This window comes from Danio aesculapii, chromosome 7 (assembly GCF_903798145.1).
Source record: "Danio aesculapii chromosome 7, fDanAes4.1, whole genome shotgun sequence".
Lineage (NCBI taxonomy): Eukaryota > Metazoa > Chordata > Actinopteri > Cypriniformes > Danionidae > Danio > Danio aesculapii.
The window spans coordinates 40,568,163-40,712,341 of NC_079441.1; the positions used below are offsets into that span (position 1 = coordinate 40,568,163).

The following is a 144,179-nucleotide window of genomic DNA, read 5'->3' on the forward strand; positions in this document are numbered from 1 at the left end:
TACCCCTGAAATCATAATTTAACTAAAGAATTCATAGTTTAATAGCCATAGGCAAGGGTAAACTGTTTACTGGGGGTTTTGGTGCGTAGTGTCTCGGTGCCGCATCTGAACACATTGGAAGTAAAATGAGTATTTGACTGAACTAAGGCATAGACAGGGTGCAGGCATCCTCTGCACCACAGTCAAGAGAGAATCCAATTCAACACCCACAACTGAAACAGCCTCATGAATAAGACAACACCGACAGCAAAAAAAGATGGCACTTTCAACCACTGACGCATTGTATTACAGATTACAGAAGAATTTCAGCCTCAACAAATAGAGGTGGCTCAGGCCATACAGCTTCAGAGTTCAATTAACTTTTTGTGTAGACTCCAAGATATTTCTCTTCTTCTACAACATCCACTGAGACCCCATTAATGTATATAGGGGCTATGTCCTTAGATGTCCTTAGTCCTCTGCAGGTCTACCAGCTCCTTAGTTTTTGTCACATTGAGTTATACAGAAGATAGTTCTGCTCCTACCATATGACAAAATTACCCACTGTAGTTTCCTCACCACCGCTGATACAGCCAACTATAGCAGAGTCATCAGAAAATTCCTAGGGATGACAAGACTCTGTACAATATCTAAAATTCACAGTATACAGAGTATACAGAGGTGCAGAGAAAAGGAGACAGGAAAGTACCCTGTGGAGCTCCAGTATTACAAACCACTCTGTCAGACACACAATACTGCAGTCGAACACACTGTGGTCTGCAAGTTAGGTAGTTTATTATCCATGGCACGAGGGAGGTATCCACCTGCCGCTCTTAGCTTCTCAACTATGCAGCAAGGATGGAGCAATGCTGTTGAAAGCACTGGAGAAGTAAAAAAATATGACCAATAAGTTAAGACTTATCTGTTTGAAACAGGGGTGTAAAACTTCCTGGAGGACCGCAGTTCTGCACAGTTTAGTTTCAAATCAACTCCAACATACTCATCTATAGCTTTCAAACAAGCCTGAAGAACTCATTTAATTTGATCAGGTGTGTTTAATTAGAGTTGGAACTAAACTGTGCAGAGCTGTGGCCCTCCAGGAACTGCCCTGTAAAAAAAAAAATTAAGCAGTACAACAACAACATCAGCAAAAAAAAAAATAAATAAAAAATCCTTACTTCCTTTCGCTTTTTCTTGTTAACCTTTGAAAACATCAGCTGCACTGGTCTAAAATTATTTGTCAGTAATATAAAAAACATTTAAGTTGGGTTAACATACGATTGTTTATTCGTTTTCTGGAGAGGTGAACTACTCTGTAACAAAACTTTTTTAAGGAATTGAATGCCTGAAGTTGAGTGAAAAAAAACCCCGATAATGCTTATTTCCTTTTGTGTACTGAACTTTTGAAAACATCAGTTGCACTGACCTAAAATGTTTGAAGTCGAGTGAACAAAACAACTCTTGGAAATTGGTACTAAGAAATAATACATTATCAGAACAAACAAACATAGTTCAATTAAAAAAAAAAAAACTAAAACAGAGACAAATGTTAACAAAACATTTATTAGACAGAATCAGAAACAGGACAGGAGGTAAAACAACAATAACGCTGAACAAGACAAGGATCAAATTATGGCAGGACAAACGGGAAAATGCTGTGTAATGCTTCACAGGCAAACAACAAGACTCAGCAAAGAGTCTGTGTGAATGAGGTGTCTTTATAGTCCTAGTAATCAGTCCATCATGAACTTCCAGCTGTGTGTGTATAATCAGGAAGAGCCAGAAACTGATTCCTCTATTTGAATTATTGTTTAAGCATTTGATTTTTTTTCTTTATTATTACAGGATTTTATTGAGTTGTTCATAAAAGTTAAATATCAAATACATTTGATTTCTCATTTGAGAATGCATTTTGATTTATTATTTGATTGTTTGAGCATTTGATTTATCATTTAGATAGTTGTTTTGAAAGTTCAATTTATGATTTGCTCTTTTTAGAAATGTGAATTTTCATTTTCATTTTGTTAGGAAAAAACCTCCATAAATATACACATAACAATTAAATACAAATTAACAGTCCACATCTCTTTGTAGAGCAAAGGTAAATCTGAGATGAAAATTTCTGCAAGTGTGCCCCCCCCAAATTACGTTACCATTATGGCAGTAGTATTTAGTTGTTGTTACTATTATTTTTGTCGTTGTAGGGTTAGAAATACTGCAACCTTTATTTTTCAAGTGAGGAGGTCTCAGATTAACTCAACTTAAAATAACAAGTTGGCAGAAGCTTTTTTTGGGTGAACTTGCAAAGTTTTGCTTTCAAAACTAATATTTTTAACTGAAGGAAGAAAATTTTGATTTAGCTTCAGTAAATGTGTTAAATGTGATTGTACAGACATTTTTACTGATTTTTGCTAAACCAACAACAACAAAAAAAGTAATTTTAGCTTTTTTAAGTTGGATTTTTTTACAGTTTGAGTTTGACAGCTGTGGTTTGGAATGACATGATGATGAGTTAATGCCATCTGAATGTTAATTTTAGGATGCTCTGCCTTTTCACAATCATCCAGAAACTTCATGAACACAGATTATGCTTAGCAATGATGTTCTTGGTCTAGGTAATAATACCAATATTTTAACTCTTTTCACGTTATTAGCTGTTCTATTGTTCTAATTCAGCTTGTTAGAGTATCCATTCAGGCATTAATTTATCCATTAAAGGTTTCTATGTTACTACTTCTGACAACTAATCCAACAAGACGTTTACATTTAATGCAACCATGTCATTGGTCACACAAAGCTGGTATTTCTCTCCTATTGTGTTTTTCACAGGAAGCCACAGAAGTTCATTTTGTTCACTCCATATGTGCCCATTATGATGTTCGCCTGTTCAGGTAATAGCCAGAATTTAATGACTTGGAGTGTGCTCTTTTTGTGTAAATAACTAGGTGCAAGCACAAAACCTCACATGAAACCCTCAGAAACAACTGCTTCATTTGAGCAGAAAGAATTTCTGAGCGGAGAGAAGAAAAACTAGGGGCAAAGGCAGCTCTCAGTGGTGTGAACGGTCAGAGTCCCTGCAGAGGCGGAGAGTGAACACATGTCAGCTCGATCAGACACCTCATGATCCATCATCACTACGCTGAAAAGTCACCACCAGTCAAACTCTGACCACAGACTGACGCTTTACACTCAGGAAAAGGTGCAGAAAAATTGCATTTAATGCAGCAGCAATATGTAATAAATGAATAAGATTAAGACTGGTGGACAAACTCACATAATAACTAGCTTTTTCTCTCCTTGCAGACTGTAGCCCATTATATTACGGCGCACTCAAATTGCAGACCAAGAAGGTGCTCACTCTTAACATAGCGAAAGAGCAGAGAGTGGATGCGTTCTCTTTGAGAAGCCAGTCTGGAAGATTTTAAAAGCACTGACTGTAAAAGGAACACGCACATCAGAGTGAGTGGGGATGAAATGTTAAAAGAGATTCTGTAATGCTTTATCATTAGCATGTCCATCTGTATTAATTACTTCTCACATACACTAATGCTAATATCTTTTCCTACACTATAATAAAACAGTAATTATGTGTAATTATAAGCCTCTTCTCGGAATAAATATTAAAATAACACTGAACAAGCTACCTTGATACTGAAGCTTAAGCTAAAAGTGGATTTTAATATTTAAGTGTTTATTTAACACTTTTTAATGATGTGTTTTGATTTTTGGAAGTTTTTAATTACACATAATTATTGCAGTTGTTATTATCCAGTGTGAAACAAGTTTTGACCGTTTGGAAAGGAAAACTATTTCACTTAAAATTAATTTTTGACTGCCGGGCCGGGTTTGTCTTTTCTTATTAAGTGTTTATTAAGTGGTTCTGTTCCTGGCCATCTTTTAAAGTGCCTGTTGTCACTCCCTTATGCTTAAAAAGCTTCCACTGGATCCAAAAGTTTGAAACAAATTTTGTTCAGGCTCATTCTGATTCTGTACCCCTACATACATTTCTGGAGAGAGCAAAATACTTTCCAGGAGGTCATTTTTTTGCAGTTTTTGTTTTCGCAAATTCACCAGAGGCTGCTGTGTATGCGTTTTCAGATCTCAAATTTCTTTCGCGGGTTCCAATCACGCCTGCTTTTTTTCATGTAAATGCACCAGAGGCTGCTGTCGACTGACTGACTGACTCACTGACTGATCTACTGACCCACCCTCCCCCTTCCCTAAACCCAACAAGTAGTGTTTTAAAAAGCAATCCAGAAAAAGAAAAGCTCCCTGATTTTACCATGTTTTCAGATTTTACCAAATGTTCACCCTGTAATTTACTTGTTCATTTTAATTTTTAGCTTTTGGTTTTGTCTTACCTGCTTTCTGGAATCAGATTCGAACCTCGTTGTCGCGGTCAACTCTGCATCTCAAGTCCGCCGAAATACCGGACAAACTGGTAACAGCGGGAAAGCCGTCCATATGGAGATAAGCCGTCAGCTGGTGAGAGAGAAAAGGAACGGCATCATATCATCCTCTAGAGTTTGTTTTAAAGATGAAATGCAGCCATACGTAGCTCTGGCTACATAATTTGCGATCTCCAGAAATGTATATAGGGCTACGTTTTCAGAATGAGCCTCTGTTGCCTATTACTGTGGAATTGTTGGAAAAAATTGCATATTTCTCAAGTGGCAACTGGTTTACTGATTTTTTTTTTTTAATCTGGTTTTACGTTTCTTCCTAGTAATGAGTCTGCCCTTTTGAGAGTGTTTATTGTCATGTTTTAGCCATGATACTGAATAATAAAGCAAACAATCCTCAAATCATAGTCATTTTTATTTGACAAAAATTTCTCCTTTTCTGCTACTCATCATGCTGTGTTCCTCAAGACTTGATACAGGCACCTTCCCTTTTCTTTATTTAGGTTACTGAGGGCTCTGTTCTTAGAACATATTAGACGTTGTACGCAGATGAAACCCAGATCTATTTACAAATCAAGAGAAATAATTCTTCTGCATTAATATTGCTATTAATTTGCTTTTATTAGGTTAAATTAATGTTTTTATATTTGATTGAAGATGTTGTTGTTGTTGTTGTTTTTTGTTCCCACCGATCATTTTCAGTTTATATATTTTCTGCTTATCAGTTTTTAGATCTTCTGTTTTTTGAAGTCTTTAAAATGTGAAAAACTTATCTCCACTGTAATTGGATCAAACTTTTTGTTCAATTTCATCTCTTTTCCAAAGATCCACCATTTTCTTACTGACAAAACACTTGAGATGGCTGTTCATGCTTTTGTTACATTGTGTTTAGATTATCATGACTCACTATACTGTGGTATTTCTGAGGCTCAAATTGCTTGAAATTCTCCTAAACTGAAGGCTCTTCATTGGTTTCCTGTTTAGTTCTGAAGCTTTTATAAAAATTTACCTTGTTTATTTACAAATCTTTATATAATCAGGCTTCTATTTATGTATCTAAATCACTATTTACTTTGTTCAGAAGTCTACAGTCAAGCAACCAAAACCTTCTGCTAATCCCACACTGTGGATTCAAATATAAACACGATCAAGGTTTTTCTGAGGTCGGGCCAGTTTTGGAATAACCTTCCTTTAGAGATTAGGTGAGCACCTACCCTGTCGATTTTTAAGTCTCTTTTGAAAACATCTATTTTCCTTGACCTGCTTAAATCTCCTTTTATTATTTATGGTTTCATTGTGTGTTTCTGACTAAATTCTGCTTCACAGTGTTTATATTTTTTTTATTTGACCCTTTGCACAGCATTTTGGTCAGCTCGATTGCTTTTAAATGTGCTTTATAAAGTACCTGAACCTTCAAATTGATTTTCATACACTCCTCACCTTACTAGCTGAACTACTGCCAACATAATATAAAAAGATAGTCAAATTTCTGCATTTATTTATAACAGCAAAATTATAATATTAGTCAGTGTTTAAGCATACAATTACTCACTAATTGAAAATGTAACCTAATAATCTTGCAAAATGTGTCTGTGTAATTTTAGGTGAGAATGGCTTGATGGCTTTAACCATCTTGAGAGTTTTGTCCTGGACTCATCATCCATTATTCAATAATGGATGACTCAAGGGTCACTCGTCTTGTCCACTAATTAGGCCACAAGGACACCTGTTGCATGAGCTGCATGATCATTCAAAGCATTTGAAGGGCACTGGAACACAAGCACACTTGCTTTCATGTTTACCTTATGCCTATTCATAAGCACACAGCAGAAACCACTATATAGTGTACTGTGACTGTAGATGCAGACTTCAATCAAACCTTTATTGTTAATATGAGGGTAAACCATGACAAAAAGCCAACGCTGGTGGGCCTAGAAATGACTGACAAGCCTTCTTGTGAATAACCAGGCCATTTTTTACAGCTACTTGCCAGTTGCCACCCTTGTATGTGCAATTATTCCACACCTCCACTTCCCAAGAACCATTGCTGCCCAAAGCGACAGCTCTTAAAAGAAAATCATTGTAGCCCCTGTAGCTGCCAATCTCTAACACCTCCGTCATAAGCAGCGGCAGCACTGAGATCTCCATAGCAGACTGAACACATTGACCTCAAGCAGAAGATGATACCGCCACTGTATCTGCAGGTCACAGAAAAGAGGACCTTTTGGAGTGAAAAGTGAACTGATCACTAATCAAAATGAGGAGCTGAACGGGTGGTGGATGAGGAAGAACGTCCATGATCCCTCAATAAATTATATGAAAATCACGTATATTTTCATTTAGTCATTTGGCAGAGGCTTTTATCCAAAGTGACAAAAAAGAAAGAATATTACAAGAAATCTATTCTACACATTAAATAATAATATGGGTTCAATTAAAGCAGGGGTGTCAAACTCAATTCCTGGAGGGCCGCAGCCTTGCAGACTGTAGGTCTCAAACAAGCCTAAAGAACTCAATTAGTTTGATCAGATGTGTGGAACTAAACTGTGGAACTAAACTGTGCAGAGCTGCGATCCTCCAGGAGCTGAGTTTGACACCTGCGAATTAAAGTAAGTGAAATTATATAGATTCATTTCGAGAATAAAGACTATTTACAATTAATTCAGCCATTATCATACTCTAAACAAGCATTTTGATTTTGTGCACACACATCTGGTTTATTATAAAGACATTTTCTGTGTAGATGAAAAATAAATACATAATAGTAGCTGTTTAATTGCTGTTAGATAGGTGAAACCTTGTTCAAAACTTTAAGTATTTGTGCATCCATCACATAATCTGTGTCACTTTCATCTCAGTTGAGTAACACTCCCTCACACAATTTCATTCGACTTAGTGCCTGATTTAGTCTCAGCAAAATGAACCACTAATTACTCTGGCATATGTTTTATGTCCCTCCAGCCGCAACCCAACACTGGGAAACACCCATACACTCTCGGAAACACTCCATACTTACTTACTCCAAGGGCTTTTTATATCAAAGTTGATATTTAGCTGCACCATGTTGTTATTTCTTTCCCAGAGATGGGCTGCGGATGGAAGGGCATCTGCTGCGTTAAAAAACGTGCTGGATAAATTGGCGGTTCATTCCGCTGTGGGATTAAGTCGAAAAGAAAATGAATGAATGAATGAATGAATGTTGTTTTGTAACATCTAATTTTTACGAGGTGAATCATTAGCTCAACCCCCAACCTGGAGGAACACATACACTACAGACAATTTAGCTTACCCAATTCACCTATAGCGCATGTCTTTGGACTGTGAGGGAAACTGGAGCACCCAGAAGAAACCTACGCAAAAATGGGGAGAACATGCAAATCCACACAGAAACGCCAACTGACCTAGCCGGGGCTCGAACCAGCGACCTTCTTGCTGTGAGGCAACAACACTACCCACTGCACAACTCAACACTCCATACACTATGGCCAGTTTACATTTACCCAATTTACTTATACTGTGTGAAACCAAAAGCTTTTGAAACCTGTTTGCAAGATACATCCAGAGTAATTTGATTGATTTATTTATTTCATGTGGGTCGTGCTGTAATCTTTAATCCCTTCAACCCCCTTGATTTGTCGTAAACTCTCAAGTTCTTTTCAAGCTTTTTTGCTCTGATAGCAGGTGATTTCTAAGATTTTAACAATGACTGACGTTAAGACCTCTGTCGAATTAAATGCTGCTTTCTAGATGTGTTTACTTGGATTTTTTTTCTGATTAAAAGGTAAGAAATTAAAATACTCAACATTAAATTACAGACATTGATTGAAACTGTAAAAGGTTTTTGTTTGAGTTCATGCACAATAACAATAAACTGCTTTTGCAAAGTGAAGAAACAGTGTGCTTTTTTCTGCTGTTTCAGTCTCTTAGAATGTCTTGTGGAAAGCCAGCCATTAAAACCAAGGCAGTGTATGTTTACCAGTGTATACTACCACACAGACACGAGACACAAGTTCTACACAAGACGTTTGGCCACAGGAGAAATGGTCGTGTCCATCTGAGCCTGGTTTCTCTTGGGTTTTTTTCTTTCATATTCGCCACTTAGGGTTAAGGTTAAGTTAGGGTCATGATTATGGTTGGGCTTAGATTAGGGGTTAGGTTAGGGTTAGGGTTAGGTTTAGAGTTAGGGTCAGAGGTTAGGGGTTAGGGTTAGGTTAGGGTTAGTTTGTTCCTCGAAACTGTTGCCTGCAGGCTTTTTTGGCTGGGACTGGTGATGCTGCACATCGGTGGATTTGTTCTTTCAGCAATGACATTTGCATTAAACTGAATTAACTCGTTTAATTCATCAGACCTTCATCTATGTTAAGCTGCTTTGACACAACCTACATTATAAAAAATAAAAATAAATATAGAAATAAACATGATTTCTGGACTTTGATCATTTCTGGACCATTGCAGTCTATGGAGGATGAAGAAGCTCTTGGATTTCATCTAAAATATCTTATTTTGTGCTCTGAAGATGAACAAATATCTCAGGGCTCTGGAAAGACACGAGGGTGAGTAATTGATTTTTTGGAGGGGAGGGGGGTGTGAACTAATCCTTTTATGTTTGTTATGTCCTTGTGGAGTAACATGAACTACTTCAGCGATGCTTTTACAATGTAGGCTGTCATTGGAGAAACAAAAACGTCAGTTTTTTTTTTTATAAATGTCTTCAGTTGTGTTCTGAAGATGAACAAAGGTCTTGGGTTTGGAACAGTATGAGAGTAATTCATGATGATATTTAACTTTTTGGATGAAATAACCATTCTAAAAAATACTCTTACAAAACTTACAAAGTAAAAAAGGAGCAACACGGTGGCTCAGTAGTTAGACTGTAGCCTGACTAACCTCAGAGCAAGAAGGTCGCTGGTTCAAGTCCCAGCTGGGTCAGTTGGCATTTCTGTGTGGAGTTTGCATGCTCTCCCTGTGTTGGCATGGGTTTCCTCCGGGTGCTCCGTTTTCCCCCACAGTCCAAAGACATGCGCTATAGGGGAATTGATTAAACTAAAATGGCCGTAGTGTATGTGAAACTGGGACTGGGATGTTTCCCAGTACTAGGTTACAATTAAAGGGGCATCTGCTGTGTAAAACATATGCAGGATAAGTTAATGGTTCATTTTGCTGTGGCGACTCCTGATTATTAAAGGAACTAAGCCGAAGGAAAATGAATGAATGAACAAAGTGAAAAAATAAAAAAGTCCTTAGCACAGTTATCATGTATTAGTAAGGATTTCTCTGTCAGACATGTCTTTAAGAACTGTGATTAGTCTTTTATATTCATTCTATATTTTACATCTCATTTGCAGTGTTTTTACAATCGACTATTATAAGCACATTTGTAGCTAACAACTTAAATCCCACAACAAAGCGTCAGATCAGAGCAGGAGATTGCATATAGGCAAGCTTCTGCTTTCTAAATAAAACATCTTTCCATCTTTTGTGAAAAAGACGTCTCCTTCCTGTGAGGAAACATATGAAAGCCAAGAGAAAACCGATGAACAGGAAGACCAAAAACTTCAGCCTATAATTATGTGCAGCTTCCAAACCGTCATTCACATGATATGCCTATGGTCCCCACTTCTTGCAATTAACATGAATTAGTGAGTGTTTGTGAATGAGGTGAGCAGAAAGAGAGACTATGATGTAAGTGTGCGGAGAGAGAACACATCTGTTACTGTTTGGTACAACACAAGCACCATGATTATGACTATCTATTTTGGTAAATTCAAGTAGGTTTTGTAGCATCTCGTCATTGTCTAATTTCCCTTCATAGCCAGATGTTTCTCAATGCCGGTCAAATTGATGATTGTTAGAAGGCCTTAATGCTTTTTTGGAAAGATTTTGCACCCCATACACTGGCTCTCATGTTGTTTATTTCAGTTCATTTCGGGTTCTTTGTGTGCCATCTCTCAGCACATCTGTATACAGACACGTCTCTTTCACTCGCTCATAAAGTCTCTCATTACTGACTCTCAGAAAGAGCGCAAGGTGTTCTACAAATATGCTTTTGTGCCTTCCAAGACGACAATGGGACTACAGATCCAGAAGGGAATATGACAACTCACAATGTCCCAGCTCCAAAAACAAGATGCTCTCTCACAAAAGCTTAAATGCTCTCAATTTCTGCAGTGGTCAGTCAATCATTCACAACAGGCCGTGTTTACTTTGTCTTTGCGGTCTATTCACTCCGTGACCTGAATATGATTTCACAAGAGGATGTCAGACAGGCTTAAGATGGAATGATTATGGTCTATTCAGAGAGAAAGAGAGTCTGACAAAAAAAAGAAGTGCATTATTTCAATATAAAAGCGAATCATTATTTCATTACTTATGCAATGGATATACAGTATTAAACAGCGCATAAATAGTTAAGCGCAACACTACATAAAGTCTTTCTGTTTACTGCTAAAAAAGCAGATGTGTGTTTTCTATGCAGTTGCTCATTAGTCCCGGAGCACCTTTCACGTCTCTTCAGTTGATTCTCAAGAGATGTGGCATTTAATTCTCCATGCATTTACTTGACCTTCCTGGCCATTTACTTTAATTTCTTGCTGTTTGTTTCAGGCGCAGTGTTTTTAATTATGACAAAACTCTGTTATATCACATTTTAGGTTTAGTGGTCCAGTGAGATGGTACAAAGTAAATGTCATCTGATTTCAGAACCGTTTAGGCCAGGCAATCTCCTAAAATAAACAACACTATTCACAGGTAAAGCTGCTATTCGTTCTGTTGGTGTATGATTGCAGGATTTTACCTTTCTGTGGGTGTGAGCCTGTGAGGATAATCTCTGAGATGTTGAGCTATACTGATGAGGACATCAAGATCCTTATCCATCTGGTGCTGTTCAGTTGATACTAAAATCCAGAGGAGTTTTGGAAGAACACACTAGAGAACATCATTGGAGAGGTATGAACAATAATAGACTTGATCTCAAAACTAAATGTTCATTAAATACAAAACAACAGGAATAAAAAAAACAGCCACACTTATCATTGTTAATCATTGTAGAAAAAAATGTCTGTTAATGGATGCGGTACAATTTACAGATCAAGCACACAGCAGTGAAACTCTAAAACACCAAGAGTGCACATTAAAATTAATCAAGAGCACTATTTATCACTAAATATTGCTATTGGAATCAGGTTGTTTACCACAAAATATTCTGTATTTTGATTAGACAAATCATGTTGCAAAAACCTTGGCAAGTAATTGATTAACTCTTTCTATTATATAAATATGGTTCATTTTTTATGTGTGTAACTCCCGAATAAACAGTAATACCAGAGGGTTAGACAACACTAAAGCAATTACAAATATGACAGTAATAAAATTCAACATCATAACCTGGTTTACTAGTCCTACCATATGTGGTTGTAGAGAGAGGTCATTCTACAGAAATGTCTGCTTTTCTGTCCTATAGCCTAAATAGAAATATTGAGCTTTGAAAAATCTTTAGGTTTACAATTTCTTTATAGGTCATACTTTATTTTGAGGGTCCGTTTGTTGAATTTAAGTTACATTGCATCTACATGCCAACTGATTATATTTAGATTATAAGTAGACTGTTATGTTGTGGTTAGTGTAAGTTGACATGCACTTGCAAAGTTTCTTATAGTCAGTTAAATGTCTGTTGAAGGAGCTGATCAACAGATATGAAGCAGACAGTCTACTAATTCTCAAATGGACCATCAAAATAAAGTGTTACCAATTTATATTATAAAATAAAACAATATGTTTTTTTTCTTCAATAAACAATATATTTTTCATGTATATCTCCACTGTCTCTTTTCAGTTATCAATTTATTTCATGATTTCATATAAAGCTTAGTTGGTGTCATTGGTGTGAGGTCTTTTATTGTTTGGGAATGTAAAAAACCCGCATTAGACTAACATCATTAAATCACACTTTTAACAAACATGATAAAACAAGTAAAACAATCTTCCTGTCTGTTACCTCATTATTATTTTCCTGTAACTTCATGTCATAATCAGACATGTCATGTCGGCGCCAGTGGTGTAGTGGTTAGTGCGTCGACACATGCACTCCGGTGCTCATGGTGACCCAAGTTCAATTCCGCCTCGTGGTCCTATGCCGATCCTTCCCCTCTCTCTGCTCCCCACACTTTCCTGTCAATACTCTCTACTGTCCTATCTAATAAAGGTGAAAACCCCAAAAAAATAATTATTCAAAAAATAATAATCAGACATGTCATTCTAAGGAATATTTCATTAAAGGGTCATTCATCTGGAGAGATTTGTGTGCCCAAGGCATTATAATGTACAGAATATTTAAAAATGCAATTTAAAAAATTCCTTAAAGCGTGTCTGATAGGATTAGCCCATTTCCAAAACAGGACACAATGATAAGTGCTCAAAATTCAATTACATTTCAAATATTTACTCTGATTTCAGTGCAAGTAGCTGAATTGCCATGTCCCAGGTCATGTATGCTCATGTTCTTAGAAAATAAATACTAGACTTTTCATTGATCTTGCATTGTAATATATATACAGTTGAAGTCAGACTTATTAGCCCCCTGAATTATTAGCCCCCAATTTTCAGCACATTTCTAAACATAATTAACATAACATTTTAATGACTCATTTCTAATAACTGATTTATTTGATCTTAGCCATGATGACAGTAAATAATATTTGACTAGATATTTTAAGACACTTCTATACAGCTTAAAGTGACATTTAAAGCCTTAACTAGGTTAATTAGGTTAACTAGGCAGGTTAGGGTACTTAGGCAAGTTATTGTAAAATGATGGTTTGTTCTGTAGACTATAGAAAAAAAAAGCTTAAAGGGGCTAATAATTTTGACCTTAAATGTTTTTTGTTTAAATAAAAACTGCTTTTATTCTAGCTGAAATAAAACAAATAAGACTTTCTCCAGAAGAAAAAATATTATCAGACATACTGTGAAAATTTCCTTGATCTGTTAAACATCATTTGGGAAATATTTAAAAAAAGAAAAAAATTCAAAGGGGGCGAATAATTCTGACTTCAACTGTACATCTCACCAAATGCATAAAAAAAATTATTTTAAAAAAATTATGTGTATATATATATATATATATATATATATATATATATATATATAACGAAAATATAATAATAAAATCTTTAAATAAATGTGTGTCCCTGAAATTAATGTATTCCCTTTACTTTAACTGTAATTCCCATATAAATGCCCACTGATTGCTCCTCTAGTCACAAGATTCTCAGGAATTCTCAAAAATATAGAGAGAAATGATATGTAGAGTAAGTCTCACTCTTTTATCTTCTTTCATTTCCAACATTTCAGAGTAGTTTTCTGTTGTGGCAAAGCATGACACGTCCACCCTGTTACCCATTTATATAGAGGAAACAATATTTATTTTTTTGTAATTTTGAGATTACGTAGTTTTTTCATATTAATAAAATAAAATCAACATATATTACACGTTTTTCTGGTTACTTGCATCAGGGGGGACATTTGGCCTGTGTTACATGTAAAAATTCTGTTAAAAATACCAAACCGTAATATCCTGAGCTGGACCACTGCATTTTTCTTATAGTTTAATAAGTACTCCTTCAACTGTAATGATAAAGTCCTGGAAAATGTAACCTTTTTTCAGGGACAGTTACTACACTGAAATGGCATAGAATGACCCCTATACACCTTTATTGGCAAAAAAGTAGGAAAACAGGTGACAAAAGGATATATCTTTAAATGTGCAAAACTATTTTTTAAAAATCGTCTCATTGATGTGTTGTCATGAAGTCAAACATTAATGATGTGGTTTAAGTTCAAATGTTTAAAAAATAATTTGATTTTTAGACATTTTGCCATATCAGAAGAGGACATTTCTGTGGACCGACCCAGAGGTTTTTAGGCATGGTGAGTCAGATTATTCGGCTAAAGCAAGTTGAAACAAGCTTGGTCAGGCGAGTAACGATTAAATGCTCTGACCACCAGTCTGACCAAGTGGGTGACCAGCCACGACTAATCATATTTGCTTTAGTCATTTCCTTTTCAGGAGATTTTACACTTCTGATTTTAATCGACTCTTGGATTGGATTTCTGAGCAAGTTAAATCGGGCATGCTGTGGGAGGCGGTGATACAGAAAACTGGACTGTTATCACAGAGATGCAGAGCATCGATGACAACAAGAGCTGGGCGTTTGACACTCTTAAGCGATCCTGGACGAACACTTATAACTAACGCAGTCATCGGCATCAGACCAAGCGGCGTTCAATCAACAGCCAATCAACGTGCGCTTCCACGCTGATATAAAAGCCGCGTCCGCCGCGCCGCGCTCCGAAATGTGAATGAGCAACTCGCAGTCTCCGTCGGGCGCGCGGATGGCGCGGACGATTTTACGCGCTCATTGTCAAGCATAATTGCTTGTTGACAGAGGAAAAGCACAATGCAGTCCTCTTTATTGTCCGTGGCACACTCTCCCGGGATACCTACAGCTGTTTCATTGATGTGGAAATCAGGAAACCCGCAGTCGTCCAACTGGACTGGGATGGAGAGAGAAAACGCGACGAGTCTCGGAGAATTGGACACCTTTGAGAACCGGCGCGCGCAGTACGGCCAGTTTTCTCCATCCACCTCCATATTCCTGACGGTGCTCATGACACTGCTGGTGTTCGCCACCGTCCTTGGGAACGCGCTGGTCATTTTAGCCTTTGTGGTGGAGAAAAGTTTACGCACACAAGGCAACTTTTTCTTTTTGAATTTGGCTATAGCAGACTTTCTTGTCGGTGAGTGATATTGATGACGTTTCTGTCTGTGCATAGGGATTTCTTGAGCCTCAAGTGTTTATGTCTGTTTTTAATGGATTTTCAGGCGGGTTTTGCATCCCCGTGTATATCCCGTACGTCCTGACGGGTGAGTGGAGACTGGGCAGAGGGCTGTGCAAACTGTGGCTGGTGGTGGATTATATGTTGTGCACCGCGTCAGTCTTCAACATCGTGCTCATCAGTTTCGACAGGTTCCAGTCCGTCACGAAAGCGGTGAGTCCTGTGCAAATCCCCCCAACACCTACTGTCCTCCTGAGATATTTTATTAGACTCTAACAAACGGGTGTATTCGCAATGATGCCATATAAAATAACTATTTTGGTTCCCCCACCAAAACAAAATGTACTTGTGAAGAATTAATTTTCTTGGTGTGAAGAACATTATTAATATTCAATCATTTTTTACACCACAAAGGGCCTTTTGAAGAATGAATAGGTTTAAAGGTTATTCTGGAAACCATCATTGCCAATACAGCTCTCCATTTATAGAATGTTCACCCAATAATTAACATTTATTTATCATTTACTAACCTTCAAGTGGTTCTAAATAACTTTATTTTGAACACAAAGAAAGGATTTTGAAGAATGTTGGAAACAGGTAGCAGTTGACATCCATAGATAAAACACAATCTTAGTCAAAGGCTACAGCTTTCCAACATTCTTCCAAATATCTTTTGTGCTCAACAGAAGAAAAAAAAACTGGTTTGATGGTGAGTAAATGATTTTCATTTGTTTTTAAAAAATTAGTTTAAAATGCTGCAAACTGTGAAACATTTATGTTCAACAATGTTTTAAAACACTGCTGATTTGTCTGACCTGATTAGTGTTCGAGAATGGAAATTCAATCTAACGCAAGTAAACCACCATTAACGATAACTGCATTTATAGTTCATCCAAAAATGACAATTGTGTGATCATTTACTCATCCTACATGTGTCCAAACCTGTTTAATGTTCTTACTTCAGTTGAACACAACGGAAGATATACTGAAGAATGTCTGAAAAAACAGCTTTTGACTTGCATAGTATATTTTACTCCTACTATGGATGTCAATGTATGCCTTTTATCCAGCATTCTTTACAATATCCTATTTTGTGTTTAACAGAAGAAAGAAACTGTTTGGGGGGAACTATCCCTTTAATAACACAGAGACGAGCACAGAATAACAACATCACAAGGATGAGGCCATGTTTACCAAAATATGAAAATTCTGTCATCATTTACCCATCCTCATGTCATTCCAAAGCTGCACCACATTTTTCTGCACCAAAATTTGTCAAAAGGATTCTGAAGAATTTGTTTTTTTGTCTACACATTACGAGTCAATAGGGTCCAGTTGTTGTTTTAGAGCTTTTTCTGTCAGTCATGTGTTGCCTATAGACAAAAATAGAGCACAACACAGTAAATATCAGATTTCTAAGTGGATTCCACATAACAGCTTAATTCCACAGCGAATATATTCAGTGTTTAGATTTAAACTCAGAAGTAACCACGTCTTCTGAATAGCACAGAGATGTTTTCATACATCATCAAATGTACATATCTTGAACAGAAACACACACACATTTACATTTAACAATCATCTGTCAACATTTATTTACATCCCAGTGGGCAGAAGCTCACAAAAGCGTGAATCTCCTCATGTCTGCCTGAGACAAATGCTCTGTGACGTCCATTTAATCACAAAGTTTAATTGATTCAGCTAGCAACCAGTGTAATTTTCAAGTCATTTAATCTGTCTATCCATCCACCATCCATCCATCCGTCCGTCCGTCCGTCTACCTATCTGTCCATCCATCCATCCATCCATCGTCAAGTGTAATGCACATGAATTCAGCTACAAATGTGTGCATTGCAGGTGAGCTACCGCTGTCAGAAGGGGATCACCAGGGATGCTGTTCTGAAGATGCTGTGCGTGTGGCTGGCTGCTTTCCTCCTTTATGGCCCCGCTATTATCAGCTGGGAACACATCGCAGGAGGAAGCGTAGTGCCAGATGGAGAGTGCTATGCCGAATTTTACTTCAACTGGTATTTTCTGATGACTGCCTCCACTGTGGAGTTCTTCACGCCATTCATAAGCGTCACTTACTTCAACCTCAGCATTTACATCAACATCCGCAACAGGTGCGCCATGAGGGAGGAACAGCCCACTTACGTTCGGCTCAGGAGCTTCAAGATGAAGCCACTCGGCGCTGGCGATGTTCAGCGTGTGTTTTTTGTGAGGCCTGTTGAGGAAAGCAGGGTCGCAGACTTGGCCTCGAGGTCACGGTGCTGCCGATTGGCTTCAACTGCAAAAGTGTCCGCCGCAGAGTTCGGCAATGGCAGACAGTCCAAACGAAGAGACAGCACTCTCGCAGACTTGCCTCCTCTGCAGGTGGAAGAGCGGATTCTGGCGGCCAGCGAGGCTCAGTTTCATTACGTGGATCACTCGGCTGGACCACACAGAAACCGTCCGGACGTGGTGGCCAGTCTAGCCAGCCGTTTCCGCCTTTCCAGAGATAAAAAGGTGGCCAAGTCTCTTGCGGTGATAGTTTGTGTTTTTGGACTCTGTTGGGCGCCCTACACACTGCTGATGATCATTCGGGCTGCGTGTCATGGTCAGTGCGTCCAGCATTACCTTTATGAGATCTCATTCTGGCTGCTGTGGATCAACTCGTCCATCAATCCAATCCTGTATCCCCTGTGTCACAGCAGCTTCAAAAGAGCCTTCAGCAAATTACTGTGTCCAGGCAAGACAAAAATACAACCTCAGAACATTGACCAGAAGTATTAGATTGAGGAGGATGAGCACATCCACTTTTTTCTTCTTCCCTTTTTAATGTCATTGTAATTAGATCTACTGAAGAGTAGCACATGTTCATTGTGTTCATTGTCAGACCTTGTATTTGTTAAATTTTTCCTATGTGTAATCATGGCTATACACTACCTGACAAAAGTCTTGTCATCGATCCCAGGTGTAAGAGCAACAAATAATAACTTGACTTCTAGTTGTGTCAGAAGGTAGATGTTTCAGATGAATCATCTGTTGAACTGCCTCCTAATCATCACAAATACTGCAGAAGAACTATTGGAACCTGCATGGACTCAAGATTCTTACAGAAATCAGTCAAGTTTGGTCAAGGTAAAATCATGGTTTGGGGTTACATTCAGTGTGGGGGCGTGGGAGAGATCTGCAGAGTGGATGGCAACATCAACAGCCTGAAGTGTCAAGACATTTGTGCTGCCCTTTACATTACAAACCACAGGAGAGGGCAAACTCTTCAGCAGGATAGCGCTACTTTTCATACTTCAGCCTCCACATCAAAGTTCCTGAAAGCAAAGAAGGTCAAGGTGCTCCAGGATTGACCAGCCCAGTCACCAGATATGAACATTATTGAGCTTGTCTGGGATAAGATGGAGGAGGCATTGAAGATGAATCTAAATAATCTTGATGTAGTCTGGGAGTCCTGCAAGAACGCTTTCTTGGCCATTCCAGATGACTTTATTAATAAGTTATTTGATTCATTTCAGAGATGTATGGATGCAGTCCACCAAGCTCATGAAAGTCATACACAATATTAATTATTTTTCCACTCCACCATGACTTTATATTCTATACTGTTCATTATTTCTGTTAAGTGACAAGACTTTTGTCTAAGCATAGTCAGACCTTACTGTCCTAATTAAATAATTAAAAATCAAGGCATGATCATATTTTATTTTTACAATCTAGAGGCCTTTGCCTTTCATATAAGCCACTTCTGATACCAAATGATCAAGTTAAGTCAAGTTATAATTTGTTCCTTCTAAAACTTGAATAGGCGACGAGACTTTTGTCAGGTAGTGTATTTCTTCCAGATTCAGTAATGGATTATTGGTTTGTTCATATTTTGATACATGTACAGAGTGTCTCAGTGCCATGTTTAACTTGCCATGTTTAATTTTTTTTTATTCATACATGTCAAAATAAACCGTTTTGGTGATTTTATGAACCATTATACCTCATGAGAACATGGTTTGCAGCGAGAACAGTTGAGACGACAAATAGACCACACTGTCCATGATAACTGTACGGCGATTCCACATGACAGACGTCCAGGGATTGCTGGCAAAGTCTGTAGTTCCCCTAGCAACTGCGGGACAGGCTAAATACAGACACATGACTCATTTCTTATGATCATATCAAGGTAACCAATTTATGCTTATGATTATTTTAGGGCTTATAGCAAAGTCTGAACACTTGTCTCTAATCCGCGGTAATCAGATGTACAAGGTTTTGTGATACTCAAACCCAGAGAGATGCAGAAAATTGAGTCAGAAAAGCAAAAGACAAACTCCTTATATCTGCATGTATTGAATCACAACCAGTGCCATCAATACCAACATTCATTGCAGAACTTGACTCTAAGTTATGATTAGAGTTTTAAAAGTTAAAGTTGACATGAACTGGAAACCTAAAGCGGTTGTGAATAATTCAACCATGTCTGTTTAGTTTATTTAGATTTTATGTTTGATCAACTTATCATAAATGGATTTACTGGTGACATATGCAGGATTTCAACATTAAGTGAGTCAGGTTTACATTACATTAAATTCAACATCTGCATAAATCCAACTTTGGATGGACATAACCAAGTCTACAAGTCTACCAAGTCTACATTTCATCCCTGTTAAATTAAATTAAAATTCTCTTTTGATATTCTATTGAACTTATAAAATGTGAAATAATGTGAAATAATGTTCTAAACTGCAAAACTGTTGTTGAGTGTCATGATTTGGGCTTTGATTTTACACTTGGGCTTTGATTTAAACATAAAATAACATATTTAAAAATATATTTTCCTTGTCACATTCAAATAAGCATAACAAGTCCAACTGTTTTTAAAACAACTAGAGTACTTCTGTCCAGAATGTAATTTTTTAGACGTCATTCCATGTGTAACAGGATCAAAAGTCATTCTGAAATATAATATTACACTGAAGACACAGTGCTGTTGTGCATGTCATTTTTTAAAATGTCAAAAGTACTATCTATCTATCCATCCATCCATCCGTCCGTCCGTCCGTCCGTCCGTCCGTCCGTCCGTCCGTCCGTCCGTCCGTCCGTCCGTCCGTCCATCCATCCGTCCATCTGTCTATCTATCTATCTATCTATCTATCTATCTATCTATCTATCTATCTATCTATCTATCTATCTATCTATCTATCTATCTATCTATCTATCTATCTATCAAAAATTTGCGTTGTTGACTTATTTTAAATGCAGAGAACAAAGAGAGTTGCTAGGCACCACCAAAAAGTAAAATGCAGACCCAGTGGCACTCATTCAGCAAGGAGATGAGAAAGGTGTCGAAGGCTGCAATTGTCACAATAATAGCTTACTGCCGTTTCTTTACACAGAGTTCTCACTCACCATTTCACACGTTTTTGGAGAGAACATTAATAGAATGATCTACCCAATATACACATCTTGAAAATGTTACTTGTTGACAAAAAGTGTTTACAAACATTGCTGAAAGCAATCATTTTGGGCTGAAGCACGCCAGAAGGAATGTGACAAGCTAAGCAAGTATAGCAGGACTATTAGGACACTGGAATGATATGCTCATTTGTCAACATGTGCATTTTCAGTCATTTACACAGCAATACTAATTTAAATACTAATTAAAATTATATAAATTGCATTCTGGCAAAATTTTAAATCTGTGTAACAAACCATCACCATTTTCCATAACAAATACATTTACAAGTTAAAGATTGAACTTAAAGCGATAGTCCACCCAAAATTAAAATGGTCACAAACCTGTTTATTTTTTTTTTAGCTAAACACAAATAAGATTCTTTGAAAAATGTTGAAAACCTGTTACCATTGACTTCTATAGTATTTGTATTTCCTATTATGCAAGTCGATGGTTACAGGTTTCTATCATTTTTCAAATAATCTTATTTTGTGTTCAGCTGAAAAGCAAGCTCATAAAGGTTTGGAACCACTTGAGGTTAAATAAAGAATGAGAAAGTGTTCAACTTTGAGTGCACTTACTTGCTTACTCCCAGGACCATTTATATCGAAGGTGATATTTAGCCACACCATGTTGGTGTTTCGTAACATCTAATTTTACGAGATAAGTCATTGGCCCAATGCTCAAGCCCCAACCTGGACGACCAAGACATCCACTATGTACAATTTAGCTTACCCAATTCCCCTATAGCACATGTCTTTGGACAGTGGGAGAAACCAGATCACCCGGGTAGAACATGAAAACTCCACACAATAATGCCAACTGACCCAGCCAGGGCTCGAACCAGCGACCTTCTTGCTGTGAGGCGACAAGGCTACCCACTGTGCCGCATCCACTTTGAGTGAACTACCCGCTTAAAATGTGATCACACTACCTGATTAAATCTTTTTTTTTTTTGTCTTTTTACAGTTAAAACCTAGTAGCTTGAAGGTTAAAGTAAACATTTGGCTTGCATGGTTCGGGATCTGTAGAGCTGTGCATCGATGGATTTGCTCTTCAGTGTTTGGACTCTCAGTAGTGGTTATTAAACCACACTGAACTGAACTGAACTGAACTAAACTGAACTTAAACACTGAAAACTGGACTGACACCGTTTCAATGTGCTATGATCTTCTATGTGAAGCTGCTTTGACACAATCTACATTGTAAAAGCACCATACAAATAAAGGTGAATTGAATTAAAAATGTATAAATTACAGTATTAGTCTCTTAGGGCTGCACAGTCATTCTTAAATGGTCTTTTAAACTGTCATCAAATAATTTGCATAATAGGAGAAGATTTTTAGTACAGAAATCATCATGACACTGAATGATATTTTAGCAGGTGCCTTCTTTAAATAAAGATAAATAATGTCCATTATTCTTTTTTAACTCAGATAAAAAATTTAATTAATTCTATAATAAAAACCACACGCATACCCACACTCTAGAACTAAGAATAAAAAATACCTAAAACTACATTCAAGTTTTATTTCCGTAATACTTGAAAACTGCTTTTTATCTTCGACTCGTGTATGTCACAATATTAAATAGCACGTCTACAGGCATGTGGGGTTAACATTTTTTTATTTGTGCAAATGCCATGAAATCAATGATATTTTGTTGTAACTGATTTACAATTAGATTATACATACAATACATGAAGGGAGGGGGAGTCATAATTTCAAAAAAAAGGGAAACAAGATGCAAGAGAAGGCTTCGGACATTGGTTTGGATTCACAGCCACAGCTACTCATTCATTAATAGAGTCTATACACGTTCAACCATTCCACATATTAGTCAACACACTGTCCCACTCCACCTAAGTGTCTGCCGTAAAGTAAAAGGTTGAGAAACCGGACTATTCATTAGTTACACGAATGTGTTAAACTTAGCACAGCGTTTAAAATATTAATGCTGAAACAAAGGAAAAGACAAACAGAATAAAGTGTAGGTCCTCTAAACGAAGACTCCAACAATGCATGGCTCAATAAAAGTTCTGCATTTTTGCTCCAGTTTGGCCAGCGAGACAAAGAAGTTGTGTAGCAACACTGGAACTGTTTTAATTCTCTCTTAAATATATATTTTTAATCTTGCTCATTTGTATGGCAACAATATTATTAATAGGGAATGGCAGTTTGAAGGAAGCAGGGAGTAGGAGTGCAGTGCATAAATTGTTCTCTAAGGAATTCACAAGAAAACGCCTCACAAAAATCAGCAAGACAGACAGAAGGGCTGAGGACGAAAGCAACAGACTGAAAAGTATGAGAAATGGGCAGAGAGGCAGGTGGGTTTGGCTTAGTTTTTTCCCCTGGCTGGAATACCCTGGTGTGCACATGTGGGCATATACATAAATCTCTCTATATACGTGTGTGTGTGTGTGTGTACACAAATATAAATGTGGATGTGTGAGGCACCTACAGCACCAGCCCTTCATAAGCAGGTCCCTCAGACTCGGGCGACTCTCTCTGCAGACGCAGGTGCTCCAGTGTGTTGTGGAAGTGTTTGTTGATCTGCTCCGTCTCCTCGCTGGCCTCCAGGTTCGGGAGATCTTCACGGATCTTCTGGATCAGCTGATTCAGGACCTGGACCGTCACCTGTTGAGCAAACACAGACAGATAGATTGTGTGAATACAGGCTGATGAGTAATGAAGAAAGAAAGTGTTTGTAAAGCAACGCTGCACTAAAGGTAGAGCGACAGTTTCTTGGTAACAAAGTGATGTGCGAGATCATAAATTGCTGTGATTTGATTAACTACTTTAATTTATGCAAATAAATTTACATGGAATTAGCAAGAGAAAATATGCAAGCACAAGTTAATATGGCAGGAAATGATTTCTGTACAGTTTTTCTAATGGGTTGCAAGAAAAACCAATACACACAACCAGTGTACTTGTGACACAATAGATTTATGAGCCGATCCAAATCAAATATTGTGCATGACCAGTGTCGATGCATTATCATTTCCACTTGTGTTTGGATTTCATCAAAATAATTCCCTTTATTTCATCACACTCTACATCAATTTTTGCAGGAGCTCTCAGTGCACAACCAAAGTGCTTCTGAGTGAACAAGGCCTTATTTCAAAAAGCAAGAGAATGAGACTGATGTGGAATACAAATATGATTTTGATCCTAATCTTTATTATTAATACCTTGTTTGGTGCGCCTTCTTACAACACACTCCATAATGATCAAGTGTTTGTTCTGGATATGGAGAGTGTGAACGCATTTTGTACAAGAAGGTTTACATTTTGAAAATAATGTAATGCATTACACCCCTGGAAGTGGTCCATTGTGCACAAGCGCAAACCGTTTTAGAGTGTTGTATTTTGTGCTGTTCACTTGTAATCAGATTGATGAAAACACATTTTAATGAACAAACCCTAATTAACATCTGACTCCGTAAACTGTACGTTTTCATTATTTTGGTCATGTCAATAAATAAAGACTGTGGCTATCTTTCTATATAAAGGCAATTAAACTTATGCACAAAACCGGATTATCGTATACAAGATGTGCGAATAAAGCAGCGTTTCCATCCAACGAGTCAAAGAGAACAAAATCGTCACTTGCTTATTAACTGTCGCCAAATATCAACAGTAAAAATGGAATTTATTGAGAAAGGAGAAGCCGCGTAAATCTTTTCCTTATTTAATAAATGACTTGCGCCTCAGAACACAAATGCCGACACGCATTGAACGCATGGTGGTGTTTGAAGGTGGTAAACGTGGAGCACAGACACTCTTGGCAGTACTGGTTACAGCGTTTTAGAATGACCAAAACAACATTTCAGATGTTTTACAATGTGTTTAGCCTGCTGGTCTGTCCATTCACACAAGTTATCATCACATGATGTCTTATAACAAAAATCACATGACTTTTTTTTGAGGGGCATGCTGTAATTTATTCAGTAAAAGTGTTTCCATCATAGTTATGCGCATTTCTCTTATCGAATAAAAAGTTTATCCTACTCAGTTATACACATAGATTATGCACATTTTCAAAATGTGCATCTTGCTGTTTCAATCAACCGCCTTTTTAGGCACATATCCAAAATGTGCATGAAAATAGGTGGATGCAAACATAGCTTGTGTGTCATTAACAATACAATACTATAGTAGGTTCAAGTCTCTCTAAATTTTCTAATACAGCACATCCCAAAAGTATTCACAGCTTTACAATTTTTCACATTTTGTTTTGTTAAAACCATATTCCAAAATGAATTCAATTCATTATTTTACTCAAACTTAACATAATAAAAACAAAAGAAGTTTCTTTGAAATTTCTGCATATTTATAACAATATCATGCAAGAACTTACAGCCTTTGCTTAATACTCAGTTGAAGCAGTTTTGGCAGCAATTAGAACATTTTTTAGTATGATGATTATAACCTGGTCTGTTATTTTTGGGCAGTTTCTTCTATTTATCTTTGCAGTTCCACTTAAGCTATACAGTGAGTGTAATTTCAGATTTTTCTAGAGATGCTCAATTGGATCGGTGGCTCAGGCTGATTTTTATTTATTATGTGTTTTTATTTATTTTATAATTTGCAAAGATTTCAAACAATCTTCTTGCATCTAGTCAATCTTGGGTCTTTTTTATACAATTTCAAGCAAAATAATGAAACTAATCCTTTTTGGAATAAAGCTGTAACATAACAAAATGTGGAAAAGGTGAGGTACTTTGAATACTTTCCGGATGCACCATGCATCCTGTTTCTTTATTAAATGATACCATTCAATTATATTGGATTGTGTATTTGTGAATGATCACTAAAAACTAAAGTAATGGCTGCTGAAAAAAAAACAGCTTTACAATCATTAATAATTAACATTTTAAATAAACAAATATTTTGACTATTCCATGTCAATGTTTTTAATTGTATCCTTAAATCAAATAAATTCAGCTTGGTGAGAATAAATTACTTAAAAAAACTGAATCTTACTATCCCCAAACTTCAAAACATTAGTGTACATGGCTATATTTTTAGAAGAGAGGATGACATACTATTCTGTAGGAAGACAGTTCTGCTGATTATAATGGCTGTGCTTTCAATCATGTTTCTATAATTGTGGGCCATCTCTCTCTCTGTTCAGATACTGTGAAAAACTGTGCCAGGCACCGAAGCACTCAAAGTAAGCTCTGAGAGCAATTAACCCAGACACGTGGAAATGAGAATCTCAGGTAAATTCACACACCCACACATCCAGAGATGTCATGGTCTCATAAACACACAAGAATAACTTTGGTGTGAACGACTATGGATTTATGGGGAACATTCATTTCTGTGGCTGTGTTGTACAAAGTTACATCACAGAAACAATACACAGACAGTGATGTGCCAAATTTTGAACACCAGATGCTGACCATATGCTGTTGGTCCTTTGTGTGCTGCCAAAATTGTGCTGACCCACTGATGCCCCATGGGTGCCTGTGGTCTCTGGCACCCAGACATAAGCAGCAGATTCAAGCCATGTCGCAAACTAGAGCCGCCTTGGATCAAACTTGTTGGTCCAGCACATCCCACAGATGCTCAGCTGAATTGAGATCTGGGGTATTTGGAGGCTTGAGCAACACATTGAGCTCTTCATCATGTTCTTCATTCCTGATCAATGCGTGCAGTGCAGGTTTCATCAAGTCAAATGAAAGACTTTTAAAAGAACCTTTCAAGATCATTATGAAAGAAATTTCAGACTCACACAGGGCTAAATGCTAAGAATTTTTTCTAATGGCCAGGTTGAAAAGATTTTTACTTGCCCTATCAAAACAATTCTAATTCAGTTATTTCTCAGCCAGATATTTTCAATAATGTCACAAAACAAGCTAACTCTATTTGTATAGATACAAAAACTATAAAAGACTACGGGCTCTATTTTAACGATTAAGGTGCAGAAGTCTAAAGCACATGACTCAAAAGCATTAAGGGCATGTCTAAATCCACTTTTGCTTTTTTAAAGACAGAAAAATATGCTCTGCACCCTGGTGTATGGTCTGACAAGGTTGTGCTTATTCTCTTAATGAGTTATGGTTGTGTTTTGAGTATAACGTGCATTAAACCAATCAGTCTCATCTCCCATTCTCATTAAGAGTCAGTTGCATCGCACCGTGGTGCATTTGCTATTTATATGGCAGACTTTGTTACTGAAAAAAACTGAACACTTTACTAGCGAGAAAACAGTTAAACAGACCATCTGCAGTGTGAGGATAAAGAACGAGCCTCCTCCGTTCGGCCTCTTTACTTTCTCTTTACTTTTACTCTTTACTTTCTAGGATAAGGAAACATTGTTGTACGCACTCCACTGAAGACATCCATTAGCCTACACACTTAATTTTTTTGTTAAGCGCAAAGATTTGTTTTAAAACTATTTCTAAATGCCGAGTTAATATCCAGCAAACAAATAAATGAACAATAATAACGAAGTGTGGTCAAAAAACTGAGCTAGATCCAAACACATGTCCTATTCTTATGCCCCATATGATGATGCATACTTCTCCAAAATCAGACAGGTGGACAAATCTAAACTTGTTTATATTAAAACAAATATAAATATGCATCTAATAAATAATACTGCTAAAAATAATAACATTATACAAATGCAAATTGTCATGAATAAACTGAAAAAAGCCCCCCAACATTAAGAAGGCATGGAGGCAGTGGTTTTTATATTTATGTAGAAAATAATCATTTTTGTAACATTTTTATCCTTTGTTTTCATATGTAAAGATATTTGTATATTGCTGTACATCCGGTGTGTATTAAGCAATGTGTTTGAACCCACATAGGCACATTACTAACTCGCTCTGCGCTAGACCTGCTTTTAGATGGTCAATGGTGCGGTCTATTTCAGTTCCTCAAAATAGCAACACGCCAACAATGCGCCATAACACACCTGTATTTATGAGCGGCCACAAAGTGGCACAAATAAATTTGCTTTTTAAACAATGTGGCACAAAACTTGAAAATTACGGTTGAGCTGGTCTGAAAAAAGCAACAAATCGTGCCAAACATCTCTTACGCCTTATTGTGCCAGGTGTATGATAGGGCCCTAAATGCACAATCATCTGTCCTGGTCCTCACCGTATAGTAATACAATTAAAACATATTGGTAAATAGAGTTAATAAATAAGACTTTTGTTAGAAGTTTTATTGAGATGGATTGTTGGAGACTGAACGTGGGTTGGCCTAATTGGGTAGCTTTACATGGACATAGGAATATTAAGAGCTGTTTAAAATTATTTAAGACCTAAAACACAATATTTCAGTAAAATTTAAAAAGGTAAGGCATAAAATATTGTCTTTTAAATAAAATTTTTATTATATTTCACCTTGATTTTAATAGTGAAAGACAACACTTCCACCAGAGAACACCATGGCCAAAAATAGGTAAAAGAAAACAGGACTCATCTGGTTGACCTTTTCCCACTGCTCAACCGACACTTACATGGCCATTGATTGTGCTTTCCACTTTGAACAGGAACACACTTGTGACACATTCCATCGTACTACAGTAGACATTCGCTTGGCTCAAGCGAGATGAAACAGACGTTGTTGCATTTGCATTGATGAGATAAAATGCAAGATGCTGCAGTAACATTAACCCTAGTTAACATACAAACTCAGACTATCCAGCATAGATAAATTATGATGACCTATTTATGATATTAAATATTATTATTATTAAAGGGGTATATGCACACAAACTTTTAATTTCAGTCGGCCAGCCTCAGGGCTTCCATTTAGCTGTCATCCTATACAAAACCACAGCGTTTAAGTGTTTAAAAAAAAAAACAGTGATCATCACTGCCTGGCTGAGATACGATATAAAGTGGGTATCAGACCAAACAAGCACTGCATTCAATCATATTTTCCCATCCATGTCTTTAAAATATGGAAATTAATTTTACCCCAGTTTTTCCAATGGAGTTTCTGTGCTAGCCCGCAGCTAATGACGGCGCCAGTGTTTAAACGGTCTTTCATCTCTTTTTATACTTTAACAACCAAATGAATGCTTAAGTCTATTTAACTGAATGTATTGTAATTACATTAAAACATCGATGCTGTAAAAGGAACCTTATGAAACTGAAAAGTCACATAAAGCTTTCACAGGCAGTTCATCAACGACTGAAAACCACTAGCTATGCATATAGCCCATTGTCATGGTGTCATTGTCATAACAGAGCTCGTTGTAATATAATACAAAATGGTTAGCTGTTGCCTTTGTAACAAAAGTGTAATGTAAAGTGATATGGATGGATATGTATTTTAACCATTTATGGATAACCAGGCAACTCATCATGCACGTACTCTACCAGCACAGCTAAGAATGGTTGTTTAATGCCTGATTTCACACTAGCAGCGACTTTGTAGCTGCCTGTTGCTCTGGCTGGCGACCTGGTGGTCTATACAGCACGAATACAACCACCCTCTGAGCGAGCAGAGAGAGGATCTCGTGAGCTCTTCGGATGCTCCTATTGACTGTCACTCAAGAAAGTTGCTCTACATTTGCATAAAGTTGCGTCGCTCGACACCCACATAGTTGCCAACAGTTGCTGTTGCTCGCGTAGTTGGAGGTCGCCTGAAGTCACTCACTCTCTGTTCAAATCAACTGTAACTTGTTGCTTTGCCGCTGCAAGTTGCTTATAGTGTGAATGAAGCTTAACAGGGCCCAGAATTCCTGGTTGAGTTAAATTTGTAATAATTCTGCTCTATAGCATGCTTACATGGAGATACAAATGGAGCTCCACCACTTAACGAAACGATTGTCATTTGGCAAGGTATACTCTCATTTAGTCCAAATATTTTTGTTTGGCAATTTTTTTGTTGAATTTCAGAGTACATCACAGCTCCTGCATTCACGCCTGACAGTAGACATCTATTTGCTGTGTGTGAGGCCGTAAGCTAATCAGTGAAATTGCTTTGCTTGTGTCAGAATTGGCATCCATGACCAGAGTGCTTTCTGTTACAAATCGTTTGAGACCAATTGCAATCTGCTCTTCGACGAACCTTTAAAAATAAAAATTTTCCAGAACAACAGGCTGATTTTAGAAGGTGATTTATATTTTCTCTAATTTTCCATGATTTCCAGGTTTTCCAGGAGGCGTGGGAACCCTGATTGCTACAGAACAAACACTGAGAAGTAATGCATCGATGAAATACAGCTTGGGAATTTGTTTTGATTCTCGCAATTTCTTCCACATATAAAGAGACCCTTGTCCTTGGATGGAGCTCACATATCAATATTGACCTTAGTAACAAGTCAGATGACTATCAGCTCCACTTTAACAAACTGCGTGTGTGTTTGTTTGTGCTTCCTCTTAGTCCTCTTCGCCCCGTGCCCTTGCTGTGCTCCAGCAAGTCCTGACTCAATCTGCCCCCAAATTGAACATGGATACAAACGGCTCCTTTCAGATGAGTGTGAGTTAGGTATAATCTAGCGCTGCTTGTGCCAGACAAAAATGTGGAGCAGCGACAGGGTAAGTGAGAATAAGCGAGAGGAGAGAGACAGAGCAAGAAAACAACAGGTTTAAAGAGAGTGAAGAAGAAAAACGAGAGGTGAATAATCAAGGCAATAAAATAGCATCTCTGGGCATACCGCATCATTCTCTCGCTCATAGAAGCAGATGTATCTGTTGAGGATCTCGATGAACAGCTGGACTTGCAAGGACGGGTCCATGCACTGGTTGGCAATCTTCAGAGCCTTCTTCAAGCATTCCATCACCCTCCGTCCATCACGGATCTGAAAAAAAGAAAAAAGATTTTATTACCGACTGCTGAACAATCTCAAATTATTTCATTTAATCTTGGAAAGCTGCACTCTTCAGCTTATGGGGTTATGTATTGGACTGGGAAGCTCTGTTGTTATGGGCAACACACACCTCCCAAGAACATGCTGTAGAGCCGAGAGCAGGAAAACAGCATGATCCTATCTCTCCGCATGCATTTATGAGTCACAATCACATTCTCTATTGATTCTCAGTAAAGAAAATAAGCACAACAGCCACATCAGGTTCCCTGTATTTAGGTGCATTCAAGGGGAGCGGCCCATTATTATTGATCCCCACAAAGGTTATAATGCACAATGCTCTGTAGTGAATGAGTCATGATGAATTTGTACAATAATAAATACCAGTGAAGGTCGAGGGAAGATATCATACAAATATGTTTTTATTGCTGATAATTTGCATTAATTTGCAAAGAAAATACGAAAAAATGTCTGATATTTTAAATATTTGAAAACTCTCAGATTGCTTTTGACTTTGTAACCTTGTACATGTATTAAGAGTGCATTTTCTTCATTTTCGTTTATGTATCAATTAATGTATTTAAATACAGCTTTTAATGTGCATTGCCATACACGCACATATACAAGCACTTTACAATCATATGAGATGATCTCTCCTTCCCACCACCAACATGCAGCATGAAAGTGTGCACCCTCTGTGGGCTCGCCAACACCATTTCCAACAGCAAACTGGTTTTCGCAGGTTCACGCAGGCCTCAAATTTTCTTCAATATCAGTTTAAGTTCTTTAAATTACAATCACACACACACACACACACACACACACACACACACGCACACACACACGCACACGCACACACACACACACACACACACACACACACACACACACACACACACACACACACACACAAACAAACAAACAAAAGCAGGGGCCGTGCTAGACCCCATTTACTGTGGCCCCAGTAAAAATTTGGTCTGGCCAAGTAAAGGCTTTTGAGCTACAATTTACAACACTCATCAGCCACTTTATTAAGTACACTTTACTAATACTGGGTTGGACCCACTTTTGCCTTCAGAACTGACTTAATCCTTCCTGGCATAGATTCAACAAGGTACTGGAAATATCCCTGATTTATTTTGGTCCATATTGACATGATAGCAACACACAGTTGCTGCTGATTTGTCAACTGCACATCCATGATGGGAATCTCCCGTTCCACCATATCCCAGAGATGCTCTATTGGATTGAGCTCTGGTGATTGTGGAGGACATTTGACTACAGTGAACTTATTGTCACGTTCAAAAAACCAAGCTTTCAAGCTTTATGACAAGGCGCTTATCCTGCTGGAAATAGCCTTAAAGGAAGGTGGGTTTAAAGGGATGGACATGGTCAGCAACAGTACTGTGCTGGGCAGTGGCATTGACGCTCAATTGGTACTAATGGGTCCAAAGTGTGCCAAGAAAATATCCCCCTTACCATTACATCTCCACCACCAGCCTGAACCATTAATAAAGGCAGATAGGATGCTAAATTGATGCTAAATTCTGACTTTACCATCTGAATGTTGCAGCAAAAATCAGACCAGGCAACATTTCTCCAGTCTTCTATTGTCCAATTTTGGTGAGCTTGTGCGAATTGTAGCCTCAGTTTCCTGTTCTTAGCTGACAGGAGTGGCACCTGGTGTGGTCTTCTGCTGCTGTAGCCCATCTGCCTCAAGGTTCAACATGTTGTGCATTCAGAGATGCTCCTCTGCATTCCTCGGTTGTAATGAGTGGTTATTTGAGTTACTGTTGCCTTTCTATCAGTTGGAACCAGTCTGGCCATTCTCCTCTGACCTCTGGCATCAACAAGGCATTTGTGCCTACAGAACTCACTTGCGCTTACTGGATATTTTCTCTTTTATGGACCATTCTCTGTAAACTCTAGAGATAGTTGTGCATGAAAATCCCAGCAGATCAGCAGTTTCTGAAATACTCAGACCAGCCCGTATGGCACCAACAACCATGCCACATTCAAAGTCACTTAAATCACCTTTCTTCCCCTTTCTGATGCTCGGTTTAAACTGCAGCAGATCGTCTTGACTATGTCTACATGTCTTAATGTACTGAGTTGCTGCAATGTGATTGGCTGATTAGAAATTTGCGATATCGAACAGTTGGACAGGTGTACCTAATAAAGAGGCCAGTAAGTGTATGTCAGTGTATTAAGAGTGGTCATTTCCTTGGACATTGGCTGCATAAAGGCAGTTTCCACTTCAACCACTGGACAAAACTAAAGTTCCTTGAAGTTCCTTATTCTTACTGAACATTGATGGCTCCTCTAGATGGAAATTGTTTGTATAAATGGAGTGATGATGAGTCAGGGAGGAAAGTCTTGATAAACGTAATTCAGAGTCAAGTGTCAGACAAAACATAATCCTATGAAATATATTTTGTGTGTGTTCTGTAGAATTGTCTTATAAAATTGAAATTTATTTGCAAATGATTTCACAAAAAAAAATCTTATTTCATATCATACCAGCCAGATTATTTAAAATGGTTTCCAGCTACATTAAGGATTGAGTTCTGTTATTCATTTAGAAATCATTCTTTTGCTTGCATTGCAGATGCGCTCAATGAACAAAAGTAGATCATTCGGAAAACGTCATTTAGAAAAACCAAGAGCTCACTCAAAACAAAGAAAAAATAAAGAAAAGTGATAAGAGTAATGAGGGGCCTGTGCCCCAATAGAGCTTTGTGTCCAGCAACAGCCCAGTATACAACCGATAATAGATATGGACCAAAATACATGGCAAGAATATTGGTAAGAATGAGTCCAGATATCCACAATGGTGCATTTCCCCATTTGAAAGATGTTGTGTTGTAACAATTGTACCACTCTCGTTTGAAAGCCCCCTTCCTTTGTACTCCTAATGTTTAATCTTTATTTAATTTTAGCTAATTTATGTATTTTTATTACTTTTCATTTAATATTTTACTACTCTTTTAATCATCTTACTAAATCACTTTCAATTACCACTGTGTACGAGTGTGTTCTAGAACTGTTAACCCAGGGCAAATTTATTCACGTTTCCATATATTCTCAGCATTCAGCAAATGCAGATTTTAATTCTTTGAATATGTAAATTAACAATAATGCCAGAAACCTCACAAAAAGTATTGTATGCATCAGCATAGATGAGTAAGAGTGGAAAAAAAATGTCAAAACAAGCAAGTGATGAAACACAGAGCAAGAACTTGCCCCCAGTTAAAAGGCGATAAATACTGCAGAGGATAAAGATGAACATGTGGCGATCACAGAAACTGCACCACACTGCCAAACTGTACAATGGTGCAATGCAGGAGCTGCTCACGTATCAGAATGAATCACCAGCATCCCCCCCCCCATCAAAAAAAACCCATTCACTAACAACATTAAATTCGAAGCAAAAGGAGCATCTAAATGCATTCAAGGAGCACTATGTAATGTATGAACAGTAGAAAACATAACATGTCTTCAGAGATTTAGAAAACATGCTCGTTTTGAAACGCTGGCTTTTCTGAAAACAATGCTCGAGCCAGCCAGTTCACTGTACTTTAAACTGTCCATTCTAGCCCAGAATTTCTGGTTTTATTTTGGCCTGTGTGATCATGTCCACAGCCAATTATCCCACCAGCTTGACACCCAGAGTTGCCCAGTTGGCCAGAAAAACACTCTGCTGACAGCTTACAGCAAACCAACTGAATCAGATATAGCGCTTTCTTGCCGGCCTAACAATCCTGGACAACTGTCTAAAAACCTCAGTGACTCTGTTGGCTTGCTGTTGTCACTGTCAAAAGTGCTTGTTCTTGTTGTATGTCCTCAAACTGACAAGCCATATGAGAGTAAAGCCTGGAGAGCAGGGCTTGGAGGAGGACACTACTTTTGAATTGTCAGTTTTACATATTGCTCTTTTAAAGAGATAGTTCACGCTCAAGTAGTGGACATTAAACATTTATGAATTTCTTCTGTTGAACACAAAAAGGAGAATATTCTGAAGAATGGTGGATAAAAGCTGCCACTGACATCCATAAAAACAAAAATACTATGCAAGAAAATGGCTGTTTTTTTCAACATTGTTCAGTATTTCTTCCGATGTGTTGTACAAGAGAAAAAGAAGTGGACGGTGAGTAAATGATGACAGACCTTCCATCTTTTGGCTGAACTGTTCATTTAAGTGAGCATGACTGGCCTTGAATGTATCCTGGATATTAGAAAACTGACTGATTCAATTAAGAATGAACTGAAAAACATATGGCATATAGAAAATCTAAACTTTACAGTAGCAATGCCTCAACAGAAAGGCCCAAAAACATGGTACACACCCCTGAGGAAAAGTGAAAGTTTGTGGTTTTCATTCAGATCAGTAAAACAAAGTTTAGATTTTCTTTCTCTGAAAGCATTTGAGAGTTTCCTTGGCTGCTTTTGGATTATTTTCCAGCTGAAGTGTCCACTCTGGTTTCATCTTCATCATCCTGCTAATGTAGATGTTGGACTGCAGCAGGTATTACAAATTTACACTGATGAAGGGCAGATGGTTGCTAAAGAACTACTGAGAGATTTCAGCTGCTGTCTGGGCTTTCACCACCTTTCGACACCTTCCTTTCTTTATGTGTTCAATACTTTTTTTTTGCATAATTTCATCTGATTACGCATAACTTAGTTTGTACATTAATTGACTTATAATCTGTATGATATTGTTAGAGCGCTAAATTTGAAAAACATAATTGACAACTGCATTGACATACACAATGTAAAAGTTACAAGTCTCATTTTTCTCCAAAACTGTTCATAACTTTATAAAGTCAATTAGATTAAAAGGTAAGAGTGTTTTAAACTTGAATACAAAATGAATGACTGATCATTTCTAGCTTTCAAATTGTCTGGTGCATATTCGTTTGTCTAATTCCTAATTCTTAGCTAGTTCTTAAAATGGAGTCTTAACATGGAGATTAAATTTAAACAACTGGTAGTTTGTTTCCATTTATTTTTGCAAGTCGTTTTTTATTTATTTGAAGATTTACTTGGCATACAGCAGGGAAATAAGTATTGAACGCGTCAGTTTTTTCCTTGGAATAATATTTCCAAAGGACCTGTTGACATGGAATGGAACCAGATTTTGGGAAAACCAACCAATACAAACATAAAAATAAAACAAAAAAATCAGTTATGTGTAATAACAATGAAATGACACGAGGAGAAAGTACTGAACTACTGAAACATTCTTAATACTTTATATCAAAGGCTTTTTTGATCATCTAGCTTAAAGATGCCTCTCATGTGAAGAATAAAATCACATGCATTGCTCAGGTCTGATTTTCTTTAACAGATTGTAAAAATCTTGATGGTTCTCAGGGCTGGACTGGGAGAAAAAATAAATAAATTAATTAAAAAAAAATAAAAAGCCCTGGCATTTTGGGCGGCTAGTGTGGCCCACTACATACAATCAAAATGCTACCCATATGTGCATGTCCAATATGTTGATCAACTCCCATTTTATAAAAACGCAAAAGCCATATATATTAAATAAATAAATACAGACATTAATCTCAATTTAATTTCTATATACTGTCCATAAAGATTTTTGTTGGTTCTGAAAAATATACTATTCATTCATTCATTTATTTTCCTTTGGCTAAGTCTTTTCTTCATGTGTTAAATATTTCTTCGCTGCATCATTTCATTTTATCACACATTACTTAACTTGTAAACTAATTACATTTGTTTTCTTTGCATATGTGGATTTCTTTAGTTGTTACCAACATCCGGGGATAATTTCAAGTCAACATCAACTGTCAACCTTTATAAATATATGTTTTCTGAGAAAAATGGTGACATGTTCAATACTTATTTTCCCTGCTCTATTTTCCTTTACTAGAATAGGACAGTTTTTAGAAAGCAAATCCACTTAAAGTATCCACTTGAAATACTTTGTCAATTTTGCATATTGCTCTTTTAAAGGGATAGTTCACACTCATTGTGGTTCTAAACATTTATGAATTTCTTCCGTTCTTCCACACAAAAAAGTTAAATGTTTAGCTATATATCTATTTATTTAATATTATGTGTATTTTAATCTATTTGATATACTTTTAGCCTTTTATCTCATTGTAGAGCACAGTGGTCAACTATTGTTGCACTCATTTGTGCTTTATGAAAATCAATGTCTGCACACTGACCACGAGACTATCGAATGCCAAATGCAATCCATTTAGATATCCAGCTACTTAAAAGCAGAACTAAAATCACTGATCACAATCTACTGATCACCTACTAAGTAGTTCTAGTGTGGAAAGAAATTAATGTAGCTACCACATATTCATATCTAAAGTGAACATTAACAGGTGTAAGAAAAAATGATAAGCAGCATTATACAATATAGTGTAATCTTTAAGCTTTTTCAAATATAAAATTATCATATAACATCACATCATAATCAAATTAATATACTTAAATGAACTCTTCTAACAAGGCCAGGGTGGATAAATATGGTTCAGAATTTGTGTTTTAATATTAAGACCATTACTGATGACCTTCGTCTTGTCTCTGCATCAAGCGTGTTTGTACTCGGCCTTGTCTTGACTTAAGGTTTTATTTCAAAATCAGCTGCAACTACAGATATCTCACTAAACTGCTAGTACACCGTGGAATTTATTTGCTAACATCATCACTGAGGCTGAATGGAAAATTCCTACTTCAAAGGCAATCAATAACCTATTTCTCAACATAAATAATAACATATTTGATTTCTTTGAGAGCTGTTTTCATGAACATGAGCATTGCAAACTTCATAGATTTTAAACTAAAGTTCAATAAAAAACAAGATGTCCTGACTTGGTCTGGACTGCAGAACACCTAAATTTTTACAGTGAGCTTAGAAAACTCTTCATTCTGTGAACAGTGCCAGAGGAAAACACAGAATTCACACTAACATATGAGAGGTCAAGATACACCGGCTTAGAGAACGGCACATTCTGAACCGACTGTGAACAGCCTACACAAATTGAGGTTTCGAAAATGAATCACAGAGTTTTAGTGAATTTTCTGGCAGATTCATTTACAGTTGTGAGCAATTTACCCTTAATTTTCACCTCAATACAAATGACTCAGAACATCTTCCACCTACAGCATCTTGACAAAGAAAAAAGCCTCAAGAAAAGCAGAAATGACGGCTAATACCCGAATATCCTTCTCATGTTCATCCCTAAAATAGCATGCTCAATTGCTAAACACCCACAAAGACTTCACAGAGAGACACTTCAAACCTAAAAATGAAACAAACCGTTCACAAACATAATGACATGATCATCCTGACTGACCCAAATCTAACAGGTTATGTAAAATACACTCATTTTATAATTAGACACTGACTACCGTCACAAACACAGCCCCATTGGGGGAAAAACAAGTGCGTAAAGCAATTATTCTCCCCAAAAAATGAAATGTACTCACCATTTACTGACCTTCATGCGGTTGCATATCTTTATGATGTTCTTTCATCAAAAAGAAAAAACATTGGAAATCTGTAACCGCTGACTTTCATAGTACACTCAAAACAATAAGGTTCACTGTTTGTTCAAACTACTTCTTTAAAATTAGCTGAAACAACACAAATCTTAAGGCTATTTTTGGGTGACAACTTAATTGTATTAATGTTCAATACACTTAAATGTGAAAAAACTAATACGTTAACATAATTCCTTCATGTTGCCTCAATACATATCGACTGTGTGGAACCCAGCATTTATTACAGTGGTTATTTCTCAATATGCGTTCTTGTCTGTACTTCTTGAATGTGAATGTGAGAATGTGGTTGTTTTAAACTTGAATAGGCAGTTTATTCACAAAGATATCGAGTCTTTGGCGATGTGCCCCAGGAGAGCCCCTGCCTGTCAGTGGGAGCTTCGTCATCACCTGTCATGCCGAGAGCAGCTTTAATCGGCCAGTCCTTCTTAAATCTACCTCTGCATTGCATCTGTCCATTGAAGTGAAAACATGATATTTAATATGTCTTGTGCACATCTAACATAGATAGCTTTTGGTCTTTTAAATCTATTATTTGTTCTCAGATGCATTATTTTGGCAGTATTTTGTCACGTTTTATAATTGTCCTTAATTATGTTACGTGTTGTTCGATGTTTGTCTTTGTTTACCAAATTGCTTAACATTATCTTTATTTTATTGTTTACGTCTTGTACTTTATACCTTTATAATGTTCATTGTAGTTTATTAAATCTGATAATCAAAGACACGAGTCTGTGTATAATTACACATTTTACTTCACATTTATAGTGATTTATGTTTAAATTTTCTTACATCAAAAATATTGATTTATAATTAAAATAATATATCTGCATCAGCAATTAAGGGGCCGAGCACTTCAGAGCCAGAATGAGCAAAGCAGTCCAGAGGCCAAAAGCAACAAGGTTAGTAAGCAGCATCAGACCAAGTGAAACAATGAGCTTTTGAATAAATTTGAAGTATGACAAAATGGCTGACCTAGAAAAATCAGACATTGTCCGATTCAGCATCCTCTGCTCAATGTAAAGAGTTTTTATGAATTTTGGACAAACGGTTGAGAAGTTATAAGCAAAAAAATCCATTTTTTTTTGTACCTCCGGACCACTAGGGAGCAGTGTGCCAAAACGCAGCAGATAACCTCAGACCATAGTTGTTATTGACCTTATTCTTCAATGCAGAAGTGCGCTCATTTTTGTGATTGTTTTAGAACTTCCGATTCAGCTGTCTATGGGAGAAATGACTAGGAATAATAAACGGCAGAAAACGGTCAAACTACTTACTCTACAAACAAGTGTTTGCATGAAAACACAGACAAAGTAGAATAATATAATAACAAAATATCAGTTTGCAACATCAAGCAGCAAAATGAGCTGTTTTTAACGTCTAAAAATGAATGGAAGTGAATGAGACCGGAAGTCTCGAGCCAAAATGATTCAAATAGCTGCGCCCGCTCGTACGCGGAGAATAAGGTGAATAACACACACCAAGTTTGGTGTGATTACCATTTTCACAATCTCTACGTTAGATTTCTTCACAAGTTAAACAAAAACGGTTCGTCTAATCAACTGAAATTCCGTAACTTTTGGTCAGCATGGTCTGTAGATCATGTGATTCAATTTTGGTAAAAATCGAACACACCGCCTAGGATGAGCTCGTTCAAATAGGTTTTGCGAAAAATTCGAAAGAGCAAAAAAATTTTCATGACGGAAAATAGTTTTGAATCAGCTTGATTCAGAGGAAAGAAGAATTTTGATTGTAGCCCATTCAGTTCAAAAGTAAAAAAAAAAAAAACTTGGCCCCTAATTAATTATAAGGCTGTGTTTTATATAATTAATTAATTTTATTGTTAATGTACAGTGAAACCGATAAATTCATGGTGAGGTAAGAGACATTATAAAGTACACTGCCGTTCCATTTGAAGAAGGACCAATCTTGTGTCCTCGCGTCCTTGGTATTGAGAAACAGGCAGTATCAGAAAAACAAATATTAAGAAAGTCATGGTTGCAGGTTTCCAGCATTTTTCAAAATACCTGCTTTTGTGTTCAACATAAACTAGTGGAAGATTAGTAAATGATAACAGAATTTTCATTTTTGGGTGAACTATGCCTTTAAGCAAATCTCATGACGAGGTCATAACTTCTCTTAAGACTATTCAATGAGACTTACATAACCTGCAGTCCAATTACATCTTAAGGCCAGTTTACCTCCCAGTCACAAAAGAACAACTCTTTTTAGACACAAAATGTTCTGAAAAACAGATTTCACTAAAAAACAGAACCCACCTCGTCTCCCCCTTTGTCAGTGTTGCGTCCTGACCAGAAAAGGTGGGCACAGATGCTGACGGCGCGGCATTGATCAGGCTTCTTCAGCAATTTGGAGGCCGCCAGAGCACACTGGGTACGCAGTGGCTCGTGGTTCTCTTCGCTGAAGCACCGCGTGCGCTCAAACGTGCCAATGATCAGCGTAATGGCGGCCAGCTGTGCCTTGGAATCGCTGATCTCATCTTCATACAGAGAGAATGCCTTGGGACACACAGATGCAAGATTGAGAAGAACTTTCTTAAAAATTCTGCTGGGGTGTGAGAATAAGTGCAATATTTCGATGAGCTAGTCTTCCTCTGAGGACATTACCATTTCATTGTGAATAATAATGAGTATGAGATAAAGGAATCGGTGGAGAGTACTCATCTTGATAATGAACTATCAGGCATTAAACCAGAATGATTTTCTACCTGAGACATGAACTCGTAGGCCACAGTTTCATGGTTTTCGAAGCCGATCTCGCCTGCCGCCAGAGCGCCCTGGAGGAAGAGCCTTAAGGGTAACTCAGCCAGCTCGGCTTTGATCAGAGCACTGATGGTCTGATGGGCGAATGAAAAAATCTTCTGGCATTTCTTTTCCCATTTATCATCCTGTGGAGGAGAAAGATCGACACACGTATATAAAAAACCTTTCTATTATAAACTGTGATTTGAATGAAAGTGCATTTCATTAAGTGTGAAAGTATAACAGATGAGGCTTGCGTAACTGTTCTTCCACAAGAAAGGCAAAGTGAACTTTCTTCTCCTCTCTCTATGGATGCCAAATGAGCCTTTAAACGCATCCAATATGCCAGCTTCTTGGATAGAAAACCATTTTTCACTTTTTAAAATGACCATCATTTCTCTCATGTCAGAACTCTGACTCTGAGAAGGGACATAACTTGAAGTAAAGTAATTTATAGTTAATTTTAGGGTTGCATGGTTTACCAGTATTATGGTAGTATCGGGACACTATGGCTCCAAAATACTGCCGGTGCCACTGTAGTTTGTAAACGGTAGTATCGTCATTAACAGTCCATCTATTAAATGCATAATGTTGCAAATAGAAAACTCACTAAAATGCTCAAACGCTTGTGCAACAATAGACCATTTTATTAGAATTATTTTAAACTTTGACCACTTCATATTGCCTAATTTGATCTTTTGGTAAAGAATTTGGTATAATTTGTATCTTGATTTTAATGTATTTTTTGTTGGTCGGTTATCTCCAAAATAAACAAAAAGAACTAATGCATTTTAGGTGTAGCAATGTGCAAATACTTGTTTCAATATGGCCTATTAGAACATATAAAACATAGTATTTCTGACAATTTTCTTTATTTCTAGGATTTAAATTACGAATTACAGTATCTCAATCCTACCTGGTATCACGTTACTTCAGCTGGTATAGTATTGTAATGTGAATTAATGGTATCGCGACAACGCTTGCTCATTTAAAGCTAATTATTAGTTAATTATTCTCTGTACACAACAGATGGGCTGCTGACCCCTTTCTGCTGACCTGCTTTCTCAGTTGTACAACAATAGTTTCAACAGTTGACTAGTTAAAAAAAATCTATTTCTATTCAATGTTTTACATAGATGAGTAATTACACAGAGGTTTTATTATAAAATCAACACAGCCGCCAACCTAAATGTAAAAATAAACTGAAAAACTAAATGTTCAACTTTTAATCATAATGATTACAAAAACTGAAAAAAAATCACTTAGAATTAAACTGCATTTTTTCTCTCTAAGTATTCCACCACATAGTAAAATAAAAACATATGTTTGGGCACATAGGGCTGCTGAAATGTTTGGCAGAAACAGGTATTAGCTGCATTTCTATAACGGTGCACATTAACTTTTCAGCATCTGTAGTGTGGACCATGTGGACAGTTAAGCATGTCAATGGTGTAAACTCTATAAAAGGGAAGTTTTTTTTTTTTTTTTTTGAAACATGAACTTACGTTTAGCATGGATGAACTTTAAAATTTTGTTGTTTAACATGAGTCATTTTTCTTTATCCTTCTCTTTAGTTTGTCCTCTTCTCTACAGTAATAATTATAGCAATATACATGAAAAAAGTGTTTGATTACTAACTATATATATTTTAATGCTCAGATTTATTTGCAGATTGATTAAATAATTTTGATTAGTTGTTTGAATATTAACTTTATTTTCCTTTTCGGAAGACTAATTTTACCTAAATTTTTGTCAAATTTACAAAAAAAAAAAATTTCACTATCAGTTTTAGGCCAACTGAATTTTCATTTATAGTTTTACAATTAATCTATTAATTCCACTGAAACATAGTACACTCACCGGCCACTTTATTAGGTACACCTGGTTAACTGCTCGTTAATGTAAATTTATAATCAGCCAATTACATGACAGTAACTCAATGCATTTAGGCATGTGGACAGAATTTGGTGTCAACAACATGGATGCATCCTGCCTTGTATCAATGGTTCAGGCTGATGGTGGTGTATTGGTGTGTGGGATATTTTCTTTGCTCAATTGGGAATAATGGGCACTAAAGTGTGCCTTGGGTCAATACCACAGACTCCCAGAGTATTGTTGCTGACTATGTCCATTCCTTTATGACTACAGTGTACCCATCTTGTGATGGCTACTTCCAGCAGGATAACTCACCATGTCATAAAGTGTGAATCATCTCAGATGGGTTTCTTGAACATGACAATGAGTTCACTGTTCTCAAATGGCCTCCACAGTCACCAGCTCTCAATCCAATAGAGCACCGTTGGGATGTGGAGGAACGGGAGATTCGCATCATGGATGTGCAGCCGACAAATCAGGACCAAAATCTCTGAGGAATAATTCCAGCACCTTGTTTAATCTATGCCATGAAGGATTAAAGCAGTTCTGAAGATAAAAGGGGGTCCAACCCAGTAATAGTAAGGTGTACCTAATAAAATGACCGGTTAGTGTATATTCACCCAATTTTACACAAACTAAACGCATAAAAAACAAGCAATTTAATAATTTGCTATAATGTATAATGACGATATAAAAGCAGAATAAAATAATATCATAGTTGACACTGTCAAGTGTTAGAAAAGGGATGTTGATTTGGTGGTCCTGGGCATCAAAAGACTTGTCGACCCCTGCTGTACTAAAGCATTGTTTATATTTATGAGAACATCAATGGAATTGCAGCCCATTAAAAGCATTTCTAATCATTCTCTTATGATCTTCCATTTCACTTCGGACAGAGCTTCTAAAGGTTGCCATGTAGAGCGAAGAAAGCGCATCGTTTTGAGTTATATCATATCAGATGAGAGTGGGATGTTTGTTGGCTGAATGTGGGACATACTGAAGAGGAGTTCTCTTTGTAACGAAAGGCCAGTTGATACGCAGCGAACACCAGCGGGGGAAGAGTGTGGCGAATCCTCTGGTTCCCTCCAGCGCCAAAGTGTTTCCTGGCAGTGTTTAAAATCTGTAGGAGGCACAAAAGAAAGCGTCGATGAATCGATCTGAGTAATTCATTAAGCAGCACGATGACCTCATCAACTGGAATCAAACAACTTTCACCGGGAGCTAATTAGATGAGATTTGGCTGATGTCAAACAATCATGACATCGTCAGTCATTTGCTTATGATGTTCCATTACAGGATTATTTCTCTTCGGGATCCAGAGCTTGGGAAATGATCAAAGAAACATGCTGTGCTTTCCCCACAAATAAGGAGCACTTAACTGCAGTGCATTTTGATAGACTTCTTTGAGTGGGGTCTAACAATGCTTTGCTCTGTCATATGATGAAAGGAGAGGGTAAAAGAGGAATAAGATGTGTACCAGATACTGCTGGTCAGGGTCGTCTGAATGCAGCAGATGAATGAAGCGGCCCACTAGACTCTGTTCCTCTGCAAAGTCCTCTGGGTCCGGATCCTCAGCAGGCTGATCAGGTTGGTCCTGGATCAGCGTAGACACGAGGTTCAGGATCGCATCAACCTGCATGGAAAGGATCATGAAGTTATGCCTGGAATGCAGGGTGTTTGTGTGTGTGTGTGTGTGTGTGTGTGTGTACACATAATGTATATATAAAACATACAAACAGAATGTTGTTTGGTGGTCCTAAAATATACCAAAAAGTGCATTTTTATTGTATTTTGTACAGTATTGTGATATTGTGATGTATATAAAGAAGTGTAGATGTATTTAAAGCTAAACTGATTTCTCAAACCCATCCTATTGTAGAGGAACATTGACAAGCGAGCTAATGTAAAGCTGTATTAGCTTTTAAATTGGAGTGTAACGATACACCAAAGGCACGATACAGTTCGGTTCATGGTTTTGGAGCCATGGTTCGGTTCGGTTCGACTTCTGTTTGCTGTGGGGTTAGGGTTGATGTCTTTACAGCAATGCTAAGGAACAATAGATTTACTTAATAACAAGAACAACTAAACTTTTACTTTATTAACTTTGCCATCACATTTTTAGTACAGTCAGGATACCCGAGTAAACAACAAAAATTAAATAAATACCTCCAATATGGACTAGTCAGAAAAAACAATTCTCTTTAGTGCAGCCATCTTAACTAAGGAATACTGCTAATTGCAGTTTATGTCAAATAAAACTACGAAAACAGACATAGTGGTGCTCATTTTGATAATCCAAGTTTTCATTTAGATAGGCAGGTTTCCATTTAAATTAATGAAAAATATATACATATAATGTGTTTGTAAAGTGTTTTTTACATGACATATTTACCAGTAAAATACATTGCAGTTTTGTCTGAAACTAATGTTATGGTTGTAGCTGTATATAGGTTGTATTTTTGCCTCCCATTCTCTCTCTATCTCTCTCTTTCGCTCTCTCCATGTCATTTCTGTAGGTCCGCCTTCACGACAGCTGATTGGTCCAGAGACCGATCTATCATCATTGGGCGATGTAGCGCGGGGATATAAACAGGACGTCAGGAAAAGCGGAGGAGAGCACTTTTTCCTTTTATCTCGTTTTTCGTATATTTTGCTGACATGATTATGATTTTCATTGTTTTTGCTTAACTTTTGTTTGGGTAAAATTATTTTGCATTACTTTTGCCCATTTTGAGAAATTTGGTGATTTTTGGTACACCACTGGAAAACCAAAATGTTCCCACACAGGCGACTTAAATGTGTCTGGGGGATCTGCAATCTCAATACTATGCGAAGCAGCCATCCTGCGTATACAGTAACCGAGCGTGACCGCTCACTCAAGTCACATGACATGACATGCACTTGGAAAATACTAACTTTAGAATATAATATTTAGAACAAAAGCTCATCATTATTAATACAACTTAATCAAATGTGATAAAATAAAGATGTGTTTAAATTGGTTCAATTAGTTAAGAGACAAGTGACGTCAACCTCAACAATATGCAGCAGGGGGCGTGAGAGTACAGCGGTACACCACGAGAGTTTCGCATTACGTATCTGGTTGGTGTATTGCGATATTTCAGTTCGGTTTGTAATATCGTTACACCCCTACTTTTAAACGTCAAATGCTTTATCCCGACAGAAATCAGAGATTTCAACATTCTCAAATTAAGGCTAATAGACCCGGATAATTCCATCGTAGCTTGGCTTCATCCTGCCATTATTTGTGCAATTTTGTGGTTTAAAGTCAACGGATTTGAACTGCAGCTCTTATGTAGCCAGAGCTCCCTGTTGGTAAAATGAGTGGGTGAAAGAAAAGAAAGGGCTTTTTTTGGCACAGTCCTCAGAAAAGCTCCAAAACTCTTCAACAGAGGAATATCAATATACTCCTGCATCAGTGTGAATGCCAGGCCTGTCTGATTAATAGCTGACCTGTATCCTCTGGAGTCAAAGATTTTAGGGTGAATTAACAATGCACCTTTGAAGAAAACAGACAGAGTAAACCCCTGGGCTTGTGTGAAAGCCGTATAAAGCCAAAGGCAATCAAAAACCTCTGCAGTGCTTTAAGCCCACGGCACACAGCGTAATAAAAGATGAAGCCAACCGCAGACCACCTGAACCTGTCAGTCTCCTTCAATTAGAGGAGCAAATGACTCAAAGCCCTGTTACATATTCATATATTGAAAACGCCACTTGAAAGTTTGCTAATTTAAAAGAAAATTCTGCATAAATTTAACAAACATGAGAATGTCATCTCATAATCCACCAATCCTTATACCCCCCACCCCCCACACTTATAGAGCGGTGCATGAATGACATCAAAACCTGTACGAATAATTTACTGTCGCTTCCTTCAAGATTTACCTATGATGTTTTTTTTCAGTAAAAAATGCCTGTGGTAAAAATAACTCAATGACACTTCAACACTTTGCTTTACGAAATAAATTAGATGCACCTATATCAAACACATGAATTTTAAAGCTGTTATTTGTATTTTATAAAATACATTTATTTAAATATATACTACTTTTGGAATATTATTCATTCATTCATTCATTACTTCATTTTCCTTTGGCTTAGTCCTTTATTTATCAGGGGTCACAACACCAGAATAAACCGCCAACTTTTCCAACATATTTTTTACGCAGCGGATGCCCTTCCAGCCACAACCCAAAACTGGGAAACACCCATACACTCTTGCATTCTCACACATACACTACAGCCATTTTAGTTTATTCAATTCACCTATAGCGCATTTCTTTGGACTGTGGAAGAAACCAGGAGCACCCAGAGGAAACACCAGTAGTACATGCAAACTCCACACCAAAATGTCATCTGGCCCAGACAGGACCTGAACCAGCGACCTTCTTGCTGTGAGTGCTAATCTTTGAGTGACCATGCCATCCTTTTGGAATACTAAATGAATTATTTTAACATATAAAAAAGTAACTAGATATGAACATCTGGAGAGCAAATGATGTTGTACAGCAAAATGTATCATCAAATTATGTTTACCAAAGACATTGACTGAAAACCTCATACGACAAACTCGAAGGAATTAGTGGCGAGTTATTCTTCATCCCTGCACCAAAACAAAACAAATACAAGCATCTTTGTTAAAGTGCTGTTGTGAAGTAAAACAAATGAGAGACTGTTCGCTTTAAAGAAACTTTTGAAAGTACTGCTGGTTCAGAAGTGATATTTAATAATGTTACAAAGCTTTCAATTTTAAATAACTAATGTACTTTTGAAATCTCTATTTATCAGAGAGAAAACTAATCAAAGTGTTTACTAAAATATCAAATGGAATAGCAGTCATTTTCACAGAATTTCATCAGTGATAATAAGAAACATTATTTGAGCATCATGTCAAAAAATTTGACACCTTACTGAAAAATCACTTTAAAAAAAACATGAAAAATAAAAGAATAGCTATTTCTATCGCAATAACATTTCCCAATATTACTGTATTCGCGGTATTTTTGATCAAATAAATGCATTACTGCTAAATAAAAAGAACTTCTTTCAGAAACGGGAAAAAAAGTTGATTCCAAACTAGAGGTTTACCTTCCGAATAAAATGCGGTAGCAGTCGGCAACTCTTATGAACAGGAGCGTGCGGTTTAACAATATAGTGTTCCCGAGTCCTGACGTTATTTCGGAACAGCATATCAGTAAATTCCTCATTCTAATTAAACACTGGTACAGCCAACGAGCCAACAGGCTGAACGCATGACCAGTGCTTTCTGAACGTGCTTTTTATTTATTTTTTCACACAGTCTGTGCGTGCATCATCAACATAACAATTCTCAGAGTGGGCTTTTACCAACATGGGAGAGCAAAGTGAAGATGTGCTGTCGTTCAGCTTGCATTAGAAAACGGTCAGTTTACTGTTAGGAAACCCACATCAGGCAAGTCTGATGTATGGAAGTCTTTTTACCCTTTGCGTGATGTGATACTACCTCAAAGTTGTACCCTTTAGCAGTCACAATACTGGAACCTCATGTTTAAGGTGGCACTCATGTTTCACCACAAAGGGGCAAACAAAACTGATGTTTAGCCTACAATCCAATTTAAACATGAGATTTTGGAAACCAGATCTAAATTTAGCAGGAACAGTCAAGTCGGGTAGAAAATTATTCTAAGCCGGTAGCAGGTGAACAAAGGCTGAATCAGGGTATATGCAGGGATTCTAAAGGTAATTTCAATACCTTTTTAAGACTTTTTAAAGACCTTCTCAGAATATTTTAAGACCTCATCGCCACTTCAAGTTCTAATCAGTCTCAAACCTTTAACTAAATAAACAGTTGTTAACAAATAGTTGTAGTTAAATAAATCAATGGAGCACAACCATGCAACAGAACTCAGATAAGCTTAGAAGAAACAAAGCTTGAAAGAATAAATTACGCGGTTGTTTTCAGTGACAGGCTTCAGCCACTGTTTAAACAAGTCTTTCTCCAACCTACATTTTCCCATTTCGCCATCTGTTTCACTCTATGGTTTCGCTACATGTGGAGAGCATCAAATCACCTTCCCACGTTTGTCGCAAATTACGTGACATTAAGAGGAAGGACGAAGGAGCTTGGCCGGACGTGCCCCGGCCCAAAGCAATCGCATGGATCGAGCACGCAGTGGTTATTATTAGGAGGAAAATAAATATATTTATGCTTAATTAAAGTCAAACACTTTAGACAATGCTTGAACAAAATTTAAGACCTCGTAAAAACGCAATTAGACTTTTTAATACCTTTTAAGGGCCTTCATTTTGCCATAATTGATTTATCAACTTTTAATACTTTTTAAGACCCTGCTGACCCCTTGTGAATATACAGCGGGAGCAGGACAAAAAAAATCTGTCCAGTGCAGACCTCTACTGCAAACATTTAAACATCAGTTTATGTCCATATTGAAGAGATAGAAAATATTTTTAGGGGTCTCACAGAAATTCTAGTCCTACTGTACTACAATTTTGTGAAAATTAAAAGAAATAAACACATCTGGTGAAAGTACTGTATATGATACAAACCTGATCTTGAGCCACTATGATTGTGTTGTAGTCCAGAATGTTGCTCAGCACGTAGCAGCTCATGCTTTTGCGTGACTCATAATCGAAGTACTCGAAGAGCGGTGGGAAATGCTTGAGCTGGAGCACAGTGAGGATATTATTGTACGTGTCCACAGGGATCTTTAGTAGCCTGGTCAGTTCCTTGGACACCGCGCTGCTGGTGGCAATGCTGCACAAAAACACATGAAAGAAATCAAACAGAAGCAGGAACACTAATGTAGTAATGAGTGACCTTACAACTGTGGTTATATGCAGTTTAAAAGAAAATAAAAGGAATTTCCCAACCCACGCATACCTACACTTTTATATAACCCAGGCAAAGCAGCACAGCTATGTGGCAAAATCACTCCAAGATGTTTATTGTGGCAAAATAAATGATTCACGAAAAATAAATTCAACATTTACAAATATTTTAACCCTATATCAGGTGAAGAACCATATATTGCAACTTCATTGACAATCATTCAATAGTCATAAAAGTTAGATCAAAAGTCTTATAAGACAGTTTATAAGTAAATACAGTTTTTTAGTATTTTAATGAGTGCACTACAAAGGGTTAAATAGATAACAGGAAAAACATTAAATTTTTACCGAAACACAACTCACAAGAGTAGGAATGAGCCGGTATAAGATTCTGTTCAGTGCTTCGCACACATAGGTTTTACTTAGATGGGCTGCCCAGGTATATTAAAGGCTGCCCAAGTATATTTAGTCACACATTTTATTTCACTGTTATTAACATCCTTTACATGTTTTTGTATAGGCCCAATCTAACCAAACTTCCGCGATCAATCAAGCAGTGGAAAATTTACCCGTTTCGCTCTGTGTGCACGAGACCGGTCAACACTTCCACAGACTCCGCTCTGCAGATCCACAGAGACCCGCGCCTTTTTGGAACTTCCGTAAAAAAATTCGTAAAATGTCTGGGATTCAACTTTTGCTTTCTCAAGCTTGTATGCATTTTTGCAACACTTTTAACTCAAGCCTACCTTTCCTTGGCTTCGCAACTGACTGCGTGTGACAGTTGCGAGAGCGAGAGAAACATTAAACAATTAGTTTTTTTAAAAATATAAACGACTCAGAAAAACTTTACTATGTACTCGAAGAGGACGAAATGGCTGATCTAAACTGGCTGCAAAATGTATGTACACCATTAGTAATGGTTAATCAATGCATTTGCGTTATTTAAATAATCTACAGGTTTAAATCTTGAAATTATGATAATTTTGTAATTATGATTTTTAGAGATATTGTCTGTTTCTATTCCTATTTCTGTCATTTATTTCTCATTTGCTGAACTACATGGTTTCAATTTACTATGACCTTTTATGTGAAGCTGCTTTGACAATCTACATTGTAAAAGCACTATACAAATAAAGGTGAATTGAAATGAATTGATTATTTTATTAATTTCATGATGTTAATAAATTACAAAGGTTATTTTACATACATATCTAAAATGGCATTCAAGTTTGCTTTGAAGTTGAAAGAAAGAGAGAAGTAGATTTTACTCTGTCAGTGAGTGCACGTGGCTCCTGAATAGTGTAAGAGAAATAGTGGATTTTTCTTTTTTTCTTACCTCATCCCATTAAAAAGAAACAGTGCATAACGGAGTATAATAATATAACAATCATAAAAATATTGTTAAAATTGAAATTATGTATTGTTTGTTGCATATAGTTAGCCATTTATGTGATATAGGTAAATGATGAGTTTCAATTCGGCTACCAACGGAAGTATATTTCAAACCTGTGGGAAGCACTGGATAAAAATATTACAGTTTTATGGTATTGTGATTACTGCTCTAAAATTCGTTCTTTTTAAATGTCTTGGGGAAAACCAGCAACAACTTACCCCCCATTGAACAATAAATATTTAATTTTAAGAAACATTTATAATGTTTTGGAATATGTCAAGCTAAATAATTAAAAATAAATCACTGACTTCTGCCATGTTCTTTAGTTTCAAAAATAGACAGATTTCTTTAGAACTTAAAAATGCATCTTTGGATATCTTTCTTTTCTATGGGTACAGTAAATAACCCACTGTAATGTTTAGGTCCATAGTTAGTATATAGCATAATTGTAAGTGATGTGTTTTTCAGATGTTTGTTGCTTCGTGGGCTGACCAGTAGCTCTTATAGTGGATGCTCAAGATACTGTTGCCCTAAGTAAAAAACTAAATAGTCTTTGAGAACAAAATAACAACAACTCACTTATACCCTGAAACTATATAACCAAAAAATTTTGGTTTTAAAAGTGACTTTTCAAACCATGGTAAACCATGAAACCAGTTATTGTTCCATGTCTACACAGGAGTGCTGAAGTGTCAGCTAGTCTCAAACACCAGCCCTTAGCATGACTGACCTGTGCAGTGATCAGTCATTCAGTGTGACTGTAAACAGTGAGTCATCATGTCTATGTGGCTTCCCATCCACCCTCAAAATTACTGGGTGTCTGATAAGATTTTAGACGTCATCAAAACAACACACAAAAAACCTTTTCATTTGGGGGAGCTATTATTAACACACGAGGACAAAAGGAAAATGCTTACGAAGACAGCAAAACAACTAGATTTCATAGCTGCATTTTAATGGAGGATTTGCATAATCTGTTTTGACGTTTAAGTATTTTACACTACTGACTCAAGTCACGTGCACTCAAAATATGTATTTTAGTTCAGGCTAAAGGAAATAATTAGCTTTTTTTAAATATTATGCATGTCTTAAAGCGACAGATACTTTTTTCAAACCAGTGTGTGTGTGTTTTTATACTAAAGATATGCTGAAGAATAAAAGATTATGAAGAATAAAAGCAGCAGCCATGGATTTCAATAATATTTTTTATGCCTACTATGCAGAGGTGTCGTTTATCAACAGGAAAATGCTCAGGACCCCAACAATAACTAAATTAAGTGTAAAATTTTAATGATAGTGATCGACGAGGCAGACCACATTCAGTCAGTTACAACAGTCACCGTGTCAGATTATGCGACTTCGACTAGATAAAATCTTGACATGTCCTGGGTAACAAATATCCCAGACTTCCTGTTGCTTCATGACCAATCATTCAGTGACAACAACACACACGCAGTCAACAAGAAGCCACAACTGACAAACCTAGCACATCTGAAAGTTAAATGTCTCCATAATTATCTATTGAGTGTTTCCCACAAGCGACAGTTTTCCCATCTATATGTGTGTGTATTTGTGTTTTCTTATCTATTGTTTTCATTCAGTAGATTCATTCTGTCAGCAAGAGGTGCTGTTGGAGCTGCAATGACTGTAAACATAGCCCTGCACTCACACATGCAAACGTTACTTTAAATTAAATTGACAGCAAAACTTTCTGTGCACAAATGGTTACCTTCAAAGACAGATAATCAATGTACGGGAAACAGAGTTATTATGCTCTTATTGTGAATAACAACATAATGAATGATCTGTTTGCTTACATAATAATTCCAGTATTCACCAGACTGTTGAAGTGCCTCATCGGCTATCTATACATTTAATTATAGAACTATATGGAACAAATTTGTACTGCTAAGGTGCACTGCCGGATGTTATTGTGTGCTTTCTGCAAGTGGTGTGTGTTTGTGTAATTTATTTATCCATGTGAGTTGGCTTTGTTATTTTAAGATAAATAAAATAAGAGCATAAAAGTTATTTAATTATTGATGTTTTTAAAAGTTCTGGTTTTGAAAGTCCTGCAATTGCGTTTTTAAAGAGATAGCTCACCCAAAACTGAAAATCCTGTCATCATTTACTCACACCATTACTGGTTCCAAATCAATTAAAAGAAGATATTTCAAAGAAAGCTGGAAACCTGTAACCATTGACTTCCATACTATTTGTTTTTCCCACAATGCAAGTCAATGGTAACAGGTTTTCAGCTTTCTTTGAAATATCTTCTTTAGTCTTCAACAGAAGAAAAAAATTTGTAACTGTTTGGAACCACTTGGGGATGAGTAAAGAAAATTTTTTTAGGGTGAACTATCCCTTTAATGTCTAGTTTTGAAAACCTACTGTACACTATTGAAATATTAAATGTTTACATCTGATATTATGTTGTTAGTGTTAGACTATTCTTAAGATACTTATCACTTAACACAGACTCACACCTACAAAACACAATTGGGCAAATGGATAATTTTTTTCTCAAAAATAAATTTTTGTTAAATATATACTAACTCTTCATTTCAAAATAAAGCACATCTTTCTCCGCACACACTAACTTTACTAAAACATTGGAAATCTGACTCCAAATGAAATTATTCTGTCAAAGAATAACACTTGTTTTCACTTCACAAGGTACATCAAAGTCAAAGTACAACAGGTTTCAAAACACTGGCTACTGTTGACAATTTCAAAACTGCAGAGAATTTTATGTTTCAGTTTTACAGGTATTTGCATGCAAACATGCAATCCTCCGTTTTGACTTTACATTTCTTGGTTGGGAAGTACATTTCCACATGTACACTAATGTTCACATTGAAAAGCATTCCAGTAAAAAGCAAATCCTTTATTGTTTACTACAGGAGGTACAGTAGAAACACGATTTGATGGAACAGAAAAAGTCAGCTGAGATATATTTTTGATATTAATATTGTGTTGGACCTAGGATCCAGGAGGAACCATGCGGTTTTCTTCCAACCGTTGGTACACTGGACCAGCTCTATACCCTCACCAGCGTGCTTGAGGGTTTATGGAAGTATGCCCAACTAGTCCACATGTGTTTTGTGGACTTGGAGAAGGCATTCGACCATGTCCTTCGTGGCATTCTGTGGAGGGTGCTGTGGGAGTATGGAGTCAGAGGCGCTTTGTTAAGGGCTGTCTTGTCCCTGTATGAACAGAGTAGGAGTTTGGTTCACATTGCCGGCAATAAGTCAGACTTGTTTCCAGTGCATGTTGGACTCCGGCAGGGCTGCCCTTTTTCACCAACTCTGTTCATAATTTTTATGGACAATTTTAAAGCACAGCCTTGGGCTGGAGGGGGTCCGGTTTGGGGACCACAGGATTTCATCTCTGTTATTCGCAGACGATGTTGTTCTGTTAGCTTCATCAAACATGGAGCTTGAGCATGCACTGGGGTGGTTTGCTTCCAAGTGTGGCTGAGTGTGGGATGAGAATCAGCCCCACTAAGTCCGAGGCCATGGTAATCCACCAGAAAAAGTTGGTTTGCCATCTCCAAGTTGGAGGAAAGTTCTGACCCCAGGTGAAGGAGTTCAAGTATTTTGGGGTTTTGTTCAGGGGTGAGTGAAAGATGGAACGTGAGATTGACAGGTGGATCGTTGTAGCGGCAGCTCTAATAAGGCCAGTGTATCAGTCCATTGTGGTAAAGTAGGAAGGCCGAAAGGCAAAGCTCTCGATTTACCAGTCAATCTACGTTCCTACACTCACCTATGGTCATGAGCTTTTGGTCAAGAAAGGACAAGAACTCGGATACAAGCAGCCGAAATTAGTTTCTTTCGCAGGGTGGCAGGGCACACCCTTATGAGGAGCTCTGTCACCCGGGAGGAGCTGACAGAGAAGTCAGCTGAGGTGGCTCGGGCATCTGTTCCAGGCTCCTGGATGCCTACCTAGGGAGGTGTTCCAGGCATGTCCCACCGGGCGGAGGCCTTGGGGAAGACCCAGCACACACTGGAGGGACTATGTCTCTCAGCTTGCCTGGGTACGTCTCAAGATCCCCCCGGAGGAGCTAGAGGAAGTGTCTGCAGTGGGAGAGGGAAGTCTGGGGTTCTCTCCTAAGACTGCTGCCTCCAGAAAAGCGGACGAAAATGAGAGGAGATTGGATTGTTTTGGAACTGACATCATTGCAAAAGACGTTTTCATACTGTATCTAAGGTTTGGAATGTTGTTTTTGCTATTGAGGGATGTTGTGTGTTAACATTCGCAAATACTTCAAAAATAATCCATTATTTTGTTGGGAGGTCTAGCTTGTCTGTTAAAAAAAAGCAAACATTGTGCAAATGTGTTCACTGACTTTATTTGGGTGAAAACGATATGAAATGAGTGAATGGTATGTCCACAAAAGCCTGATGCTGTGCTAATTGTGCTTAAAGTTTTGAAAATGTGACAACTGGTTAGACAAAAGCTTGTTAGCGACTGAAAAAAAACTGTAATATATAAGGCTGATGCATGCTAGTTGGATGGTCCCCTGTTAATTTTCGCCAGAATGTCAATGGCTGCTGGTTTTCAAAATTCTACAGAATAACAAGACATTTTTATTTATGGATGAGCCATCCCTTTAAGAATAAAAAAAAACTTTTGCTTGTTATTGTATTCTCAGGAATTCTGTTGAGGAACTTAAAATTAAACTATTAAACTCATTTTCCCTGGAGCGATGACAAGACCCTGTTCAGGGTTATGGAGAAACTCTCAGCCTCAAGTGAGCTGTTTCAGGATTTAGAAATACAATTTAGAAGATTTTAAGAATAAAATGCGAAATTAAAAAAGAAGAAGAAAAAATAAATAAATAACCCACTGACGTGCACCCTGCTGGCAGTGAAACGTGGGCATGCAACAACAGCTCGAGTCTACATACAATGCAAACGTCAATGATATACGTCATCTTCAAATTCATCAAATTATAACCACATACACATGGACTATACGCAGGGGCAAAACAACTATATTGTTGTTTTATAGCAAAATGAGGCTAAATACAGAAATCAAGCACTACAACCACCCAGCAACACACTAGCGGTGCTAAAGAGAGTGGGCGTCACTTTGGCCACGTGCTGATCTGCCGAATAGTGTGAGAAAAACAGCTCAACTAATACTCACTGTTCCAGGTTCAGCTTGTTGAAAATCTCCACAGTGCTTTCCAACACTTTATCCACATAATCCACACGGTCAGGATAGCACTTCATGGCCAGATTGATGAGAGACACTTGGAGTGAAACAACATCTTCAGAGGGCATGTCCTGACGAGACTAATGGGGAAAAAATAAAGTTGGAATTATTAAACTATTATTTCTAAGAGAGCGATTTTATTAAACTACTCAATGTGTTTTCAAAAGGCATTGCATGATAGTATACCTGTATGACAGTTGCCACTTGCTGTGAGAAAATATCAAACAACTTGATTTCAGCAGGGATTCCAGGTCCATCTTCTCTGTGAGCAAACAGGGCCAATCTTTGGAGAAACACAATGAAAAATGAAAATGTAGATAAGAAACAAATGTATTAATTGTATGCCGTTTATAACAAACTAAGTGATGTTTATGTGGAAGAAAAGAATATGCAAATAATTTGAATGCAATAATAAGCTACCTGTCAATAAGAGCGATGATGATGTTCTTGACATTCACGTTTTGGTGCAGCTCGGCACAGGAACGAAGAAACGGGTTCAATGTCTGCAGGTGGAACTCATCCGGAAAAACCTACAGGAACATTAAGTGCAGGCAAAATTGCCAGGGCGTACCCACACCTACTAAAAATAATTGCAGAAAATGGGAGTACGTTCAAAGCCAGTGATTTCTGTACCTGTATGATGCACTCCATGAGGTATTCCTGTGCTAGAGAGTCTCTACAGTTCACAACCTGCTCCAAGACTCCAGACAGTACGATCTGTGGGGAGTCAACACATATTTGCCGTGTGCCTTATTAGTGCTGCCAAATCTTTTTGCAAACATGTAAACAGAAAAATTCGCAGCACTAGTCTACAATTTCCTGCTGACAGCATACAAAATTACGCTGCAATCAGTAACGCTATCGGTGGCATAAACCATACACTACTGCTCAACACCTGAAATAACCATTTTCTATTTTTAAAATATCATTTTACTCCTGTGATGGCAAAGCTTAATTTTTAATGTCTTCTGTGTCACATGATCCCTTTAGGATTATTTTGATATGCAGATTGCATCCTCAATCAGTTTTCCATCATTGCTTGAAGGAACAGTTCAGCCAAAAAAACTTAAATTATGTATTAAGTATTACATTAATGAAGATTTTAGATGAAAATGTGGTATTTGGCGTTTTATGCAATGCAATATTAAACATCACTACATTGAACATTACTTATTACAATAAAGACCTTTAATCTACAGCCTCTGGCAAATGTCCTGGAGCAAGAATTGGTTTTCAAATGAATCACTCTAGTGAACCATTTCTTTTAGCAGACTAAATTAATCCTTTTAGCAAATGATGAAGCTTCTGAAACAGTTTACAACTCAAGTCAGGACAGATCTACAACTTACTTAAACTAACATTTGGATGTGCCTTCTGTGCTGGACATTTTAAAGTTACAAAAAATTGTTTCCTCAAACATCCTGTATTGTTACTGTTGAATGATAACTCTCAAATTCTCTTAAATCCAAAGGTCTGTAAATTTCTGTTAGCTGCTTCAACTGCTACAATGAAAATATTGGTACAGAGGTGGAAACCCCTCATGATCTCTGGTTACATTCACTATTGAAAATACTGTACCTAGAACTGTCAAACTGGACATTTTGATAGTGGAAAATCTATATATGTGACAAAGAAATCGTAGACACTTAACCCTCATACAAAAGTGAAATTTAATGTAATTTATTTACTTTGCCTAAACTACAGATATCCTGTGTTTCCTGATGTGCATATATATAAGGAAAAAAAGTGACAAAGATCACTTTTTAGATCACTTTTTTAACCTATGGTTAGGGCTTATAATTGAAAGGTTGCAGGTTAAATTCCTGGTCCCGGCAGGAATTGAAGATAGAAAGTGAATGAAGCATGAAACGCATTCTCTCTATATTTTATACCCAGCTGAGGTGCCCCTGAGCAAGCCACTGTACCTCTAATTGCTCCCTGGGTGCTGGAAGCTATAGCTGCCTACTGCTCCGGCTGTCTGCTCACGGTGTGTGTTTGTGTGTATACGTGCTCTCGCTCAAAATGTGTGTGTGCACTTGGTATGGGTAAAACCATAGTTGACAAGGCTCACTTCTCTTTGCTATTACTTACTAAGAGCAGAACTGGATTTACATTACATCATAACAACAACTGAAGAATCCGTTTTTTGAACCACAAAAAAAACTGTCTAAAAGTTGTCAAAAAGACAAAAATAGTTTTTACCTAATTACACGACTTTACAGATTAAAGGTAATAGTTTTATAAGTTCAGTTTTTGCATTGCTCTCAAAGTAACATACATTATATGAATCACCATGTGCAAAAATGAGCCACTACTTCCCCTACAGCTGGGAAAATAAGTGTTGAACACGTCACCATTTTTCTCAGAAAACATATATAAAGGTTGACAGTTGATGTTGACAGGGAAATTATCCCCAGATGTTGGTAACAACCAAAGAAATCCACATATGCAAAGAAAACAAATGTATTTAGTTTAAGTTAAGTGTAATAAAATGAAATGACGCAGCGAAAAAGTATTTAACACATAAAGAAAGGGAGGTGTAGAAAGGCAGTGAAAGCCCAGACAGCAGCTGAAATCTCTCAGTAGTTATTCAGCAACCCTCTGCCCGTCATCTTTGAAAGTTATTATTAGCTGCTTCAGTCCAACATCTACATTAGCAGGATGATGAAGATGAAACCAGGGTGAACATTTCAGCAGGACAATGACCCAAAACACAGCCAAATAAACTCATATGCTTTCAGAGAAAGAAAATCAAGCTGTAGAATGGCCCAGCCAATCACCTGACTTGAATCCAATACAAAAAACAAAATAAAGCTCAGCTTTGATAAACGAGACCTACAGAACCATCAAGATTCTTTCACTATGTTGAAGTCTTTAAGCTGCCAACACCAAAAAAGCCTTTCATATAAAGTATTATATACTATTCAGTAGTTCAGTACTTCCTCCTTGTGTCATTTCATTGTTATTACACAGAACTCATTTTTTCAGCTTGTTTTTTGTTTTGTTATATTGTTATGTTTGTATTGTTACCAAAATCTGGTTCAAGTCCATGTCCTTTTAAAATATTTTTCTCAGCAAAAAAAAAAACATGACGTGTTGAATACTTTCCCCCCCCCCAATGTTCATCTTGGGTGGCCTAAAGGGTTACAAACACTAGATGTTAAAATGTTGATTGATTGATTGATTGAACAATTGAATGATTGAGAAAAAGGTTCACAAGGATAACATCCTGCTTGCAAATTCTTGCCAATTTTATTCAACCACCTTTCCCAAAACTAAAACTTGTGGTTCTAAAAATTAAGTGAGATTTTAGAGAAATGTGACTGACATGAATCTGCAAGCCGTTTTCTTCAAATGGCAGAATTCTGATTGGGCCATATGAAGCTAAAAAAAGCTCATTTACCTCAGATTAAGCTTAACAAGCTTAACACTTAAGTGCATCTGAAAATCTGATCTGCAGGCAAAGTGTGATACATATGTATGTGCGCTTGAATTTAAAAATCAAATGAGAACATATTGAGTCCATCGCATTGTTAATTCATGAACGTGAACACTAATCGCATTGACAAACAGCTTTCAAATGGCTATCAAAAGATGCAGTAACCTCTTATGCAGTTGTCGTGCCATCAATGGCTCTTTTACCCAGTGATTATGCTAAGTGCTAGCTTGAGGCTCCTAGCGTTTGCCACAAATAAACAGGTAATGAAGCTCACATCTGATTTCAATGCACCCTTTTAAACCTTTAACAGGGCTCTAGGGAGAGATCATTTGAAAGCAAAACACACCTGTTTGTACTTTTCCACATTGACGCCTTCCAGCTGGCTCAGACGGACCAGATTGGTTCCAACGAGGATGCGCAGCTCTTGCCTCTCTTTCTCTCTCTTTTCTCGGTCCCTGCTGTGTCCCTGATGCTGCATCCTCACCCACAGTTTATTCATCTCCGCAAAATTCAGCAGCACAAAGTCAATGGAGTCATTAATGTCTCCGGTCATCTCTTCCCTAAATCAAACAGGAAAGCACCTCAGTAGTCATGCAGTCTTTAACCGGTAATATGATTTTGTAATTATTCATTTTGTCAAAAGCTGTCTGAGTGCCCTGCAAGCACTGAACGTGGGAAAATAAGCTTTTCAGTGATGGATTAAATTGTGGTTTAGCAAGTAGGATTATGCTACGCTATCACTGAAATTGCTCTGACACAACACTCTCCAGCTACTTGAGGAGCAATCACAGTCATTAGACACGGAGTATCATACTCAGCCTGTTCTCCGTCATCTGGCAGGATGTTGCGCGTGCATTGCAGCAGGTAGTTTCTGAGGAAAAGGCCACGCAGTGGATGCTGCACGCCGCGACACATCTCCACCAGGTCCTTCAGTATGTCTTTGCGGGACTGGGGGAAAGAGCGAACGTACACCACTCCAACAGTTATCAACAAGTACCTGAGAAGTCAGAGAAGACGAGATGTTAATGAGCAATGGGATTTATTGACCATACAAAAAAAAAGAGATACACAAGATACAACCTCAAATCAGAAAAAGTTGGGATCGTATGGAAAATGCAAATAATAAATTAGTGATTTCTAAATTCACTTTGTCTTGTATTTCATTGCAGACAATCCAACAAACATTATTTAATGTGTTCCTCATGATTTTTATTGCTTTTTTCCTCAAAATAAGCATGTTTTCCAATTTTGGTTCTTGCTATATTCTTGATGCAGTGCTGCCGGAAGGATCTGAGATCATGGTTGTTCAGCTTAGCCTTGCGCCCTTGTCCTTTACGCACTGAAATTCCTCCAGTTTCCTTGAATCTTTTAATTATGCTATGCACTGTTGAAGGTGAAATATCTAAGGCCATATCCCAATTCTATTTTTGTACTTCTACCTCTTTCTCTTGACCTATAAAACAGAGTGTGAAGGGGAAGGGCTTTAAAATTTACCTCTAAGAAATGGGACAGCACTACAACACCTGCACACGTTATCATATGTCATCGTGGTCTCTTACTTCATATGAGATTGACGATGGCGACTGCTGTAGTTATTCCAGTTGTGTTTTTTTTTTAGGTATTTATCTTCAGGAAATCACTGAAGGCATATATTATGTTGTCATAATGATATGATGTGGCAATAAGATTGTAACTGTACTGCGCAATTACACCGTGGCCATATGTGAACACACAAAAACAACATTAACATTATAGCAGACACTGTAAAAAGCTCATTCCCAGCCACTAGACTTTTCTGACAGGGTATTCGAGTGTCATCGAGTGTCAGATGTGAAAGTATTATGTGGGACTGCTGTACAAGAGTTATTATTAGGGATTAGATAGCAAAATTTAGCGGTTTATATCTACCGTTTTTTAAAAAAAGCATGAAGTTAAAACACGAACGTCATTATGAATGTTAGGGCTGCTCGATTATTTAAAACAATATACAGTTGAAGTCAAAATTATTCCTCCAGTGAATTTTTTTTTTATAAATATTTGCCAAATGGTTTTTAACAGAGCGAGGAATTTTTCACAGGATTTCCTTTAATACTTTTTTCTTCTGGAGAAAGTCTTATTTGTTTTATTTTGGCTAGAATAAAAGCAGGTTTAAATATTTTTGAACCTATTTTAAGTTCAATAATATTATTAGCCCCTTAAGCAATATATTTTTGATTGTCTGCAGAAGAAACTAATGTTATACAATGACTTGCCTAATTAACCTAGTTAAGTCTTTAAATTGCACTTTAAGCTGAATGCTTGTATCTTGAAAAATATCTAGTAAAATATAATTTACTGTGATCATAGCAAAGATAAAAGAAATCAGTTATTAGAGAGGTCTCATTAAATATGTTATGTTTAGAAATGGGTTGGAAAAAAGAAAACAGAAAAATTTCTGTAAAGCAGAAATTGGGGAAAAATATAAAGAGTCGCTAATAATTCTGACTTCAACTGTATATATACAGTTATTTTCCTTCCTGTAAATAAGGAAAGGGAAATAAATACAATAGAATAAAACTAAAGCAAACTGCCATAAGCATCTTCACTGCAAGACAACATTTTTTGTTCAACTACTCAACTACTGAGGGTTAATATGATTAATCACTAAACACCGTGTTTTGACAGAAATTTTTCATGTATTTGACCATTAAAGCACTCACATTAAGATGACTTTAGATGTTTGTGCTCTGCTCGTCTCTGCACGCACACACACACAACAGCATGCGCTCTTTAACGCTTTTAAAAACATGAATGATTTGAATGTACATCAATGAATGATGCCCATTCTGTGCTGCAAAAGTTACATTACAGTACATGCTTTTAGTAATTTTCACGTGAAACTGAGCTTTGCAGAGCAAAATTTTTTTCATCATCATTAGAAGCCAAAATCGAAACTGAATTTCGATTATTTGCACAGCCATAATGAATGTATTAAAACAGTGTTTCCCAACCCTGTTCCTGAAGGCACACCAACAGTCCACATTTTCAACCTCTCCCTAATCAAACACACCTGAATCAACTCATCAGAACATTAGAAGAGGCTCCAAAACCTGAAGTTAATGGGTCAGATAAGAGAAACACCGAAAATATGTACTGTTAGTGTGCCTCCAGGAACAGGGTTGGGAAACACTGCATTAAAACATATGCTTGTTTGTTGTAAAAATTCGTAATAAGGACAAACAAAATACTAATTTGTACATCTTCTGACTTCTGTGTGCAGCCATGCTGCTGTTATAGACGGTGTATTCTGGAAAATTTTTGTTCCCCTTGGTTTTGAGTGTGGTTCTGGAAAATCTCCTTTTCAAGAGCTATCAAGCCCTTCCCCTTAGCCCTAAGCCTTCAAGCTAAAGAGAATTGGGATTGGGCCCAAATGTCTTCCTATCATCGTTTATAAATATTTCAAAAGTTTTCTCACTTATTTGTTGGCAAACTGGCGTTCCTCGGCCCATCTTTGCTCCTAAAGTACAAGACCTTTTTTGGATGCTGCTTTTGTACCAAATTATAATTACAATCACCTGTTGACATCATCATCTTCATTTAACCAATTTACCTGATTACTACCCCTAAACTGATCCTGTCCCAACTTTTTTTGAAACATGTTGCAGGTCTAAATGAGAGGAAAGGATGTATATTTACAAATGAAATGAAGTTGACCAGACCAAACATGACATATTTGTCTTCATATTGTCTGCAATAAAATACAAGAGAAAGTAAATTTGGAAATCACTACTTTCTTTTTTTTTATTAGCATTTTCCACACTGTCCCAACCTTTTCTGATCTGAAGCTGTTATTAAAGTCCCAATGAACCGGAAGCTGCGATTGTTATTTTTTTTCATATTGTGACGCAGTTCCTAGAGAAACAGAATTTTAAATGAGCAAACAGTGGCTTGATTTTTTTTTTTACTGCGGGCTGAATGGATGTAGTAAAGTAGGCATTTCATTCAGAGAGAATGAGGGTTTTAGAAGAGTTATTACCACCTAACAGACTCCTCCTGCTCACCATTTCTGTTTGTTGTCAAAACTGACAGTTGGAGCAGAGTGGTTAAATATGTTAGCTAGACCCATCACCTCAAAATCTGATAATTTAACTGAAAACAAACAGGAAGTGCATTTTTAGATTTTAATTACAGATTATAAAGGCAAACTATTTTTTTTTCTTAATGACAAGCACAGATGAATTGTTCCCCACAAAACTGGCAATGTGAGCTAACAAAATCCTTTGGTTAGTTTTGTTTTCCTGGAGACTTTAAAGTGCATAAGTACAGACAAGAGCACTTCGGAGCAAACAACATCGACCCTCATACTCATACAGAACATGCCCTGGAGTATTAGTGGTTCAAACGTGTTATGTAGGATTTTTCACAACTATATTTCCCAAATAAGAGATGTGAAAGACTGAAGTGAAATAAAAGACATCTGCCAGAGTTAATGCAAATTCAAAAGTAACAAACATATAATAGAAACACTTTCTATTCTGCGTGTCTAGCAGAATCCAGATGGTTTCGGCACTTTTGTAGATTAATCAGCAATTGGAAGCGTCGAGATTCCTACATGATTGAGAAAATGAAATCCAAGACATTTTAATGCAAATTTAACACATATTAAGACGACATAATTACATACAGATGAACTGAATGAAGGGTGATTGGGGCTGGATGAGGTATTTTTCCTTTATTATTCCCAATAGATTTTAGCACTATCTTTTCATAGCTTTCAATACTCTCAGACGGCTCCTAAAAGAGATTTAGCCATTTCTAGATCACATCTGTTGCAAGGTACGACAGAAATGCTCATTTCCGGAAATGAAGATGTAGTTAAAATGTTGGATTAATTTAGCATTAAATGCTGTGTATTTCATTAAATCGCTTCATAGAAAAATAATACTAAATTACACTTAAGCATTTAAGAATGCATCACAAAGTCATTTATATGGACAAACCTATTAAATGAATGTAATCAGCATTTACAGTGCTACACTTCAAGGGGAGCACTACTCAGGCCGAATCAATTAGCTGGAATAATGGCAACTTTCCAGGCCGTTTAAAAACATGATTCACTAATATGAATGTCTCTCCGGCGCTGCATATTAGACCGAGGCCAGATTAGCAAAGAGTGTTTGATTATCTCCATCCGCACACATGGTTTTACATCGGTGCATGTAAATGTTATAAAAAGCCATTGTACCACATTGGAAGGGTTATGTAGACTGTCAGCCCTGGTCTATAGAAATAGCTCAATAGAGTCTGAATCAGAGCATATGTTGTACCCATGCCTTAAAAACAAATGTAAGGAATGAAAATTCCTTTTTAAAATTCATTCATTCATTGTCTTTTCGGCTTAGTCCCTTTATTAATTTGGGGTCGCCACAGAAGAATGAACCGCCAACTTATCCAGCTTATGTTTTCCAAAGCAGATGCCCTTTCAGCTGCAACCCAGTACTGGGAAACACCCATAAACTCACACATTCACACATACAGTACAGCAAGTATAATTAATTCAATTCACCTATAGCGCATGTCTTTGGGCTGTGGGGGAAACCGGAGCACCTGGACACAACCCGTACAAACACAAGGAGAAACTCCACACTGAAATACCAACTGACCCAGCTGGGACTCAAACTAGCAACCTTCTTGCTGTTAGGTGACAGTGCTAACTACTGAGTCACTGTGACACCTCTAAAAATTCACTGACACATATTTAGTCCTGCACATTTACCTCTGGGGTCAACTAACCATCAGTCTTAAAAGATAACTCTCACCATCCCACCAGCAAAATGAAAACACCACACAAATCTTCTATTACTTTATCTAAGTTTTCACAGCCTTGACTGAAAAGATCCACTCGACTGACTTCTAATAGGCTATAGTAATTCAATAGAGCACTTCCAGTATAGAAAGATAACAACTGAAACAAAGAGTGGTGCTCAGGAAAGTTACCCCCAAGATCACAATTCCCTTTAAAAAGAGACGTGGGCAGTACAGTTAGAGTCTACAATGGCTTGAAAGTGCTGCAGGCTGAGTCAGAGAATTGAAGTGCACAACTCTTCACTGTATATGTGTGTGAGAGCCATTATGCCACCTCAGAGAACGCTGCTTATAACAGGCTTTCCCACTGATAGTCAACAATATATACATTTTTTTTTTTTTCAAAATTGTAATAAGACAAGGATGAGCGTTGTTCAATGGTTTTAGGAAAGCTCTGATTGAAGGTGATGATCCTATATGTGAGTATACATATTTTTATTTGTATATAGACACTTTTTAAGCACAAAAGTTAAGTTAAAGATTAAATATCTCTTGTTTACATTGTAATCTAAAATAGTTCTGCCATGACAACACTTTGAGTAATGAATATGTGTATGGAAATGTTGATGCGTTTGGTCTTGGTGGCATACTGCTAGTATATTCACAGACATGCAGTCTATAATATGATATAGCCTAGGATGGGACAAAATATCGATATGCCGATTTATCGTGATATTTTCAGCCACAGAAATACACTCTGACGCCAAGTATGGATATTTATCTAAATGTACAAAAGATATAAATTAATTAATCAGTCTTACACTAACTGCAGCCGTTTACCGCTTTCCCTGCAATACACACAGCCTATAATAGCAGATGAACAATACATCAGCATCATTTAAACCACTGACAGAGGAGCCATTAGAACGGTGAAAATCTCATATGCATACCTTCTTCTGTTCAAGCTGGACCAAGTTATTTGTACGTTTCAGACATCCCACCTCTCCTGGAAGCTTCCCCTAGTTTCTCCCTTACAGACCGCTTTCACTTTGCTAGATGTTTCTATAAAGGAGATCACGTGTGCTTTGGGCACTGCTGTGAGACTTCATACAGGAATATGTGCTCAGATTATTTCATTCCACCAACATTTCTATTATATAAAGATATCAATAGGCCATGAACATATAGTTTGAAGAGCCTTGCATTTATTTAACCATCACAGAGCTTGGGAAATGTTGTGGATTACATTATTAAAACTTTGGCTGAAATTAAAAGGCAAACGAAAAACCACTTTAAAATGATGTTCTTTTTAAATTGATGACTAAATAACTAATGTTCTCCACTGCTGGAGACACTATAAGGGCTTAGAGGAGTCTGTGTTCACCTCTCTGATCATTCTGCTCAGTTAATGTTCAGGAAGAAAAAATAAACATCAAGTGGGAATGCATGATATTGCATTAAAATTAAAACAGGGATAAGCATAAAATGTTTCCATCTTTACATAACACAAGTTGGCCAAGTTGTAATAAGTATATTAAGTTTACAGAAAACTAGAAAGCAATACATTTCTATTTTGACAGTTTTTTTCTTGTATATTCCACAAAACTGAGATTCTGCTGCTATGACTAATTTAGAGATGTGGCCTTTTCAGTCACTGCTCTCTGCACATCAACATTGTTCAGCTTATTTAACATCTGTGTGCTTGTTTTACATTGTAGCAATTCTATAAAACGTGCTGTAAATAAAAAAAAAAAAAAGCATCCTATTCAGCTTATTCTCCGCATATGAGCGGGCACAGCACCTGAATCTTTTTGGCTCAAGAGTTCCAGTTTCATTCACTTCTATTCATTTTTAGACATTAAAAACAGCTTGTTTTACTGCTTGATATTGCAAAGTGATATTTTCTTATTATATTATTTTATATTTTATTTTGTCTGTATAGTCATGAACACACTTGTTTGTAGAGCAAGTAGTTTGACCGTTTTTTGCCATTTATTATTATTCCTAGTCATTTCTCCCATGGGTAACTGAATCGGAAGTTCTAAAACAATCCCAAAAACAAGCGCACTTCTGCATTGAAGAATACGGTCAGTATAGGGATGTCCAGATCAGATCATGTGAGCAGAAATCCGACCCAATCACACAGTTTCAGACTTGATCGGAATCGAATGTTACCGCCCGATCAGAACTCAAAAGTAATCACATCTATAGTTAAGCGGTGGCACAGAGTTAGACCTCTTTCTTGACTTTAACAGAAAGAGCAACGTGTGCAGTATGACATCACTATGTTGCAGAGACACTTTTGGTTAGAAGCCAGCAAAGTAGAACACTGAAGCAGCTTGAAGCGGAAAGTGCGAGTATGTCTGCAGTCTGGAGGTATTATAAAGTTGATGATAATAAGCCATAGCAAACTGAGATATATGTAAACTTGGGATTGCAAGAGGTGGAAAGTAAAAGGCTACATTTAACACAACAAACCTAATAAGGCACCTCAAAAACAAACACCCGACACAATACAGCGAGTTTACTCAGGCAACCCAACCAAAGACGAGTCAGCTCAGGATGCAGGAGAGTTTGAGGAGAAAAAAATATTCCCCATGACAGAGCGAAGGCACGGGACATCACAGCCAAGATAGCACAAATAATCACAATGTGTGACCTGCCATTCGCCTTTGTAGAGAACCCTGGATTTCTTATGCTTATTCGATTTTTTTAATATTTACTGATGCACTGAAGTTTAAAAGTGAATAACGTATGTTATTAATTACTTGATTGTTCAAGCTACCTCACAGAAGTGCTCTGTTTGGTAAGAGTTGTTGAATGTTAAATAATTAAATGAAAAATAAGGAACATCCTGGATCTGTTCCTTTGCTCTTCTTTATTTTATAGATATTATATTATTTTTTAATGTATTGTAGAAGTATCGGATTGGGTTTCGGTAGATGCTCAAAATCAAATGACTCAGACTCAAGGGTAAAAAAAAAAACCTCAATCCTTAAACTCTTTGATGCATTTTCCCCTTTCATTTACAAAACTGTGATATATTCTGAATGTTTTTATATAAATATCAGGAGTATAATATCGTTAGTATCGTATTGTGAGTCCCTCCCCTAATATACAGCTGCTTCAAACATAACATAGATAGAATCCCTATGGCAGATCTATTCACATGTGGAGGAGGGTATCCAAAATTGGTGCAGATCAATAACCCTAACGCAAATGAAAGCTGAAGTGACAGTAACCAATCACACCAATGACAATGAACAAACTCCACATTTGATGGAACTGGGCCTGCTTGCCCAATGGAGCTTCTTGACAGACATTTTTGAATTTGTATAAGAATTACAATGTCATCATTTAGTGGAGCATAAATCAAATGTTTGTGTAACGGAGGCGTCCTACATAAATGTTTATTTTTGTAAGGAAATCATTTAAATAGGCAAGACCCTTTTTCCTCAAACATAATATTTTTTTGACTGAAGAAAGAAAGAAATCAACATGACTACTGGATGAGTAAATTATGAGGAATTATTTCCAGTCTGGAAGTGAACTAATCCTTTAAGAGATGCTGCATAACTGTTTTTTTCCTCAAGCAGATGTACTCCAGCAATCTGTTGCAGCACACTTCCTCATTATAGATGAGCTGGCACTGAAGGAGTTTGCAAAAATCAAACTCCATCTCATTTCTCTACTTTCCATCTGTACTGCTCACACTGAAACAACAGTAATTACAAATCGCTCTATCGTTCAGTAAGTCCAAGCTTTTGAAAGCCAGTTTGCTACAAATCGCATAGCATAGCTGTCAAAAATATTTATTAACAATGCTATATTTGAAAGTAATTTTCTGCAGTATCAATACACCATTACCAGCTGTGCCGTCCTTCTCTCTCGAATAAGCATGCTACAGTATTTTTAATCATATTGAGGCCAAGGCACTGCATGTTTCAGAGGGAAATGCTCATGCTGGCAGCTTGTGATTATTTTCAGCATCTCAGTTTGAACAGCTTAGTTTACAGTGAATGCAGAGAACTCTAAGGACATACACTTCTGAGTTGCGAGTTTAACAAGCATTTGGGAACACGATGTTACCCTTACCACTGATTTACATTTTACATTAAAGTCCCCAAGGAATCAAAACTAACCATGAACAATTCATCTGTGCTGGTCATTAAGAAAAAAATAGTTTGCCTTTATAATCTTTAATTAAAATCTGAAAATGCACTTCCTGTTTGTTTTCAGTTAAATTCTCAGATGATGTGATTTTGAGGTAATGGGCCTGGCTAACATATTTAAATCACGCTGCTCCAACTGTCAGTTTTGACAACAAACAGAAATGGTGAGCAGGAGGAGTCTGTTAGGTTGTAATAACTCTTCTAAAGACACTTTCCCAATCTTTCTGAACAAAATGCCTACTTTACTACATCCATTCAGCCCACAGTAGAAAAAATAAGCCACGGCCACTGTTTGCTCATATAAAATGCTGTTTTTCTACGAACTGTCACAATACGAAGAAAAAATAACGATCGCAGCTTCTGGTTCATGGTTACTTTAGGTAGCATGAACAGATGTAAACCAGTTATTGTAGAAACTTTAAAGGTTTCCTTGTAGTTATCAGCAAAAAAAAAAAAAAACTCTTGTAAGTCAAGGTATTAAGATATAGGTATTGAAAAGTCTTTTTTTTTTTTTTTTTTTTACTTCAAAAAACATATTTACATACGGTTACATATTTATATCTGTAAAATAATAACCAAAAAGCTTTTATTATTAAAATTACTATTACTATTATTATTATTATTATTAGCTATGCAGTGAGACCAGTACAGCACAGCACAGCCTTTTTTAGGCCATATTTTGTGCCGGTTTAGCTTTCGGGAGATCATTTATGATAGCCAAAACCTCCATGGATCCTAAATTATTATTATTATGATAAAAATCCAACGCTGAGAATTCCAGAGTTTCAGTTGATTTATAAAATATCCATTGAACTTTTTCTTAGTAAGCAAACAAGCAGTTATATACACTGTAAGAAATACAGGGTTCCACACAATTCATTCAGGTAACACTTTATTTTGATGGTCCATTTGAGTATTAGTAGACTGTCTGCTTAATATCTGTTCATCTGCTCCTTCAACAGACATTTAACTGACTATAAGAAACTTTGCAAGTACATGTCAACTTAAACTAACCCCAACCTAACAGTCTACTTATAATCTAATGAGAATTAGTTGGCATGTAGATGCAATGTAACTTAAATTAAACAAACGGACCATCAAAATAAAGTTTGACCTTCATTCATTTTGTCCCAAGACAAATCGATTAGGTTCACTTAATAGATCTAACAAATTTATGTGGATTGAACATAAATTAAGTTGTCCCAATGAAATCTGAATAATAGTGTTGTTTCAGCTTATTTTATATAAGTCGTTTGACAAGCCCCCCTACCCCCCCCCCTTTTTTTTTTTGAGTCCAAGTAAATAAATCTCACCACCTTCTCACCACACAACAACCCCAAACCAAGTGTGCCTCACACAGGTGAGCGGGCTTGACAAACCACCTGTAGAAACACTCTTCACTTTTCTCTTGTTTTAAAAAACAAACACTTCCTCTTACTCTGGCACCTAATTATCTGACCACAGTTCCTTTGTACAAGTAGCACTTCCTGTGTGTACTGCCTCTTTCTGTTGAATTGCTGAATGTCTCCTCACTTGTAAGTCGCTTTGTAAAGCTTATTCATATAGCAAATTGATCACAGCAAAGCTAACCAAAGTGATGAAACAGACTCAAGGATGGGGTTAAAGACATCGGTCACACTTTACAATAAGGTTTCGTTAGTTAATGCATTTACTAACATGAACAAACAATACACAATCATGTACAGCATTTATTAATCATAGTTCAACATTTACTAATTCATTAACATCAAAATTCATGCTTGTTAACATAAGTTTATGCAACGCAAGTTAATGAACTATTTTCATTAACTAACATTAACAAAAATGAACAAATACTGTAAGCAAATGTGTTTGTTATTCATTGTTTGATCATGTTAGTAAAAAAATACATGAACTAACATTACCTAACCTAAAACAACCTTATTGTAAAAGGTTACCAAGGAATTAAAACAAAACATTAGACACTGATCCAAACAACGATTAAAAGGTTTGTGGGAATAAAGAAACATTTTCAACATGGTTTTAAAAGATGCAAGGCAGATATCCAAGGGCAACTGCTTCCAAAGCATACTAAGGTATACTTAAATAAATGTTGGATCCTTAAGGTTTCTGCATTTTTTCTCTCCAATGGTATCAAAAATTATACTGAAGATTGACTTTTTCAAGAAACTCTCTCAAAATCAGAAATCCCAGAATAGAGACAAAACTACATCACAGTTTTTTATCTCAAACTCAACAACATCTCTTAATTGTGCTTAAACACATCTAGATAGGTTCAAAACGTTTATATGAAATGTTTATGACACACCATATAGTGTCATGTGAATCTTACTGCTTTCTGTGCCAGGGTACGACTACTCTTAATGAAAACTGATGATATTATAACAGAATGAAGGGAGTTCGGAAGTCAGAGGGAGTATTGATTCGCTACAAAGTCAACAAGTAAAGAACATTGATAAATAGCTGGTGGGACATTTGAACTAGCTAAATAGGAGGGAGTGAAGGAAAAGAGAAGGAATCAGCAGGAGAAAATCTAATGATTGGCAAATATTGAAGAGCCGGTTCCTTATGAACAGTGTGCTCATAAAATTTTATTTCATTATCATAATTCTGACTGATGCAACTATAAACATATTATTCTACAGTATTTACAGTAGGGAAATTTAAATTTGGGAGAAGTTAAGGGAATGACAAATACAAAGGTATACACAGATGTGCATCATACAATACAATGAATGGGAGAAAGTGCTATCTGAAATATCTCCTCACTTCTAAATAATAAAGCAAATTGGTAATTGGTGAAGTCATCCCATCACTTCAACTGAGGCACATTTCAGAAAGAAGGTTAACTGAAAAACGTAGGTCTTTCTTTTTCATCCCTTTAAACATGTTTTTAACCTTTTAATCTGTTTTAAATCGTTTTAATTCTTTGTTGAGTGAGAGAGTTAAAGTAAACAATAACATGATACATGAAAATCTTAATAAAGGCATAAACACATTAAGGGTGTTTATTTGCTGAAATTTATATTGAAATCTGATTTATTTGTTTTGTGCAACGTATATTTGTAAGGTTTTTGTGCATGTTATATATACAGTTGAAGTCAGAATTATTAGCCCCCTGAATTCTTAGCCACTGATTTATTTTATCTTTGCCATGATGACAGTAAATAATATTTGACTAGATATTTTTAAAGACACTTCTATACAGCTTAAAGCGACATTTAAAGACTTAACTAGGTTAATTAGGTTAACTAGGCAGGTTAGGGTAATTAGGCAAGTTATTGTATAACAGTGCTTTGATCTGTGGACAATTGATAACAAATATAGCTTAAAGGGGCTAATAAATTTGACCTTAAAATGGTTTTAAAAAAATTAAAAACTGCTTTTATTCTAGCCAAAATAAAACTAATAAGACTTTCTTCAGAAGAAAAAATATTATCAGACATACTGTGAAAATTTCCTTGCTCTGTTAACCAGTAAAACTCTAGTGCCGTTTTGGGATTTCCGCCTGTATTTTGCCTACCCAAATTTAAAAGCTTCCCAAATCCACATGCAGAGGTGTAAATGAAAAAAATTGGTATCATTTTAAAGAAAACCCTTAGAATTTTCATAAAACTCTATTGAAAGTGTTTAAAATAACTGTATATGTTGTCTGTGTTATAATAAACACCTAAAAAAGGCGCTTTTTGTATTTTTTTTTTAAAACTCAAATTTGAAAGTGTACCTTTTAGGTTCTGTGTGGTCTAGCTTGCTGTAATTAATTTTGGTGGCTCCTGCACATGTCTGTAATCATAGGAAAAAAGAAAAATGTCTCTGCCATAATCTATGCAAAAATTGTTGTATTCCAACTGATGAGAGATGCTATACAAGCCACAGGGACTGATCATTGTTTTCAGATTTCACTATTCTTTTGTTTGATCAAACATAATTCACTGTGTTTAGACCACGTCAGACATATAAAAAAAAAATTACTTATGCACATCACCTCAAAAACAGAGGGGAAATGGCCCTGAAGCGCACAGCATAAGGTAAGAGATGACAGCTGTCTTTGCTATCTGGGGCTGCTTATTGATCATAAATGTATTGTTTTCACTTCTGCGCCAAGGAAACACCGCGATTCATTCGACAACCGTTTGATATGAGAATATAATTCAGTAAAAAGAATGCTAGAACCATATGAGCACCGGCAAGGGCTTTCATTTGAGCTATAACTTGTACATGTGTCATATATGAACCATATGAAAAATATGAAAATGAACCAATGTTCAATACCCAGCTCGGGTATCCAAAATACTGTGTATTTAAGTGAAAATAACTTTTGTACAGTAAAATAAAAATTAAAGTGATGCATATGTGCATAAAATATAAATTCTACACTTTCAAACGAAACCACTTAAGGGGGTCTTGTGCAATGCTTGCCCTTTAAATCTTAAAGCGAAAGTCGGTGACGTCACAGTCACGGTTTAACTTGTTCAACATCTTTTGGGAAATATAAAAAAAATAATAATAATAATAATTCAAAGGGGGGCTAATAATCCTGACTTCAACTGTATATTGAAAAGTGGAAAAACAATAAATCGTTATATGAATGATGTGATGTTTAAATAATTTCCATTGAAATAAGTGAAGGTCATGTGCAACACAGCATCTCATTTCTCAGAGTACGCGTTCTGTGTTCTCACGGTCTCCCGAGTTCATTCTTCTGAAGTGACCTGGCAAGACCAGTCTTCACAAGAACGCGAGTCCATTCTCTGCGTTCTTGGAATTGAGAAACAGCCACTGTTTTTTCAACGTCGGTAGGTGTGTGTACACTCATACTAAAGTCTTTTAAAGTCTTTAGAAGCTTAAATAATGTGCAACGTCACTTCATGTTCAGTGTGTGAGAAGCAGCTTTCTTTACTTTAAATCAAAGTTTGTGATGTAGTGAGTCATCTTGTAGCTGGTTGGTTTGGTTCAACTTTTTAAAAAAGCCTTTTTTTTTTAATCTTTATGGGGAAATTACTTCCAGAATAAGTGCTGCTGAAAAGGTCTGCGAGCTCTAATGCACTCTATTGAAACATATAGGACTTGGATCTGTATGCCCAAAATAGCTGCCTGGAGGCGTTGCAAATATGGTCAGAGAGTGAACAGACTTTCCTAAAAAGAGACTTTTGATACTCACAGTCTAGGGATGATGTTTCCTGCATACTGAACAAGCTCATAGAGATCAGCCACTTTGCGGCCTTTGGCAAACTCGTCAGTCAAATACACCTCCAGGTAATGCAGCTCATCTGAAATGGCCATATCTACAACAGGAATTCAGCACGGTAAATAAACGACACCTCTACAGATGACATTAAATGTACAGAAGCTGTTGACAGCACAGAACACCATTCTTTAACACTCGTACTCTTAAACTCAAGAGTGCAAATGTATTTTTTTTCAACAAACAATGCAATGAAAACACGTACAGAGTTCATAATAGCTCTTAGGAGAAAGCATAGACGTCCTCAACTCCCCCAGCATATTTGAGGCATGTTTCAGTGCATCCATCAGCTTGTTCTTGTCCTGAAAAAAGTGCATTAATATTAATAAGGGTGAGCAACACCTTCCGCTCTCTAAACTTAAAAATCTTGTCTTGTTTTCCAATTTGTTCAGGGCAAGAGGCTCAACACGGGTATGGAAAATACAGGTCTCAGGATTCAGTTTAGCAAACATTATGGATGGTATGAAATTTGCATTCCGTTAACTCACCAGACAGCGCTTCATTTGAAATGACTGAACCTTGACTGCCTGCACAGCTTCATCCAGCAGCTTCTCCTGCTCATCCTGCGGCGACTGCTGTGTGGTAGGCTGAAATCATTTTTAAAAAGTTTAAATTAGTTTAAATACCAGTCAAAGAACTGCAAATATGCAGACGTCGCACTGGAATTATTTGAAAACCCTCTGTGTTTAGAAAAACTATAATTGAAAGCAGGTGGCAATGAACAAAGTGAAAAGCAGCAGAAAGACCGAAGGAACCTGCTGTTCCCTTAGTTGATTTAGAAGAAAGTGGCAGTGAGAAATGTCTGCCAATTCCTGCTGCCTTGAAGCTAAACGTCGTTGTGTACAGTTAAGAAGACGGTTGCCAAAATGTTTCATTTTTACCGCAGTGTTGTTTCAATGATGAATAAAATAGGGTATCATTTTCAGTGACAAATCTACTATATATCAATAATTGTGTTAAAATCTAACTCTGCAGTTTTCAAATAAACAAATAAACAAACAAACATGTTCAAAAACTCCACTCGATGTGTTCTGTGTCTGTTTACTTTGGCTGACAAACAGAAATTAATTTCTTAGTGCTGTTGAAACATTGTTCATTATCAAATACACTAACTACATTGTACAATACAAGCAGATTTAAAACTGCTGATTAACACTTTAACAGCAGGATAATTTTCTGTTTATCAGCCAAAATATTTTTATTTTCAAATCTGTCCAATTTATCAATTTAAGGACAACCTTACCTTATCTGATCAAAAATAAATTACTTAAATTGTGAATCGCAGGGGGCGGAGCACTCATAGCATGGTCAGTTTTCTATATTCTGTATTCTATATGCACTTTCTATAACCACACCTGCTCAGCGGAAAAACTCCACTGGAAAAAATCCACTCAAATAATGTGCTGACATGAAATTACTATGCAGTACACTTGTTTCTGCTTCCTCAATAGCTACTATGCTGTCATGGCAACACCAGTAATCTGATACCTCGTGATTGAAGTATGATTTATTAGGATAGTAGTTGGACAATACAAAGATAAAACTATTTTAATATCTACAATCTGAGGGTTGGAGGAGAGAAAAAAATATATAATAATAAATAAAAAATAATAATTTAAAAAAAAAAAATTTAAATAAAAAATAAAAAAATAAATAAAAATAAATAAATAAATAAAAAAATAAAAAAATAAATAAATAAAAATCTCCTTTGAAGATTTCTAAAAGAAATGCATATTTTTATTTATTTATAGAAGACAATGTAAACAACTGATGAAACAAAATCATTAATAAAAATGATCTTCTTTGCATATTATTCTAATGATTTTTGGCATAAAAGAAAAATCAATAATTAGAACCCACACTGTAAAAAAAACTGTAATTTTACGGTTTATTTCCGGTTTATTAGCTTGTTCAGGTGTGTTTGATTAGGGTTGGAGCTAAAATCTGCAGGACACTGGACCTCCAGGAACAAGTTTGGTGATCCCTGGTATAGACAGTCATATTGGGGTAATATAAAACACACCCAGTCCTTTTTTTTTTTCAATTTAACAACATAAAAACGGTGGACCAATTGGAGCAGTTTTCAGACCGACCGCAACTTGACATAGGAGTGCGGTCCCCCCGCCCACCAAATTGATTGACAGTTGCGTATTAACAAGTCTCCGTAGTAACGCGTATAATCATATCAACAAGACAGGACGTGCGCAAAGCAACCTGGAATAAAAGGTGTGTTCAGTTCGCTAGGATCATCAATTATCATCAAACGTGATCAAGAGTGAGTTTGACAAGTTTAAAATGTTTTAAAAAAGTGCATGTTTTTAATGAATTACAGCAATTTTACCGTCTTTACTATCAGCACAGCCGCGTGTCAGAACAATTATAAAGGAAGACGCTTCAATCCCGGTTTGTGGACATTAAATCATGTTTATTTTGTACATTAATATAACAGATATTCATACAGCAGTGGAGATTAACCTGTATCCTGTCACATTTGCGTGCAAAAAGAGTGTAGAGCTAAACGCGCGCGCTGTCTGTGTGTGCACGTGAACTTTGTAACGACATTGTGTGTGACTCATCGTTGCAGCTCCACAACAAATGCATCAAATACTCATTGGGAAAGTTCTTACTGTAGTATTTCTCACAATCGTTACGCGAGATCTTTTTTCATCATGTCTGTCTGTGGTCTGAAGCAGCCGAGGGAGGAGATTAAGGCACGCTGACAGGCACGTGGAAATGGTGAGCGTTAAGGACTAGCATTAAACGTGCAGTACACAAAAAACCTGATGGTCAGAGCTAAAAAATAGAAACTTATAAAAGGTATAATAAAAAATCTGATCTATCTATCTATCTATCTATCTATCTATCTATCTATCTATCTATCTATCTATCTATCTATCTATCTATCTATCTAAAGGCTATTGGCTTTTTAGTGATTTTTTTTTTTGTGAAATTGAAGTTAATAAGTTAAATTTCAAATCTTACAAAATTATATTATTTAATAAAATAATATTTAATTATTAATAATTCATTCATTCATTCATTCATTTTCTTTTTGGCTTAGTCCCTTTATTAATCCGGGGTCGCTACAGCGGAATGAACCGCCAACTTATCCGGCACATGTTTTACGCAACAGATGCCCTTCCGGCCGCAACACATCTCTGGGAAACACCCATACACACTCATACACTATGGACAATTTAGTCTTCCCAATTCACCTGTACCGCATGTATTTTGGACTGTGAGGAAAACCGGAGCAACCGGAGTAAACCCACGTGAATACAGGGAGAACATGCAAACTCCACACAGAAACGCCAACTGACCAAAAAAAATCCAAAAATTTTCAGCTTCAGACTAGAATTTTAATTTTGGTGCGCCCCTACAATAATACTTAGTAAAGTACCTTGGTTTATGTATTGGGTAGGATTGGGGATGTAGAACAAGATCATAATTTAAGTACTAATAAAGAGAAAATATGTTAATAATAGGCAGGTAATTATCCAGTACTTAATAGCGGGAATTGTTACTTAAACAAAGGTGTTCCCAAAATAATAATAAAACGCTCTTTTTGTTTGCGATTATATTCATTGTTCTAGTCTTCAGTGTCACAGAAACTTTCAGATGGGAGCCTCCTTTTTTAATAAAAATTGTAAAAGTTTGTTACATTATAAATGTCTTTAATGTGATTTATTTTTCAATTTAATGCATCCTTCCTCATAAAATCTCACTGAACCTTCAAACAGCAATCTGTATACTTTATGTATAAAAAACTATTTTCATTAACATGCACAGTAGAATTCAAAAGCTTTCAAGATTTCAAGTAGTCTATAACACTCACACAAACACTTTTCTTTGCCACATTGCAATCTTCGATTAAAAAAATATGATTAATAAGACATCTTTTTTCCAGAATGAGATAAACATGTTTCATTTTTTTTAAGTTATATGAGATTTAAATTCAAGATGTTTAAAATCAATTCTTGTAATTTAAAACTATTTAAATAATAACATTTAAATAATGGTCCAGGGCAGCACCATGGCTCAGTGGTTAGCACTGTTGCCTCACAGCAAGAAGGTCGCTGGTTTGAATTCCAGCTGGGTCAGTTGACATTTCTGTGTGGAGTTTGCATGTTCTCCCCGTGTTGGCGTGGGTTTCCTCCAGGTGCTCCGGTTTCCCCCACAGCCCAAAAGACATGCACTATAGGTGAATTGGGTAAACTGGCCGTAGTGTATGTGTGTGAATGTGAGAGTGTATGGGTGTTTCCCAGTACTGGGTTGCAGCTGGAAGGGCAACTTCTGTGTAAAACATTTGCTGGATAATTGGCGGTTCATTCTGCTGTGGCGACCCCTGATGAACAAAGGGACTAAGCCAAAGAAAAATGAATGATATGAAAATAATTGTCCATTAGTTAAGGTTAGTTAATAAGTTTACTAACATGAAGTTAACCTAAGTATGAACAATCTTGTACAGCATTTTGTCATAGTTTACTAATGCATTATTAAAATCTAAATGTGTGAACAACCATTTTTTTATTAACCAACATTAACAAAGAATAATAAACACAGTAATGAATGTACTATTCATTCATTTTACATTCATTTTTTTCTCACTAAAAAGAGACAGAATCAATATGAATACGTGTTGAAGATATATTTTGACAATGATAAATACTGTAGCTACAGGATACGCTGAGGCTGGGACACGGTGTCTTCAGCGTGAACAACCAGAGAAGACCTTAGATTGGAGTTTGCAGTAAAGCAACTGTTATTGCTGCAAGTGACGCATGTTCATTATGTAAACACATTAACAGACATTTTTTCTTTTTGAATGTTACCAAAATGTCTTGTAAAGTTAATTTAATAAACTTAAAAACATTTATGTCAATAACAATGATGAGCCCATGACTTTTTTTACTCTATATTGATCTATGAGCCAATCACACAGCAGAAATGTGCAACAATAGGCCTCTAAAAGTGTGCTGATATTAGAGATATTCCACATTTTCAGCCACCGAAAAATTTTTCAGCCGAAAATATGTTATGCCATTTAATAGACCCTCTAATATTTGTTGCTTCAGTCATTGTTAGGCTACTCTTTTATATCTGGAAGCATTAACAACTTATATCAAAACATATATTGTGATCGTTCAATATGGAAAATAATAATCGAAACTGTATTTTTGCCATATCACCCAGCCCTAATATCCAGTGTGACAAACATCTTATAAAAAGAACAAATATTATAGAAATAAGAAGTTTCACATAATTGCAAACATGCAGGAAAAAATGGTTCAAAGTCGGGCTGCACATTACATCGTTTAAGCATTGATATCGCAATGTATGCATCCGCAATAGTCACATCGCAGGATATGCAATGTTAGAACCTATTGTTGTAATTATATTTGACCAGAAACCACAAGTCAAAACACATAAGATCTGTGGAGACACTGCAGAATTTATTCATAATACAGTGAATGTTTATCATCTGCTGAGTGTTTTAGGGCCTGTAGCTTTGTGAGCATTTTAAGGTCGTTAAAAGCATTTTAATAGTGCATAAAGAAGTCTAATAACTGATGAAGACTATGCAATATTGTTTTATATTTGTTTATTCAATTTCTGAAAACTATAAAGCACTGCTTATTTCACTTTATTATATGCCCCAATGTGTTATTTTATAATGGTAGTTTGTTATTTATATATATGTGTATATATATATATATATATATATATATATATATATATATATATATATATATATATATATATATATATATATATATATATATATATATATATATTAAATCACACTGTTTTTGTAATTAATCATGATTAATCACGAAACGCCATATTTATTACAGAAATAAAAAACAGGCATGTAAGTGCCGTTTGAATTTCAAAACAATCAATGCCAATAACAAACAAAAAATTATTTCCATGTTGGATTAAGGGGACTACAAACACACACACACACACACACACATACACACACAAAGTGCGTGCAGTACAGCGCACCCAGTGAGCAAGGGATCCCTTCAGATTCTTCAACACACATGAACACGTTCAACAAATTTGCTTAAACTAGGCGTTCTAAAGTATGGCTGTATTTTACAAGCAATTCTGACACAGCAACGTGAAGCTGACGCTTTACAAACATTGCATGTAATGGGGAAACAGGTCAAACTTAATGAAACATTTGAGGGTGCATGGAACCAACTTAAAGGCAGAGAAATGGGCTGTCTAAGCAGCGATTTTTGATTACCTTAAACAATCACTTGAGTCCCGAAATGCAGAGGTTTTCTTTCAGTTCGCCATGCAGTATCAAATTCCATTAAAACATTCTGAATGAAAATATGCTAATTCAGAGTGAACTGCTGAACTGCAGTTAAAGTCGGAAGATTAAAAATGAAAGACTCGAAATTGCATGAAACTCTGGAGGAAACGCTGGATAGCCTGGTGATGCAACATCAATAGGTTTATACTGAAACTTTCCTTCTAAAAGCGCGTCCTTGGTCTTATCCAAATTTCTTTGAACGTTAAACACACGTCGACAACAAGAAAAAAAACTGCAACTGCGTTAATTGATTGATTTATTTATTTTTTACGTGTTAAATATTTCAAATTAATCACGTGCATTAAGGCTCTAATTTTGACATTATATATATATATATATATATATATATATATATATATATATATATATATATATATATATATATATATATATATATGAGAGAGAGAGAGAGAGAGAGAGAGAGAGAGAGAGAGAGAGAGAGAGAGAGAGAGAGAGATTAACTTAATTAAAAAAATATATATTTATATTTTATATTTCACTCCCCTTCCCAAATCATCCCAATAAGTCTAAATGAATAACTTTCCAAATAGAGTCATCTGGTGAAATTATATTTATATGGCAATATGTAAGCGCAGAAAAAAAAATATATTGCAATGTCACATTTTTCCAATATTGTGTAGCCCTAGTTCAAAGTAAAGTTTATGAAGTGTAACACAGCAGAAATCTACGGTCTCTTAAATTTCAGGCCAATCAGCCTTTTACACATAGCCACACAATAATTAAACTCAAAGAATTGAAAGAATGCCACTATATTAATCTATATTACCATAATAAAAGATGTTTGTTGGTGTATTAAATGTCTGTAGGTATATGACCAATATGCATATGACCAATTCCATGCAAATGGCCATTAAAAAAGAACCTTGCCATGAAAAAAATAGTTTTACTAAGATAGCGAAACCCTTTCTGGTTTCTATTTTACAGTACTTATAAGTATAAATACTCAAAAATGTCTCTGTCAATGTTTTCGAACAATTATATTTGATTTATCAAAGTCACACAAGTGCCAATTTCAGATCGGTCACATCCATAACCAAGAATTTACCTCATAAATGCAAAAATGTTAAATGAAATCAATCATTTGTGTTGTATAGTGAGCCAACTCTTATCATTTTGATTAGCGTTGTTTCTTTTGGGTTCTGCAGTTTAATTCACAGAATTTCTACAAAGTATGTTGGACATTGAAAACTCACAGACGTTTTTGGTCACATCCATAACGCATGTTTATTTTCCTCATTTAAAATATAAAAATGTTTACAGATTCATATTTTTCTGATCCCATAACTCTGTGGTTAGTAGTTTTTGAAAATATAAACAGATGTTTCAATATAATGTTAACATATACTTTCTTTGTGAATGTATATTTTAAGTTTTTAACGCAAATGTCACATCCATAAGGGTGGAATTGCTCATATACAGGAGTTAAAGAACTGAAGATGTGTCTGTGTTGTGTATGGTGGAGTGGTTTTGGTGGGTGACGCACAAAATGACAATATGTCCTCCTGGTTGAGTCCTACCAACCCATCGTTAGTGCCAGTACGAAAGGTAACACTTGGCATGCGTAGCATTTCTAACAGAGTTTTGAAAACCGCAAGCACAAGAGACCATGATTTAATTTCAACTCAATGAATGAACCCGTGACTACGGCTCATGTTATGCACATTTCACATATCAAAAACATATGTAAAAAAGGACCTGCATTTAAGGTATATTCGGCGCTTTAATTAATGAATACAAATTGCCTATGTAAACATAACTATAATGATAAAAGCAAGGCTAATGCTAGCAGGATTAGCAGTTTAAGGCATTTAATTTTGCATAAAACCTGTGGATTGTAATGACAGCAAAACATAACACCAACAAATATGCTTAACCTGCAGGCCGGATGCTAAACCGCTTGCAGAATAAACATAAGAGAGCAGATACATGAGAAGAATTATGTGTATGTAGGCCTCCGCATCTCTGACGCTAATGCTAACGCTATCTTCACAGACGCCAGAAAAGCTAACCAAGAGACCCCAGTGTCTCTCTGACACCATCTCGGGTATAAACAACTCAAGGGCGCATATAAAGCATCCATCAAGTATGCGTATGATGATAGTAAAATCTTACCATGATTATCAGGTATGTTAGAAGGAATACTGGATGACCCCCTGTGAATGTGTCGTGTCATGTGACTGCTGTTGTTCCGCCTCATGACGAGCGCTGCCCGCACACATCACAAGACATAAAAGCTGTATTATCCGTCTTTAAAACCCACTAGAAACAATATGGAAAATTATTATATATGTATCCATAATGATTGAATTAGCTGCGTTGTGTCATTACATGATAATATCTGAAGTAAGAAGTGTTTAGAAAATAATAGTTTCTCTGAACAACATTCGGTTAGCATTTAATAGTAATAAAATAATGTACACGTCGCTTGGACAGATAAAAATAAAATTATTTAAAATTGATTTATGTTTATCAGGAACGACGTTACTCACGCCCATTTTTGGAGCAACCAATGGCAGGCCAGAACGTTTATTCCTGGAGCGACACGTGTTCATTTTCGCGCGAAATTGTTCAGCGTTGTGTGGAGCCTCCTCTGCTGCATTCTGCTATATTGTTGTTACAGTAAAGGGTATATAAAAATGGATAAAGAGTTGTTTCGTAAGCTTGCTTCGAAGATTGGGATAACATCGATTAAAGTGTTGAGGTAAGTGTTCAAATATAACTTACTGTTTAATGGTTACTGTTTAATACTGTTTAACTTGCTTTGAGAAGACAGTGGTGTTAGCAGAACATTCGTTCATTTAGATGTCTCTATATTGTTTACCATGTTACTTTCAATATTCGATCGGAATTAGCATGCAAGTGTGACTTGAAAACCACATTAACACTGTTTATTTGACTGTGAACAATGTCGTACTTTGATAGTCATAGACTGCTAATATGATTTCGCTATTTAGAGTTTGCAAATAATACTTTTATTAAATTATATTATTAAGGGGAAAGTCCGAATGTGCGAATATAAAACCAACTTTACCTCAACATCTGACCGTTTGTTTTCAGTCAAGCAGAGGAGTACGTGCGATTATCCCAAGTGAAATGTGTCGGCTTGAGTTCTGCGACTGTTACCAGCAAAGCTGTTATTTGTCTTGAGTTGGCAGCGACTTCAATGAAATCTCCTCTAGACAAGGTATGATCCTGTTCCCTTTGTGGGCTGTGACTTGCAGCATAAACATCAAGGGTGCAATTCTGGTCTGAGGGGTGGGGGGGGACCAAATCTGAGTGATGGTGATACTGTAGTTGTGGAATGTTGGTGATAGTTGTAGAAATGTGCACCAATGTTGAGTAATTGTGTGCAGAAAAGCCTAAATTTCAATTTTATTTGACATTTTATCATAACATATACAGTGTATTTTTAAAATGAGAACAAATGAAAGAATATAATTTTTGGGAAATAACATGAAGAGTTTATTTAATTGTTTTTAAGAGTTAAAACAAATTTGGATATTAGAAATTGGAGTGTGCGGGGTGTGGGGAAAGGTGACTGATCTTTAAAGAATGCCCCTATCACTATCAGTGGTGGGAGCGGGCTATAAATCCAGGGTCTTCAGGATTTCACACTACCTCAGCTTGCTAAATTAATTTTATATTATTTTATTGGGACAATTTATCTCCCTAAATCATTAATTCTTCTTGAAATGTTTATATTAAATGCCTAAAAATAAAATATATATAGACTTGCAAACATAAGTGAAAAGTGAGATCCTCTTCCACTCGCATTGTAGCCTTCCCTCCCTTTCAAAGGTACTCGTAAAAGTAGTCAAGGCTACTTTTTATGTTATTTAAATATTAGGCCTGCTTGAGTTCTACTTTTTAATCGCCATAAGGATGTATTGTAAGCATGTTATAAGGTATGGGAGTATACTGGAAGAAAAGGAGCGAGTCAGACATACTTTTTAAAAACCCTTTTTTTTTTGTTGGAAAAATCATTTTTTAAACAAATTTCGTTTGGTATCATTTTATAGGCCTGTGTAGTGTATTTTTTGTTCAGGTATCAACAAGAACAACAAAACATTTGAGGTGAGTTATTCAAGACTTGCTTCTAAAACAAAAAGGCCAAGACTTATTGTCAAGATTTGTTTAAATAATTAAGTAAGCTATAATCGTGGAAATCAGTTAACATTTAGCATGGGCTTATATTCTATTATCATTTTAAAGGCAAAACAATATTAATATTATCATTAAAGTGTTTTATTTTTCTGTCTTGTAATAGGCAGAGGTTTAACTAATTTTTTTTTTTTTTTGCAAAGCAGCATATACCCTAACATCTTTTAACCAAAAGGTATCCGCTGCAAATTCACTCATGCACAAATTAATAAGATTGGAAACCTGACATTGCAGGCCGACTTTGCAAATGCCACCAATTAGGCTATTTGTTTTTTTACATCAAAATTTCATATTCACTTATGTAAGTTTTCGTGAAAAGGATTAAATAAGTTCACGACTGACTATATTACAATAACGTCAATTCCAATTCAGTTTCTAATGACACTATCGCGTCTTTTTCAAGAAAACAGCTGCTTTAGAACTTCAAATGTTCAACAACCCTAACAGTATTACATGTCTTAACAATAAAACTGAAGAAATAATTATAATAATAATATTTACTCTGGTGAGGTTCGAACACGGGTCGGTGGAGTCGTAATGCAACGTGCTTACCACTGGACCACATGTAGCGCTGTTACATATGAAGTGAAAACTTGTGCTCAAATAAGTTTTATTAATGCAGCGAATCATCTGATTGAGCAGGTGTAATATTCATTAATATTAATTATTCAAATTCTTATTTTCACTAAGGTGCCGCTGTTTGGGGTCGAATTATGGTGCATCATCATTAACCTGCAGGCTGCATTCTGCTCACGGGGCTGCGAGAAAATAAATAATAAGAGCGAATCTGCGGCAAAATAATAAGTAAAAATAGTGAGGCTATGGTGAAATAATAAATAAATGAAAAAAGTGCGACTGCTGAGAGTATGAGCAACTAGGGACTCCGGCCCTCGCGGCCAAAAAACAAACCGGCCCACCGGGAATTCTCCCGGTCCTCCCGATTAGCCAATCCGGGCCTGTGCTAGCGTTATATCTAAAAAAAGTGAGGGGGACATGTCCCCCCCGGGAATTGCGCCACTGATAAACATACACACGTAACTTACATCACATATATATGTAGCTGCATATTTTTCCTCGCTAATTTATTTGTTTGGTCACTATCTACATACTATGTAGTGGCCATTGTTCATCATACATAAGAGGAAATTTTCATTATTGTGTTTTATTTTCTGACTCGCCACCAGTGTAATATCTGTCATGCCCCAAATCCTAATTTCTTATTGATCAATAGATTCAATTAAAACTCAGCTTGGAAATCTGTTATTTAAAGTAAATTGCCCATTCGTTTAATTAGCCTAATTTGTAGCTACAGTTGTATGTGTCTTAAATGCACACAAATCATTTTAAGCAATAATAATAATTTTGTTTAAGGGATGTACACAAGTGATTAAGGAAAATAAACATCTTACATTTTCCCAATGCATCAGATGTCATAATTAGTTTAAAGACAAGGGACACCATGTTAGAAAGTGAAAATAAACTAATGTGGAGTAGGACAGGAGTGATTAAAACAAGTTTTGAAAAGTTAAATGTATTTTAATAGGAATGTAGAATGTTTTAATGGTGCAGGAGGTGATCTGCCTAAATGCTAACCAGTTAGCATACTATCTTTGAAATACAATTCCTCCCCTGTCATCCAAAGCCACGCCTCCTGAAATCGCGAAAGCACATTAAAGACGACAGTAGACAACCCACACTAGATCATGTCATTCACCAGTTAGAAAACTTTATAGTACAAAACTGTATTATATCTAGCACGTTATCAGTTATGTAGTTAGCAAGCAAAACTTGTCATCACTCACTCATCAGTCTCACTCTCTCATGCGCTTTGTCCTAAAGCAAGTACTGTATGCTTAGTGGTTGGCCGGCGGTGTGCAGGAATTACACTTATTACTAAGCCATACTTGCATGCTATTACAGAGCGGATATTCAGAGTAGCATGGTAAACAATAAAAGGAGCGCATCACAGGCTGTCATTGTTCAGAAATGAACCAATGTTAATATAAAACCAACTTCAGCTCAGTAAAGCAGGCTCAGCGGAATAGCGCTATTTACTGATGTTTTGTTGTTGAACTTAATAAACATCTACATTATTGATACTGTAAAAGGTTCCTCATGAAACTGAAAATAGGCACATCAATCTTTCGCCGGAGGATTTCAGTGGCTGACCTACACATCTGTGAATATAACCAGGGCTTAATTTGTGCCGGAACATGCCAGATCCGAATCCGGCACCTCTGAAATCTGATCCGGCACCTCATTTTACCGATCCCCCTCCTCAACCGCCCTTCTTCCCCTTCCGCTGTTCACTTTCTTCCACCACTCCCCAACCTTCTTCACTATCGTCCACGACACCCCCGCCCCTCTCACTTTTGTCCACAACACCCCTCCACCATCCACCGCACCAACAACAGTTAGCCTTTCTGTGTGGAGTTTGCATGTTCTCCCTGCGTTCACGTGAGTTTCCTCAGGGTGCTCTGGTTTCCCCCACAGTCCAAAGACGTGTGGTACAGGTGAATTGGGTAGGCTACATTGTCCGTAGTGTATGAGTGTGTGTGGATGTTTCCCAGAGATGGGTTGCGGCTGGAAGGGCATCCGCTGCGTAAAACAAATGCTGGATAAGTTGGCGGTTCATTTCGCTGTGGCGACCACAGATTATTAAAGGGACTAAGCTGACAAAAAAAAAATGAATGAATGATAATTAATATTCTTTCAACATTCTGCTGAACAGGAGTATGCCATCAAACTGTCTGGACTAAGTCCTTCGGTCTACTCCAGTAATTTAAAGGCTATGGAGTGCATGCTGGGCCTGCAGTCAAACCTGGGTCTCCGAGATCTTGCAGTCCAGTTCGGGTGTTTAGAAGCAGTTAAAGTGGCCTCTCAGATCCTTCAACGGTAAGAATTCACATCATGCTGGTGCAGTCAAATAAGCTTGGCCTGATTATAAATGACATGATTTAAAGCTACATTATGTGTTTAAGGTATGAGACCAGTTTGCCTGCAGCTCAGCAGCAAGATCTTGACTTGACGAAGCCTCTCTTTACCACAGCAGCTCTGTATGCAGCATGCAAGTGAGTGTTCTGAACCTGAAGCAATATTGTTGCATCATCGAGTCGAATAACGAATGGTTCAGAAATGCATGTTGGTGCGTGATTGTGTGTTTGGGACTTGCATCCGGTATTAATCAGTTGAGCAATTGATTTTTTTTTTAAACTCCAGCTCTTCATAAAGCTTGAGTAGTCAAAAGTATGAGGCTTTAATGATAAGTGTATTACATAGAACAGTTTTGGAGCACATATTACATTTGAAAAGGTCAATTGGATTGAATGGTAATTTACTAAAAATTACAGTAATGTTTATGTGGGCGAGAACTTAAATGTGCTTTGTTTTAAAACATTCAAATAGAAAAACATTAACAAATTGAAAAACTGCTTTAATGGTTTGACAAAACATGTTTTAAATGCAGAAATGTGCTACAAATAGTGCAGACCACTACCGAAATGTGTCGGGAGACGCCAAAAAATGACAAGCCCATCTGGTTAAGGTTGTGTCAGTGTAACATTGCATAAAAAATTGCATTTTATTCGATGTTATTTTTGTGCGATTTGTCAGATTTTTAGGGTTACAAATATACTAACTTCATGGACCTGTATGATCATGATGTTAAAATAAACTAAAAAGCTCACCTCTCAGACAAATTTGAAGTGCGTAATCTACAAGCAGCGTGGTTCATCACTTTTTGAGGTGCTTTTACACATTCTCTTAACTTGCAGTGTGTGGCCACCACATATTACATACAAATGTAAACCTTGAAGCTCAAATTATATTTGGAAATGTCAAATCTTGGATTGAATGTTACATTTTTGTGTGTGTGAATTTCAGATTTTCATTTGTACTCCATTTACACACGTCATCTACATATTAACCTCTGTGAAAACAAGTGCTTCCATTAAAAATAGCAGATCTTCTTTCTTAAAGGTGCTGTATGTAAGTTTTTGACTCTTCTAAAGCGTAACAGTACCATAATATGTTTGCATATATTTGAGAAACATAAAAGTGAACATTCTTGTTTATCTGTGAAACAATGCTGAAGTCAGATATTTCGCTTCGAAAATATGCGTTACATGCTGGAACGTCTGTTTTTTTTTTTTTTAATTTATTTATTTATTTATTTTTTTTTGGTCATTTAACCCAGTGTTTCCCAACCCTGTTCCTGAAGGCACACCAACAGTACACATTTTCATTCTCTCCCTAATCAAACACCTGAATCAACTTATCATAACATCAGAAGAGACTCCAACACCTGAAGTTAATGGGTCAGAAAAGGGAGACATCCAAAATATGTACTGTTGGTGTGCCTCCAGAAACAGGGTTGGGAAACACTGATTTAACCCACCCAATGCCACTTTAGCGAGTTATATTTCAGCACCCCGGGTTGCCTTGGTTGAAAACTGTGTATTTTATTCATTCAGTTAAAAAGACTCTCAAAGCATGCGTAATGAGACGCAGAAATGACTCCGAAATGAGACGCAGATTCAGAGTTGCACTTGAGGTGGTTATTAATTAGCAAATAATATAAATATTATGAATGTAAACATTAGGTGAGCAGGTTACGTTGTAACCACGTGTCGTAACAACATGCTTCGTGATGAGATACGCAGTGATTAGTAATTTGGCTGTTTGCACCAGGTGAAACACGACAGAAATTTAAATACAGCCAGTCAGAGGCACAGAATAGTGCACTCATTGCACTCTAACGAAATAGTAAAGTTTGCAAACTAATTAATACGTATTCAATGTAGATGCTAAATCACTGATTTGTGTTTGCTTGAGTCACAGTTCTGATTTCAAATGGTTTATTTTATTTTTAAGATGAGGTGAACCGTCTGCTGCTGCTTTCAGTGGTGTGGCAATAAATGTCTAGTAAAATGTCATTTAAACTCACATTGTTAACGTTTAACACTGAATAAAGCACATTAGGTGTATTTTAAGGGATCATTGTCAGTTTTCTGTTCAGCTGCAAGGAATAGAAACCATTTTTAAAATATGAACTCCAGGTATTGGTTAGAACAAAAACTCCTTTTAATTTGAAAATATTCCTTCTATCGCGTGCCGTTGCTTTTATTTAGAACACGACTTAAATCAGCCTTGTTGGTGTCATCAATCTTGCATGCGTTTTGATCCAGGGGTGCAATACCTAGTTCAGCCTCTGTGTGTCAAACTTGCATACTGCACCTTTAAAGCTGTTAATTATGAAAGACAGGCCAAATCTAAACATACAACATGGTGTCTGTGTGTTTTGGTGTATTATTAGCCAGCCAAACTGTAAAATAATAACCAACTTTAGCTCCCAGAACGTCAAAAACATTTTCTGCATGTCAACAACCCACAGAAGTCTCGAAATCTAAACCACACCTGGTTAACATGGAAAAATGGAAAACTAAATTGGTTCTGTCCTTCCTGTTTGAAGGTGCATGAAAATCAAAACTGACAGGAAATTAGCCTCTTCATCTGGAGCCAAGAAGGGGATCTTTGACCGGCTGTGTGCACAGTTTCAGAAATTTGGACAGGAGATCCGCAGTAAGTGTGACTTCAAATAAAAGCTGTTTGGGAAATGACACATCGCCTAATTAAAGTGAACAAAGGCAATTTTGAAGGGGTGTTGGTCTGGTTGTTTCATGTTCAACAAAGATGTTTTAAATGAAGGTGCCCAAGTTTTATTTTTTCATTAAAGAAAAATAATACTTCAAAGAGTTTTGTCAAGAAGAAAGACATATTCGCTGGTTACCATGGCCACAGACATATCACAATTAGACTTCATATATATATTTATATATTGTGTGTTTTTACTTGAAGATCAAAGAGCAGCCTGGTCTTTTTCTCAAGTAGACATTGAAGTTGTGATATTAAGCATACTGATTCACTCTAACTCTTAGATGAGGCTTCGTCTTTGGAGAAACCAGTCAAAGGCACTCAAAAGAGGCAGAAGACACTCACTGAAATGCTGGAAATGGAAGATGGTAAGAAAGGAAATGTTATTTCTAATAAGAATATAATATCTGATGTTAGATGAAGCATATGTCATGTTTGGTAAAAAAGAAAGGTTATTCTCTTTCTGACTTCATTTCTAATAAGATGAGAAACCTTTGACGTCCCCCAAGCGAGAGCGGGTTGAGCAGACTGAAGAGGAGGAGACGCACAATTATGAGGAGTGGAAGAGAAAAATCCTGGAAAATGCGTTAAAAGCAAAAGCTGTAGATTCTTGAAGTATGTACAGTTTTATATTTCCTTTTTATTTAAGGGTGGACTTTCATAATATCAGCAAGATCTCACTTGGAGCTGAATTCTCTACTCTACCTAGAGAAGTTGTATGCCCCCTTCTGGCTGCTTGAGTGAAATTTTCACCCACACACGGACATTACCAGAAGAATTAAGGCACTTTTATTATAGTTTTGTTTTAATGCCATTTTACTGGTGCAAATGAGTTTCTGATTGATTTTATAATGTGGAAAGATCTTTAATCCGTATCCATATAATGTATTGCAGATGTCAGCATTTTATCATGGCTCATTTAGTATGTCTGGATGGAACTGTTGAATCCATTTACGGATTGGATGATTTTACCAGGTTATAATCTAAGCTCCTTTCCCAGTCTTCTGTAATATTGCTTTGGGTCGTTGTAATTCGTTATACACGTCAAAGAAGGAGTATAATGTACTCAAGGTCAACTGGAAGGGCTTTATCCGTTTGTTTCAATAAGACATGACTCATTTGCTTCCACTTTGATTTTAATGTGAATAAAATGGGTGTTCTTGACACAATTTAACTTCTCATTTTTTGACTTGATTAGACATTTTCTACCCAGAAAATCGGTGACGTTTAGTATTACACTGAAAAATATTCCCGTTCAATGCTATCTACGCAAGCACACTCTACAGAATAGCAAAACAGGACTACCCTATGATTCTGTGCTCTTGATTGCTGGTTGCCATGCCATGAGCAAAACCACCTTTGTGCATGTATTGGTGCTCGTGCTCTCACCATATGAATGTATACATCTGCTAATGCAGTCAATACCCAGGAAACAGTTTCAAGTCACAGTATGGATTAACATTCAGGAAATCCTGAACAACAAATAAAAAGGTTTCAAATATAAAGATTTATATTGAAAATGTATCCAGTTAACATTTTGTTTCCGGCTGTAATGAACATGCTAAAAATAATAAAAATATAGGATTACCAATGTGTTTCTACATCAAATATTCATGCTATTTTTTTTTTTCTAAATATATAAAATGCCAATCCATGAGGACAAAAGCAACATTCAAATACTAGTATAAGGCAGAAGTGCCCAAGGAAAACACCTTCACAGAAGGGACGACCGCTTTTTCATGTGGTTCAAAAGCACACCCTGCCATCCATGCTCTACACTCCCGGTGTGAAAGCATGATGAAGACGTGTAAATGAAATGCAATGGTGTTGCAAGGTAAAACATTAGGGAAAATATGACCCTTTTAACAAGAAGGCAGGCAAGCACATATTGAACACGTACTGTGAAGCCATTTTAAAACCATTCAGACAAGTTCAATGTGCGATGTTGTGATGTCCACTATCCTCCAGGTTAATAGCTAATTTGGTGTACTAATTGATCTGCTTTGCTGAAACCTCTTCAGCCTGTTTGCTGCTGCCACTGCGTAGAAGTGTTTCTGTAAAGACAAACAGTCCTCATAAAAGAGCAAGATGACGTATTACGCTGGTATGTGATGACGGTTCCACCATATGTTATAAATCCATCCAACACATGCACTGCGTCATACCTTCCACTGACGGTGTGCAACAAGGTAACGCTGAAGCATCATTTGAGACTTCAGCCGAACTTTGTACATCTTGGCCTTGTCCTCCAGGTTATTTAGCCAGCTGTGCTTCATGCATCCTGATGCACTCAATCGGCTGCTGTCATAGAGACCACACATATTACACATTAAAGGTGTCTTAACATCCGTTGCTCAAAGAAACAAACAGTTCCATAGCAAAGTAGTCCTCTCTGACATGACTATGAATCATGTTGTTTTTAAGCCTTTGACTGAGAGCTGTTCTGCTCTAAAATGCTGATCGAGCACTTTCCATTTAGACAGGATGTCAATAAACCTCAGCAGGCGTACATGCATTGCATTACAGATTTATTAATCATTATATTGTGTTCGGTTAAAAACCATCAACACGCTTGTGGTAATGTTTGGCTAGCATGTGGCTACCTGTAGGCCACACTTGCAGACTTTAAACTTGACCAAACAATAAATGATATATTCCTTTTAAAACATAATTATTGTAAGCTTTGACTGTGGCTCAGTGGTTAGCACTGTTGCCTCACAGCAAGAAGGTCGCTGGTTCGAGTCCGGGCTGGGTCAGTTGGCATTTCTGTGTGGAGTTTGCATGTTCTCCTAAAGACTTGCACTATAGATGAATTGAATAAACCAAATTGGCAGCAGTGTATGTGTGTATGGATGTTTCCTACTTCTGGGTTGCACTACTGGAAGGGCATCCACTGTGTAAAACATATGCTGGATAAGTTGGTAGTTCATTCCGCTATGGTGACCCCTGATGAGACTAAGCCGAAGGAAAATAAATTAATGAATTAATAATAATGAATAAATTAATGAAGGAAAATAAATTAATGAATGTAAGCTTTGAGGTTAATCAATCAATCATTTGTGCGTTTACCAAACCCATGTATTCCCATTCAAATAATTTATTTAAAAAAATAGGTTTAACAGTGGAATTTGTGAATAAAAAAAACATTACCCATGATGCTATCCAGAAAATATGACTAATTAGAGTGTTATGGAGAAATGCTCACCAAAACAGACCTTTAGCTACTTTCACTTCAAGATTTTCAAATGCATATATGCTTTAAATCAAAGTTGTAAAGCAGGGGTGACCAACCCTGCTCCTGGAGATCGACCTTCCTGCAGATTTCAGTTGCAACCCGTATCAAACACACCTGCCTGTAATTATCAAGTGCTGTTCAGGTCCTAATTGATTGGTTCAGGTGTGCTTGATCAGGGTTGGAGCTGAACTTTGCAGGAAGGTCGATCTCCAGGAACATGGTTGAGCACCACTGTTGTAAAGTATTAAATCTAGTGACAAGACGTTCCTGTCGCCTGTTGAACCAGCTAGTGTTTAAGTTACAACATAGGTGCTGAATTAAAACTTACTATTAAATATTTTTGTTAAGTATGCAAATTAGTTTAACAGTGTTATATTTTATATTAATAATAATTCCTTACATTTTATATAGCGCTTTTTCTGGACACTCAAAGCGCTTTACACATTTTGGGGGTAATATCCTCCACCACCAGTGTGCATCATCCACCTGGTTGACGTGACGGCAGCCATATTGCACCAGACCGCACACCACATACCAGTTGATTGGTGGAGAGGAGACAGAGTGATGAAGCCAATTATGATATGGGGATAATTAGGAGGCTATGACTGACAGAGGCCAGTGAGCAAATTTGGCCAGGATGCCAAAGGTCCTCCTTTTTCGAAGGACATCCTGGGATTTTTAATGACCACAGAAGGTTAAGACCTCTGTTTAACAGGCCCGTAGTCAGCCTCCTGAAAAGAGGGAGGGGGGGGGGGGTCTCAAAAAGTGTACCCTTTTACTTTTTTTACGCTATTATTTAATTATGAGATTTAAGTACTGCATTTAAATACTACATCACTATTTTAGCTGAAATAGATTGTTGGATCAGTGTTGCCAACTTTAGCAACTTTTCATACTACCCTATCAACTTTTTTTTCAAAAAGCACCTAGCAACAAATTTAGCAACTTTTAACATTCATTTGGCTACTTTTAGCAATTTTTAAAAAGTGACTCAAAAGAGCAGTGGCTGCAGGCTTCACTCAACACACACACATATCACTTTAAAGCTAAATTGCTAGCTCAGATTGTTTTTCAACTGTTAATTTACTGATATTTGTTAACATGTATATTTGGTGGTAATTTAGGTAGCAATAAATTCCAATAGTGCTATAATTGTGGTCACTTTCACAAATGTGTTAATTTCACAAGTTAAAAAGAGTAAGTACACAAGCTGTGATTGTTTAAAAGAATGTAACTGTTCATGATCAGTGTTATATTTAAAAATAAAACATTCTTATCAAAAAGTGTTTATTACTTTTATAAATAGTAATATTATAAATACTATATTTATATTTTCATTATTATTTATATAATTATAAATATATTTTTTATACAAACCTAAATGGACATAATGGAAATAGTTTTTGCTCAGATGGCCAGTCAATTTGAGAAAACATTAATTATTCCGTATACTACATAAAGATGTAGTTTTGAGTTGCGATTACGCAATGACGTCATCACGCAAAGTAATATGTTAATAAGAACCTATTTATTCTGCATCTGGATATAATGTTTTAATATAATATTATACACGGCGCCTCAGAGAGTAGAGACATGACGGGCTTACGCTTGTCAGATACTACGTGATGACATCACTTGTATGCAAATTAGCATGTGATGTCATCTGGCAACATTTAGCTACTTTTTGGGCAGGCTTTAGCTACTTTTCATTGGAAATACTGTGTTGGATGGTCATCATAACCATCTTAACCTTTTTTCACTATTTGTGATGGCATAGCAGTCAAAATAGGACAATTGAGCTCATGTTCAAATTCTGGACCTTTGTCGATGAGGGGTGGGTCTTTCAAACCATTTGAATCCCCCTGACTACAGGCCTGTTGAACATCTCATCTGAAGAACGAGCAGTATAGAGTCCCCATCAATATACTGTGGCGTTAGGACCCACACAGACCGCAGGTTGAGCGCTTCCTGCTGATCTCACCAACACCATTTCCGGCAGCAACCTGGCTTTTTCATGTGCTCACCCATCCAGGTACTGACCAGGGGTCCGTTCTTCGTACGTTGCTTAAATGATCTAAGATGATTTGGCAGATCCTGGATCTTTTAATCTTGATAACTGATCTCTGGCTAATTTAATTCTTCAAACAAGTTCGCGAATCAGATTAAAATGTCTGGATAAACTAATCAGATCGCTGCATGTGTTGTGAAGGACAGATCTATCGATCCTCGAAATCAGGATCAGCAGCGTAATGACATCATCTGATTAATATTCAATTATCCATGTGAGCAAAATTACATAAAATTAGCAGTAAACGGTTTGTTAAATATGACACGCAATAACTTTCCACATTTGTTGTGAGCTGCAGGCTTTACACTTTCATGTGTCAAGAGTATTCATTATGTATTTCAATGCATATCAATGTATTTAGTTCTACATTTAGAGAAGAGTTTCTTTATTATAGTAGCCTAGGCCTACTCAAGGTTTTTTTTTAACCACAGTAAGGAATAACTAACAATTAATTTTGCATCAAAAAAAGCATTTTGATATCGGTAAAGGTGTCTGCAACTTTTTTAAAGCATCAAATCACTGGTATATTAGCGGTCAAAACACGTGCATGACTGCATAAATGACTATCCTTTAATTTTATATATATATATATATATATATATATATATATATATATATATATATATATATATATATATATATATATATTAAAGTCGAATATTGTGCATGTACGCGTTTGTATCTAAAAAGTTCATATCAATAAATTTTCTCTTTAAACCAACAGGTGGCAGTCTTTGTACTTGATTTCGGAGTGCAGATTGCATAAGATTTATTAATATATATTTTTTACTTTACATATATATATATATATATATATATATATATATATATATATATATATATATATATGTATATATGTATATAAAATATTGACTATTTTCTCAAGTGCATATAACTACTGTAAGAAAATATTAGCATTTGGTACATACTTTCAGTATTATCTTTACTTGAACTGACCCAATCTAATCCTGTTTATATGAAATGAACCTGCTCCCTAGCAGGTTTGAGCTAGCAGAACTGTTGCTATGACAACATGTCTCGGATGATTTTTGAAGAACTAAACGATCCTGGATCATGTCAAATCGTCAACATCCAAATCCAGCTAACTGAGTAATCCACGTACGAAGAACTGACCCCAGGTGCAGAGAGTTGCAGAGAGCTAGCTCCCCGCTAATGGATCAAATTGAAAGTGTCTGGTGCGTATGGAGAGGAAAGAGTGTCTCCCCTACAGGTGGTTTGTCAAGCCCACTCACCTGAGTTAAGCTAAGTGAGCAAACCTCTAGCTAACTCCTAATATTGGGCCAACTGATCCACAAATAAATAAAAAACACTTTTGAGCAAAAGGAACAGATGGTGTCCTAAAAATAAATAAAGTGTCCTTAAGGCGAGCAGACACTGTAGCATTTGCTCAAGTGCATATTTACCAGTAAGAACGACATAATCCAGCTGATTGTACTACATTATCATGGTGCCAGTAATCCATTAGTATTCATGGGCTGAAAGCATGAATGTGCAGTGGTGAAAATGAATCACCCAGCGTGTGGGGGGCTGTGATGAGGTCATTAGACAACATTGTCACCACAGATAAAGAGAAGGGAGAAAGGCCAAGGGGGGGTGTCATGCTGCGTCTAAATGCACCTTGTCAAAGCGCACTAGATCATTAACTATCACTTTTATTGTGCAGACCATGGTGAGATGGCCGGCAAAAACAATGTGCCCTCTCATGACCACCTGCTGTGCCAGCCTGCTATTATCTGATGCCAGCTGAGCACTGAGCAGTACAGCCCCTGTGTGGGAGAGGTTAGCTAAGACAGCGCAATGTGAGAGGGAGCTCCAAATGCTTTAAAATGCACCATGTTGCGTCTATGTCCAATTATATGTTATTTGTGCCTTTTTTCAGGTTTGATGTCAGGATGCATTAAAGGAATCTGAGCAGGTCAAAGTGGGCCAATGATTGAGGGATGGAAGAGAAAAGTGAGGCTCTTATTCAGGAGCAGGAGGTCAGATGAGAGGAGAAATACGAGAGGGCGTATTGAAGTTTGTGAAAAAGAATGTGCGACTTCTGCGTTAGTCTGTACTGTGAGGTTTTCATTAGTGGAGTAATGATAGATGAATACCATTTGGCGGACACAAGAAGGCTGGATATGAAGTCTTTGGCTTCCTCTGACACATTCTCGAATGCCTCCGCGTCAAATTCCCACTTGGCGTGCAGAATGTTGTTCATTGTTTCTGCGTCGTTGTCACCCATGAATGGAGAAAGGCCACTCAAACTGAAAAAAAAGGAAATCACAGAGGGTGAAAATAACTTAAATCTGTTCACCCTTAGTTTTAAGCTTTTCAAGGTATGATGTGAAGCAATTATGGGCAAAAGGTGCGTTAGTTTCTTTTGTACTGTTCTGGTCTATTTGTGAAATGTGCATAATTCGCAGCGCCGTGAATGCTGCTAGAATATAATTGATCAATTAGTCAGAAAACTTTCTTTTTCTTCATTTGCATGTTTAGTTTACAGTCATTATCTTAATAATAAATATCTACACTTAAAGGGCACCTTTGATGAAAATCATCTTTTGTAAGCTGTTAGGCCAGAACTGTCTGTATTTATAGTGAGTCCACTGACATATTGGAGTGACAGAAACACAACAAGTCTCTCTCTCTTTTTTTTTATTTCCTGATGTTAAAATAGGGTACAAATCCTAGCAATTTTGAGGCCCACCACAATGTGACGGAGTGCGGTTTTCCTCACCCACCGAATTTATTGATAGGTGCCATGTTTCATTAATAACATGTTTTTTTTGTTTGTTTGTTTTTGTAAATAAGCTGGGATTAATATATCTGTTCCAACTCTGTGATTTTTATAAGTTTAAAACATTTTTAAAACAGAGCATGTCTGTAAAAGCAGCTGCATGGTGTCAGTAAACGCTAATATATGCGTGTGTGTGTGTGCGTACTGAAAACGACATTTGTGTGAGACTCATCTTTTCAGAAAGGCTTGAATAATCTCCATCACAAATAGATGAAATAAACTTGGTATTTTTGACTAATGAGCTGTATTTCAGCTTCATCTGAGTCTTTCTCTATCACTGACTGGTGTTTATCTGATGTAACATGACGAGAACCAGACATGCACATTAGAACGGTGGGCAGGGAGAAGCAGCTCATTTGTTTTTAAAGGCGCAGACTACAAAGACAGCTACGATGTACTCAGACACTAAAATGGGCAGATTCTGGAGGCTATAATAAATAGTCTGATGGGTATTTTGAGCTGAAACTTTACAGACACATTTTGGAGACACCAAAAGCTTACATCTCGTAAAAGGAGTAAAATAGGTGTCCTTTAAATGTAATTTTGTAATCATTAAGTTGCATTAAACTATGTATAATGAACTACTAATGGATAATACTGTTACAGTATTTATCCAAGTTTATACTATGCATTTGAAAGTGAATTAATATGAGAATTAGCATGAGCTAATTTATGTACAAACATTAGATAACAGTAGTTTACAATTACAATACCTCATTCATTAACTGTGTTAACGAACTGATCCATACCGTAAAGCGTTAATGAAGAAAAAAAATCCAATAAAAAAATAAATGTAAGTAAATTATTATGCAACATTGATGTTGATATACACTTTTAAATTGCTGGGTTGTCTGGGTCAAATTTAACCCCACATTTTTGATTGCACTCCTAATGTCGCTAGTTAACACACTCAATGCTTTTTTTTCCAACACATACCATAATTTCTAAAATTTCAGCCTCTACTAAATGGTTGATATGTTGGTTTATGGTAAAAGTACTGGAATTAATACATATACAGTGCTCAGCATAAATGAGTACACCCCATTTTGAAAATGAACATTTTTATCCATTTCTCAGTGAATATGTGTAATATATATTGGTGCATTTGAACAAAACAGATTAAACAGATATATTTATTACAATAATATTTTAGTCACTGAACATCTTTAGAAATGTAAAGATAATACAATTAAATTCGCGCAAAATATTGCAAAAAGGTACAAACTACAGTTTCAACAAAATTGTTTATATTTTTTTCTCTTGATTTTTGCTATTTTTGAGAATTTGTATTTAATATTTTTCTATAACAAATAAACGTGACTGTATTAATTTTTGAATCATTATTGTAAGTTATTTTGTTAGATAAGCTCCAGATTTGGCTTCAGTACTGACTAAATAATGTATATGCACAAATATAATATTGTAAAGCTTCTTGTAGAAAATATTAATTTAAATGTGTACTGTGAAAATCAGAAAATATGAAGTGTAAGACCAATTTATTTAAAAACGTAAAATAAAACATTTTTAAATACTAAATCACCTTTATTTTTTGAAGTTTGCCATAAAATATTAAAAATTTTCATTTAACATGTTTTTTTTTTAACAATAAAACCAAAATCAAGTGTAGTAGTGCAACAGGATCAAGTTTGTTTGTTTTTTTGTTTTGTTTTTTGTAAACCAACAATGCTGTGTGTGTGTGTGTAAACCATTATTTAAAACAGTTATTTTTTTAATTACCTTTAAAGTCATTATTTAAAACAGTCAAAATATGATCAACCATTTGATAGAGCAGGCAGTTTTAGACAAATCCAACAATGCATTAATATTTCAAATGATAATTTTAACTTTTGTTTGTCCATATTTTGACTAAATCAACCCAAGATTTTTTATAGTAAAGTTTTTTTTCCAAATGAGGACAACAACAGTTGCAGTGATATAACAGGACAATAACACAATTATGTGCTTGCGTGTACTTTAAATAAAGCTATAAATATACGAATTCGCTGCGTGCTTGAGTCCTGACTGGTGTTCGGTTCTCCGGGAAGTGTGAAGTAGGTGAAACTCATATTCTCTGGATGGGCAAGCCCTCGTAAATCTCCAGCAACAGCTGTCAGGTAATTAGCACTGATTCAATCATTGAGGCCAGTTCACTATTGGCTAGCGCAGGCGATCATGTATAGCCAGTGGAGAGCAGAGTGTTGAAGGCACAGGATCAGAGATGGGACATTGTGTTTGCTTGTGTGTGTGCTGTTTTTTGTTGAGCAGCAGGGTTGGTAAAATGCTTTCTGAGCTGAAAGGCACTGGCGCCCTTTTATGAGGGCTCTGTTGAATGCTCTTAGATGAGCCCTATAAATCTTTCATGGGTGTCGCATTTGCATTTGATTTCTCTGATATTTTACTCAGGAGTCTGTGCCACTGAGCAATTCAGTGTAAGAAGAAAGAAAACATTTTCTACTATCAATAATTAATACATTAACACATTTCAGAATGTTGGATTTGGGCTCTTTAATGTTAACCGTTTAGATTCTGTTAAAGGAAGTTAGAATAACAGTTTACAAGAACCTGTATGAATAGGACTGTGTGTAATTGTGTACTCACAGCATGTATGTGATGACACCAACACTCCACATGTCTGTAGGAAATGACACAAAGTCATAGTTGACAACTTCTGGTGCCAGAAACTCTGGGGTACCAAAGTTGACCTTCAGCTTTTCCCTGGGCCTGTACCTGGGGGGAGTGATAAACACACTTTGCAGACTTGTTTTCTACTCTGTATCATATACAGTTGAAATCAACATGATTAGCCCAAATGTTGTTATTATTAGACATTTAAGTTTTGCATTTTTTGTGTTTAACAGGAAGCGAAAAAAAAATTCAACACATTATTAAATAATAGTTTTAGTAACTAATTTCTTATACAGTGGTCCCTCGCTATAACGCAGTTCATCTTTTGCAGTCTTGCAGTTTCGCAGATTTATTTAGTGCAATCTGACTTTTTTTTTTTCTACAGCGCATTGTGTTCTGCTTCCTGATCAGTGCATTGTGTTCTGCGTCATGACTGGCTGTAGACCATTGTCAATCAATCTCCTCCATGACGTGTCTCCTGTACAATACCGAATGGGTACAGCTTGCCAAGTTTACATAAATCTTCAATCACTAGTAGTGTGACTCTAGAAGTGCTGGACTGTATGTTTGCAAGTTTTCTCCCCACATTGTCAACAAAATGTTCTTCACCGTCAAAGGCACCTGCGGTACTGACTAAAAGGCAGAGGAAAGTGCTAACCAACGCACAAAAAGTTGGACTTCTGGACATGCTAAAGGAGGGTAGAAGTTACGTGGCTGTAGGGCACCATTACAGAATAAATGAATCTTTGGTTCATTACATAAAGAAGGAGAACTAAAAAGGTCTGAAAACAGGTTTTGGTCTTTGGTTTCATTCTATAATACTGGACTTATTTTTCTATGAAGGTTTGAACTTTGAGAGTGTTTAAACAAGAGAGAAAAGTGTAAAAAATGTTCATGTCCGTCTGAAAAAAGTGTGTAGTGAGGCATTTTACAGCCTTGAATCTATAATAATTGTAAAATTAAAGCTGACTACTTCACGTATTTCGCCTATTGCGGGTTATTTTTAGAACGTAACTCCCGCAATTAACAAGGGACCACTGTAGCACATTTCTTTTGTCTTTGCTATGATAAGAGAAAAGAGTACATGATATTTTACTAGTTATTTTGCAAGATATTAGTCAGTTTAAAGTGCAATTTAAAGACTTAACTAGGTTATTATATTAGGTAGCCAAGTTACGATTATGTTATATTGTTAAGTACGTCAATTAGGAATTAGGTAAGTTATAGGACAACAATGGTTAATTCTGTAGCCAATCAAAAAATTCTTAAAGGGGCTAATACTATTGACCTTAAAATGAGAAACAAAAAAATAAATAACAACTGCTTTTATTCCAGCCAAGCTAAAAAAGTACTTTCTCAAAATGAAAAAAATATTATAGGAAATACTGTGCAAATGTCCTTGCTCTGTTAAACATCACTTGGGAAATATTAATAGTAATAATTTCACAGAAGTGCTAATAAATTTACTATTAAATATATTTTACGTTTTTAAATATATTTAAACTGTACATATGAAAAATAAATAAAAAAACTGACTCATATTTACTAACTGATCATTCTAGATTCATTTAACAAAACATTAAAACAGTAAGTCAGCCAGAGACATAGAAAAACCTTTTAAAATGAGCAGAGTTGTATAAATGACATAAAAAGACATCCAATCCACATTTTGCCCTATACAATGAAAAATCCATCTGACTTTCTATCTGAGCAATCAACCTTTAATGATGCCAATCGAGGCACACACTAGCTCAGCGCAACATTGTTCATGAAAGAACAAATCTGTGCCATCTACCTCCACTCACTCATGCGGATTTGTGTTCTTTCATAAATCTGACGTGTGTTTATGAGTGGCATCCCATGGTGACAAAACAAAGAGGCTGAAAATCACTTTCCAGAGCCTTCCCATTCACTGTGACTCAGCGGTAGAACACCACCAAAATAAATCCCTCTCCACTTTCAGAAAACACACAAGTCTCCTCTGAAGAACTGACTTGTGCTATACTTGAAAAAGCTCCACTTCTTTCCTCCTTTCTTTCTGTTGTTCCACTGAGAGTCCTCTGCAATTTTCTTTAGTGCATCGCTGTGCAACACTGCCACTTCTCCAGTTTCTGTCTCAGTAGCATGTATTGCTTTTGTTATTTCCTCATTCTTATTTGAATAAAAAAAAATTCTAAATGGAAAAAATGTAATGCACAAATCCCACCCAGTGCCTTCCTCACTCATAAAAATTCTTAACTTATGAGATTTTGCAAAATAAAACCTATGCTGAATTTCCAGTATTATGAAAGTTATGGGCTGGGTACCTTTTAACTTTAAAGTTCAAACTAAATGAAAATGTAAAAAAGAGAGCAGATGAACGCTGAAGGAATGTGACTGTAGTCATGGAAACCATGTGCACTGTGTCCAGAAGAGGCGATCTCAGCTTAAAGCACATACTAAGTTTTATGTGTGAAAATAAGAAAATGCCAGAGTGCGATCTTAAAAATAAAGGTTTCAAACCAGAGTAAAGCCATAGAAGAACCATTTTAGGAAGAACCGTTCAGTTTCTTAGTAGAGAACATTGTATTAATGTAAAGAACTTCACAGTAAAGAGTTATATGGATGTAAATATGTTCATGAAACTGTACATGCTGATGAAATAAGAAGGTGCCCCCTTTGTACATATATGAAAAGTAATGTTAGTAGTCATAAGCCCATATTTAAAGGTCTGCTTACTTTCTGGCAAGTCCAAAGTCAATGATCTTGATTTGATTGCCTGTGCTGTTCACACATAAGATATTTTCCGGCTATATTCAGAAAAAAAATCACATTAGGAAGAAATAAACAATACAATATGCGACACAATACCACAAAACCAGTCTTGCGTGGTATTTTTGCAGGAATAGGAAAAAAAATACAGTATATAGTATATTGTTGTTTTTTTATGACAGATTTTCCTTTTCTACTAAAAAATCATCAGTATTTTAAAAGTGCAGTAGGTCATTGTCTTCAGAAACATTTTTTTTTGTTGTTCTGGTTGAAAGTCTTTTCACATTCCAATAGTAATGATTAAAGTAAATGATCTAAATATATTTATATCTATTTTTATATTCTGGGTAAGGCATAAGACTAAAAAAATGTTCAAAATTTGTCAGGCCGATAATTCCCATAATTTTAAGTAGCCCAAACTGTCTGTCAGCAAATGTAGATTTGAACAACTGCGCAGCTTTGTTCATGCAATTTCAGGAGGTGTGGCTTTGAACGACACAAGAGGGATTGTATTGAAAAGATATTATTATATTATTTAGACAGATCACCTACTGTACCTTTAAATCAAGATCATGTATTATGAAGATATTTTGTAAATGTTTTGGTTTAAATATATCAAACTAAATCAGATTTTTCAGTGCTTGTTTCAATGTAGGTTGTGTCAAAGCAGCTTAAGATGGAAGATGAAGAAAATTCCAGCAATTCAGGCAGGCAGAAAGAGAAGTGTAAAATGCTGGTGTAGTTCTAGTAGTAAATTAAAACGGCTTCAGTTCAGTTTAGTGTAAATATCACTGTTGAAGTTTTGTTCAGTTTATTTCAGATCAGTGTAATGCAAAAGTCACTGCTGAAGGCACTGATTCACTGAACAATATACTATTTCGTCTCTGGGTAAACGTCTTGTGCTTGCTTAGACACTGACTGGTTTTGTGAGCCATGAGTAAAAACATAAGTAAAAGCATTAGTATATTAAACTGAATATAGGATTCAAATATAAAGGACAAAACTACCAAACTCACAATTTACTTTTTCTGTAGCCAATCAAAGAATTGGCTAATAATATTGACCTTAAATGGGAAAAAAATGCTTTTATTTCAGTCGAGCTAAAAAAAACTTTCTCCAAATGAAAAAAAAATAAATAGGAAATATAGTGAAAATTTTCTTGCTCTGTTAAACATCACTTGGGAATTAAAAAAAAAAAAAGAAGAAGAATATTTCACAGGAGCGCTAATAAATTTCAGTCAGGCAGAAAGAGTAGTCTATAGTGCTGATGTAGTGCTAGTAAATAAAGTATAAATGTCACTGCTTAAGTTCTGTTCTGTTTATTTTAGATCAGTGTAATGCAAAAGTCACTGCTGAAGGCACTGATCCACTGAACACTAGACTATTTCTTCTCTGGGCAAACGACTTGTGCTTGATTAGCAATTTTCATTGCTGAGCACTTGATTTTGACAACTTTAAAGGTGATTTCTCAGAATTTCATTTATTTTTTGAACCCTCAGATTCCTGATTTAGTTCCTAAATAGTTGTATCAGATCATGTTTAAATATTGAATAAAAAAAGATGCTAATGACCAAGTAAAAGCATTAGTATTTCAAACTAAATCTAGGATTCAAATATAAAGGACAATACCACCAAACTCACGATTTACTTTTACATACATAATTGATTCATATTGGTGCTGTTGGATATAGTAAACCATCCATATTTCTGCATAACTTGCTAACCTCAACACAAGGCATTAGTCCTTTGGCGCTATGCTAATTAAAATGTACGACATTCAGGCGGCTGATGTTGACATACATGGCTGATTCATTGGTGGATTTTTCCATAGAGCTACTTGACACTATGCGCTGCTAATCCCGTCAGTATCACGTTAAAGCATTCAGTTCGTTCTGTGGGGTTTACCTTAAGATCTAAATGGAGAATGTACTGCTGGTGAAGGTACTGAACCCCTTCGCAAATCTGCCTGGTAAACACGATGGCATCCAGCTCCGTCAGCTGGTAATTCTCATCAATGATTCGTTCAAACAATTCGCCGCCCTCCACGCTGCAATAACAAACCATGGAGAGATATTTTGAAATGAAGCATCACATGTTATCTCCTCTCTATTAGTTGATAGTGGACATGCATATTGACATCTCTTTTCGACGCTAACCAAAGTAAAGCAGAAAGACTCAAATAATAGATGATAATAAAAAGAAATGACGACAATAACAGAACCTATATATTATTTTAAGCCATCATTATCTATGGTTGTGTCTTGCATTACAAATATTAACATTTGCTCAAAGATTTCTTCATACAATTAAATGCTTTTGTCTGCGAATTCAATGCCATCAAACAAATGTGAATGAAATCTGTGGACAAGGCAGGAAGATGACGCACCATCATGGCTGTGTAAAGTGGCATGTGTGGGAGCGCAGTGTTCTTGCGACAGAATGTGAGGATCAGTCCAGGAGAGAGAATTTGATTTGCAAATAAGGCCTAATGAATATGATCAGAAGCCACTAATCAGACAGAATTAATAGCTGTAGAACAATAAGTCACACTGTTTTTTTATTTTTTACAATAACACATTGTATTTGAGAAGTGTTTTAGAGTTGAAGAAAATGTCTGGAAATGTAGTAGTGTAATTAATACACAGTGCAATCACAATGAACAATAGCTACTGATTATAGAGTGGTTTAGAGATATTTAAATGAACATTTCTAGTATTTGGAAACAGTCACTTCAACGTGGTCAGTACTTACTATTCCATAATGAGTGTGAGGTTCGTTCGAGACTCAAAAGCATCATATAGTTGAATCAGGTTCACGTGATTTAGCTGGTTCATAACTCCAATCTCATTCTTCACTTCATCCTGGAATGAAAGCACAAAAAATGTAATACATACATAACATAACATGAAATCAAAATATTTTTCTTCTGATGAACACAAAATAAGATATTTTGAAGAATGTTGGATAAAAACAACATTGACATCCATAGGAGACACAAAAGTACAATTCAAGTCAATGGCTGTTTGTTTTCTCCTAATATTCTTCTGTATATCTTCCTTTCTGTTCAACAGAAGAAAGAAATTCAGTGGAGGAGGAGTAATGATGACAGAATTTTAGGTGAACTATCCCTTTAAATGGTACACAGGGCATGCACTAAGGTTAGGGTTGTTAATTTTAGTAATATTATTATTGAATGACAACTGATGGTCATTAACCAATCATTAAAAGGAAAAAATAGACTGCTCAATTAGATTTAATGACCATTAAAAATAATACAAATGCCCCCACTCTTTTTTCAGGGATTCAGTGCCTGTGCAATAGTAGCACAAAAGGCAAAGCATGGGGATTCGTCATCTCACACATGCTGTGTTTTAGTAAAGGGCGATGTTAAACAACAAAATAACATAAAGTAAATAGGGCTACATGAAAGGATTCACTTAAATAAGTGGCTTATAGAACCAAAAATAACAGTGTAGCAATATAATTTGATGATTATAATTTTTGAAATATAGATGGCACTGTTAACATTTGTGTTAGTGGTGTGGTTAGTGTGAGATCACAGTAACGCACAAAGTTTGGTGTCAACATGTCAAAGCTTTGCAGAGATATGCAGGATGGAGTTTAGCATAATAGGAGTCAGGGGTTCCCAAACTTTTAAGCCCGCCACCCCCAAATTAACAATGCCAGTGACTCATGACCCCCAATATCCTCTGAGGTGGTTATAAATATATAAACCTTGCACACAACGGCGCACACACCGTAAAGGTGTCAAAGTATAACTTGATGCCATAAAATCAATCTGCTGCATCTGATGCTATTACTGTATATGATGTGTATGTGATGCTATTAATATAAAATAATCATCCTAGAAGTTGCAAAAAAAAAAGAAAAAAAAAATCGAAAGGTGGATGGCTTTTTACTTGTTTTTTTATGTAACTATTACCTACATTTTATTTTCTTCAGTACGTTATTGATAAAATTAGGTAATTGCAATAGTGTAATAAAATGAATTTGATTTGGAAATCACCAAGCGACCCTCCCTCATTGTCTTGCGTCCCTCTGGGTGGTTCCGACCCCCACTTTGGGAACCACTAATGAAGACCCGAAACCCAAGAAATTTTAACCAAACATAATTTTTCATATTTCCTGACCACTAAATGACACTGCTGTAACCACAAGTCATGTTTGTCCTAACTTTCAGTCACGTGATTGTGTGGAGACCTGCCGGGAAAAAATAATGGGTTATAATTGCAGCTACACTGGTATCTCCGTAGAATTTGAGAAGAGTCTGGCCGCAGATCAGTTGCACAATGCTTTTAATGCATACAACAACAAAATGATCACCAATGATCTTCACGGCCAATCACAGTCATTTCTGTTGAGCACTGGTGAATACAATGGCAAATCAGCGGTGTTTAAGAACATGCTCAGCGGCACTTAAAAGCTAGAAAGATATAAATTTGCTATAAATTTCAGTACCGAAATTCAGTATTGTGACAAGTCTATATAGTGAAAGAATCAGTTAACTTGAGTTTGAAAAATGGCTTCTAAAACGTGTGTTTGGGAAAAAAAATCATGAGCTAACTAGTGCCATTTTCCCTTAGCTTAGCTGAAAACGAGGTCTGATCACTTTTTATTTTCAGTATCTACTCAGAACTGACGTTCGGGTCACTCGGAAGGTGGTGGAATTATACATTTGTGTCACTTTCTCTTCACTGATAAGATATACAGCCAAGGTACACAACGTTCCTGGGTGATTCAGGCAATACTTCCAGGTTTCTTCCCAGCCTTAATTTCGCTTTTAAGATGGCGGCCATGTAAAATTAGTTTATTCATGTCAAAATGACAACAAAAAAACGCAACTGAGTCATTATTAGCCAAAGACAAAAAATGAGCTCTTAACCCTTAACATTTTAATCAATGGGCTGCTGAGACTCAAGAGCACTAACAAATTAAACAGGCGCCTACGCACCGTCTGTGCCTGGCCCTTAATGAATCAGTTACAATGCGTTTCTTTTTCACACAGCTGTTTAAAACCTATATTTTAAGCTTTTGCCATAGTGTTGTTAGACTCTCCATGGCAGTAATGTTAAAAAGTAGGTCATTAGTAAGAGAGAAGCTGTTTCAGAATTTAAATTGTACTTTTAAATTGCTGGAAGGGGATTTACAATGATTGCACAGGGTATAGCAAAAACAAGGATTTAAACCGTTTTCGAAATGGGGGCATGACAGCCTTTACAACCATGTAATTGCCTGTCCTCATTACTCTGGCTCTTCCTGACCACTCTTCTGCAGGCTGACCCAGGAAGTGCATTCAATTACCCCATGAAGCTAGCTAGCTGTCTCTCTCTCTCTCTCTCTCTCTCTCTCTCTCTCTCTCTCTCTCTCTCTCTCTCTCTCTCTCTCTCTCTCTCTCTCTCTCTCTCTCTCTCTCTCTCTCTCTCTCTCTCTCTCTCTCTCTCTCTCTAGTGTACTTTGGGGCAGGGATGGCGTTCATGCTGTCACCAGGAAATGCAAATGCTCCAAGGAATGCCTCTATAGAGAGAATGAGCAAGTCGACTCCTTTTGCTCCATTGACATTTGTGTCAAACGGAAGGAATTAAAATGAGAGAGTGAAAACGATCTGCATTTGCTCATTCCTGTCTGATAGCTCTCTAATGGTGGCAACAGACAGATCAGAGGGCAGAGAATGGCACTGCACTGAGGGCAAGTGCTTCTGACAGAAGAGCTGTCATTAGATGTAATTAGCAGCACTTACTAAAGCACGGAGGATGTTTGGGAACTGATGAGAGGACATTTGATTCAGTGCAAAGATATTTAGATTTAGCTTTATATGAAAACTACTCAACATTTGGAGGACTGTATAAATACTTCATTCCTTTATGTTGGAATGTTTTGTTCCTTTTATCTTTGAGGGACTATGGGAAGTGTTAAGTGGAAGAGCATGTGTGAACGTGTGCGTATTTTTCATATGCTCAAATGCTCAGAACTGTCAGCGGTTGTCAAGGAAATGTTCTCATAAAGCAAGCTAACAGGAACAGAGTGATGGACAGATTGGAGTGGGAGAGGAGAGAAAGAGATAGGACATGGGAGGGGGGAAAACATTTGTGAAGCACTAATGCGTTGTGTGTGCGTTGTACTCACCCTTTCTTTCATTCCGCGGACTTTTATTATCTTAGCGGCCAGCGTAAGTCCTGACGACAGTTCGGCGCACTTGTGTACCTGTCCAAATCGGCCTCTGCAACAACACACATCCACAGAGAGATTTTATTTCATGGGTTATGGAAATCACCTCAACCTTTGTGGAAGCTATCTGTCATTGTTTGTTATTTTCCTCTTGCTGAGTTGCTGTGTGTTTACTGTGGTTCCATGAGGTAAAATAACGTGTTTGTGTCAAGATGGCTGCTGCTGGCTGAAAATAATTCCCATGCAAACAGACCTGCTCGACACCTGCCCGAAATAAACTCGGCCGGTGATGAGTCAAACACAAGCCAGTGGTTATTTGTGGTGTTGTATGTAGAGCAGTGGTGGAGAGGAGGTGCAAATGAGCAGCTTGTGTACCCATCATTCAATGTGTGCTATATGTTCCTCATGGGTAGTGCCTGCGTGCTTATCTGCCTGTCCTGGAGAGAAAGGTACACTAAAACCCCAACTACTTGTCTGCTGCAGTAATGTTAACTGGGAAAGTACAATGTTCCAAAAGAAAAACATTTGACTATAAAGTTTACCTTGCTTTCCAACTAATTCATGATTGATTGATTAAAAGTATGATATAAATTATGTTTTTTTACTATTCATTTCTTGTTTAAAGGGGTGGTCCTCTATGATATCATACTTTAAACTTTAGTTGATGTGTAATGTAGCTGTGTGAACATAAACAACATCTCTGAAGGTAATACGCTCAAAGTTGTAAAGGGAGACATTGGCTTTTTCAGAGTTAAGCTGTGGTCACTCTGCACTTTTCTCCCCATAGACTTCTATTCACACGCACGTGAATCCATCAGACCAGAAACGCAAGCTTGAACTTTCCGACGCAGCGAACTGCGAAACTTGTCGCACAAGCTTGGTGAACTCTGACCTGCAAAATCGCATCAAATGATTGCGTTAGTCCAATTGAAGATCTAAATATGACCTCTATCGACAGAAATTGAAAATATGGACCAATCGCTCGCTTTTTTTAATATATTGTTTAATCCTGCCCCTTTTCACAGTGTCATACTACAGAATTTCGCATACTTAAACTCGAGTGTGACCGCAGCTTAGCAAAGCCTACAGTCGAACCCTTCAGGTTACATGCATACACAGTGTTGCCAGATATAGCTGACTTTTTCCAGCTCAAAAGCTGTCCAAAACCCAACAAAACACACATAAAAACTCCCAAAATATTAGATTAACATTTTATTTTATTTTATTTATTCTTCATTTTTAACAACAAGCTATAGCAACCAACACCAGCAGTCACAGAACCACAACATAACCAGATCACATCGAAACACTGCCCCCCTCTCACCCACACACTGCACTTAATGTTGTGTAGGTTACACTACCTATTAGAGTATTTTTTTACTTTCGAAATGGGGTATAAATTCGTCTTAGTAGGCGTTTCAAATTCTTTTTAATATAATTTGGTGCTTGTCAATCAGACAACGCTTCTATGTTTGTTCTTACTGTCAATTGTGGAAAAAATGATCGATAAAAGTGTCATGATAAACCGCTGTGAGTTAAACTGCAGTTGCTTGATGTGCACGCACGCAAAGGAGTTTAATTTGTTTGGGGAGTCAGATTTTGATACAGCTTTCCTTAACCTCCTCTTGTGGGTGGGCCCATGCGGTTTGCACTATGCACTGGTCACTACTAACTGAATGAAGTAGGAGCACACAGATATGTTTTGTTGAATAAGTTGCATATAAAAGTTAAGTTTTAAAACCGCCCGAATTGTCAACCCACTAGTGCCATTTTTTTACCCGCTCAATCAAATTCAAAACCGCTCAATCTGGCAACACTACTCATTCACTTCGTGCAGCGAAGGGGCGTGGCGATTGGCACTGTAATGCTATAGCAGAGAAAGCTAAAATGTTGTCCAAACGCTGCTATTTCCACAGAGCTTGTTCTGTTTCTGTATTTGGACTTCCAAAGGACAGGACACAAAGAGAGAAGGTCTTACAGTTTAGTTTAATTATGTTCCAGAGAATTATTAAAAGTATATTTATAGCTAGCATTCGACAAAGGACAGCTTCCAGAATCTCTCCCAGTTCAGTGCTGGACTTCTGAACCACAACCTGTAAGTATTTTTATTTTTTAAAATTGATCTATTACATGCATAGTTCCTAGCGTTAAAGGTATGTTGTAGCAAAGATGTAAACAAGGATGTAAACAATGGGAAATGCTGTTTGGCACCGTCAACAATTTTACCTACAATCTCATATTTATCCGTCAAACCACTGTAAACACACACAATCTTCACCAGTGCGGCAGTGTCTTTCTATGCGGACGCTTTTCCTGTGTTCTGCATCTTAAATAACCAACTTGTGTAAACTTTTTATATTACTTACACATGCTTATTCCGAATATATGTAAAAGGCACTTGTTATGTTTTATTTTAGAGAGCAGACATGAGGTTCAGTTGTGTCCTAATCATTTTCTGTCTGATTCAGGCTCAAACTGATACAGCTAACAGTTACACTGACTGACAGTATTTACACAGCAGATATATGAAAAAATAACATGATTTTTTTACAAATACAAAGACAAGTCAATATATCAATGTTTTTGTGTATGAACACACACAGCCTTTTTTATTAAACTGTCATTACATCTCCAGTCTTTTGTGACTCATCAACTACATACTGGTTACATTAAGCCAGCAGCATTAAATGGCGTTAAAGTGATTCACCAATTATATGAAAAACATTCTGCCATCATTTACTCCCATGACATTATTTCTTAAGTGGACTGTAAGAAATTGTGTATAGGATGACAGAATTTTCATTTTTTGGGTGAATTAACCGCTTATAACACATAGACTTACCCGCCTAGAACCTCGACAGGGTTGACAGCATAATATGAGTTAATGGGGACCTGCTTGGCACTGACAATGCGATGGTCGAATGGGGCTGGCAAAGGTGGGCTATCATCTAGAAAACAAAAATCAATATGCTTAGAGAATTGCAGACCTATCAATCAAATATAAGATGTAGCAGGGTGACAAGCTGAATTTATTAACACTGACATCTCAGGCGCAGTTTGCACAGTGGAATTAAAGGGATAAATCACCAAAAAAATTTAAATCAATTCACTATTAACTATTCCCATGTGATTTCAAACCCTTTATGGGTTTTTTTGTTGAACAGCAAAGGAGATATTTTGAAGAATCCTGTAATTACTCACACCATAGTAGGGAATGCAAATATTATGTTAGTCGATGGTAACAGATTTCCAGCTTTCTTCAAAATATCTTTATTTGTGTTCAACAGAATAAAGAAAATCAAATAGTTTTAAACATGAAGGGAGAGGAAACGGTCACAGAAGGGAAGTTTTTGGAATGGAACTATCCTTTTATTACTGTGACGAACAATAAGCTGTTTAGCTGTATTTACAACTGCAGGTTTACGTTTAAATTTATTTATTATAATAAATCCATTTGTGTTATAGGCCTAACTGATTGTATTTTGTCACATGACATTCACCATTTTCTAAAGTCATTGTTAATTCAGCCTACATTGCTCTTCATTTCCTAGCGTTAAATAAAACAGATTGCATGTACTGCTCATATGACATGTCGTCGCCTGTTCCAATTTACTGAGCTAAATTAAAGGGTTTGAAACTGAGAATTGGGTTTTTACACCTAAGCCAGTTATTATAACCTATTATTATCACAGGCTCCTTTTGAATGTATCAGAATGAGCAACTTGAGCATACAATGAAAGCAGTGTAGTCTGACTCCACATGGGTAGTGCCTGCATGCAAAAAACAACCCATTAGTCAATCAAAAATGTACACTGCTGTGCAATTTGACTCCTAAAATAATGACTCATTCAATTATTAGTTTATTGAGTCAAATCATGCATGCTTAAAGATAAAGCTAAAGTGACTTTTTGTGTTGTTGTAAAATCCCTCAATAAACAAAAATATTCGGGGAAAACTCCTCTAAATAAAATACTAGCCTCTGAAATGTATTCATTTTTGTATTATTATGTATTTTTTTGTATTTTTTTATTTTGTTTTCCACAGTTCCTATCCTATTAGTAGAGAGAAATGATTTGATAACTCACCAATGATCAGCAGTGTCGAAATAGCTTTCCTTAGAGGTGCCGCTTTACTTTTCCCATCCTCATCAAGGCTTGTATTTTGTGGACTAACAGCACAGATCGTTACTTTATCAGACTCTAAAGTGACATCTGCATTTTTATTTTCAGTTTTCTCAACATCTGTTTCAGTTGGACACTTGCTCTCATCATGTTTTGGCTCTGGTGTTTCCATCTTCACTGTCTCTTCATGTTGTGTTTTAATTTCTGCATGTCTGATAAAAGGCTTTTCTATGCAGAGCTCATCTTTTTGAGGAACCTCCTCTACCTTCTTATGAGCTTCATGAGGAACATCAACCTTCTTCTGAGCTTTATCAGGAACATCCACCTTCTTTTCTAGTTGTTTTTGTCCAGGAACTAATGGTTTTAATGAGTCTTCATCTACAACCGGTGAATCCTTTGTTTGTTTTTTAAGAACCTCCACCTTTTTATCTAGTTGTTGTCCAGGAACTGATGGTTCTAACGAATCCTCATCAACAACCACTGAAACCTCTGCCTGTTGTTGAGGAACCTCAACCTTCTCCAATTGCTGTCCAGGAATTATTGATTTGAGCAAAACCTTATCTTCAACATGTGAAGCATCTGCCCGTTCAAGAGCTCTATAAATAATCACAAAGAACAACCTTTGTTAAGTTTTTCAAAGACAACTATGTACGGAAGATTTGTAATCAATTAAAAACATGTAATGGGAATCGGGAAATGCAGCACAGCGTGGCTTCAAATTGGCTGCACATGAACAGCTGCTGTAAACAACAGCAAACTCAATAACATCACAAGGCCCTTAATTGTAATGTTTTGAATAAAGCAAAATGGCCTTAAAACTCATGCCTGGCAACATGCATTCAGTGCCTAGTTATAATACTGCGTAGTGTAATCTCAAGACCTTGGCCATTAGTCTAATGAATTATGTTGTCCCGCAGGCCCTACACTGCCCATTATTTCAGGCAGAGAGTCTTTTGTGCCTCCATACAAAACACGCCACTAGCACATTACAAAAACAGAGCTCTTGCTTTATCAGCAGACTAGCTTTTAAAACTCTTATGATACACAAGAAATGCATGGCCTGGTCTTCAGTGTATTGCTGTTCTCGATGACTGCGATATTTATATTCAGGCCTGTATTTATGAGAACTTTTCACTGAAAAGACAAAATGTTATATTTTAAATAAGTAGTATTTTTATATGGCAACTTTTATGATGATTGCTCCAGCCACTTTAGCGAAGTTAATTACAGTCCTTTGTAAATTTAAAGACTTTAATCTTCTGTATGGTAGGAACAAAAAGTCCATTTGAACATTAGTGCTCCTCAGTGGCATCAACTTCTATATAATTATCTCTAAAGGTGTCCAATGACAGTGTTCGGTCTACCGTTAAATAACCTGTGTCTATTTCAGCCCATAGTAATTTTTGACATTTTCTGCTACAGCCTAAGAAAAGCCAACATCGACAGCATCTTTCTTAAAATTAAAGATGGGACATTGGGCACATTTTGCAGCATTTTGCTTTGAATCATAAATGGCAGCGATTTTCAACAATTTCTCACCTCTCTTGCTGAAGCGCTATATCTTTTTCCACTTTAGTCATTGTCTCAATGACACATTTAGCATCAGCCGGAGCTGCGACCAAGCTGTTTGTCTCTTGCTTAGGAACATTATCCACGTCAATCTGCTCAGCCTCTAGATGGACTGCAGGAGCAAATGTCTGGACATGTGTGGGCTCACTGCTTTTCACAGAGACCTCTTTGGCCTTTTGTAAGGCTTTTGAGCTTTCTCCTGCACTAACAGGTTTCAAAGGTTCACCTGCCCCTGTATAGACTTCAGGAGAAGGTTGGCTGCTTCGGTCATTGGGAAGAGTGACCTTCGTCTGCTGGAGCTCAAGCTCAGCTGTGGAAAAGCACAGGCTAATACATATTTGGAAAATGTCTGCATTGAAATTCATGGAGAAAATGGCTCTGACATTTCATTTTTTCACAAGCTGTCTCATTAATAATGAACATTTACATTTCCATAATCTGCTGAAGATATATTTTATTCATACCTGAAATAACTTCTTTAACCTGTTGTGAAGTCTGTGTGCTCTGGTGGCAGAAACCGACGTTTGGTTTAATGTTGTTGACATCTGGCTTGTTTTTCTGTGGAACCAAATGCAGTTATATCTATTTTGTGCAGTACTGAATTAATAAAATTAAACTTTTATTCACAACAGCTGTCGTCCAAAAAGCAAATCCTGAAAACAGGGTACATTTGTAATAGTACTGTGGTAGAATAGTTTAGAACTGAATATTCTGTCATCGTTTAATCTCCCTCCAATGTTACAAACCTGTTTTTGGGTTCCTTTAATATGACAAAGTTCAAGTAACAGAGCCTTTTAGACCATGCATTTTATGGTTTTACCAATTTAATTCAATCTTTCTGGCGAAATTCTTCTGTGAGTAATTATATCATAGCAATGAACAAGAAGTGGGTGCGTGTGAATTATAACAATTCATGATGCTTGTGCTGATTATATAAGCGCCATTATTCAACCTGTTTACAGAAATGGAACGTGTGTCTTCATGCTCAAAAGGGGATTTGGGACAAAAACATTTCGTTTTGTGGATTTTGTCGTTTTTAGTGCATGAAAAGCTTGGTATAATTACAATGTTTGACAACAGATCTGCTTATTATACACAGCGTGGAAGGCTACATTTTCTAGTCTGAGCCAACTATTGCACAGTTTTACTCGGAACCAAATGCGCTTGCAATTCGTAATTATGAAAGACATCAATTAACACCACTCCAGTGAAAAAGGAAGACAAAATGTGGTGTTCTGAATGAAGCTGTTCTGAGAGCGTTATAAGAGAAAAACAAATTAAACACTCTTCTACACTCTTTTTTTGATGTATATGGGTAGAAGATGTGTTTGTACTAATTCCAAAACTGAGTTAACATATAGTCAGTCACCATCAGCTCAGGCACACATCCAGTCTAGGAATTTGAAACATGAGGCCAGTTCAGCTTCATCATAGATAAAATAGCAACCTTGGTAAAAGGTTAAATTGGCCGTAAACTTAACATGCTCACTAACAAGAATAGATCAGCCAACAAATTAACCAGAGTAGAAAACAAACAGAACAAATAAAAAAAAAATCAGGTGATCATATTTCTTAAATGAATAAACTATTTTCAATGTCATGCTACAATGCTAGGTCATCTTAAAAATTCTAAGCACCTAAATGAAATCATAGAAATAAAGGAAAGGAAAAACAAAAAGGTTAGATAAAATTTAGATGTGCAAAGAATATAAAAGAGTTTCAAACATTAAAACAATGAAAGTGTAATGGATTTGATTTGGTTCCCTATATTTTTGAATTTGTTGTTTGTTTTCTGAAAAAAATATTAGGACTTTTCCCCCATGATTTACAGGCACTCAATAACATGTCAGTACGTGCAATAATATGTTATATAACAAAAATATTATCAGGCATATTTACAACAAGAATCATTTGATAACACATGAAAAGACTATTAATAAAAGATCACAGATCAGCCCCAAAACTCTGCTTAAATGTAATTTTAAAACTTTATACTCATGTGTTTGCATGAAGTTTTGGTAACACTTTATTTTGAAGGTCCATTTGAGAATTAGTAGACTATCTGCTTAATATCTGTTCCTTCAACAGACATTTAACTGGCTATAAGAAACTTTGCAAGTACATGTCAACTTACACTAACCCCAACCTAACAGTCTACTTATAATCTAATGAGAATTAGTTGACATGTAGATGCAATGTAACTTAACTTCACCAAACGGACCATCAAAATAAAGTGTGACCAGTTTTTAATCCTACTTGTTCACATTTTCACGGACAGCTGAAGCTAGTAAGCACTTTAGAAAATAAACAGCTCAGATTTCACCCTATTTTGCTGTATCTGACCTGTTGTGCTAAATAGCATACAACCTCTGTGTGTTTTTCTGTAAAACGGTGATCTCTAATCTTACTGACCTCTTCCTCCACAGTGTCCAGAAGGCCTTGTCTCCTCCATGGCACCACACCATTGAGGATAAACTCTACTATCTTTGAGTTTCGAAAAGCGTCTCCCACATACCCTAATACTTTCTCAAGAGTGGATAAAGAACTTTCCATGCATTCAATCTTCTTCCTCTGTTGCTGGCTCTCATGCTTTAGATTGTGAAGCAGATCCACCGTTTCTCCACAAAGCGATTTGACCTCGGTCAGCAAAGGGAGCTTGCTCTCCCGCTGGCCATTTTTGATAGTGTTTGATTCTTGAGCGCTAGGCTTGGGCTGCATAAATGTCCTTTCCAGAGCTTCCATGCCTTGGCACAAGGAACCTAGCTTGTGAAGCACCTCCATCTGGGTGCGTTCGATCTGCTCCACCTTCCCTTCCAATGCGTTCAACTTGACCTCCACATTGCTCAGGCTTCCTATGAGAGTTTGACTTGGCTTTTTTATCGTCCCAGATGGAGTTCCAGAGTTTTCCAACCTGCCACCCTCATACATCTTGGCAATGCATGTTGCCAGAGTTGTCTGTTTACTCATGGCTGCCCTGGTCAACCTTAGGGCAAAATGTGGGAGAAAAAAGTGGTAGCCTCACTGATCCCTCCGTCAGCCTGTTTTAATTCCTTCGTAGTCTCGGTATTGTGAGCTTCTCACAAAGCTGACCGCTCAGACAAACCCTGTTGTTGGTATGTGCCAGAGACATGACACCACTTAAATAAACACCTCCATTGGGTATCTTATCTCTCCACTTCTATTTTCCCTCTCTCTCTCTCTCTCTCTCTCTCTCTCTCTTCTGTGTACAAGCCTTTTATATGACATAGCGAGCCTCTATGATTGCCAAAGTTCCAGTGGTCTCTTGACGTCACCAAAATATTTAAATTCTCCTCAGCAGATGCTGCTGACAGGTGGACGCGCAAGGAATGGCCGCTGTAAATGGCCAGTCATTAGGTAGAGGAAAGAAAGATGGAGTCTCACTTGTTAATGTTCACATCACATTTTCTGGTTTTAATTCATCACTGCACTAGTATATTCGTTTTCCTTTAAGGTTAAACAATTGGATTTAGCTTGTGTTGACTATATATCAGCTATAACACCCTCCTCATTGGAACGTGACATGACATTGGCTGACATTTTCAGTAAAAATAAACCTCTGTGGACACTGGTATGGGGATGAATGATATGCTACGACTGCCTCTCTTTCACCTCAGGCTAAGTCCAGCCATGGTTAATACTGGGTCTTTCCAACACCTAAATCATTACACCAATTTGAAAATCTAATTAAATCTCATCTTAAAAAAATAAAAACGCAATTCTGTCTTTAGATGATCAGAATAAATGAATCAGTGCATTGATTAACATTCATAGACTCTGTACAATCTTCAACAGCATATTTAAAGTGGAAACAAACAAAGGTTCTTCACACTATAAAACTTATGGTTCAGTAACTGTTGGCTCTGTTGTTTCACTGAACATTTCATAGACAGGGGTTAGCTGGAATGTGATTGAAGTTGCTTAGGAAGAAAGTCCAGCAAATATACCTCTAATATTAGAGGCTTCTAGACAGATCTAGAAGGAATCTTGAATTCTGTCTGTAATACCAACGCACCATGTGTAAGTTAGGGACTTTTGTCTGAATCCTTCTAGAAGAGGATGTTTTCTCCCACGTTCAAATGACAAAACAAATTGCTCACAATATAGTACCACATTATGCAACAGAGAGTCCAGGGTCAGGACGACAACAGGAACATGGCTCCACACTGACTCTTCGGTGCTGGTGGCGAGGAGGAGGTCCCATATTACAAGCTGGCACAACATGAGCAACTCAATTTCCAGTCCACAACAGGAATCAGGCCAGTAAGATAGCTAACATCACTGGGAAAGAATATCTGTTTGGCAGAGATAAGCATAACTTTATAACTGCTTAACATATTACAACCTTTTTGATCTTTGATATTCATTGAAAATGTCACACAAACACATTGAGAGTACACAGTGTGCATTAAAAGAGAAAAGCCAGTCTGTTGTTAAACTGCTGCGCTTCATGACAAGCTTGATAGAGATGAATTGGCTTTGTTAAACCATACAGTACTTTTTCTGGCTTAAATATATTTAAACTACACTAAATAACTATGAGAATCATGTAAATATTCATTCATTTTCTTGTCAGCTTAGTCCCTTTATTAATCTGGGGTCGCCACAGCGGAATGAGCCGCCAACTTATCCAGCCTTTGTTTTACACAGTGGATGCCCTTCCAGCCGCAACCCATCTCTAGGACACACACACTCAGTCACACTCATACACTACAGACAATTTAGTCTACCCAATTCACCTGGACCACATGTCTTTGGACTGTGGGGGAAACCGGAGCACCCGGAGGAAACCCACACGAACGCAGGGAGAACATGCAAACTCCACACAGTAACACCAACTGACCCAGCCGAGGCTCGAACCAGCGACCTTCTTGCTGTGAGGCGACAGCACTACCTACTGCGCCAATGTGTCGCCTCATGTAAATAAATTGTTGAATATTTAACTTGTATGGACATACACCAAAATGTATTTCAAGGAGAAAAACTGCATTCTAAAATGTTCAAAGTGACAGAAATATGGCTTATATTCAACTGTACAAATTATGCACAGCTGTACAATTATAGATGTGAATTTTGTCTTTTGCAGTGGCAATCAAAAAAATGTTTCCAGTGGAACCATATGTTTGACAACAAATAAAAAAAGACTTCAAATAATAAACTTTCTTATTTTCTTTAAAAAAATGAAAGAAAAATCTTAAATATACAGCAAAACGTTTTTATTGCTTTTAAATAAATATTTGAAAAAAAAAATATTTTATTTGAAAATAAAATATGCCAAAATGACCTTTAGACCAGGAATGTCAAACTCAATTCCTGGAGGGCCGCAGCCCTGCACAGTTTAGTTCCAGCCCTGCTTCAACACACTTACCTGGACGTTTCAAACAAGACTGAAAGACTTAATTAGTTTAAACAGCTGTGTTTAATTAGGGTTGGAACTAAACTGTGCAGGGCTGTGGCCCTCCAGGAATTGAGATTGACATCCCTGACTTAAACTAATTTTCACAGTATGTCTGAAAATATTTTTTCTTCTGGAGAAAGTCTTATTTGTTTTATTTCAGATAGAACAAAAGCAGTTTTAATTTTTTAAACACCATTTTAAGGTCAATATTCTTAGCCTCTTTAAGCTATATATTTTTTTTCAATAGTCTACAGAACAAACCATCGTTATACAATAACTTGCCTAATTACCCTAACCTGCCTAGTTAACCTAATTAACCTAGTCAAGCCTTTAAATGTCACTTTAAGCTGTATAGAAGTGTCTTGAAAAATATCTGGTCAAATATTATGTACTGTCATCATGGCAAAGATAAAATAAATCAGTTATTAGAGATGAGTTATTAAAACTATTGTGTTTAGAAATGTGTTGAAAAAAAAAATATTCTCTCTGTTAAACAAAAATTTGGGGGAAAAATAAACAGGGGCTAATAATTCTGACTACATAATTAGGTACACCTGTCCAACTGCACGTTAATGCAAATTTCTAATCAGCCAATCACATGGCAGCAACTTAATGCATTTAGGCATGTAGACATGGTCAAGACAATCTGCTGCAGTTCAAACCAGGCATCATAATGGGGGAGAAAGGTGATTTAAGGGATTTTAAACTTGGCATAGTTGTTGTGACAGACACAACACATCCAACCTTGAGGCGGATGGGCTACAGCAGCAGAAGAACACACCGGGTGCTACTCCTGTCAGCTAGGAACAGGAAACAATTTGGACAGGCTTAACTAAATTGTACAATAGAAGACTGAAAAAACTTTGCCTGATCTGATGAGTCTCGATTTTCGGGATATTTTCTTGGCACACTTTAGGCCTATTAGTACCAATTGAGCATCGTGTCAATGTCACAGCCTCCCTGATTATTGTTGTTGACCATGTCCATCCCTTTATGACCACAGTGTACCCATTTTTTGATGGCTACTTCCAGCAGGATAACACGTCATGTCATAAAGTGCGAGTCCTCTCAGACTGGTTTCCTGAACATGACAATGAGTTCACTGTACTCAAATGGTCTCCACAGTCACCAGCTCTTAATCCAACAGAGCACCTTTGTGATATGGTGGAACAGGAGATTCGCATCATGGATGTGCGGCCAACAACTGTGTGATGCTATCATGTCAATATGGACCAAAATCTCTGAGGAATATTTTCAGTACCTTGTTGAATCTATGCCACGAAGGATTAAGGCAGTTATGAAAGCAAAAGAGGGTCCAACCCACTACTTGTAAGGTGTACCTCAAAAAGTGGCTAGTGAGTGCATATATATATATATATATATTAACTTTTTATACTGTTTAGAAAAGGATGTATGCAGCCTTTTTCGTATATTCAGAAATATTTTTACTGTTTGCGAATAGATGTATGATGTGGCACTTAGCCTTGCCCTCTGTCATGGGAATATTTGCTCTGTAGTCTCATTTTACAATCCCTTCTATGCCCTCACATAAATGTTTGACATGGCAGAGACCCTTAGCTTTAAAGGGATGAAAGAGTAGAACGGTCTGTTTGCCACTTGTCTTTCTGATAAGAACACTAAGGGTGACAGTGTGTAAATTTGAGGTGATTAGCTTAAAATCATTCAATAGAAAATTCACTTTAAAGGTTTGTAATAATTAAAACTCAATCAGAAATAAACGCTTTCACAGGCTGAGCTAAATGTGCTTATTCTAAATATAAATTGTTTTTTATTTCTTCACTCTCCCACACAAGCTAATTGCCTTTTGTGATTCATCTTTGTTCTGAGAAAAGAGATGAGATTGTATTGTAAAACGTACAGCATCTTTAAAATGTTACAGTGGGCAATTTTTCAAAAGGCCAAAAGAACAGCAGTGGCGTAACAATTTGCAAAACAATGTGGAGATGATTTGCCAAAAGAAAGGAAAATGTAAAAAGGCCAAAGGCCGCTATAACAGCTCAAGAAAGAAGCTTATAAGTGATCGAAATAAGTAGAAAAGGTAATGAAAGTAATTACATTTTCTCCAAATGAGTGATGACAACCTGAAACATGTTGCTAGTTCTACTTCCTCAGATGTTTTAATATGTGGCAACACTTTTCTTAAAAGCGGTGTTCATAAGACTGTTATGACAACTTTATAATCATGGCTTGACATATGAGATTTCATGCATGCTTATGACAACTGACATTAAGTGGCATTAGCTAAGGTATGCCATTTTAAATGCTACATTGTTTGTGATGTCTTCATGACAACTTGACATTAGACATAACTTGTCATAAGTCTGTAATGAGTTAAAAGTGTCGGTAATCTGTTAAATATTTTTATAACAGCGTCATTATTAATGAATGACATTTATTTACATTTTATTGTCAAACCACCACTGTAGCTGCGGTCAAGAAAAATCTTAATGACGCTGTATAAAATTCATAACAGCAGTGATGGCCTCATGACAGTCATGTTTATGGCAAGTTATGTTGTCTTGATATGTCAAGTTGTCATGGTTGTTACCTTAACTTACACATGCACTGAACCCCATACATGCACACTCATGGACTGGACTTTATGCAATACACATCTAATTATATGCATTTTGTATATATCTCTCGTTCAGCCTCACAACTATTTTTGCACTACTTATTAATCATCTTATTTAAATAGTACATCTTGTACTGTGTATATCTCACGTTCTACCTCAGAACAGTTTACTCCACCTCACATTGTATACATGTACAGTGACAATAAAAGCCATTCTATTCTATTCTGTTCTATTCTATTCTGTTCTATTCTATTCTGTTCTGTTATTCTATCCAATTCTATGCTATTCCATATCTATTCGATTCTATTCTATGTTATTCTGTTCTGTTCTGTTCTATGCTATTCTTTTCTGTTCTTTTCTATTCTATGCTATTCTATTCTGTGTTATTCTATATTCTGTTCTGTTCAATTCTTTGCTATTCTATTCTGTGCTATTATATGCTGTTCTATATTCTATTATGTTCAATTCTATTTGATTCTATTCTATGTTATTCTATCATATGCTTTTCTATTCTATGCTTTTCTATTCTGTTGTGACAAGGACATCTCAATCAATGTAATCTTTGCATTTAAAATAACACAACTGAGCTAATGACAATTAATGGCATTTGTCAAGTAATTTGAAGGGTTTCATGACAATCTTATGAACTTATGATATACATTTAATTAAATAAGGGCAGCTTTATAAACACTGGTTTAACTCATAAATAACAGATGTCTAGTTGTAAATGATGATGTACAGGTAACCTAAAAGTGTTTCAAAGGTTATTGTGAAAAAATAAGTACAATTAGGCCATTTAAAAGACACTGTAAATAACTGTAAAAGTCATGTCAACAAAGGGTTTTTTCTACATAACATAAAATTTAACCTTGTTTCAACTTAATTTTTTTAATGATAGGATATGCATCTTGATATTTTAAGTGTGTTTGGAGTAATTTTAATTAGCTTAAAAATTTAAGGCAGCAAGTAATTTATGTAAAATTTATGAGAGAAATTATGTCCCATCAACACTCAGTATATCATGTATATTTTTGTAAATATGGAACAACACTGTTTGATTTGATTTGATTTATTTATTTTGAACAGAAAAATCATACATAAAAATTATTTAACAAAAAAATACATTTCAACATGGAAGAAATGGAGGGGGATTATCCCACCCCATTGGCACACACATTCATCTATTACTTCAACTTATCTCTTCTTTTTACATGAGACATATGAGCTTTACATGAGACATATTTTGTCCTTTTGGCATCTTTGACATATTTTATGTTTGATTCCATTTGTACAATTACATTTTATAACATAGACCCAAAAATGCATAGTATTGCAAGCAGCCATTAATTGAAATTTCATCATACCTTTCTCTTTTTGTTCTTTTTCAATCACCTCTATTCATCATTATATTCCTTCAGTAATAAAACAACTTTTTAAATTGATTAATATCCTGACATTGTTTGAGAATCTGTTCCAGACTGTTCTATAATTTCACACCACATACAGACATACACAATTTTTTTAAAGGTCTTGTTTTCAACCTCCTTAGATTTTGTTCTCCTCTCAGATTTTATCCCCCTTGTCTTTCCTCAAACTAATTGTGTATTCATTTCGGAAGTAATTTATTCCTAGCTTTAAACATAAATTGTGCTGTTTTAAATTCAACCAAATCCTTGAACTTAAGTATCTTCAATTTAAAAAATAACGGATCCGTATGCTCCAAATACCCCACATTTTCAATCAGTCTAATTACTTTTTTCTGCATTGTACATAAGGATCGTAAGCTAGATTTATATGTATTCCCCCAAATTTCAACACAATAACTCATATATGGCAACATAAGTGTTATTTAATACATACATTGATTTATTGTCCAGGATAAAATGTTTCTTTATACATAACTGCTACAGTGTTTGCTAATTTTGATACCACATTATTTATTTGCAGCCAGTTTCCAACTAATTTCATGATCCAATACAACACCAAGAAACTTAATTGCAAATACTCTTTCTATAACTTTATTATCAATTTTTAAAATCTATATTATGACTACTTTTTCATTTCCCAAATACCTTTGTTTTACTTATATTTAATGACACTTTGTTTACGTCGAACCACTATTTCAATTGATTAATTTCTGTTTTAATCAACTCCATAAGTTTTGGTAAATTATCCCCAGAACAAAAGATACTTTGTATCATCTTGTATCATCCACAAATAAAATAAACTTAAACAACTGTGATATATTACACATATCATTAATGTGGATTATAAACAATATTGGACCTAAAACTGATCCTTGTGGTATGGCACAATTGACATTTTAGGAAGGAAGATTTATGGTTGCCAGTTTCCACGAACTGTTGCCCATTTTTTAAATAACTGTGACAACGGTAATTGCAACAAGCTTTTTAAAATATATAAGAGAACAAATGACCATAACAAATATTAAGATATTTTAAATAATTTAAATCATCATGCTGGTAAGTAACTGAGTGAAGCCTCAATTGGTATGAAGCATAGCAGCAAAATATAAAGATTTTTAAAATGACAATTATTTAGTTTTTTGTGTCTGCATTGTGATCCTTAAACAGAGTGTTTGAACCTTATGAAATAATCTTCATTTAATGTCATTTTATATGCTATATTCTGTAAATAATAGTAAAAACACACAATAAACACTTTGATTTGCACAGCAAAATGATATATGCCATGCTTTTATCCAACTTAATGTATTTCTGTATATTCTATTTCCTCTTTTGCATGAAAAAAGGACCTTACCGTGAATTTGCGAATGTAATCCGACACACTGAACCCCCCTGTGCTGAGAAGCGTTGATCTGTACAGCGAGGTCCCCATCATGCATCGCCCTGCTGTCTTGGGTTAATGGGACTCAGTGTGCTCCATTCCCAAAGTGGGCCATCACAAGCAAATAATACTCCACAGTGCTGCACTCTTAGGGTTCTCTAGCATTCTGGAGTGAGCAGATCCCCCCTCAAACACTACCTATCTTATCACTTTCAGCCCATTTACAGGGTCTGCGCCCCCCATCCTTTAGGCAGAGGCCCAGAAAGCACTTCCTGCACACAGATAACAGCTGCCTGAGATTAGTGCGAGTATGCTGGAAATGTGAGTGTCCTGTTTTATTAATAGGTCTCAGATTTGTGTTTTTGTTTGGGACGGTCCCTGCGGGATGTCTTCTACCCTACATGTGGATGGGGATATGACGAGGATGCTGCGGCTCACAGCAGATTTTAGTTTCCATGATGCCAGTTGGAAAAGTATCCACTTGTTTCTATGTCCCATATTCTGCTGGGGGAATTATAGGAGTAACCTGTAAACTGTAAACAACTGTAAACTGGGCACAATGAGGTACAAAAAGGTTATTATTATCACAGTTCATCCATCACATATTAAAATGTAACTTATTAGAATCAACAAATTCCTTGCAGCAACCCATGAATAATGTCAACAACTCAAATGGTTGAATATGATTCTATAACATAAATAGAAAATAGTGCTAAAGAACAAAACACAATGCATTCAAAAAAGCTTTAGCCACATTTATGCTTGTGTTATTAATGTCAGGTTAAAATTCCAAGTGTAATACTTTCTTTTTGTTCACGAGGGATAAAAATAAATCACAAAGCCAAACGAAAGTCCTACTCAGTTTCTCTATATGGATTATTATCCCAACCCTATTATTCAAAGTCATTTGTTTCAGTTCTTTTGAATGGAAGTTCTCCAAACTGTAAGAGCCACACAGAATTTGAAAAGCTGCAGTCATTTGTGGGAAAAGGTGGATAGGAAGAGAGATTGTGTGTGCTTAGACTTGTAAAGGATGTGATCCCATGCACTGACCCAGTTTGAGACAACCGCGTCAGTCGTGCTCAGATGTGTAGGCATCCAGTATAGCTTCAAGCTTAAGTCCTTTCTGATGGGGAATTTTAAAAAGTTGGATCAAGGGGAAAGAGTTCACACATCTGGGTTTGGAAAAGCCTGGAGTCCTACATACAGATGGGTAAAGCATAGACCACCATGCAGGCTGTTTTGTTGGCTCTGGTTTTAGAGGCAGAAATGTAAAACCCCTGGAGACTGGTGGAAGAAAATCCATCTCTGATTGGTGGCATTGGTAAACAACTCTCTTTGTGGCTGGTGACTTTCGCGTCTAACACCAGTCAGATTGAACGTGTCAATGCATGTCAGTGATGTTAATGTGTAACACAATTACAATAGTAGATGTGATGCTAATAGAAGCAGGATGTAATAAAGGCTGCGTCTAAAAGCTTAGGCTGCTGACTTGTTGCCTCACTTCCCAATCAGGCAGTGACTCTGGAGGCAGTGTTTGGGCACCTCGTAAAACTGATTTCAAGCATGAAAAAAAATATAGAGATCTTTCGTGATAACCAATGTTTGCTTAGTTCCAGTGTTAATTTTGACAGCAAATAATAATATAGATTTAGTCCAAGTCTTTTGACTAAAATTCTATTTTAGTTTCAGTCATATTTTATTCTTCTGAATCATTTTAGTTTTTAGTCTAGTTTTAGTCGACTAAATCTACTCTACATCAGGGTTATAATAGTTTTGGATTTTTCATTAGTTCTAGTTATTATTTTGATGTGACTTTTTGTTTTCAAATTCAGTTGGTTTTTATCGGTTTTCAGAGATAGAATTACTAGTTTTTATTATTAGTTTCTATATTTTGAAATGGCTTGGTTTTAGTTTAGTTTTTATTAGTTTCAGTATTAGTTTTATTTATTTATTTTTTGTAAATTAGGATATTTGTTAGGTGCAAGATTCAAAATCATCAGAATAAATATACTCCGGTAGCTCCGCCCCTTCCGCTACTTGAGCAAAGTTGCGACTGTTGAGTGTGTGAAGTGTCCATCATTACACACTTCATTTTACCGGCTGAATGAATGCATCATCCGGGTAATTAAAGTACACTTATTAATTTTAGAGTTTTCAGTGTGAACGCACGACTTACACTATTTATACTACAAAATGGCGTAGAAAAGTGTTTAAGTATGCGATTTGGGACGCAGCTTATGAATTCAGACATACTACTCGGCTTGCATACTGATTTTAGCGTACTGTATAGTATGGAAGTATGTGGTTTCGGGCGCAGCCTAGTTTAGTTGGTAGAAACTTGTTTGTCACGAAAATTATGACAAATAAATTCAACGAAATGAACACTGCTTACTTCAATACAAACTTCTCACTAGAAATTCCATCAGAAGAAAAAAGGATGGTCAATAACATGCATTGACCCCTGCTTTGAGACGCATGTTTATTTTTTAGCTCAACTTTCAGAAGTGGAATGAATGGGATTTTGGGATACTGAAATTCAATCAGATCTGCTTTATGAAGTAAAGCAGAATTTGGATTTGGTCGTGCCTTGATGCCTTCCTACCCTCCAGAGGCATCCTTTTAGAGCTTTTGGATGCAGCTGAAGTGTTCCAGTATCAGTGAGGTGGTTTAATTCACTGTATCTTCAATGTTGTAAGTACATGTTAAATTGTGTAGGTGGTTCTCCAGATGGCACTCAAAACATTTTAATGTTAAAACAACAATGGGATTCTGTGACAGGGCTGTTGTTCCTGTTAGTAATGGGGCAGGTGGCATCAAGTATGGCGTCTAGCATGACTCACACGCACTTTTGTCATCGCCATGCTCTATTATATGACATGGACTTTAATGACTCAATATGAGGCACACCACTACTGCCTGTTCTGACCTTCATTGATAGAACTTCTGAAATCATTACAAGACTGTGAAGTAGTAGGATGAAGTTGTTGAAAATGTAAAAAGTTAGTCAATCATTGCTATTGATCAATTGTAAAATTGTCCTTGAGTGGAAAGTATTTGCCAAAATATGAACTTAGAAAATGGTGACCAACAAAATAGCATAAGCAATTATAAATGAAACCAGGAACATTTTCATATTCTCTGTACCCATAAAAGATGTGTCTCTGTATATTTTTATATAGTTGAAGTCAGAATTATTAGCCCCCCTTTTAATTATTTGTTTTTTAAATATTTCCCAAAGGATGTTAAACAGAGCAAGGAAATTTTCACAGTATGTCTGATAATATTTTTTCTACTGGAAAAAGTCTTGTTTGTTTTATTTTGGCTAGAATAAATCGGTTTTAATTTTTTTTTTATTTACCATTTTAAGGTCAAAATTATTAACCCTTTTAGGCTAATTTTTTATTCGATTGTCTAACAAACCATTGTTATCCAATAACTTGCCCAATTCCCCTAACCTGCCTAGTTAACCTAATTAACCTAGTGAAGCCTTTTAATGTCTCTTTAAGCTGTATAGAAGTGTCTTGGAAAATATCTAGTCAAATATTATGTACTGTCATCACAGCAAAGATAAAATAAATCAATTAGAAATGAGTTATTAAAACTTTTATGTTTAGAAATGTGTTGTAAAATCTTCTCTCTCTAAAAATAAACAGGGGGGCTAATAATTCAGGGGGGCTAATAATTTCAACTGTATATTATTAATCCTGATGTGAATATAATAGGTCATAACTTGCAGCACAGTTCATATTATATCCAAATGATTTTCAGTGTACACAGGAAAATAGGTACTTGGTTAAATATGCAGATGATACTATGCTTTTCTCACTCAGACCAGGAATATGGTCTAGTCCTGCATGATTTTATCTCATGGTGCAATAAAATGAGACTAGACCGGAATGTGTCAAAAACCAAAGAAATGCTCATTAACTAAACTGCTTTATTTGCTGGTTTTCTTCACTGTCTATCAAAAACAAGAATCGTCTTCAAGGCATTGTTAATTTGTGCTTAAAAATTTTAGGAGTTCCCCTGCAAAGTCTTGCATACTATTACGAACAGCAGGTGTTGAGGATGGCACATACAATACTAGAAGACAGCACACACCTCTTGGGCAGATATTTTGAGTGGATGCCCCTTGGGTGACGTCGCTCAGGACATGTCTCAGGAAGATGTTCCACAAATCGTTATAAATTCACTTTTGTGCCTGAAGCAATTCGGTTACGTAATAAATAGTTAATCAGTGGATTATTATTTATTATTATTAGTTATCATTATTTATTATTGTTATTGATTGAATTGCCCCAACACTGAAAAAAGTGTTGCATGCAAAACTGTTGCAAACAATTTGTGTTGAATTTAAACAAACAAATTAAATTGAGCAATGTTCAACTTAATTTGTTTGTTTAAATTGAGCCCAATTAAATTGTTTACAACCACTTAACATAAAAAAATTTAGTAAATCCAAGGAATCATCTTTGAATATTTTTTTTTCAATGAAGGGGATTAAATAAGTTTTAAAATTAAACTGTGCTAAACAGTTGATTAAACAACAAATATAATCACTGACAAACAGTAGAAGACATTTCCAGTCACGCATATGGACCACTGGCTGAATGTCTGATGAATAATGTGCAAAAAAAAAAATGGAAACACTTCAGGGGTTTCAAAGGAGTTTCATCATCTGATTGAAAGAATTCTCTAGGACTTTTGTGAGAAGTGTGTGTTGTGATCTTTAACAATTCGCCTGGAAACAAGCCGTCATGATGGCAAACCTCTTCATGGAAGATAAAAGCTGCATGTTTACAATGGAGACACAGCTTTTATAATGATCAAGTAAATACTTAGTTTTTAAAGGTATGACACTTAATGGCATCAATTCTTTATACATGGGGAAAAGTGTTATACATTGATCTTTTAGAGTGGTGTGGGAATAACATCAAAACCCAGTAATATTGTCTTTGTCAAGTTATCTTTACTATACAGACTTTACTCATTAACTGAAAACACCTTATATAAAACCCAACAGGTAAATCATGAGATTATACATGACTGATTACTCTTCCCAGTTTAGACATCACTCAACATACAGTTGAAGTCTGAATTATTAGCCTTCCCCCAATTTCTGTTTAACAGAGAGAAGATCTTTTCAACACATTTCTAAACATAATAGTTTTAATAACTCATTTCTAATAACTGATTTATTTTATCTTTGCCATGATGACAGTAAATAATATTTTACTAGATATTTTTCAAGACACTTCTATACAGCTTAAAGTGACATTTAAAGGCTTAACTAGGTTAATTGGGTTAACTAGGCAGGTTAGGGTAATTGGGCAAGTTACTGTATAACGATGGTTTGATCTGTAGACTATCAAAAAATATATATAGCTTAAAGGGGCTAATCATTTTTTCCTCTTGTTTTGTAAAACATTAAAAACTGCTTTTATTCTAGTCGACATAAAACAAATAAGACTTTCTCCAGGAGAAAAAATATTATCAGACATACTGTGAAAATTTACTTACTCTGTTAAACATAATTTGGGTAATATTTAAAAAAAGAAAAAAAATTCAATTGAGGGCTAATAATTCTGACTTCAACTGTAATTACGGTCCTACATTTCACTTATGTTTTTTTACAGAACATCTTTATGCTTTAAAGTCATGATGGTTTTTTAACAGTAAAAAATTGTAAAACTAAAATAATAAAAATAGTATAATGATAATAATAATAATAATAATTAGTTGCTGCAGTGGCGCAGTAGGTAGTGCTGTTGCCTCACAGCAAGAAGGTCGCTGGTTCGAGCCTCGGTTGGGTCAGTTGGTGTTTCTGTGTGGAGTTTGCATGTTCTCCCTATGTTTGCGTGGGTTTCCTCCGGGTGCTCCGGTTTCCCCCAAAAGTCCAAAGACATGCAGTACAGGTGAATTGGGTAAGCTAAAATTGTCCGTAGTGTATGAGTGTGAATAAGTGTGTGTGGATGTTTCCCAGAGATGGGTTGAAGCTGGAAGGGCATCCGCTGTGTAAAACATATGCTGGATTAGTTGGTGGTTCATTCCGCTGGTGCAACCCCAGATTAATAAAGGGACTAAGCCGAAAAGAAATGAATGAATAAATGTTGATGATGATGATAATGATAATAATAATAATAATAAAAACAATAAATAAATAATAATGATGATGATGTTGATGCTGATAATAATAACAATAATAATAATGATAATGATAATAATAATGATTCATTCATTCAATCATTTTCTTTTCGGCTTAGTCCCTTTATTATTCTGGGGTCGCCACAACGGAATGAACCACCAAGCAGACGGATAGTGCTATCGTACAATTTTAGTTAGACTGTAACAATCACTGTTGTCTGACGTCCATCATCTTGTGATTAAAAAGTGTTAGGCAACTAACTTATTACACCTTACAGGATACATGTTAAAAAATATTCATCATGTGTCTGGATGCACATTATTCATTTCTTCACTAGTCCTGAGAGCTGCAGGAATGAGTTTCCACTCTGAAAAGAAAATGATTCAAAGATGATTCCTTGGATTTACAAATTTTTAAGTGGTTGTAAACTATTTATTTGGGCTGAATTTAAACAAACAAATGAAGTTGAACAATGCTAAATGTAAGGTGTTTGTTTAAATCCAGCCCATTTAAATTGTTTGCATCAGTTTTGCAGAAATATTTTTGTCAGTGTATAGACACCTTGAAAACATTCGCTGTTTGTAATAGTGGAGGATTGTAGTTTGGGTGCCATCTAGTGGTTCAAAAAAAGACTGCTCTCTTTGTGGCTAACTGACAAGAGGAACAAACAAGCCACCTAAAATGCCCGAAAAAGCATTGAGCTGAAAATGATTTAAAAGCAGGGCTCTGTTTTGTAACACGCTCTCAGACAGGAAAGCAGAGACTGTTAATGACTCTGAGATTCCATTAAAAATCAAAATGATTTTCTCAGACAAAACATCTGCACAGAGTGCTTTCAGAAAGTGTCGTCTCAGTAACGTGTTGCATTATGTGTGCATTAGCAAACAGCAGTTCATTCATTAATATCTTTTGTAGGCTTTAGTTTAGACCCCTGCCTGGTGTTTGTCATGATACGAACACTCACCAAAAAGCCTTGGCTCCACACATTATACAAAAATATTATTAGCAGGTTTGAAAAAGGGTTTTATAACAGAAAATTCTTAGTCTTCAGATGTGACTGTCTTGTGTACACGTATAGCTTTGTTGTTCCTTTCTGGTCCTCCTTTTATCAAGCCTTGTGTATTATGATCTAAGGCTTCAGTCCTGCTTGATTACAGTAATTTAAAGAAAAAATCACTGAAAAAATAGTGCAGAAACCATCTTCAATTAATAATCGCATTGATTTAACAAATGAAAACTCACACACTAAATTAAATATTTTGAAGTAGAAAAAACTAATATTGTATTACTTTGTAAAACATACTTTAATAATTAGTTGTTTTGGTGTTTTACAATTTATGTTAAGTGAATAAATCACCTTATGAACATTTCCAAGGACACAAATCAGGCACGTAGCCAGGGGGTCGGGTGGTTCGAAAGACCCACCACCCCACTGACAAAGGTCCAAAACCAAATACATGAGCTTATTTGTCCTATTTTGACTGCTATGCCATCATGAATTTTGAAAATAACAAATCGAAGAAGGCTTTAAGACCAAGCGGAATCTGACTGAGGTCATCTTTCACTACTGACCTACTTTTATTCTAAATCTTGGACCTTATTCTTGAATAAAATGACCAATAAAAAGGAACGAAGCACTAAAAGTTCATTCTGAAGCATATGAAAGATAATTTGAATACTAATTTGGCTATTGTTGTTATCTATGAATTTTCAAATGTACTATTTTACAAGAGAGACTACAAAAATCGGGAGGCTCTTCGTTATTGTTGTTTTTATTAGTATGGTTTAATTTTGTATTATTCAAATGACCAAATTTACTCCGAGGAAAGTTTGTTATTTTCCTAACAAACAGACTACAGTTTTTGATTTAAAACTTTAACAGATTGTGGTCATTTTTTCTCATGATATAAGATGTGATAAATTATTAAAAACTAAGTTTTTGGTTTTTTTTATATATATATATATATATATATATATATATATATATATATATATATATATATATATATATATATATATATATATATATATATATATATTTTTTTTTTTTTTTTACTAATAATTAGGAAATGTTTTTGGTTCATTAAAAATTGTGGTTATGATAACCACTCTACTAGGTATGGGATGATAATTGTTATCAAGGTATACCGCGGTTTGAAAAAAGGTCAAGGTTTGGAAAGATGAAGGTTTTTAAACTACCAAAATTCTCTGCTATATTATTCCTGATGCATGTGTGAAATCTTATTTTATATTATTATTATTATTTTTAGGAGAACAGTATCTCCAGCAGAAATTTTTTTTTTTAAGTTTTAATTTGTAAAGAAATCTGTGTTTTTAAAACTAATGAAGACAGCAGAAGTCAATGATACATTTCAATTATTTCACCTGACATGTTTAGCTTTGGGCGACGCAGTGGCACTTTGTAAAATATGTGCTGGATAAGTTGGTGGTTCATTCCGCTGTGGCGACTCCAGATTAATAAAGGGAATAAGCCGAAAAGAAAATGAATGAATGTTAACTGTTCCAAAATATTTTTAATGTTTCCCAAATTAAAATATATTGTGTACAAAGGGGGAAAAGGTTTTGTTTTTTACCCAAACATTTTAAAAGAATATATTTCAGAGCAGTAATCACAATACCGTGAAACCGTGATATTTTTATTCAAGGATATCATACCTTCAGAATCTTATACCGGCCCATGCCAACACCCGGCAAGCTAATTCAGAAAGAAATAGTGCTTAAAATGTTCTTAATTATGCAGTATTTCAACCTCAGGTGAAAATAAAACCAGGAGAATACCTGCAAAAAAGACTTTTTGAGAAAAAAGAACTACCCTTTCACCTATGGGCCTGCAAATATTCATCTTCTTTTAGACTGAATGCTATTATTCAACTTCTCCATGTCTTGTAACCCAAGATATAAAGGCAGGGATCTGTTTTAATCCTATTCACTAGGCATAGTGCCAGAAACTGTTTCACACTGAGAATGTTCACTGGCAGTGCCAAACAAGCCCAGAGTCTCGTCACCTTCACAACAGACACACACGCCACCTGCTTTTGACTTTTAAACTTCAGACCACAAACACCAACTGTCCAGTGACTCATCAGCTCAATGAAACCCACGAAAGCAGATATGATTGCTCTTTCAGCCTCTTAAAACCCAGACAAGAAAACATTTCCAGCATTGCTGAATTGTGTTGGTTTATGAATAGATGATGGTTCAAGAACAAAAGCTGTAACGCTGATCTTGACTGAAGGTGGCAACCAAATGCAAATGCAAGCTACTCAGAAAGTGGGAAAGCCCTGCTGCTACTCAACAACTCTTGTGTCATGTATATTAGCAAAACTGCAGCATTTATCTCTTGATCTGTCTCACTTCATTGGCCACATAGTTTGTCTCTGCGCAAAGTTTAAATGTTTATTATAACATTTAAGATTACAGTAATCTTTCCGGTGTTGGAAAGATTACTGTAAAATCATACGTAACAGTGCCATTAATGCAGTTCAAGTAGAGTAAAAGTATCTGTTGTAAAGATTACTCAAAGTATGAGTAAAAAGTTGCCCATTGGATAGTATTCAAGCGTAGTGAGTATTATGCTGTGAAAGGCTGATGCGATTACATGCCATTTGTGTAGTGATTTGCAGATGTAACATTCTGTCGCGCATTTAGTTCTTGTTTATAGCCATTTGGCGATTTCAGTCATCATACAGTACATATCCACCATCTTCATATCAGTGATATAGTCTAAACAGATGCTAAGTCACTGCATGTAAAGATTTTAGACATCTTCCAGGACACTTATAATGCTTCCAGGTTAATTTATAAAGCGTCCATGTCTTCACTATGATGCGATTTTCTTTCCATGTGTTATTTGATTGGACAGAAATCACAGGACTGATTATTGGACTACCTGAGGAATTAAAAAAATAAAGTAGTGACTGCAGGTTGAAGGAAAGTAGTGGAGTAAAAGTACTGATACAGCACTGAAAATGTACTCAAGGGAAAGTGAAATTACACATATTTAAAACTACTCAGTAAATTACAATTCCTGAGAAAAACTACTCAATTACAGTCATTTGAGTATTTATAATTAGTTACTTTACACCACGGTGTGCCTCACAGTCACACTTCCACTTAAGGTTCTTTAAAATTCTTAAAAATTAAGTTGCTCTTCCTGATCTTTAAGAACTTTTCACTTTAAGGTTTATTGGGAAAACCAAAAACAGCTGTATGGCACCACTGTTCAAACTTTCGTGTTTGTGTGTATTGGTTGGTCACACAATCAACTTTTATTGTACAGGTCATAATTTTAAATAAGATAAATTTCTCTGGCCCTGCTTTGTGGTGTCCTTATGAGGATAATCCGCCCAAAAATAAAATTTTTCTCATCATTTACTCAGCCTTTACTTGTCACAAACCTGAGTTTCTTTCTTTTGTTGAACAAAAAAAGTGGTTATTTTCAAAACAGCTGGAAACTGATAACCATTCAGTTCCATGGCATTTGTTTTTCTATAGATGTCAATGTTTACCAGTTTTTTTAAAACATAGTTCAGATTCTTCTTTTTGTGTTTAAGCGAAGAAAAGAATCATAAAGGTTTGGAACTACTTGAGTGTCATTTATTTTTTAATTTGGTGTAAAATGACTCCCTTTAACATCTTTGATGGCTTATTTTTGTGGCGAAAGTTACCATGACAGCACATTTGTGTCCTTGTTGAACAGGGAAAGGTAAACCTAACCATTAATCACAGTATGAGAGTCAACAATTGCTAATGTGAACATAAATAGCTTATAAAATACTGTGAAATTAACAGCGTAGTTTCCAAAAAAAGTTAAATTTACCTACCATCAGGACATCCAAGATGTATGTGACTTTTTTCTGAAGAACATCTCAGTGAAAATGGATAAGGCATGGGCATTATTATTATTCTTTTATTCTCAATAAATTGGGAACCTCAGACTTACTTTTTGGCTCATTAAGGACCACAAATTTAGCTAAAAACCTTCTTCAACATTCTACTTAAATAAAAATAAGAATTTAAAATAAACACCCATATCTGGTTCACCCTGAGGCTGAATAAATTACCAGTGCATTTTAATTTATGCCTAATTAACCCTTTAATTCAGGCACATCTGTGTAAGTTTTCATTTACTAAGGCTGCTTACCCCTTGCATCCTTTCAACACAAGAATGACTGTTCACAAGGAAATATGTTGACTATGAAATATTGCTTGAAAAGAGCTTAAGCAGCAAAAAAAAAAATTTTTTTTACTTTACTGCACATTATTGTCTGAACCCAGGTAGGATATATTGACTATACTGCACTGTTAAGATAGCTTGTTTTACATTGTAAATTATTCATTAATATGCCCTTTGAGAGACCGAAAGGTTGGTGGGGGTGAATCAGTGACGAATGTAAAAGGGAATATAGAGCCGGTGATCCATCATCTCTGTGGAAACAGCACAGTGGATTTTCCGAGGTGAGTGTGTTGCTTGGTGATAAAGCTTTGGGGGAAGAAAACACTTTCTGCAGCAGATGCTCACAAGAAAAGCTAACACATTTTGAACTGATAATGGAAATAGATACACACCCATTTTAAGATGATCTGGACACTTTGTTAATAATAATAATGTTATGTAAATAACAAACTGGCATTAAAAGTACAATCCTCACACACTGTTCTTCTTCCTGTTAAAATACTGAATGTAAAAGACTGAAACAAAACAGTTGAGATTTGATGAGAGCTGTAGAACAGCTGAAATATGAGCTCTCTACGAGAGTTGCCAAAGGCGTTTTCCTTGCTCCAAATCCATCCTAAAAGAGAGGCACATGACAAACGAGTTCAAATGCAATCAGTTTTTAATATATTTGTATACAGGGTAAATATTACACATTTATGTTGTTACCATTCGTCAAACAATAACAAAAGGGGAAATATACACACTTAAATTAAAGTGGTCGAGGCATAATAAATAACCATTAATCCTGCGTTTCCTTGGGTTCAGCATACACTTGGTTACTTGTGAAATAATATGGCTCACTGGCAACTAAATAAACAAACATTGGAATAGATCAGCTGAATAATGGCACCAGACGCGATTTGCTTTTTTGGTGAACCTCCAATAAACAGCCTAAAATGTTAAGAAATGACCGGAAGGAACATTTAATACATTCCATAAAACTGTCATTAAAATTGAGAGAATCCTACACCACTAATGATTAATACAGTTCTCTCTCGTGTTGAGTCTTTTTTTCCCTCAGACCAGGTGTCTGAAATCCCACCAATCCGAAGCAGCGGCGCCACTGAGCTTCGGCCACACAGGCAGTGGGGTTTAAGCTTTTCGGGTCAGAGTTTCCCCACTGGCTTTTACACAGACATATGGGACACCCGCACACCCACGGAAATAAGAGTCCTGAGATTCAGCAGCAAATGTTTCCAACGTCTGCTACAGGATGAGTCTCTGGCCCAGAATTTTGCGGTTAATCTCAGCCAAGGCCACTGAAAACACAAAGGCCTTCTCATCTGAAAGGTTGGCATAAATGTCAACCTCCTTTTCCTGTTTTTCTGTGAAAGAAATGAAAAAAAAAAATGCTTAAAAAAAACCCCATCCATGGCCGGACTGTTATCAACATGGAACTGAGCCAATGTTGTACACAAAGCATAATTCAACCACCAAAAGCGCAGAGCGTCATAATAATGTCATTTATATCAAACTCTTTATTGAATAAACATATATGAAAGGTGCAGGTGATTAGCAGTGGCCTGAAAATCAACACTCTCCATGGAAGAGCTGATGGTGCATGGAAGAGCTGATGCACAGACGCCTCCAACCCGGCAATGATTTATTCAGCAGAGTAAAGAAAGAAGCGTGTGTGTAAATCATTAATCCACAATATGAAAGCCGTACACTTGGAAACCGTACAATGAACTGCATGCCTGCTCGATGACTGCTGAATATTTCCGTTGTCCACATGCATGGAGATCTGGCTTTATCTAAAGCTTACTGGGGTTGCTTGACAGTCACAGAGGGTTCCAGTTAATATGAAAAACTGTTTGGTTTACAGCTAGGTGTGGCTGGGAGTGAAGACCGATTCAGTGGGATCAGTGGAGACATGCCAAAAAGAGGCTTTTATTCTCAATGCAAATGCAAATAAACAGGAATCTCTAGGGAGAGTGTGAAATCAGAGAGGGGCAAGATGGGAGTAAAGGTCAGATTGAGGAGTGGGATGTCAGGTAGGTCTTGCCTACTCCAAGCCAAACAGGAGAACGTTCAAACATTTGAAAATATATCCATCAAAATATTTCATTTTCTAAATGTAGGCGAATATTTCAACAACTTCTCTGAAAAATTTCTTAATGTTTAACATATTGGAATTGCGCTGCTTATAGTTTTGTTTGTTTTGCATTTAACACTTTTTGTCAGCCTTTTTAAAATGCGTTTCAAGACTTCACTCTTAGCTGATAATTGATTATAAAGCTTGATTGGCATGCTGTCCCGGGAGAGAGCCCTAAGCTCAAAAGCTCCTCAAGCCTGGGGCTCCCTCCCTTTTGCAAGGCAAGAGGGGACTTTGAGCTCAGGTAGATCTCGAGAACTTCCCTGCTGTAGTAGCTAATGAACAGATAGTGATTGCTCTAAAGAGATAACTACTTACTTTGAGCATGTCTAAGGTACCGATTTGGATTAGTCGATTAACTTAAGTTGCATGTTTTTGGACGGTGGGAGGAAATCGGGGAACCCAGGGGAATCCCACGTGAGCACGGGGAGAACGCGTAAACTCTGCACAGAAATGTCTGTTGGCTTGGTAAGGACTAGAACCAGAGACGTGCTTGCTGTGAGGCAACAGTGCTAACCACTAGGCCATCATGCCACCCATCTAGGAAAGGAGGAGGAGTAGGGATGGAAGGGGGGATTCTTCAAAACGAAGATGGCTGTTATATGGAACTTAGGGTTTTTATAGTGGCTTAGGAATTGTCTGATTGGTGAATCATAAATTGAATAATGTGGGACGATTGCGAGCAATCATAAGCACGTGATCCTCTCCAAATTAGTTTATAAATGAACTTCACTTATATTCACACACATTAAAGAGATAGTTCACCAAAACTGAAGTGGCTTTGAAAACCTGTAACCATGGATTTGATTTTCCTACTATGGATGTCAATGGTTACAGATTTCCAGCTTTCTTCAAATTATCTTCTTTTATGTTCAACAGAAGAAAGAAACTCAAAGATTTATTACCACTCGAGAATGAGTAAATGTTCATTTTTGGCTTGACTCTCCCTTTAAAAAAATGTAAAGAGATTTGAAAGATGTTGGCTTAATTGACATTATTTGGCATCACTTTACTTGGGGTATTTGCAGGAATCCTAAAGGTAATTTCAATACCTTTTCAAGACTTTTTAAAGACCTTCTGAGAATATTTAAAGACCTCATTGCCACTTCAAGTTTTAATCAGTATTAAACATTTAACTTAATAAAGAGTTGTTATTAAACAGTTGTAGTTAAATAAATCAAACAAACAAAGCTTGAAAGAGTCAATTACTCAGTTGTTTTCAGCGACAGGCTTAAGCCACTGTTCAAACTCGTCTTTCTCCAACCATGAGTACACTATCTTACATTTTCCCATTTTGCCATCTGTTTCACTCTAAGGCTTGGTTACATGCTTGGCCAGACGCGCCCCAGCATGAATCAATCATGTGGATTGAGCACGTCGTTGTTAATATTAGGAGGAAAATCAATAAATAAATGAAAATAAATATAAATATTTTTGGAGTCAAACACTTTGGACAACGCTTGAACAAAATTTAAGACCTCGTAAAAACTCGATTAAGACTTTTTTAATACCTTTTAAGGGCCTTGTTTTTCTCATATTTGATCTATCAGCTTTTAATGCTTTTTAAGACCTTGCGGACACCCTGTTACTAAAACAAACAACAGACATACAATATAAAATAAACCTCCCAGCATTTCTTAATGCTCATGTATATAGGTACTATAATGACAGACAGATGTGAGTGAATTACCTTTTTCCTCTTCTTGTTTCTTCAACCCAACAGTTTTGGGTCTCCCTCGCCCTCTGCGGATTGGATCTGAATGACTGTTAGTTCGGGATCTTCTCCTATTTTCCATATCACTGGTGGATGTTAAGTTGATCTTCTCTTTTCGAATTCTTTCTGTCCGTCTTCTCTTGTCTTCTAATTTGTCTGAAATGTAATTGAAGGTTAAGTTATAAGGAGAGCTGACATTTTTTACTATTTCTGCAGAGAATTTTGTAAAAAAAAAAAATCTGCAGATTTATGCAGAATGATTTTAAATTAAATACAATGCAAATCCAATTAGGTCCACTTATTTGGTAAACAAAGCAAGTCTCTTATATAATATATTTACTGAAAGACAGAAAATATTACTTTACAAGCTGTATTGTAGATAAATCAAATGAACATCTTCATATTAGTAAATAATATTACTGAAAATAATTTAAAAACTGAATAAATATAAAATTTGCACACATTTACACAAGTAAATAAGTAGACTCAATGATGGGCTAAAAATCTGTGGCAATCTGTGAATTTCTGTGTGCAGATTATAAGTAACTGGGGTTAGCACAATCACATTCTACACACACACAAAGTAGATTGTTTTAACAAACAGCAGCTCACTTGTTTTTTAAGCCCATCCCCCAACATTAATTGGTCAAAAGAGAGTATCAATCCACATGTAAATCATCAAATGAAAAACACAGCCATACGCAGTGCTGTAATCAGAGAATTAAGAGCTCGTTACTAAAGGAAGTAGGCCTGTGCTTCACTGAGGGAGTTTATTTATAGGGCTCTTCGGTCTCCAGTAAACGTCATTAGTAACACACTCTAGCAAGCATGTGAAGAGAGGAGAGCTGAGCTGAGCGACGATTTCAAAATGACTGCACCAGAAGAATAATGATAATACACAAAGCTCTTCAAGGATCAAAATACATACATGGGGAATTTGGCAGATAATATATTTATATTTTATCAAAGACAAATTTCCAATGGCAGATTAACTGACAGCATAAGGTCTTAACTAAATATTTTTGGCATAAATATATGAATTTGTATTTGGCATATACAAGATGTTGTGACTTTTTTGTCACTATTAACTTTTAATTGCCCTATTTATGTATTATAAAATGTTATATTTATGAAAGATTAAAATATGGGTGAAAAAAGTTCTTATAAATGTAACATATTTCCCAGTGATGGGTTGAAAAAAATGAATGAATGAATAATGTAACATAGCTTTTTTTTTTTCTTTTTTTTTGTAAAAATCTAATTTCTTTTAACCTCTATTTTTCAAAATAAATAAAATGATTAGTGATCATAACATGTATAACATGATATTAAATGATTAATACCTCTTGTTAACATGGCAATTGGGTTTAAAAATCTACTAGTTAAGAGGCAAGTGTTAAAAATTGATTTAATTTATATTTTGGGGTATTTTGTACTGTGATCCTTCAAATGGAGCATTCTAATATACGTTATCCAATTATTATTGTTGTAAATATGGCTGACAACATTTTTATATGTATGCTATTACTATGCCATATGACATTCCTTTTGTATATCATGGTCAAGTATGACAATCAAGAATATATATTTTTCTTGCTCAGAAAAAAATATTCAAACAGGGTGCAGCGATGGAAATACCCTAATTTAATCAGTTTTACTTGTTTTGTTTTTGAGCGTGAAGACCATTTGGCCTACATATAATGTATACACCATGTGGTATCGCAACGAATATTCATAAAATCTGCATTTAAAACCAGACAATAATTATGCTAGACAGTAATAATAATAGTAGTAATAGTAATAATAATAATAATAATAATAATAATAATAATAACAACAATAATAATAATAACAACAATAATAATAATCTAGTTTAAAACATTTTTACATGTGAAATTTCAAAAAAATATTTTGTCACATT

The 144,179-nt window shown here is 36.2% G+C and overlaps 5 protein-coding genes across 5 annotated transcripts in view; 2 read left to right on the plus strand and 3 right to left on the minus strand.

The window, feature by feature from the left end:
- Positions 1-14,576: 14,576 nt before the first annotated feature.
- hrh3 (histamine receptor H3) lies at positions 14,577-18,590 on the plus strand. The gene is made up of 3 exons (XM_056461962.1): positions 14,577-15,176; positions 15,262-15,428; positions 17,073-18,590. Exons 1-3 carry the CDS (start codon positions 14,837-14,839, stop codon positions 17,985-17,987), a joined length of 1,422 nt encoding a protein of 473 aa, XP_056317937.1. The 5' UTR covers positions 14,577-14,836; the 3' UTR covers positions 17,988-18,590.
- Positions 18,591-22,261: 3,671 nt separating this feature from the next.
- vps35 (VPS35 retromer complex component) lies at positions 22,262-83,289 on the minus strand. Its single transcript, XM_056461961.1, is given in 18 exon segments — positions 22,262-23,288; positions 30,288-30,431; positions 40,262-40,501; positions 40,711-40,890; positions 43,617-43,739; positions 44,097-44,252; positions 49,187-49,394; positions 56,013-56,161; positions 56,268-56,364; positions 56,502-56,611; positions 56,715-56,798; positions 59,867-60,080; positions 60,335-60,517; positions 74,638-74,761; positions 74,927-75,023; positions 75,210-75,308; positions 83,183-83,226; positions 83,229-83,289. Coding segments are annotated over 18 exon segments (2,493 nt in total). The 3' UTR covers positions 22,262-23,108.
- A 348-nt stretch (positions 83,290-83,637) lies between these two features.
- On the plus strand, positions 83,638-92,052 carry orc6 (origin recognition complex, subunit 6). Its single transcript, XM_056461964.1, has 7 exons — positions 83,638-83,771; positions 84,128-84,254; positions 87,963-88,126; positions 88,213-88,302; positions 90,702-90,811; positions 91,168-91,251; positions 91,367-92,052. The coding sequence occupies exons 1-7, from the start codon at positions 83,707-83,709 to the stop codon at positions 91,495-91,497; spliced, it is 771 nt and encodes a 256-aa protein (XP_056317939.1). The 5' UTR covers positions 83,638-83,706; the 3' UTR covers positions 91,498-92,052.
- Positions 91,983-119,428, minus strand: mylk3 (myosin light chain kinase 3). The gene is made up of 13 exons (XM_056461963.1): positions 118,654-119,428; positions 116,706-116,799; positions 116,212-116,551; positions 114,637-115,268; positions 113,394-113,499; positions 110,510-110,603; positions 107,117-107,226; positions 106,271-106,412; positions 104,333-104,403; positions 101,588-101,716; positions 98,304-98,456; positions 93,049-93,184; positions 91,983-92,937 (listed from the first exon to the last, which is right to left on the minus strand). Exons 1-13 carry the CDS (start codon positions 119,206-119,208, stop codon positions 92,860-92,862), a joined length of 2,640 nt encoding a protein of 879 aa, XP_056317938.1. The 5' UTR covers positions 119,209-119,428; the 3' UTR covers positions 91,983-92,859.
- A 19,622-nt stretch (positions 119,429-139,050) lies between these two features.
- c7h16orf87 (chromosome 7 C16orf87 homolog) overlaps positions 139,051-144,179 on the minus strand; it is an 8,577-nt gene continuing 3,448 nt past the window's right edge. The window contains exons 3-4 of the mRNA XM_056461965.1: positions 142,235-142,414; positions 139,051-139,774 (exon numbers count right to left, since the gene is read on the minus strand). Of these exons, the coding sequence (XP_056317940.1) occupies positions 139,656-139,774; positions 142,235-142,414 (299 nt within the window). The 3' untranslated portion in view covers positions 139,051-139,655. The remainder of the gene's footprint in view (positions 139,775-142,234; positions 142,415-144,179) is intronic.

Coding starts and splice junctions, on each gene's coding strand:
- hrh3 (XM_056461962.1), top strand. CDS start 14,837: ATGCAGTCCTCTTTATTGTCCGTGGCACACTCTCCCGGGATACCTACA. Junction 15,177..15,261: donor TATAGCAGACTTTCTTGTCG/GTGAGTGATATT, acceptor ATGGATTTTCAG/GCGGGTTTTGCATCCCCGTG. Junction 15,429..17,072: donor TCCAGTCCGTCACGAAAGCG/GTGAGTCCTGTG, acceptor TGTGCATTGCAG/GTGAGCTACCGCTGTCAGAA.
- orc6 (XM_056461964.1), top strand. CDS start 83,707: ATGGATAAAGAGTTGTTTCGTAAGCTTGCTTCGAAGATTGGGATAACA. Junction 88,127..88,212: donor GCCTCTCAGATCCTTCAACG/GTAAGAATTCAC, acceptor TATGTGTTTAAG/GTATGAGACCAGTTTGCCTG. Junction 91,252..91,366: donor AATGCTGGAAATGGAAGATG/GTAAGAAAGGAA, acceptor ATTTCTAATAAG/ATGAGAAACCTTTGACGTCC.
- mylk3 (XM_056461963.1), bottom strand. CDS start 119,208: ATGAGTAAACAGACAACTCTGGCAACATGCATTGCCAAGATGTATGAG. Junction 113,500..114,636: donor TTCGACACTGCTGATCATTG/GTGAGTTATCAA, acceptor TTTGTTTTCTAG/ATGATAGCCCACCTTTGCCA. Junction 107,227..110,509: donor TCCGCGGAATGAAAGAAAGG/GTGAGTACAACG, acceptor CTTTCATTCCAG/GATGAAGTGAAGAATGAGAT.